This window comes from Staurois parvus, unplaced genomic scaffold (genome assembly GCF_062004578.1).
Source record: "Staurois parvus isolate SC_StPar_1 unplaced genomic scaffold, SC_StPar_1.0 ptg000832l, whole genome shotgun sequence".
In the NCBI taxonomy this organism is placed as follows: Eukaryota; Metazoa; Chordata; class Amphibia; order Anura; family Ranidae; genus Staurois; species Staurois parvus.
The window spans coordinates 1,261,107-1,405,285 of NW_028318628.1; the positions used below are offsets into that span (position 1 = coordinate 1,261,107).

The 144,179-nt window shown below is 42.6% G+C and overlaps 3 protein-coding genes across 3 annotated transcripts; all 3 read left to right on the top strand.

The window, feature by feature from the left end:
- The first annotated feature begins 301 nt into the window (after positions 1-301).
- Positions 302-62,642, top strand: LOC149443759 (uncharacterized). Its single transcript, XM_089655283.1, has 13 exons — positions 302-480; positions 28,146-28,808; positions 33,437-33,496; positions 36,536-36,588; positions 46,441-46,585; positions 46,678-47,060; positions 47,984-48,212; positions 51,265-51,382; positions 54,604-54,724; positions 56,982-57,093; positions 59,406-59,518; positions 61,171-61,261; positions 61,426-62,642. The coding sequence occupies exons 2-12, from the start codon at positions 28,152-28,154 to the stop codon at positions 61,235-61,237; spliced, it is 2,058 nt and encodes a 685-aa protein (XP_089511409.1). The 5' UTR covers positions 302-480; positions 28,146-28,151; the 3' UTR covers positions 61,238-61,261; positions 61,426-62,642.
- Positions 62,643-108,197: 45,555 nt separating this feature from the next.
- LOC149443760 (cholesterol 25-hydroxylase-like protein 1, member 1) lies at positions 108,198-109,802 on the top strand. The gene has a single exon (XM_089655285.1). The coding sequence runs from the start codon at positions 108,198-108,200 to the stop codon at positions 108,996-108,998; it is 801 nt and encodes a 266-aa protein (XP_089511411.1). The 3' UTR covers positions 108,999-109,802.
- Positions 109,803-109,969: 167 nt separating this feature from the next.
- On the top strand, positions 109,970-112,071 carry LOC149443761 (cholesterol 25-hydroxylase-like protein 1, member 2). The gene has a single exon (XM_089655284.1). It carries the CDS (start codon positions 110,049-110,051, stop codon positions 110,988-110,990), a length of 942 nt encoding a protein of 313 aa, XP_089511410.1. The 5' UTR covers positions 109,970-110,048; the 3' UTR covers positions 110,991-112,071.
- The last annotated feature ends 32,108 nt before the right edge of the window (positions 112,072-144,179 follow it).

Here is a 144,179-nt window from a genome sequence, read left to right on the forward strand (position 1 = left end):
TCATTTGGGTGCACGGTTGCATAACCGCGCAATTGTCAAAGTAACGCAGTGCTGTATCGCAAAAATTGGTCTGGTCAAGAAGGGGGGTAAATCCTCAGAACAAGCGGTTAAACTGAAAATAAATACAAGAACAGGGCATCTGGAGAGGTGTTACAGCAACGTTCTGTATAGAAGTTCTGGTGTAGGATCCATACATGTCCTCTGTTGGTTCGGTTTACTAGAAGTGGTAACATTGTGTCCATGTTCTATAATTCTCCCCGGTCACATCTGCTGAGGGCATCTATCCGACACACACCGTGTACACAGGGAGTGAACCCCTCCCAGGGCCTGTAGTGTGCTGTGTACACAGCGCTCCCACACCTGTACTCTGCCCTCACTGATAGGAGGGCGGGGGAGAACACGGAACTAGCGACATCGGTCCGCGTACCCGGGGAAGCTAATTCGAAGGGACCAGCTAAGGGGCTGGAGGTTGGATTTCAGGTGGGTAAACAGGAACTACAAATCGTTTCCTCGTCAGCAGCCTTCTTTCTAGTTTGAATAGGTAGCCTCGTATACAGAGTGGAGCTCTGACTGGCAGTATTTAGCTGTGCGCCATTTCAGTGGCCCTGGCCCTGTGCTGCCATGTGTTTGGGGATGCATGCCCGTATGTGAGGAACCCATATTCCTGCTGCTGTAATCCTGGGGGTTAAACTGTATAAACAGAGCAAAAGAAATGTAGATTTTTGTGGCACAATATTATATATATAATCACACCCCCATTATGACCGATGACAGGTAAAGTGAATAACATTGATTATCTGGTGACAATGGCACAATAAAATGGGTGGGATATATTAGGCAGCAAGTGAACATGTCCCTGAAGTTGATGTTTAACCGCTTGCCCTCCAGAGGATCCCCCCCCCCCCCTTCCTGACCAGGCCACTTTTTGCATTACGGCGCTGCGTTACATTAACTGACGATTGCGCGGTTATGCAACGCTGCACACATTTTATGTCCTTTTTTCCCACGACTAGAGCTTTCTTTCTGTGATATTTGATCGCCTCTGCGGTTTTTAATTTTTGCGCTATAAAAAAAAAAGCCTGACAATTTTGAGAAAAAAAACAATATTTTTGAATTTTTGCTTTAAAACATATCCAGTAAAAAAAATGTACTTTCGTCATAAATTTGGGCCAAAATGTATTCTGCTACATGTCTTTGCTTAAAAAAAATTCCAGTACATGTAAATTAATTTGGTTTACGTGTCATAGTGTTTACACATGGCGGTAGAGATACTGGGGTTTTTCTTTTTTTACTAGTAATGGTGGCGATCAGCGACTTATAGCGGGCATTCTGACACTGGGGGGGAACTGACTTGGTGTCACTGACATCCCCAGTGACACCAATACATTGATCAGTGCTAATTAAAAGCTCTGACACTGTACTAATGGCACTGGGCAGGAAGGGGTAACGTGGGGCGATCAAAAGGTTAACTGCGTGCTCTTTTACAGTGTGCTGTGTTAGTGCATTCAATTGTAAGCACACTGCTTTGTATGGCTCCCCCCCCCCGTTGGTAATGCTCAGCGATCACCGAGTGCCGGTGAGCAATCACCGGCTGGGACCCAATGATTAACAGCCGAGGCTGTGTATAGCGGCGCAGGTAGGGCACCTGCGCACACCCCCTGCCGGGAAATGCAAAATCTCGTATATATACATGTGATTTTGCGCACCCCTGCTGCCCTGTAGCAGTATATATGATATAGGATGGCGGGTTAACAAGATAATCCCTGTTATTCACTTTACCTGTCAGTGGTTATAATGTTATGGCAGATCGGTGTGTGTCTTAAGTTGATGTGTTGAAAGCAGAAACCAATGGGCAGGCATAGGGATTTGACCTCCCAAATTGTAATTGCTGGACAGCGGGCTCAGATCAACTCCAAAACTGTAACTCTTGTGGGATGTTCACAGTCTGCAGTGGTTAGGACAGAGCAAAACTGGTCCAAGGAAGGAAAATTGGTGAACCAGTGACAGGGTCATGGGTGGCCAAGGCTCACTAATCCATGTGGGGAGTGAAGGCTGACCTGTGTAGTTCAATCCAATAGAAGACCTACTGTAGCTTGAAAAGTTAATGTTGGTTCTGTCAGAACACACATCACAGTTTGTTGTATATGGGGCTGGGAAAATGTAGCCCAGTCAGAGTGCCCATTCTGACCCGTGTCCACAGCCCAAAGCATCTATAATGGGCAAGTGAACATCACTGGACTACAGAGCAATAGATGAAGGTGGCCTGGTCTGATTCCGAATCAGGCAAAAATTCAAGAATGGTTTGAGGAGCGCAACAATTTCGAGGTGTTGACTTGACCTCAAAATTTCTCCAGATCTCAATACAATCGCATATCTGTGGGATGTACTGGAAAAACAAGTCTGATGCACAGAGGCCCCACCTTGCAACTTACAAGACTTAAGGGATCTGATAGCTCGGCATCTGATACCACAGAATACCTTCAGAGGTCTAAAGGTGTCCGTGCCTTTACAGGTTATTATGGGTGGTCATAATGTTGTGGCTGATCAGTGTATATTAATGACCGCCTGCCCGTCCGTAATGTACTGCGCACGGGCAGCCCCTGTAAGCAAAGCAACGTACCCTTATGACGCTGTCTACTTCTGGGTATCTGGTGTGTGCATGCACACCCCTCCAGACGGCACTCACTGTGATTTGCTGACAGGCTGCTGGTGTGTACAGGCAGGGCCAATGATTCATGGTTGGGACCTGCTGATCACAGCAAATTCACATATATATCACAGCCTATAGCTCTGTGTTAACAGTCAACACAGAGCTCTGTACACAGGGAAAGATCTGCTTTTAAGTTAGTGCTATTAGTAAAAGTGGCACACATTACACATAGTTAGGCACACATTTAACCCCTTGATTGCCCTAGATCTGTGGTCTCCAAACTGGCCTGCAGACCAAAAGTGGTTCTTTGCCTATAACCTGACTTTAAGGCACTATTATTCCCACTGACACCAATGATGGGACAGTATTCTTTTCACAGACACCAGCGATGAGGAATCATTTCTTCCATTGACACACAAGATATGGCACTATTTCTTTCACTGACACCAACTGTTGGGCACTATTCCTCCTCCTATTTACCACAAGCACTATGTCATTTTCTGTCTCCCACTGACATCCAAGCCTGTGGCATCGTTTACTTCCACTGAAACTGGGGCCTTTTCTACTCCCAATGGCCACAGTTTAGCCATCCCAGAGTCTGAAGGACAGTATTCTGGCCCTTTGTTTAAAAAGTTTGGAAACCTCTGCAATAATGTGAACCCCTTCTCAGCCATTGTCATTAGCACAGTGACAGTGTATAGTATTATCATTGATCACTGTATTAATGTCACTGGTTATGGCAGTAGCAGTTAGTCAGTTCCCCCAGTATCAGTGTCAGACTGCCTGCTGTACTATTGCAGTCCTGTTATAAATTGCTGATCACTGCCATTCGTAGTAAAAAAAACAAATTCCAGTATATATCCCATAGTGTGTAGGAGCTATAGCTTTCATGCAGACCAATTCATATACACTTATTGTTTTTTTTTTTTATATCAAAGACCTGCAGCAAAATACATATTGGCCACAATTTATGAAGAAATTTAAGTTCTTTTTAGTTTTTCTATTGGATTTGTTTTATAGCAGAAAGTAACAAATATTGTTTTTTGTTTTTTTCACGATTTTTTTCATTTATATCACGTAAAATAAAAAACCCAGTGGTAATCAAATACCTCCAAAATAAAGCTCTATTTGTGTGAAAAAAAAATATAAATTTTGTTTAGGTACAGCGTTGAATGACTGCGCAATAGCCAGGTAAGTAGCGCAGTGTGGTATAGCAAACAATGGCCTGGTCATGAAGGGGATAAAATCTTATGGATCTCAAATGGTTAAAATAAAAATGTATATAAACATCAATTACAGTGGCTGTACATATACAGGGGTTGGACAAATCCCAGGTGCCAGGTCACTGTGATGACTAGAAATTGTGTCCTGGTGCCTGGGATCACACACTGCCTCCGAAAGACTTCAATGCAAAGTTGCCTCCCATAGACTTCAAAATACATTGTGTGTGTATCGCACCTGTGTGTGCCACCTCATTAGGAACACATATCTAGCTAGTCATGTGAATCTTTGAGTTTGAAAATGTGTCCAGAATCGCATATGTGTGAACCAGGGAGGCTCCATTCACACCTGGGCGTTTTGGGATCATGGCAGAATCGCTTTGATCACAAAACACAGGTTCAGGTGCCATTATTTTCAGTGGCACCTAAAACGTGGTGCAGTTTTGCCATAATTGTTGGGTGGCAAACCACATCACATGAAGCTTGTCCTTGTCCCGGGCACTGACAACCCATGCTAGTCTAGAAAAACTGGCTCCTTACTTTCTTGTAGTTGGCTCCTAGATCCAAAGCAAATATGTCAATCCCTGACAAATACAATACAAACCATGGGGGTATTTTTGTGTTTCAATAGGATATTACAGCAGCAAGTTTGCTCCATACAGTAAGCTTCCCTCTGTTATCACTGTCTGGTTATCATAGTAGATCCAGCACACACCTGTTACTGTGTAGAACATGGAAATTTTGTCCTCGTGTTGGCTTTGCAGTGAGGTGGGATGACAGGATTTCATAGGTAATAATTATGCTTCATCAAGAGTTTCCTTGGAGGTGACTTCACATTATTTAAATGCGTCAGCTGTCTGTCCCAAAAAGCCCCACACCAGTGATGTGGTCAGCTACCCCCTCGCAATGACATATACAGGGGCCAAGGGTCCGACCCAAGATCATCGAAGGATAATGGCTTACTAACACATTGACAAGTGTATTGGCAGAGTGTTTTCACCCCCAAAGCTGGGTATCATTGGAGAAGCACAGAAGAAGCACTCTACCTACTGTGATCTACTGTAAACTTATCATTGGTCATCCATAAAGGATATTGGCTGATGCGTCCAGCAGTTTGAAGTAGAGCTAAAAGCAAAATGTTTTTTCCATGTTGGATAGAGTAGGGGAGGGTTGTAACCGCTGTCAGGTTTTTTTTGTTGCCAACTGTGTTCCAATGGGGAGATTTCTCACTTCCTTTCCTATAGCCAAAACAGGAAGTAAGGGAATACCTGGTTGTGACCAGAACTAGAGTCTCCGTAGAAAGATTTCCCTTCTATTCCTGTTCTGGCGACAATGCAGAATTTCACATTTTCACTGATAATGGTAAAACAGGTCATTTGGAGATGGTGAATCTTCCTAACAGGGGACACAGACAGCCATAAAAAAAAACTGACAGGTGTTCTAATCCCTCTCTACCCTATTCAGAACTAAGAAAAAAAGTTTTGTTTTTAGCTATATGTTAAGTCACCAGCAATGTTCAATATGAAGAAACCAATCACAGCAGGTCCTCCAGTGCTGCTCAGATGCCGGCACACTAGTCACTCACCCCCTCTCCCCCAACCCCAGCCTCAAATCTTTATCTATTAACAGAACTTTTGTGAAGTTTTTAAAGCTGTAAAGGAATTGAACGTCTGCTGTGTCCCTGGTCAGGGAAATTTCCCGTCACTGGGATAGGAAATGATGGGGAAACTAAAATGTGTGATCACAGAGGAATTAAGATAAATGTTTCAATAGAAACAAGTTCCAGTGTCTGACAGGATTTACCAGAGAGAAATTTCCTCTCACTCGTTGTGTGTTCAAGACAGGACGTTAAAGACAAAACTCTATTCAAGACAAAAAAGAAAAAAGTTGGCTTCACATATACTTCAAAGCCTAACTTCTGGCCCTAAAAAACAATCATTGCAATATACACTATATTGCCAAATGTATTGTGACACCCCTCTAAATCATTGGATTCAGGTGTTCCAATCACCTCCATGGCCACAGGTGTATAACATCAAGCACCTAGGCATGCAGACTGCTTCTACAAACGTTTGTGAAAGAATGGGTCACTCTCAGGAGCTCTGTGAATTCTAGCTTGGTAGCGTGATAGGTTGCCACCTGTGCAATAAGTCCATCCGTGAAATTTCTTTGCTACTAAATGATCCACGGTCAGCTGTTAGTGGTATTACAACAAAGTGGAAGAAACTGGGAACAACAGCAACTCAAATTATAAAAAGTAAAAAACAGGAAATTTGTAAGAGACTTAGAGGATTTTGCAAATGATAGAGTGTACTCCTTGACACAAAAGAGTGTAGCCTCCTCTAAGACATCTATGAGGCCAGAATCGGATACATCTAGGGACTCAGGAAGTGATGATAGCACTAAAAGAGTGATTCAAGTGATAGTAGAAGTGAATATAAATACATCTCTAGGAGGGGACAAGGTAGAAGAGGTTTTTCGAGACCACCTAGAGGAAATCAAGGGAATTTTTTAGCTTATCCCACCCAGCAATTGAGAAATTGGGAGGAGCGGGGGTACACAGGCACAAAGAGTGGGAAGAAATGCTAGGCCCCCTGACATGACCACCACCCAAGAAAGTGATTTGCAAATATTCAGTCTGTCTAAGATGTCATTAACAACTGACCATTTAACATTATTAAGGAGGGGACTGTCCTTTGTACCTACACAGAACTTTAACTTCTTTGGGTCAAATATATAAACTTGTTTGCCAGGAAATTGGTATTGAAGAAAGAATACAAGGATAAACCATCTAATACCTCAGTTGGATTAACATCTAGAGATATGGAAGCCCTAAGTTTGTTGGAATCATTACAAGCTGTAAACAATAGTGGGGATACTGAAATACGGAGTCTGTTTCCACATTCAAATCAAGGAATAACTATACCCCGCCAATTATTTGTTAAATTGGTTGAAAGAGACTTGAATGACCTATGGGTAAGAAGGCAGAGGAAGAATAATTCATATAATATGACATGGAAATAATGGTGATAAATAGTAAGCGCTCATAAATAATGCAAGCAGCTGAACATATAGGAAAACACATAAAAAGTCCCAAAATACATAAACAGAAGAAATGCAGCGCTCTTAAAAATGATATTAGAAATAATAATAGACACAGTCCAGTAAAACAACAGTGTTCCTTGTTTCCCAGTGTAAATGGTAGAATTTTGCACTAACCAGAACGCGCATGGGTAATGCGCATATGTGTATATATCCTGAAGATCCTTTCTCCACTGAAGGCTGGTCAGGTATATGGCTTGGAAGAATGAAGATCCTGCGCCCTCATGTGGTGGGAAATGATCCAGCAGGTCAGAGCAATGACGATCCAGATGAGCCTCCACAAGGAACTGGCAAGGAATCCCAAGGGCTGCAAGGATGGAAAAGCTCCTCACAGGAGACACAGGGGAGCACTCATAGTGTAGTAATTTAAAACTTTATTTGAAAGCAGCATAGGTGCAGAATACAGGAGAATAGCCAAGTATGGGCAAACACACTGACCCTATTGGATGTCAAAATGGCCGCCGGGCCTCCTCGTGGCACCGGCGGCTTGATGTCAACGGCGTCCTAGGGTCCCACCTAAAAAAATACCCATGCGCGTTCTGGTTAGTGCAAAATTCTACCATTTACACTGGGAAACAAGGAACACTGTTGTTTTACTGGACTGTGTCTATTATTATTTCTAATATCATTTTTAAGAGCGCTGCATTTCTTCTGTTTATATAATATGACATATTCTGAATGGAGGGCACTGGAAGAATTGCCTAATAATGAAGTGATAATAAAGGCAGCAGATAAAGGGGGAAATATAGAATTAATGGACAGAGCATTTTAGTTTAAAATGTGTTATGAGATATTAAGTAATGAGAACACGGGTGTGGAAATTTTTTTTAAAAAATTACTTGTCCAAGGGACTAAATCGGTGCCCCAATCTAATTGTCCAGATGAAAATTTTTTTTTTAACCAAAACTGTTTTTAAACCGGAGGTGATATTAGGAATGTTTTAAGAACAAAAGGGGTTTTATAATGACTTAAACGTTTAATATTTTTGACATTGCGCTGTTTATCTTTTCCCCTCTCTGCCTGTCTCCAGCACTGCACTCGGGGACTAGTAGGGAGCAGAGAGTTTGCAGTGTAATGAGCACTGATTGGGTGCTCATCAGAAAAAGGGTGGGTCAGGGCTTATCCTTTATCCCTTTCGCTGCCAGAGCCGTGTTTGCGTTTTTTGCACAAGATTGTTTTTAATTTTAGGGCACAAAAAAAAGCAATAAATTACCCTATTTTTTTTTGTAAAATATAAAAGATGAGGTTGCAGCGAGTAAAGAGATATCCAGCTTGTCAAACCTTAAATTTGCTTTCGCTCGTGAAATGGCGACGAACTTCAGTACCCTAAATTTTCTATAGGTGACACTTTTAAAGCCCCTTCTAGGTCATCAGTAAAGTGTTACGGAGGAGGTCTGTTGCTAGAATTATTGCTCTCATTCTGGTGTGCGCGGCAATATGTAATGTGTATCGCAATCGACTTTTTCATGTATAGGCGACCCAGCGAGTGCTTTTACGTTTGTATGTGCGTACATGTGGGGGGGAGCTCAATTTGTTTTGGGGGGGGGGGTGTTATGTGTTTGGGTGTAACAAATTTTTTACAATTTAAAAAAAAACAACTTTTTTTAAACTTAAATTTTTTTTTTCATCACAGAGGGGACAATGTTCCCTATGTGATGATTTTTTGGTGACAGGTTCTCTTTATTGAGACATCCAAGGTCTAAAGGACCCTGGATGTCTCCCCTGTGCTCCCCTGAATGTAATGCTGTGCACATTGCACCGCAATACATTCTTTCCCAGCCTCAGTTGCTGGGAATCTGTGAATGGGGACCTGGAAGTGACGTCAAACGTCACTTCCAGGTCAGGACAAGGAGGGGAGTGGACGTGTCTTTTTTCCTCCCTCCCCTCTAGCCGCTGGCGGTGAGCCAGTCCTGGGACCACAGATGGGCAAGTGGAGCCCGGGAGACAGTGGGTGGGGGGAGCTTCACACAGGGGGGTGGAGAGGCTGGCACTGTGTGGAAGCACTTGGGCGGCAGACTCCACATTGAAGGATATGCTCTTATCCCTAAGAGCATCCCTACAAACCGACATGCTCTCCTGCATCCATAGCTTTAAAAGGGAACTTCGCGAGGTGGGCGACAGAGTAGGGCAGATTGAGGACAAAATGGGAGAATACGCCACCTCTTTCTACTCTCTTGTTGATGCCCACAGTGCTCACGAAGAGGATATTCATTGGCTTAAGATGAAAATGGCTGATTTAGAGGACAGATCCCTAAGAAATAACATAAAGATATGAAGGATCCCTGAATATGTTCAGCAGGCCCAATTGTTGCATTATGTACAAGATCTATATAAATCTTTGGCTCCTTTCCTGACATCAGAAGACCTCACTATAGACAGGATCCACAGAATACCAAAACCAAACCTCTACCCCAGTCCATCCTGAGGGATGTGTTGCTTAGGGTGCACTTCTTCCAGGCCAAGGAAAAGTTATGCATGCTTTCTGCCACTCGGAGCATATACTGGAGAAATGTCCCAAGCTACAACTTCTTCCTGACCTATCACAATACACTCTCCAGAGGCGTAGGAACCCAATGAAAGTCACTAAAGCTCTGCGGAACCATAAGATCACGCACTATTGGTGCTACCCATGCTCCCTGATCATTACCCGCAACGGGGAATCTTCTACTGTTACATCCCTAGAAAGCGGACTCCAACTACTTGGAAGATGGGACATTATTCCAGAAGAAAATACTCATGCCACGAGGCTGGCTGGCCGCCATCTGATCACTTCTGATTGGCAAGTTGTATCATTCAGGAGATCTCACCCCCAACAAGGTCAACATGAGTCCTAATTGCACTTCAGGAGTCTTCTACCCTACTACTCCCCGGCTTGGACTTGGATGTCTCTACTGTCCTTTCCCCCGAAATTTTGGCAGTTTTCTGCACACAGTTCTTCAACCTCTTTTACTTCCCTAGTCCCATTTATGTTTTTTTTATTTTTTTTTATTTTCAAAGTTTCAGCTCCTATACTCTTCACTCCTTGCAGTTGGTGCTACATACTGGAAAAATGACGAAGCTGATTTCAAATATTTACTGATGTCCTTCTTTATACCCAAGCGCTCGCCACCCTTTCTTACTGACACCGGTCTCCTCTCCCATCACCTGCTCAAGATTACTACCCTACTTTACCTCGATAAAGAATGCCTCTCATTCAGCCCTGAGCTGTGCATACGCCTTTTCACTCACTCACTTTCCTCAAATGGGATTTAAGGTAGTCTCACTTAATGTCAAAGGCCTGAATCCCCCTGCAAAAAGATCCTTGATGTGGAAGGAAGCCTCCACTCTTCAGGCTGACATACTCTCCATACAAGAGACTCACTTTCATGCCTCCATGGCCCCAGATGCAGCTATAAAGCATTCCCTCACATCTGGGCTTCGGCCCCCTGCAAAAAACAGAGTAATGACGGCAGTGAAGAACTCTCTATCCTTCAGTTGCAAGGACTCCATTCTGGATCCGCAATGCAGATATATTATCTTACTTTGCGACATAAATAACCAACCCTACACCCTGGTGAATCTATATGCCCCAAACACGCATCAACTATGCTTCCTCCGAAAACTTCTTCGAAAAGTGGACAGGATTAAATATGGTCGTCTTCTTCTCTGTGGAGACTTCAACTTAACAGTGGACCCTGCTATGGACTCATCCAAGCCACCAAGGAAATCTATTCCTGCTCTTCGCCTCTTATTGCACTCTGAGGATTTGTTTGATGTTTGGCGTTGCCATCATGCATCTCAGAAGGACTTTACCTTTTTCTCTCCTAGACATGCCACATATACCCGCATAGATATGTTTTGACAGATAAATGGCTGCTTCAACAGGCCTCCTCCTCCTCTATTTCCGGCATCACACGTTCAGACCATGCAGCTATCTCTTTGCACATATTGGAGATGGAGCCCTGTCATCCGATATGCCTATGGCGATGTAACTCTAAAATTATCAATGCCCCTGCTAATATGTATCTGCTCACTCCGCATCTCTGGGACTACTTCGAAACAAACTCTGCTTCTTCTATTTAACTTCCTAATCTGGAATGCCCATAAGGCTTATATGAGAGGTATAATACTTCAACTTTGCGCTAGAGTCAGGAAACACTATAACCTCCGCTTGAACTCAACCCTTGCTACCATTCATATGCTTGAAGTGGACAATAAAGCTAACTTTGACCCGACCCGTTCCTCCACCCTTCACAAACTTAGACTTGAACTGAGAGGACTTCTGTTTGAGCAGTACGATAAGACAGCAAGAACCTTTGAAATGAAACATTACTCCAATGGCAATCGGGCCAGGAAAATCTTAGCTAACAGACTCAAGTCGCATAAGGCTAATTCTAAAATACCCCACCTCCTGCACCCTTTCACTAATCATAAAATTACTAATCCCCAGGATATTGCAAATTAATTTGCAGATTATTACAGAACTTTGTATAATCTTAAAGATTATTCACTTCCGAACCCAGTGATCAGGTCATTCTTGGCTCGGCTACAACTTCCATCCTTATCTGAGGAGCACCTTTCTATTCTGAATGCCCCTTTACCATGAATGAAATCATCGAAGTTATCAATTCTCTCCCTAATGTGAAGGATCCGGGACCCGAAGGGTTTACGAATGATTATTATAAACTCTTTAAAGCTCAATTATACAATCATACCTAAGCTCTGTCTTTCATGACGCTATGTCCCAAGGTTCCTTTCCCCCCGGAGATGCTGAGAGCCTATGTGGTAACCATTCCCAAACCGGGAAAGGAACCAACATCTCCTGCAAATTTTAGGCCTCTTTCTTTGCTTAATTCTGATGTTAAGATATATGCTAAACTGTTGATGGGACGCTTGTTCAACATCTTTCCGGATCTGATCAAACCAGATCAAACTGGTTTCACCAAGAGCAGGCAGGCTTCTGTTGCCACTAGACGCTTGATTAATCTTCACTATGCTGAAACCCATCAAGTACCTTCCCTGCTCCTCTTACTGGATGCGGAGAAGGCATTCGATCAGATACACTGGGGGTACATGACAGCAGTGCTGTCCATGTTCGGCTTCCAGGGACCCATCCTATCAGCCATTCTGGCTCTGTACTCGTGCCCAACCGCACAGGTATACACCTCTAACCTTCTCTCTAGACCATTTGATATTACAAATGGCACATGCCAGGGTTGCCCACTGTCCTCCTCGATATTTAACCTGTTGATAGAACCCCTCGCTGAGGCCATTCGCTCGGATCCCCAAATCACAGGCTTCCACATTGGCCAATCAGTTAATTCCATTAGACTCTTTGCGGATGAAATCCTCCTCCTCCTCCTCACTAATCCTCATACTTCTTTACCCCAGGAGCACCACATTTTATTTAGTTTTAGTAACATCTCTTACTAAAAGGTAAATTTCTCAAAATCATTAATTTTAGACTTGGGCACCCCTGAACCAGATAAGCATTCGCTACAAAACTTGCTCCCAAGGAGTCCCATATTTGGGTATAACCCTGACTCCTTCCACAGAACACCTTACCCCAGTTAACTTTCAGAATTTATCCAAAAAAATTTCACAAGAACTGGCTCGCCTAACTACATGTAAACTATCTTGATCTGGCTGCCTTGCATCTAAAAAAAATGCTTATTCTCCCCCAAATTCTTTATAGAACACTGTCCACTCCAGTCCCTTCCAAATAAACTCATGCTCTACACACCTCACTAAAGCCGTTCATATGGCAAGGTAAGAGAGCCTGATGCTCTCATGCCCTTTTCATTAAACAGACGAGCGTAATCAGAGATTATTACTTGGCTGCCTGCCTCAACCAACCCAAACCATGGCTGGCCATAGAGCATACCCTTGCCCCAGCCCTTGATCTCTGTTTTCCCTTAATTGCTGATGTATGGAAACCAATTCCTCTTCCCCCCCATGGGAGCCTTCCTTCTTGCGTGGAGAGAATTGCACAGATACTCTCGTTCGGGAATCTTTGACACCTCACTCCAAATCCCTCTCTTGACAGTACACTCATTCATACCGAATATAAACCTGCCTTGGTTATCATGAGGTATTAATGCCATAAATGACATAATGTCTTACGGGTTACCCCTCTCCATGGAGATCTTGAGGAAGAGGAATTATTTCTAGTATCTTAGAGTACAGCACCTAATGTTAGCCTCCCGCTCCGGAAATTCATTTACCTCAATGCTTACTACAATTTTTCCTTATCTAAACATCTAAAAAGTAAGAGTATCTCTCTAATATACAATATCCTACAAGACAAATTAACTTTCCTCAAAATAGCAGGGAGGAAGATTTGAACTCCTTTTATCCCTCCCAATGGAAGAACGCTCTTAAGTTGATTTATAAAGCCTCACATTGGGAACTAACGTAAAAAATTTCTCTCCACTGGTATCTCACTCCATGCCGACTGGCCCAGTTCTCTCCGTCCCAGTTTCCGCTATGTTGGTGTGGGTGCGGTCAAATTGATAACCTTATCCACACCTTCTGGACCTGTAAAACCATTTTTAGTTTCTGGAACAAAATGTTTACAGTGATCTCTGAAGTGACAGATCAAACGATTACTTCCAACCCTGCCTTAGCTGTTCTAAACCTGGGTATTGATGACATCCCTCTCTCTGCCCGAATAATCACAACACATGTCCTGATTGCTGCCAGACTCATGATAGCCAAACATTGGAAAGCCCAAGATCCGCCTAATGCATCTGAAGTCCTTGCGCTTGTTAAACTCCATTATTCTTATGAACATGCCTTAGCATTATGGTCGGGCCAGATCTTGGCGCTTGAATCTGGTTGGGAACCCTGGATCACCTGGTTGAAAAGGTGATGCTAGCCTCTCCACGCTATTTTTTCCCATTTTGGCTTAACTTATTATCTTTCTTATGTGACCATCTGTACGATATTATTGATGACTAGTTGACCGGTACTCCAACTGCATTGTGTTTTTTTTGGGTTTTTTTTCTTTTTCTATTTTCCCCTGTTATATAAGATAACTACTCTCATTGTAAGCCTGCATATGGTGGAGTAACCTGTATGTTTTCTTCTTTAAAATCAATAAAAATCTGTTGGCAAAAAAAAAATACTTCAGAAAGATCCAACTCCCAAATATCTGAGTGAATTAAATTCTATTCTGAAAAGAGCTGTTGAAAAGGGGATTCTCTCTAAAGATGAATGTGCCTTTTATTATAAATTAAACTCTGACTAATTATTATTACTATTATACAGGATTTATATAGTGCCAACAGTTTTCTCAGCACTTTACAATATAACGGGGGACAATACAGCAACAATACAGTTCAATACAAGAGGATTAGGAGCTCCTTGGAGCTTACAATCTAAGACTAATAGATATCACAATGGAAGATGATGTTTGGCTAGCTAGTCTAGATGTGGAGGCCCTTTATAGTAACATTAGTCATGACCTGGGTCTGAAAGCTTGTAGATCATTTTTGGTAACTAGTGGTAAAAAAGATCTGTTCATGGAATTCATAACTGCCCTAAATCGAAACAATATTGGGATGTACTTTACATAACAATTTATCAGAAACCAACCTCTACGAATATGTTATAACATTAGGGAAGTCTACATCCAGCAGCCTTCAAAAGAGGAATCCCCACCGGTCATCTTCTGAGAGTGAAATTGCTCCACGGAAGGGGCATACCAGATTGAGAGTCAGAAATTTTTGACAGATTCATGAGACGGGGCTAATTTAAGACTGATTTGCTAAAATACTATGAGAAAGTAAAAGGGGTTTCAAGGGAATCCATGTTGGGTCAGAAGACTAAAAAAAGAGGATGACCAGCAAGGTATGCGAATCATAGGCACATACTCGCACACACTTGTCTATCGGAAAAACCAAAAGGTAAGTGTGGTCATTGTAAAGCATATACATTTTTGTGTAATATCAAGGAATTTGTCAATCCCAAAAATGGGGAAATCATCAAAATAAGAGACTTTTTATCATTGTAGTACAGAGGGGGAGGTCTATGTCTTAAAATGCCCATGCCCTTTAATATATGTAGGAAAAACAATTCTTCCTTTCAGGAGACGAGTTCTTGAACATGTGAATGATGTTATTTGAAATAAGGATAGACCAGTGGCTAGACATATGATGCAAAAGCATGATGGTAAGGCAGGCCTCCTACGTTTTTGAATTATTGATAAATATAATCTAGGTCCTAGAAAAGGAGATCTAGATAAAAGTCTCTTAATGCTTGAAGCAAAATGGATTTTCTGATTAAACTGAAGGGCACCCTATGTGTTTTTTTTTTTTTTTTTTAATTAACCCAATAAAATTCTGTATAATGGTATGAACTGTAAACAACGTTCTGAGCTAGTGAGGTATTGATGCTGTGTCCATGGGACATTTGTGAAGTGGAACAGTAGAATATATTGCCTCCTAGATTGTTGTGTTGTTTTTCGTCCTCAAGATGGCGACCTATGATGACTTGAGCATGTGTGGAAGTTTAGAAGCCCCATGACAACGCACGTGCGTGATGACACACGTACGCTGTGACATCACAACGTCACGCACGTGGTGGCCATTTTGCTGGCCAATAATTCTATTAATAGGGGTAAAACAATAGGTGCCATTTCTTGCCACCATGTGATATTGAGCACAGCTTCTTACCACTACCTGATTTGATTTTAATTCTCCATACTCCTGACGAAGCTCTGTAGTTGGAGCATTTGGGAGCACTTTTGAATGCGCATGGTACTTCCCTTTGTTTGGGGTGGTCTGCACTGTGCATGTTAGTGCATTATTTTCATTCCTCAAGATAGTGGGGTATTTTTGACTGGATATGATGATGTATGGGACTTGTCATTTAGAGGCTTGTATGGAGGCCTGTGGATGAGTGTACCTGTATTACATATCTGTAGCAAGATAGATTATATATAACTATTGAGTTCTTTCCTGGGGGAACTTTATTTCTTCAGTGGAGAGTGTATGCATCCTACCTGATAAAATACTGCAGTCATAAGCGCACAGACATGTCCCAAAGGAGATAATGAAAACTGTCATCAGTAATGAGAAACCACTACTGCCATAGTAAATGACATGACTGAATCCAAAAATACTGACGAGCCAGGCGCTGTGGAGTGTATAATATAAAAACACCTTTTATGGAGGTGTGCCTTTAATAGAAGAATGGAGCATAACGGTAAAATATGGTAAATGCACAAGCCTGTAGCTTTAAGATGCCAGGTATCCTGAAGGACGGCCCATCCGCTCAGAGGGGAACTGTAGAGGAGAAGGACACCTGTCAAGCAGGGCCGTCCTTCAGGATACCTGGCGTCTTAAAGCCACAGGCTTGTGCACTTACTATATTTTACTCTGTTAAGCTCCATTCTTTTGTTAAAGGCACACCTCCATAAAAGGTGTTTTTATGATTATACACTCCACAGCGCCTGGCTCTTGTCAGTAATCCTACCTGATAGGCATATGAAAAAAACACAATTTTTAGCCACAACTTCATCCAAAAACGGTATGTAATCTAACTTGGCTTGGTGCTGGCAACCATTTGGATGCAAGGGATGGGTCTACTGGCTAATAATTGTAATGAATTCACAAGCTTAATAATGGCATGCAATGCCAAGCTGCGGTTTCTAAAGTGAGCAAAATCCTGTCTTGTATTAAGAGAGGTATAGACTCCAGAGAGAGAGATATCATTTTACCCCTGTACAAAGCATTAGTACGACCTCATCTGGAATATGCAGTTCAATTTTGGGGAACAATTCACAAAAAGAACATTGGGGAACTGGAGAAAGTACAGAGAAGGGCAACCAAACTGATAAGAGGCATGGAGGAGCTCAGCTATGAGGAAAGATTAGAGGAACTGAATTTATTCTCTCTTGAGAAGAGGAGATTAAGGGGGGATATGATCAACATGTATAAATACATCAGTGGTGCATATAGTGAACCCAGTGTACAGCTATTCACCCTGAGGTCATCACAGAGGACAAGGGGGCATTCTTTACGTCTGGAGAAAAAGAAATTTAATCTCCAAACACGGAAAGGTTTCTTGACAGTGAGAGCTGTGAAAATGTGGAATAGACTCCCTCAAGAGTTGGTTCTGACCAGCTCAGTGGATTGCTTTAAAAAATGCCTGGATTCTTTCTTAGATAGACAGAATATAACTGGATACTAACATTTATAGGTAAAGTTGATCCAGGGAATATCCAATTGTCTCTCGGGGGATCAGGAAGGAATATTTTTCCCATACAGGAGCAACTTGGATCATGCTTTGCTGGGTTTTTTGCCTTCCTCTGGATCAACTGTGGGTATAGGATTATAACATTTTTTTTGTTTTTTTGTTAATGGTTGAACTGGATGGACTTTTGTCTTTATTTCAGCCAGACTATGTAACTTTTAAAATGAGATTGTAGTGCAGTGCATTCCAGTCTATAAGGTTTTGAATTAAATACAGTTTAGTATATACATTTTATTATAAAAATCCTAATTAAGGTTACATTTTATATTTATTAATTGGTGCGTAGGGAAATGCATCCTCATCCAGTATAGAGTTGTTGATTGCCAAATAAGATGATTTATAATTTAAGGCTTAGTAATAATTTGAACAACAGCAACTCAGCCATGAAGTGGTAGGCCTCGTAAAATGATAGAGTGGGGTCAGTGCATGCTAAAGCGCACAGTACAACAACAGTGCGTAAAGAGTTTCATGGAATGGATTTCCATGGCCAAGCAGCTGCATCCAAGCCTTACATCACCAAGTGCAATGCAAAGCGTCAGATGCAGTGGTGTAAAGCACGCCACCACTAGACTCTAGAGCAGTGGAGACGTGTTCTCTGGAGTGACGAATCACACTTCTCTGCCTGGCAATCCGACGGACGTGTCTGGGTTTGGTGGTTGCCAGGAGAACGGTACTTGCCTGACTGCATTGTGCCAAGTGTAAAGTTTGGTGGAGGGGGGATTATGGTGTGGGGTTGTTTTTCAGGGGTTGGGCTTGGACAATTTCATGTTCGCAATTTTGTGGGAACAGTTTGGGGATAGCCCCTTCCTGTTCCAACATGAACGTGCACCAGCGCTTAAAGCAGCTCCAAAAAGACATGGATGAGTGAGTTTGGGGTGAAGGAAATTGACTGGCTTGCACAGAGTCCTGACCTCAACCCAATAGAACACGTTTGGGATTAATTAGAGCGGAGACTGCGAGCCAGACCTTCTCATCCGACATCAGTACCTGACCTCACAAATGCACTTCTGGAAGAATGGACAAACATTCCCATAGACACACTCCTAAACCTTGTGAACAGTTAGGGGTTTATTTACTAAACCTGGTTGACTCAGAATCTTGTCCACTACTGCATAAAAACCAATCAGCTTCCAGGTTTTATTGCTGAAGCTTAACTGAACATGCGGAGGTTAGAAGCTGATTGGCTACCATGCACAGGTGCCCAAGATTCTGAGTCAACCAGGTTTAGTAAATAAACCCCTTGATGTCCGTGTAAAGGTAGGCATCCCAATGCTTTTGGCAATCTAGTGTATTTCTCAATAGCCACAAAAGATATAAATACAGCTTGTGTGCTCCAAATATTTTTACAAACCCAGATATTATCTTGTAAAAACAGCAACATAATCACTGTGCTGTACATCACACCAAGATGCACGTTCCAATATGCATTACTCTTGTATTTAGACAATATTTGCTTATCACAGTTCAGCTTAGTTCAGCTTTAAAAAGGACTTCTTTACTGACATTACTGTTTTTTTTTATAAAATTGCCCTTGAAAATACTTTTAAATGTCTCTGCTTTTGAACAACTTCACAATAAAAAATATGTTTTGCACATGATTAATATTATTATTATTATTTTAAATTCTTTATTTGAAAGTTTTTGCAAACTTAAAACGTGACTGACAGGATAAGGCAATAGATCAGTGTTCAAACACGTCACAATAGTCTATATAAAAGAAAAAAAAAATAAACTGACTCCCAGAATTTTTTTTTTCTGAGTTTTTCTCAGGTGGTTTTAAACCTACTGCTGGATCTGTTTGGGATGTTCCAGATCACTTGTATTTTATCAAATAAAGTATTGTGAAGGATTGTTATCCAGCTCCGGTGATTGCTGTGTCCTACGGACACAGCTGATCACGTGGTACGGTAAATGGCCAATCAAGGTCGGCCTTTTACCATGTGATCAGTTGTGTCCAATAACACAGCAGATCACCAGGTAAATACAGTTGCCTTTTATCGGCTGCGCTTTCATCAAGCTGTCACAGCATGAGGAAGGTACTGCCGATAACTGGCAATTGTCAGAGAAGTGATCAGCACCGATCATCAGGGCACTGATGATCAGTGCCTAGCAGTGCCGCCCATCAGTGCTACCCTGCAGTACTGTCTGGCAGTGTTGCCCATCAGTGCCCAGAAGTGCCTCCTATCAGTGCTGCCTATCAGTGCAGCCTCATCAACGCACATCAGTGAAGGAGAAATATTACCAGTTTGCAAAATTTTATAATAGAAACAAAGAAAACCTTTTTTGCTTTCAAATTTTTTTGCTCTTTTTTTGGTTTATAGCGCAAAAAATAAAACACCCAGTGGCGATTAAATGCCACCAAAAGAAAGCTTTATTTGTGTGAAAAAAATTTCGTATGGTTACATTACATCGAGTTTATATAGCACCAAAGGGTTTGCTCAGCGCTGTACAATAGAGGGGGGGACAATACATGAAACAGTACAACAATAACAAACAGCACACGAGGGGTTAGAGGGCCCTACTCCTTCGAGTTTACAATCTAGGAGGGAGGGGGTAGTGGTACAGGAGGAAGTGGCTGTGGGGAATGGAGTGGTGGGAGGAATGAAGGGGAACGGCTGTTAGGTGAGGGTGGGGTAGGCTTCCCTGAAGAGATGGGTTTTGAGGGAGCGCCTGAAGGTGAGGTGGGAAGGTGACAGTCTGATGGATTGGGGCAGTGAGTTCCAGAGGATGGGGGAGGACCTGGAGAAGTCTTGCAGTCGTGCGTGGGAGGAGGAGACCAGGGAGCAAGATAGAAGGAGGTCCTGTGCATGACCACGCAATTGTCATTCAAAGTGCGACAGCGCTGAAAGCTGAAAATTGGCCTGGGCAGGAAGGGGGTACAGTATAAGTGCCCAGTAGGCAAGTGGTTAAACTGCAATTTCTGAGTTCTGGATATGTTTTTGATACATTTTCAGTGCATTCCAGTGCACTTTTTTCCCACTTTTTTATTGTGACACTTGAAAAATCTTCATTTTGTTATGAAAGTTAACTTTGCAATTGCTGGAACAGATTCAAAGGACACAATCACCGTGTTTTAAGTATCTGTCTTGACACAATTTATTACATTCTATTTTATAGAGAAGATAAGAAAGGGGGTAGTGTGAGATGTTATTAAAAGCTAGCGAATAGAAATAATGTCACATTTCATATGTCATCAGCTACGTCTAACAGATGCAAAAAGAAAACCTTGAGAAGGGAGGGGGAGAGAGCAACAGAGAAAGTTGAGTCTGTGTGTTGGATGAAGGACTCAGGCACATTTCAACATTGTAAGCAAGATGGAATCTCTTGTGCTCAAATGAACAATACAGTGAAAGTCTGTCAATTTTCATTCAGGATGATGTGCGTTTAGGTGCGTTTACACACATTGTGATGCTTTCCAGATGAAAATAAATGCAGCAAGTTGTATTTTTGTTGAAAGCATAGGGACTGACTGCACTGGTGTGAATTAGGGCCATTGGAATACATGGCAAACACTGTATGTGCGTTCTGGATGTGGTTTAAAAACCCACTGGAAAGCATCTGGTGTGAATCCCCCCTTCAAGTGGTGCTGGTTAATATACTGACACACATAGATACACAGTACATGTTCTTGTGCTTGTGGAGATGAGTAGGAACATGATAGATGGATGGAAGGTCACTTAATAAGAAAAGTTGTGCTTTGAAAAATATTGGGCCTGCAAAGTCAAGATATTGCTTTCTTGACACGAGCATAGAATAAACTGAAAAATGAAAAAAAATGGCAGCAGGCATGCTCTTTATTTCAAAAGAGAAATGTTAGATCTTCTCTGCAATAAAACAAATGTACCTGTTTGTTCACAATCTTTTTTTAAATATACACTCAGCACTGTTTACTTATACTTCTCCTATTTTTTAGTTGTATGTCTGTCATTGGTACAGTACTGGCTTTCTGACTTTTCTGTGACTTCACTAGATATGGTAGATACATATTCCAGGTTAGTGAATATGTGTACTGAAGTCAGAAGATTAGGCATGAATGGCAGGCAATTAGCATTGTCAGAAGAGGGTTTGCTATGGCACCCTCCATATTCCCCTTGGCACAGTTTCCTTATAGCCTTGTTTTAAAATGAGGCTTGCGTCATTGTGCACATACCAGCCAATTACCATTCATCAGTTTTTCCATTGTCTAATAGAAAACAAAAGAGAGAATTTGTTTTTATGGGTGACATAAAATTCTTCCAGACACTTAAAGGAGGTTCATTCTGGAGGTTATGTGTTTAGTCACTAGCAGTCTCCCAAAGCATTTGACGTTGGGGAAATGTTCAATGTATTAACCAGCTGCCGACCGCAGATAGCCGAATGACGGCTTCACTGCGGCCGGCCAGTTCTGGGTGGACGTCATATGACGTCCTCCCAGAACGCGCTCTCCTGCGCGCCCCAGGGGGCGCGCACCTGGCGATCTCCGTGATCGCTGTGTCCTACGGACACAGCTGATCACGTGATGTGGTAAAAGGCCAATCACAGCGGCCTTTTACCACGTGATCAGCGGTGTCCAATGACACGCTGATCAGAGGGAAATGCAAGTGCCGGTTCTCGGCTGCACTTTCCTCACGCTGTCAGATCGTGAGGAAAGTACTGCCGAGAACCGGCAGTTGTCAGAGCGGGGATCGGCACCGATCATCAGGGCACTGATGATCAGTGCCCTGATGATCGGTGCCCAGCAGTGCCACCCGCAAGTTCCGCCCAGCAGTGCGCCCACTAGCTCCGCCCACCCGTGCCCAGCAGTGCACCCACCTGTGCCACTCTGCAGTGCCACCTACCTGTGCTCAGAAGTGCCACCTACATGTGCCCACCTGTGCCCACCCACCTGTGCCCACCCACCAGTGCTGCCCACCAGTGCCACCCACCAGTGCAGCCCAGCAATGCTGCCAGTCAGTGCCACCAGTCAGTGCCCAGGGGTTGTGCCAGTCAGTGCCCAGCAGTGATGCCAGTCAGTGCCGTCTATCAGTACCCATAATCAGTGTCACCTATCAGTGCTGCATATTAGTGCCGCCTATCCGTGACCCCTAATTAGTGCTGTCTATCAGTGCCGCCTATCCGTGCCACCTCATTAGTACTGCCTATCAGTGCCCTTTAGTGCTGCCTATCAGTGCCCATCAGTGCTGCCTCATCAACGCACATCAGTGAAGGAGAAAAAATACCTGTTTGAAAAATTTTATAAAAGAAACAAATAAACTTTTTTTTTTTCAAATTTTTTGCACTTTTTTTATTTATAGCGCAAAAAGTAAAGCGCCCAGTGGCGATTAAATACCACCAAAAGAAAGCTCTATTTGTGAGAAAAAAATGATCAAAATTTCATATGGGTACAATGTTGCATGACCGCGCAATTGTCAATCAAAGTGCGGCAGCGCTGAAAGCTGAAAATTGGCCTGGTAAAGAAGGGGGTATAAGTGCCTGGTAGGCAAGTGGTTAAAGAACAGACTATATAAAGGGGCTGGACACCGTGGTTATTGCATGGCAACACAGATATGTTTAGTTGTGAAAAAAAAAAAACTTGTCAAAACTTTGTTGCTTTCACGAGTAGAAATGTTTTGATGCATGGCACATCACTTCCAGTAATGATCATGGAAGTTAATGGTGGCCATTATGGACTGTGTAGTTTAAAAAGTGTTGGGCTGCATCTGTGAAGATACAGTCTGAGTGTTTCTTCCCTAAGTATTTGTAAAACTAGATATTCAAAAGTTAGTGTTACTAAACCCAGGACCCTGCATTCACTCTATCTGGTCTTCCACAGTACACAGAAATGATATTTAGTTTAGGAAAAATAAACTTTTAAATACCTTTTCTCATCAGCAGTTAGAGCAATTTTGAGACTTCTATCAGTGTTGAGCAGAGCACTGGTTAAAGTTTGTAGGAGGAGTTTTCTTTCTGCTCTAGGAGAATGCAAAACCCCTGACCTCTGTCTGGACAGTGCTGATTGGCACTGTGCTGATCACATGCACTCTCCCAAGGGGAAAAAAAAACGCTCTAGCAATACACACCAAACTGAACATGTGTGGCGTGACTCCACATGATATGTCTTACCAGGAGATAAAAGGGGGACACTGGAAGAAGGGGAGGATCAGAGAAGTCAGGATCAAACCGCATTTTTACACAATGCAGAGGATAAACCCCTTAGGTTCCACAGTGAGTATATCAAGCATGCTTTACTGCATATACAGACTGATTTTACTGTTTTGGGTTTAGCAACACTTAAGCAGTCCATACATGGCTCAAATTTCAGCTGATTTCTACTGAATTGGACAAAATTCAAGCTCTGGGTAACCCTGTCAGCACCAACAAGCTTAAGGCAACTGAAAACATTTTAAGCTCAAGTCAACAGCTAGCAGGGAAGATTCCTCTACCCACACTATTTAGTGTGCCTGGAGGAATTAAAGGAGAAATACAGCCAAAGCTCTTTTGGCTGCACTTTCCTGTGGATCATATGAGTGCAGTTCGTTCTGCACTCCTGTGAGCCATTTTCAATTGATAGTGGGCTGAAGCCTGCTGTAAGCTGACATCACTCAGCTGGTCCAGGCTGGGGAATGATCCTAACTTTAACTAGTTCCCACCCGGCCTGTTGTAAAATGATGGCCGGGCGAGCCTCTCTGCCATGTGGCGAGATTTGTAACTGGCTGTGTACCTTGGACACAACCGATGACAGATCTGTGTACCGGCCCCATTGCCACTACCATGTGACCTGCTGTGACCAATCACAGCAGGTCACATGACAGGTGTAAACAATGGATGGCTTCCTTTCATGCCATCCATTGTATACAAGTTGTCACAGTGATTACATGCACAGGCTGGGCCAATCACAGCCCATCTGTGTCATGTGATTAGCATGGCCAATCACAACAAAAAAACCTGAATCGATTTCATTCAGTTAAATGCTTGCTTATAGCTAAGAAATGCTTGGCTATAAGCAATCAAATTGTGTAAAAAAATAAAATACTGATCATTTCCCCAAAGTAGTACAATGTTACTATGGTAACATTATACTACTTTGGTCATAGTGTAATATGAAAAAAAAAATCTTAAAAAAAACAGAAAAAAAATGTTTTTTGTACTGTCACTAATCAGTGTCCCTGATCACCGCCACACCAGTTATATGATGACACTGTACTGCACTGGTCACAGTACTGTATGTAAAAAAAAAACAAAAAACTGTGAAAATTATTTTAAATTCTTCATTTTCCGAAAAATTATGAGAAAATTACAACTTCAAAAAATTCTCTATGCCTTTTATGAAATATGTCGGGCTGTCTGCTTTGCAAAAAAGGGTCATTTGTGGGATATCTGTACTGTTCTGACATTTTTGGGCCTCAAGAAATTAGATTGGCTGTCAGTACTTCAGGACTGATCAATATTCAGATATATCCCATAGTTTGTGAACTCTATAACTTTCCTCTAGACTAAATAATAAATACTGATTTGGGTTGTTTTTACCAAAGAAATGTAGCAGAATACATCTTGGCCTAAATTTATGAAGAACAATTACCGTATTTTTCGCTCCATAAGACGCACCTGACCATAAGGCGCACCTAGGTTTTAGAGGCGAAAAACAAGAAAAAAAAATATTCTGAACCAATGGACTGCAGACTCAGTACAGGGGATGACCAGAGACTGCGGACACAGTACAGGAGATGACCAGAGACTGAGGACACAGTGCAGGAGATGACCAGAGACTGCGGACACAGTGCAGGAGATGACCAGAGACTGCGGACACAGTGCAGGAGATGACCAGAGACTGCGGACACAGTGCAGGAGATGACCAGAGACTGCGGACACAGTGCAGGAGATGACCAGAGACTGCGGACACAGTGCAGGAGATGACCAGAGACTGCGGACACAGTGCAGGAGATGACCAGAGACTGCGGACACAGTGCAGGAGATGACCAGAGACTGCGGACACAGTGCAGGAGATGACCAGAGACTGCGGACACAGTGCAGGGGATGACCAGAGACTGCGGACACAGTGCAGGGGATGACCAGAGACTGCGGACACAGTGCAGGGGATGACCAGAGACTGCGGACACAGTGCAGGGGATGACCAGAGACTGCGGACACAGTGCAGGGGATGACCAGAGACTGCGGACACAGTGCAGGGGATGACCAGAGACTGCGGACAGTGCAGGGGATGACCAGAGACTGCGGACAGTGCAGGGGATGACCAGAGACTGCGGACAGTGCAGGGAATGACCAGAGACTGCTGACCTTTGGGGAGGGAGGGGGAGCGGGTACCTGAATTTGACAAGTACCCGCTCCCACTTCCGTGGAGTTGTCCTTCCCTCTTCTTCCCATGCCGGCTTCTGTGACAGCCGGGTGCCCACTGCACATGCGCGAGAAGCGCTGCGCTTTGTGAAGGGCCCGGCGCCTTCTGGGACCTGTCGTGTGTCCCAGAAGACACCGGATCATTCACAAAGCGCAGCACATGCGCAGTGGGCACTGACATTTTCCCCCCTTTTTTGGGGGGAAAAAAGTGCGTCTTATGGAGCGAAAAATACGGTATTTATTTGCAAACTTTTATAACAGAGACAAAGAGAAACATGGGTTTTTTTTCAAAATTTTCAGTCTTTTTTTGGTAACTTAGCAAAAAATAAAAACCCCAGTGGTGATTAAATACCACCAAAAGAAAGCTCTAATTGTGTGAAAAAAATTATAAAATTTTAGTTTGGGTACAGTGTTGCATGTCTGTACAATTGTCATTCAAGTTGTGAGAGCGCTGAAACCCGAAAATTGACCTGGGCAGGAAGGGGGTAAAAGTGCCCGGTATTGAAATGGTTAAAGTCCGGATCCACCCCAGACACTGGAGCAGTACCTGGCTCAGCCTCTCAACGATCTGCTGAGAGCCTGAGCCAGCCGCTCCCTTCTCCTCAAGAGCCCAGCACTCCAGTGAGCACATGGGGGAGGGGGCAGAGCAGACAGCTCTCTGCTCACAGCGGTGGTGAGAACTCAACGGTCATGTGATTGCTGAGTTCTCACACTTGGAGCCGGCAGGGGACAGATACAGCATCGGAGCAATGCTTTATCCACCACGGTAAGTATAATTTTGGGGGGAAAAAACACAAAACTTTTCTTTTATGTGATTCATTCCCTGGCATGAACAAGAGAAAATGAAGCAAGCCTTAGTACCTGTTCAGATCTTACTGGTGCCTGTGGCATGTAGCGTATGTGCGCTGAATGGCTGAGTACACCAAGTGCTCAGCAAAGTGTTTGCTTTTCTGCATTTTGTAGATGAAATATAGGCTGGAGCATATAAAGACATCAACATTGCTTCCATTAGTGGGCCCCCAAATGCAAGAAAGTATTGATGCACACCAATGAAAATATTATTATTATATTATTATTAATATTTTACAGGATTTATATAGCACCAACCGGTTGCGCAGCACTTTTATGCAAACGTGTTCCAACTGTGTAGTAACAGTTACATTCCTGCAATGCCAGCTGGACTGTAACATATGAAACATATCAAATAGCTTTGAATATACAGTAATCAAGAGGATATTAGTAGCTTTTCCTGGGTGCATGGGAATAGGGAAACCTAATATTGTAGTCAACATGACATAACGTTGCTTCCATGTGGACTGTACTATTTTGCAGGTCCGCCACGTGTGTAGGTAGGTTTCCTGCTCAGGGCAGCCACGGAAACAATTTTTTGTGCAAACTGGAATGAAACGGTTGGACTGGAAATAGGTACCATTGGTTCAGAACTTGAAGTTGGTATCCACAGCTAGGACAATCTAAGAGACTTTATGGTGTCCCAAATTTGAGTCTTTTTCTCTTGTTCCATTGTGAGATTGAGATCAGCTGCTCTGGTGAGAGGCCACTGGGAATTAACTGGAACAACAAAGAGATCTAGTTTGGGGAATGTGGGTTGTCTCAGTATTTTACATGCCAATGTGGTATTAACAATGTTCTTTATTTGTAATTATCCGAATAATTAAGATTTGGGAGTTTCCGTTATTGGCAGTTTGTAAGATAGCAATTTGACCCCTTCCATAGTAGTAATGTGGTGGAAGTGTGTAATTCTGAACCTGGTCCACTGTCTAAAAGAAGCTGGTTCCTCAAAGCCTGGCATAAAGGAGGGATTCCTAGAAAATGACATCAATGGTAGATGAGGCAACAATAAACCACCTGAGTATCTGAGGGTATCCCAAAGCCTTAAAGAGTGGACTTTGATCGGATTTGGTAGTGAAGCTCTGTTCTTCGGGAGGAGCCCTTGCAAGTTACGTGTTCCCAAGGGAATAGATGACGACATGGTATCTGGTTAGTGCAGCTAATTGAGAAGTCCGCTAATATTTTAGTAAGTGTGTAACACTCTCTAGGTTGGCATAGATTGTGATTTGAAAGTCTGTGTCTATGACATATCCAAGGGAAGTGCAGGATTTGCAGTGGCTGGACTTTGAAAAATGCACTGGGACCTTGACAAGTAATAACAGTTTTGGTTGATAGGTCATTTTAACCACCGCTATGTGGCCTGGCTAAGATAGGGAATAGGCATTATATACTGCTGGTGAACTTTTTTAGTTCATGGAATAGGAGCAGATTATGCTGATGTTCTTAATATGTATCTAAAACATAATGCAAAGACTATAGTTCCCTTTTTAATACTGCTAAAATTATTTTCAAACGGTTTTTGCAGTCACTTATCAATGAAACGAACTATGAATCACTCACTAACAATGTTCTTACCTTTCCCAAGAGTCTTTTTCATTCTGTTCAATACTGTTCTATGCAACTAATATTTTTATCTGTATATTTTGAAGATTTGTATGGTCTTTTTTATTGCTTGGATGTTAAAGTCAAAATATCGTGGCAAAATTTGTTCTTTCAATATTCTACTTATTGAATATGTACAAATCATGAGAGGTGACCTGAATTATGTTGTCTTCTAGGTTACAATGGCAGAGATTGAAGTGCAAACTGCAGAGCTCCCTTCCAACGTCACAGAGGGCAGTATCCAGAGTCAGCCAGCAGTACAACAAAAGCAGTTACCTCCCTTGTGTAGATTTTTTTCCCAGGGTCGTTACTGTCAGTTTGGTAGAAGATGCCGTTTTTTACATCAACGCCCAGAGGTCAAACGTTATGAAAAAAATAATAATCCAGGAGAAATGTCTGAAAATCCAGATGCAAGTGGTATAACAGAAATGTCTGTACCACATAACAAGAATGAGGTGAAGTCTGTCCCCTACCAAAGTTCCACTGATTCGGGAAACAGAATGCATAGAAATAGAAAACTGTGCCGTTATTTTGCCTCTGGTTACTGTTCTATGGAGACCAACTGCAGGTTCTGGCATCCAGAAAAAATTCCACCAATAAAGGATGATCGATATGTAATCAAGAAACCACTTCCGAAAGATAAGGTGGAGCGGCCAATAACCGTTCCAGCGGTCATTCGAGCCTCAAATGTAACTCTGGAAGTGGCTGCTCAGCTACGAAAGACAGAGATTTGCCAGCTGTTAAAGAGATTTCCAAAAGATAAAGTGATTATTCAAGAAAGAGAAGATGGAAAAGTTACATATTATAGAATAACAATTGAGCCTACAGATCCAGATTGGGTATGATATCTAGCCTGTGTAATAATTGATTACTTTTTTTATTTTTTTTATAAAGTTGCAACTGGAAAAAGAAATCTGTTTTCTGTAAATAGAAAATCACATTAAGTCCTCATGCACACTGGAAATTTTATAAACATAGGTAGCGTTACCTGTGAAAATCATGTTAAAAAAGCAAGTTTTTTTGCATTAGCGTTAGCCTAATTTTTCTGCGTTTTTTAGCTTTTTACACAAAAGAAAATTAATAAAATTTTTGCTAAAAGAAAAAAAAAAGCCCCAAAAACATCAGCATTTTTCTGCATTTACCGTATTTTCCGACGTATAAGACGACTGGGCGTATAAGACGACCCCCTACTTTTCCTGTTAAAATATAGGGTTTGAGCTATACTCGCCGTATAAGACTACCCCTCTTCCAACGCACACCAAATAAAAAAACATCAGATTTGATTTCAATATGGTATGCTATTTCAGTATGGTATTCCAATGATGGGGTGCTATTCCTCCCACTGACACCAATGATGGGGCAGGATTCCTCCCACTGATACCAATGATGAGGCACTACTCCTCCCACTGACACCAATGATGGGGCACTATTTCATCCACTGACACCAATGATGGGGCACTATTCCTCCCACTGATACCAATGATGGGACACTATTCCTCCCACTGACACCAATGATGGTGCCCCATCATTAGTGTCAGTGTGTGAGGAATAGTGTCCCATCATTAGTGTCAGTGGGAAGAATCGTGCCCCATCATTGGTGTCAGTGGGAAGAATCGTGCCCCATCATTGGTGTCAGTGGGAGGAATAGTGTCCCATCATTGGTGTCAGTGGGAGGAATAGTGCTCCATCATTGGTGTCAGTGGGAGGAATAGCGCCCCATCATTGGTGTCAGTGGGAGGAATAGCGCCCCATCATTGGTATCAGTGGCAGGAATTGCGCCCCATCATTGTTGTCAGTGGGAAGAATTGCACCCCATCATTGGTGTCAGTGGGAGGAATAGCGCCCCATCATTGGTGTCAGTGGGAGGAATAGCGCCCCATCATTGGTGTCAGTGGGAGCAATAGCGCCCCATCATTGGTGTCAGTGGGAGCAATAGCGCCCCATCATTGGTGTCAGTGGGAGGAATAGCGCCCCATCATTGGTATCAGTGGAAGGAATAGCGCCCCATCATTGGTGTCAGTGGGAGGAATAGCGCCCCATCATTTGTATCAGTGGGGGGAATAGTGCTCCATCATTGGTATCAGAGGGAGGAATAGTGCCCCATCATTGGTATCAGTGGAAGGAATAGTGCCCGATCATTGGTATCAGTGGGAGGAATAGTGCCCCATCATCGGTATCAGTGGGGGAAGGATTAGTGCCCCATCATTGGTATCAGTGGGGAGAATAGTGCCCCATCATTGGTGTCAGTGGGAGGAATAGTGCCCCATCATTGGTGTCAGTGGGGAAAATAGTGCCCCATCTTTGGTGTCAGTGGGGAGGAGGAATAGTGCCCCATCGTTGGTGTCAGTGGGGGAGGAACAGTGCCCCATCGTTGGTGTCAGTGGGGAGGAGGAATAGTGCCCCATCGTTGGTGTCAGCGGGGAGGAGGAATAGTGCCCCATCGTTGGTGTCAGTGGGGGAGAAACAGTGCCTCATTGTTGGTGTCAGTGGGGGAGAGGAGCGGCTGCTCCTTCTTTCAGTTCGGCTGCTCGATTTTTGCGGGGCCGCTCGGCTCCGCCTCCTCGCTGGTGATTGGTCACCTGTGTGCCTTTCCAGTGCTGGCGCCCAATCACCGGTGAGGAGGCGGAGCCGAGCGGCCGCGCGACCATCGAGCTGCCGAACTGAAAGAAGGAGCAGCCGCGCTTCCTGGACTGGACGGTCGTGGGACCGGGACCGGAGCCAGGTAAGGTACAGCAGCCCCTCTGCCCACCCCTGTACTTAGTGTCCATTGGAGGAGGAGGAGGGGGGGGCGGCGCCGCGCCGCCCCTCGAATAAGTGCCGCCCTGACACCGGCTCGCCGTATACCGGCGTATAAGACGACCCCCGACTTTTCAGAAGATTTTCATGGGTTGAAAAGTCGTCTTATACGCCGGAAAATACAGTACCAGTGTTAGAGCGGTTTTACAGCTAAAAAAACTCCTCTAAAAACCTACTAGTTCTGGGGGGGTTTTCCAGCCAAAAAAATGCTGATTAACCACTTGCCCTCCTGAGGATTTACCCCCCTTAATGACCAGGCCTCTTTTTGCTACTCGGCGCTGCACTAATTCAACTGATAATTGCGCGGTCATGCAATGCTGCACCCAAACGAAATTTACGTCCTTTTTTTCACACAAATAGAGCTTTCTTTCGGTGGTATTTGATCACCTGTGCGCTTTTTATTTTTCACGTTATAAACAAAAAAAGACCAAAAATTTTGAAGAAAAACGATATTTTTTACTTTCAGCTATAAAAAATATATAGTAAACTCAGTTAGTTATAAATTTAGGCCAAAATGTATTCTGCTACATGTTTGTGGTAAAAAAATCCCAATAAGTGTATATTGATTGCTTTGTGTGAAAGTTATAGCGTCTACAAACTATGGTATAGATACTGCAATTTACGCCATTTTTTTGCTATACAGCGCTGCTCTAGTTTAACGGACAATTGCGCAGTCATGCAATACGGTATATAAATGAAATTTACATCCTTTTTTTTTTCCCACAAATTGAGCATTCTTTCGGTGGTATTTGATCGCCTGTGCGTTTTTTTATTTTTTGCGCTATAAAAAAAAAGGCTAACAATTTTGAGGAAAAAAAACAATATTTTGGACTTTTTGCTGTAAAACCTGTCCAGTAAAAAAAAATGTAAAAATCAAATTTAGTCATAAATTTCTGCCAAAATGCATTCTGCGACATGTCTTTGCTAAAAAAAAAACCAATACGTGTAAATTAATTGGTTTACGTGAAAGTTATAGTGTTTACAAATGGCGGGAAAGATACTCGGATTTTTTTTTTTTTTTTTTATACTAATAATGGCGGCGATCAGCGACTTATGGCGGCGATCAGTGACTTATGGCGGCAATCAGCGACTTATGGCAGGACTGCGGGACTGCGGCGGACATTCTGACACTGGGGAGGAGTTCACTTGGGGTCACTGACATCCCCAGTGACACCAATACAGTGATCAGTGCAAAAAAAAAACACTGACACTGTACTAATGGCACTGGGGAGCAAGGGTTAACTTTATAATTCAGTGAAAGGGTTAACTATGTGAGGGGATTGTTTTACTAGGGGGCGGGGGTGTGTTCTGCATGGAGACACACTGATCCGGACAGATAAACTCTTCTGTCCCGATCAGCCTGTCAGGAGCTGTCAGGAAACTGACAGAGAGCAGAGCTACTGCAGCCCTGCTCTCTGTCAGTGATTGCCGCTAATCGCCAGGACACAGCTGGTAACGATCGGCTGTGACCCGGCGACTGACATCCGCGGCCATGATCGGCTGGACAGGTAGGGTGGCGGCGCACCTCGCGCACACCCCCTACCTGTTTTGAAAACACACGTTTCAAAATGTGGTTTTGCCCAGCCGTGCCGCCCTGCTGCCGTATTTCTACAGTGGCTGGGTGGCATGTGGTTAAAGCCTATGTGTGCATGAACACAGGATAACATGCTGGGGAGTTTACTGGCTATAGAAAAAACACCAAAAGCAACAGCAACTGTAAAAACATCCAGTGTGCATGAGGACTAAGTTGTATTCCATAAGACTCACCAAATTTTCAAAAAAAGGTTTTTGTTATGCCAGGAAAAGCACACCACTCCGTATTCTAATCCTCCTATTTTCCCAACGAGATCTCCTTTTACCTGAATGTGTTGTATGCCATGTAATCTCTCTCTCTCTCTCTCTCTCTATATATATAATCTTCCAATGTGCTGATCCAAATCTCCAAAAAGAAAAAAACTGAGTATATCTTATACTCCAATCCACAACATGTGTGTCCGTCCTGTGTCCACCACCGATGTGCAAAGCCACAACAATGTGCTCGATCCCTTCCCCTTCAGTCATGCACCTTACCCTGCATGTCTTGTAAATAGCCTTTTCACAATCAAATATCAACATACCCAAACACCTCCTCGCTTCTTCACAAATTCTCAGTGACCGTGCAAGATAAACATACTCTCATCGTGCAACATTGCTTAAAATCCAGTTTAATATTATAAAAGATGTGCTTACATGTGTTTGGAATACAAGGAGCTTGATTCTAACAGTGCTCAAAATGGGCACCGCGGCACTTCCAGTTGTGTCTGACAGCACATCTGACTGACGCGCTTCGTCATTGAATTGACTTTCTCATAGGCACGGTTCTACAAATGATTGACCCACTAGTTGAATTAAATAAAAAGGCTCATCTATGGTCCATCTTACTGCCACTGTCTCATGCAAAAGACTTCCTTGTCCATGGCAATGTAGCAGAAGTATCGATGGAGAGGCAGACAGTTGGACCATGAATGGCACCAGCCTGTGCCATGGAAGATAATGGGCCAACTTTTAGATCTAATTTAAATGTTAGAAATTTAAGGAAAAGGCTCTGAGAGTTCATGTTCCACCTGTACTCATTATCCTATTAGTATTTATAACTTTCGTAGACTCATCTGTTTATTTATCTTTCCCTTAGCCTTTTGACCTGAAAGAGATGGAGATCTTGCTTGAGTTTCCAGAGGATTATCCCTTGGAGGTATTTGTTGCACAGTTTCCATTATATATGCTCCTTATCACCAGCTGCTAACCCTTTAACCTGATCAGAATGTCACTTTCAAGAGGTTAACATAATTGTGATTTGGGGTAAATGTAGTTTTAAGAGTTCTTTAATCCACTTTGCTCAGACAGTTGTATCCACATCAAGTACTCCACTTATTACCCATTATAAGGGGTTAAAGTATAGAAATGTATGGTTATGATTCCTCCTATCTCAGAAACAAGTCAGTCTCATCTATGTCCCCCTTTCATCTCATGCACACAGTGAGCTGGGATCATTCTAACAACTTCATTCAGTGCAATTAATTCCACCTCCCTTCCTTCAATGCTTTTTTTTTTTTTTACAATATTACGTTCAGGAGATTAAAGCTGTCCCCACACTGTCTCCCAAAGAGGATTTAATAAGATCTTTGTTGGCTTTGAGATGACGTTTGATGTATTTTCATCATTTTGTGCGTCTCACCAGCACTCTTTGTTGAATTATAAAAATGTAAAGATTGACAGCCGATTGCTTTGTTTCTTATCATCACCTTCTTACTACCCTTCTTACTTCAGATTCCCAGTTAAAAGCCTTGGTTTCTATCCTAACAGCAGTAATTTATTAGGTTTAAATTGTAAGTTTTTGTTAGATGGTGATAGATGTTAATTTGTGCCTCATTTATGGACCCTTGTGTCTTTGAAAATAGAGGCATTGCTCATGGAAACCAATACACTTTTCAGCTATCATTTTTCTACTTCAGGTTGGATTATGAAAACTGTCCTAATTTGTGGATGTTTTATTATTATACCAGATTTTTTTTAAATGAATTTCTTTTTACCACAGAAGACAGAACCCAAAGGTGGACCTTAAAGTAGAAATATGAGCAAAACTTTTTAATTTTGGATAGAGCAAGGGAGGGTTATAACCCTTGTTAGATTTTTTTTTTTTTTTTTTTGCCATCTGTGTCCCATTGTGATTTCATTTCACTTCCTGTCCCATAGGCAAACTGCAAGTGAGAGGAAATCCCTGCAAATTACATTGAAACAGTAGTCAGAAAGTTAAGTTCTGCTATATCACTTTATGCTGACCCGTTTTGCAGGTATAGTTCTATAAAACATTATGAATAGGTGCCTATACTGTTTAAAATGCAGTAATACACTGCCTCACCCTGCTCTGCACATGCTCAGTTGTTCTCTATTTGTAGGAACTGCCGGATTTGTAGAGGCTGATCTGCTGACAGCCTTAAAGCAGAATTAAACCCTCCTGTCCTTTACAGCAAATGAAGCCGTTTCTGATTGATCTGCAACTGCCATGGTGCTGTATATATGATTACTTATCATATGAGCCATTTGATGGTTTGACAGTTTGGTTGAGGACACAAGTAAATGTGACAGTTAGCAATCCCGGCATTCCAGGAATGTAACTGTTTTTTTGAAACCGTTAAATTGATGGGTTTAGTTCTGCTTTTTGATTTACTGCTGCTCAGGGGCTCTGGGCTTCAGCAAAATGACAGCCTCAAGCAAGAAGAAACCGGAACAATACTGGAGGCAATTTACAGCACATACTAATTTTGGTAGCATAATTATTAATGTGGAATGTGTGTTCCTTGCTAAAGAAAGTTATTTTTTATCAAGTTGTTATGGGTAAAGTTACGCTTTTAAGGGAATTCCTCCAGGATCCCAGGTCACCAGAAAAAGTGTTCCCATTGGAAGATATCCCCTTTATTACTTTTCTGAAGCATAACCCAAAATTGAGATTTTATTTTACTTTCACTTTCAAGGATAATGGTAAACAGGACAAATAGAGAGGGTGAATCTCCTTAATGGGGGCACAGACAGCAGTAAAGACTGACAGGTGTTGTAATCTCTCTCCACTCTGTCCAAAACTAAAAAAAATTTTGCCTTTTAGTCATACTTTAAAGGAGAAATCAAAACAATGGAGTGAGTGGAGGCAGGGCCAGTGCTTCCACTAGACAATCTAGGCAGCCACCTAGGGCATACTACCACCTAGGGCCTCCTGGGTGCAGTACAGGCCGGCACTCTTTATGTGGATTATGGACCTCTTGTATTAATTCTTCATTTCTCTGCAGAGTCCCCCTCTCCTCATACACAGGGAATTATGGTATCTTTACTCTGCACAATTGTCTCACAACCTGTCCACACACGTGGTCATTTGGTGCCTGGGGCCGGTATAGCAGCTGAGCTGCCGTTCCTTCCAGTGTTCCTCTCAGACTCCGTCTCTTACTGTAATCTGACTGGTGGCTGCTGATCACTCTGGAGTTTTGTAACTTTTTTTCTCCTTTTTTTTTTTTTGTTTCTCTGGTTAATACAGTTAATTTATATTTGGTCAATATATATTTTGTTGTTAATATTTGGTGCTGGTGGCATCTTATGGCAGTTATTTTGGCAAAGTAAAAGGAATTCAGTTTCATGCTTTGTTGATTTAATATTTTCTGTTTTTAAGAATTTTTTTCTTTTTTTTGGGGGGGAGGTGGCAAGTAGCTGGTCTTGCCTAGGGTGCAAAATAGACTAGCATTGGCACTGAGTGGAGGACAGCTCCCTCTGTTGACATAGGTGATATCCTAAAGATATCTTTGGGTTGAATCTTCAGTGTAAGCAAAGGCTGCTGAGGGGCTACAGGACCTAATACATAATGCAGGCATCTGAATCGTGAAAGGTACCTCCGTTCTCCTATATCTGAGAAAACCCTAAAATCTCTTGCCTAGTGAAGCAAACGTTTCAGGATCATCAGTGACATTGAGTCAGTGGAGTTGAATTTTATTTTATATTTCATATGCATGCAGTATGTATGGTTTTCGCAGGAAACCTTTTAAATGGAGTTGAGTTCGTGACCCCACTGGTACTCACTTCCCTGCATTCAGCTTTTTGCCTCAGCACTAGGTAAATACAAGCTTTGATACAAACCCACATAGAAAATTTAGCTGTTTGCTCCATTCAGAAAGGTGTCTATTTTTTGTAAGCACATTTTTTCCAGCAATTTATTTATAAGAAAGTACATGCATATTTATTTGAATTTCAGGTTTTTACAATACAAATCCCTGAGGATCAAGTTTTACCCTCAGTTATGGGCAGGTAAGGTAATAATTCATCGGTTAATAGTATGAAATTGTTGTGAAAGATTTAGGCAAATGAGAATAGAGATGATTCTGAAATAGAAAAAAAAAACTTTAAAGATATGTTTACTATAAAAAAAGTACACTTTTTTTTCAGGTAAAAAAATGTGTTTTGGTTTTTATTTAGGAGCCTGCAGAGCATTGCACTTACTATCAAATCTCCGGTGCAATGTCAGGCTCTTGCAGACTCTTAGTACAGCTGTATGTGCATTCCCATATGAGCAGACAGTTACTAAGGTCCAGGAAGAATCAATTAACTACAAGAGCGCCCATTAGCGCCCCCACAGTTCAGTGAGAACTACAAACCACCTGCTGTGGTAGAAAACGGTACTTGTAATTCACTCATTCACAGATAGCTGTAAATGAATGACATGGCTGTGTGGGCAGAGCCCTGCACAGCTGAGCTACGGTCCCCCTGCCCACTGTCACATTTTCTGATGGGGGAGGAAGAAGGAATTGCTGGCATGTTATATCCCGAATATAAGTGTAACATATTTCCAATGGTGGAATTATCCTTTAAGCATTAATACTGCAGCTTTAAAGAGCCATTATGAAACATCGATCGTAATGCACAGAGCAAATCCATTGTTCACTTTTTGCCATATGCAAATCCTTTAACTGCATGCTGTTAACTGCAGTTTTTTTTAGTTGAACTTGTCAGCAACATTAAACTTAAAACTGAAATTTCTGCCTAAGATCAGGTGTCACAAGATATCTAGGATTACATTTAATAGCCAGAAAATTCCCTTATGTGCGCCTCTGTAATTATTTCATTTTTGTTACTTGTACTTTGCCCTTCCTAGCTTCAGGGCTAAGCTCACCAGCTGCTTGTGCAATGAAACTACCTCAGAGTCAGAAATTACAAACACTTTGTGGTACATTTTTTTTAGGCTTCTTTCACAAGTTTGCATTAGATCGGCTTTAGCATTAATACACGTTCAAGAAACATTTCACATACGTTAAGGTGCATTATTAAAGCTGCCCAAACTTCACCTTTGGTTTTCAAGCTTTTTTTTTTCAAAAGGGGAAGTGGACACTGATCATTTCAGAAACGAATGCTGAACATTCAAAAAACATTTTAGGCATTCAGTGGAGGTGATGGCTTTTAGCAAAGCATAGAGAATGTGGCATGCCTTAAAATTCTTGATGCAACACAAAACGACGCTAACACACTTTTGTGTACTGTTTGACTTCCGGTGTTTTAATTACCCAGTATATTTGCAGGTGGTACAGGAGCATTAAAAAAAAAAAAATCTAAAGTGCTTCCTTTGCTGCAACTATAGACTCATGTAAAAGAGGCCCTAGGCAAGATTTTTAGGTATATCTAATCAATTTTTTTTATAAGTTCATCTTGTAAAGTGCAATTTTCCCAAATGAAATAGTCTAATATATACCCTTCTTGCCTGTTAGTTAGCAGTAATGTGACCATTGTGCTTCTGTCTTCCAGTCCTCAGGCCAGGGCCTTGGGCAAGATGAAACCACAATGGATCAAAAGTGCTAGTGACATCAATGCTGGCTTCCTGACGGTCTTGTCGATTCTTTGGGCACATATAGTAGTGGTTTAATGGGTTCCCAGAAGAACCTTGCAGGCAACCTATTCTTTTGTCAAAATAGTAAATGGCGAGTGCTATATGTATCAAGAAGCAGTTAGCACAAGAGATAGTGACAATAAACCTCAAAGTGACATGTGCATAAAGTGCAGCGCTAAAAAATTATAATGCATCAAAATACATTATAAAGCAATAAATAAGTGTATACACATTAGTGCAAAACAAATGCAAACATATAAACCGGTGAAATGACGAATAAATGTAGTCCATCCAATGTGACACAACAGCAAAGTGTCCAATTCCACACAGTGCTTGAGGATCCAGTGAACACTCTGCCACCACTATGCACTCACCAGAATGCTACTGGTATAGTAGCAGTAATCGACGGTCAATCAAATTCACTATTCAGAGTCCTTAGCCCAAAAGATTTCCTAGGGAAGAAGCTCACCACACAGAGCCCAGAAAGTGATTCATAGTGTAGTATTTATTAAAAGGCAAATAAACATATTCCACATGGATGAAATGTAAGCATGAATACAATCACGTACCAAAATGGCCGCTGTTCTGGATCACGGACACGGCGGCTTGACGTCAGCACGAAGGCTCCACCCAACACATTTCGTGCACATGCACGTCCTTAGGGGTGAGCCCATTGACGAGGTCAGAAGCAGACACCATTTATATAGCCTGCGAGGCGCACATAAACTTATTGGGCGCCATTTTCTTGTGGTCCATAACACTGGACATTCACAGTTTACATGCAAACTATACCGCAATGAAGGTGCCATTTTCCCAAGGTCCAAATCATTGGACATACACTGCTTACATTGAAACTGAACAGCAGTGAAAGGAAAGGTGCAAAAGGAAATAAAAGTCAGTCTTTAAAGGCCGTAAATGCATCGGCACAAAAAATCAAATAATAGTAAACTGCTCAAGCATTAATATGTGGGAATCAATGAGGATATAATTATGGAACACTTGAGTGATAACGGCCGCCATTTTCTTGAGGTCCAGAAAATAAAACAATACAACAATGATGATGTTAACATTAATGATAATGTGTACAAACATCAATGAATATCTAAATAATAATTAAAATATTCACATAATTACATGGAAGTAAAAGTCAAATAAAAAGCAGGCCATTAAAATTTATATGCACTATTGCCATCAATAAGGAGTAAAAAATGTGAATCACATATCAACTATTATCTATGAAGCAACTGATATCAACATCTACATTCAAGCCCTTAGGTGTTAATGTACACATTTCATATATCCACTTGGTTTCAAGCTGAGACACCGCTCTGCATTTTTTAAATCCCCACCAGTGGGGATGTAAGATGTCAGTGCCTGTAAATCTAATGTCCTGTGGATTTCTTCGATGGCAATCCCTGAAGTGTTTGGAAAAGGTGTGTTCCTTATATCCTTTCCTGATGTTGTATAGATGTTCTCTCATCCTGTCTTTCATACGTCTGGTTGTCCTCCCTATGTACTGTTTGTTGCAGGAACATTCTAATAAATATACCACATAGCGACTATTACAGGCGATGAAAGAATTGATGGTATAACTTTTCTTGGTGACACTTGAGGTAAAAGAGATGACTCTAGTACATCTATTCCCCCCTAGTTGGCAAATCATGCAAAGATGCAAGGGAAGAAACTTTTAAGATCTGAGATAAATTAAATCTCCTTAGGGGGATTGACCATATTAGGCGCAATCTTATCCGTCTGAGTGGGAGCCCTCTGGAAAATAACCTCAGGTTTCTCTGGTAAGAAATCCTTAAGAATGGGGTCATTTTGCAGGATACTCCAATGTTTGGTGATAATATTTCTAATATGCAAATGCTGGGCAGAAAAGTTAGTGATAAATGAACATATTATTCGAGAGTTAGTATTAACCTTCAGGGTAGTAAGTAAAAACTCCCTTTCTAACCCAGCCACCTGTTTAATGCTATCATCCAAAGTGATGGCTGAGTATCCTTTTTCAAGGAATCTGCCCCTCAAGATCTCAGCTTGCGAATAAAAATCTCCTAGATTTTGGCAGTTACTCCTAATTCTAATAAATTGGCCCTTCTGGATATTTTTCAGCCAGAGAGGATGATGGCAACTGTGTAGGAATGAAACCATTTCTGTCCGTAGGTTTAAAATAAGATTTAGTCACAATTTTGGTGCCATCATTAATAAACGTTAAATCGAGAAAATTAATCTCTTTCTGGCTGTATGAATGGGTTAGATTGATTTTTAAATTGGTATTATTCAGGGTACCAATGAAATTGTTAAATGACTCCTCATCCCCTTGCCATAAGAATATGACATCATCGATGTATCGACGATAAAATATTAGTTCAGTCCAATCTCTTGAAATAAATTAAGTCCTCCTTCCTTCGGGCCATGAAAAGGTTGGCCAGACTTGGAGCAATTTTAGCTCCCATGGCAACACCTCTGATTTTTAGATAAAACTTTTTGTAAAACAAAAAGTAATTGTGAGACAGTGAAATCTAATAGTTTGAGTATGAAAGACTTCTGTATGTCATTAATCTCATCTGTTTCAGTGAGATAATAATATTCTGCTGCCTCCATCCCATCACTATGTCTGATGTTACTATACAAAGATGCAACATCAGCTGTTACCAAATATGTAGAGTTCACTGGATCTTCAAGCACTGTGTGGAATTGGACACTTTGATGTTGTGTCTTGCAGTATCACTGATGCACCGTTTTCACACTGGATGGGCAACATTTATTCATCATTTCACTGACTTATATGTTTGCATTTGTTTTTCACTAATATGTATACACTTATTTATTGCTTTATAACCTATTCTTTTGCATGGCATTTTGTAGTCTTAATACGGGAATTTGTATGACATGCTGACAACACTACCACAACATAAGAAGGCTATGACTAGCATTGTCAGCAAGATCAAGAGGTATTTACAACGTTACAGCCCTGGTTAAAAGCTTTGAGAATGACACAAATATTAATTTTCACAAAGTCTGCTGCTTCAGTGTTTTTAGATCTTTGTCAGATGTTACTATGGTATACTGAAATATTACAACCATTTCACAAGTGTCAAAGGCTTTTATTGACAGTTACATTAATTTTATGCAAAGAGTCAATATTTTGCAGTGTTGACCCTTCTTTTTAAAGACCGTTTGCCATGGCAATCCACTTCTGGGACACATCCTGACTGATGGCAGCCCATTCTTGCATAATCAATGCTTGTAGTTTGTCAGAATTTGTGGGGGGGGGGGGGGGGTTCTGTCCATGCACCACTTGAGGATTGACCACAAGTTCTCAATTAAAGTCTGGGGAGTTTTCTGGTCATGGACCCAAAATTTCAATCTATTGTTCCCAAAGTCACTTAGTTATCACTTTTGCCTTATGACAGGGTGCTCTGTCATACTGGAAAAGGCATTGTTCTTCACCAAACTGTTCTTTGATGGTTGGGAGAAGTTGCTCTCGGAGGATGTTTTTGTACCATTCTTCATTCATGGCTGTGTTCTTAGGCAAAATTGTGAGTAAGCCCACTCCCTTGGCTGAGAAGCAACCCCACATATGAATGGTCTGAGGATGCTTTACTGTTGGCATGACACAGGACTGGTGGTAGCGCTCACCTTTTCTTCTCCGGACAAGGTTTTTTCCAATGCCCCAAACAATCGGAAAAGGGATTCATCAGAGAAAATGACTGTACCCCAGTCCTCAGCAGTCCAATCCCTGTACCTTTTTGCATAATATCAGTCTTTCCCTGATGTTTTTTCTGGAGAGAAGTGGCTTCTTTGCTGCCCTTGTTGACACCAGGCCATCCTTCAAAAGTCTTCACCTCACTGTGCATGTAGATGCACTTGCGTGCCTGCTGCCATTACTGAGCAAGCTCTGCACTGGTGGTGCCCCGATCCAGCAGCTGAATCAACTTTAGGAGACAATCCTGGTGCTTGCTGGACTTTCTTTAGCGTTCTGAAGCCTTCTTCACAACAATTGAACCTCTCTCCTTGAACTCCTTGAAGTTTTTGATGAACAGATAAATGGTTGATTTAGATCTTAGTAGCAGCAATATTTTCACCTGTGAATCCCTTTTTGTGAAAAGCAATGATGACTGCACGTGTTTCCTTGCAGGTAAATTAATAGTTGTGTCATTCTCAAAACTTTTGGCCAGGACTATGATAGCAGTAGTTTAAAAAACATGGCAAACTAAGGCTGGCCATACATTATACAATTTTCCTATTCAATTTCCTTTAGATTTACCTTCAACTACGTAGTACAAGAGCATGAAAAGAGCATGAAAAATACACTGGAACGCTTAAAAAGCGTGCTTGCAGAAATGCATCCAGAAAGCATCTAGATTGCGTTTCTATAGTGTGAAACGGCCCTTAAACATTATTTCACGTTTTTGTTTTTTTGTTTTTTTTGTTGTCTTATAACTGGCAGAGTTGATTAAAGGCATTGGTAGTTTCGGTACACATGTTTTTGTCACAGATCGTTACTTTTCATTTTCATTAAACATTTGGCGCTGATGTTATTACCATTTGTAATTTCAGCATACAACTTTTTAACTTACCCTTAGCCTAACCATTAAAACTAACCAGTAACCTCTGTCCTAAAGTTCAGGGGAACGCATGCTATCACTGTAATAAATATCATTGTGGAAATAAAAATGTGGCACTCCAAAGAAAATCTATACTATACCAGTTATGATCATCTTGGCACCACTATACAATGTGTCTATTTTTTATTGTAAATAATCTGCACATGTGTGTCAACACCCAAAACAGCTGATCCATGGTCTGAATGCCTGCATTATACATTTCAAATAGGCTCAGAGCCAGATGTAATTCCCACATAGAAATTCCAAAATACTACAAAAGATGCATTACTGAAAGTTTGTACAGACACCTGGCCTCTTATTTTTTTTTGAGCATGCATGATGTTCCATGTTCATTTCTTGAATCTTGTGTTATGTAGCTTAAAAAAGCCCATTAAGAGGCATTTATTATATATTTATAGTACAATTTAAAAAAAAAAATTATTTATGTGAGTTACAGCATTGCCTTCAGGGATGTTCAATTCCTATCGCCTGGGCATATATGCACGCTGGGCAAAAAGTGTTTGGTTTTTTTTACATTTAGACAACAATTGTCTCTCTTGTAAAAGCAATCCGAGTGGCTGACTAACCACTGGATCGCTTTTACAAGGCTGTCCCGTCGCCCGATCAACCAGCTGGCTGGTCATAGAGGCGGACAAAGACCGGAAATGCTCTTTTCACCTCTATGCTATAGGAATCAGGAAGTGATTACCATACATCACTTTTGGTTTCCCTGGATGTAAACGGCGCCATTTTTAACAATGGAAAGCATTTTATCACACACCGATCTTGGTCATATTGACCCCTGACCCCCTGCCACATGCCTATTGCTGTCACAAGGGATGTTTAAATTCCTTGTGACAGCAATGAAAGTGATTAAAAAAAAAAAAAAAATTAAAGCAACAGTGTAAAAATAAATTAAAAAATATATATATATTTAAAGCACCTCCAGTGCATGCATCGGTCATGCACGCAAACGGCGATCGTCCCACACATGTGAGGTATTACTGCAAACATCATATCATGGGCAGTAATTCTAGCACCAGACTTCCTGTGTAAATCTAAAGTGATAACCTGTACAGACTTTTTTAAAGCTTCGCCGATAGTAAAATTTATATCAGTTATTGCTGTGGCATGGGCATGCGCAATTTTAAAGCATGACGTGTTTGGTATCTATTTACAGTACTCAACAAAATATCTTTTATAGTTTACCAAAAATTGAGTTATGTATTATGTTTTTTGCATTAAAATTCAAAAAAGCGTATTTTGAATTGAACCGTGTGACATAAAAAAAAAACACCCACCAATTTATTCTCTAGGGCCTCTGCTTTAAAAAAAATATATACAGTGAGGAACAGAAGTATTTGAACACCCTGCGATTTTGCAAGTTCTCCCACTTAGAAATCATGGAGGGGTCTGAAATTCACATTGTTGGTGCATTCCCACTCTGAGAGACAGAATAAAAAAAAAAAAAAAAATCAGGAAATCACATTGTATGCTTTTTAAAGAATTTATTTGTCTTGCACTGCTGAACATAAATATTTGAACACCTAAGAAACAGCAAGAATTGTGGCTCTCAAAGACCTGTTACTGTGCCTTTAAAAAGTCCACCTCTACTCCACTCATTAATCTAACTTAGTAGCACCTTTCTGAGCTCTTTAAAGACACCTGTCCACCCCACAGTCAGTCAGACGCCAACTACTACCATGGGCAAGACCAAAGAGCTGTCAAAAGACACCAGAAACAAAATTTTTGACTTCCACAAGGCTGGAAAGGGCTACGGGGCAATTGCCAAGCAGCTTGGTGAAAATAGATCAACTGTTGGAGCAATTGTTAGAAAATGGAAGAGGCTAAAGACGACTGTCAGTCTCCCTCGGACTGGGGCTCCATGCAAGATCTCACCTCGTGGGGTATCACTGATGATAAGAAAGGTGAGGAATCAGCCCAGAACTACAATGGAGGAGCTGGTCAATGACATGAAGAGAGCTGGGACCACAGTTTCAAAGGTCACTGTCCTACCTACGCCGTCATGGTTTCAAATCATGCATTGCACGGATGGTTCCCCTGCTCAAGTCATCACATGTCCAGGCCCGTCTGAAGTTTGCCAATGACCATCTGGATGATCCAGAGGAGGCATGGGAGAAAGTCATGTGGTCAGATGAGACCAAAGTAGAACTTTTTGGTCTAAACTTCACTCGTTGTGTTTGGAGGAAAAAGGATGAGTTGCATCCCAAGAATACCATCCCTACTGTGAAGCATTGGGGTGGTAACATCATGCTTTGGGGGTTCTTTTCTGTGAAGGGGACAGGACGACTGCACTGTATTAAGGAGAGGATGAATGGGGCCAATTATTGTGAGATTTGGAGCAACAACCTCCCTCCCTCAGTCAGAACATTGAAGATGGGTCGTGGCTGGGTCTTCCAACATGACAACGACCCGAAGCACACAGCCAGGATAACCAAGGAGTGGCTCCGTAAAAAGCATATCAAGGTTCTGGAGTGGCCTAGCCAGTCTCCAGACCTAAATTCAATAGAACATCTTTGGAGGGAGCTGAAACTACGTGTTGCTCAGCGCAGGGGCAGACTGACCATTTGGAAATTCAGGCACTGCCCGGGGTCAGTAGGGGGCCCCATGAGATGCCCCTGGTACCTTTTTCATAGGCTTTTATGAGTTTGGTCAAGAACACGGGGGCCCCATGAGTTGTCAGTCCGCCCCTGGCTCAGCGACAGCCCCGAAACCTGACAGATCTAGAGGAGATCTGTGTGGAGGAGTGGGCCAAAATCCCTGTTGCAGTGTGCGCAAACCTGGTCAAGAACTACAGGAAACGTTTGACCTCTGTAATTGCAAACAAAGGCTTCTGTACCAAATATTAACACTGATTTTCTCGGGTGTTCAAATACTTATGTTCAGCAGTGCAAGACAAATAAATTCTTTAAAAATCATACAATGTGATTTCCTGAATTTTTTTTTAAATTCTGTCTCTGAATGGGAATGCACCTACAATGTGAATTTCAGACCCCTCCATGATTTCTAAGTGGGAGAACTTGCAAAATCGCAGGGTGTTCAAATACTTCTGTTCCTCACTGTAATTTTGGGGGGTTGTACAAGAAATTTGAAGAAAAAATAAATAAATAAAAATGTAACTCACCATAAAGCTCCTTTTTGTTTTTAAAAGCCCCAGACATTCCTAAAATCACCTAATAAAAAACAACCATTCATATTTTTCACCTGGCAAAAATATATATTTTTTATTTATTAGGACAAGTACATTGTCATGAGGGACAAGTAGATTGGGACCCCGATTTAGTCCCTTGGATAAGTAGATTTTTGTTTAAAATTCCACACCCATGGCCTGCACAAAACCTAAAAACAAGGAATTATGACTTTCCATATAAGTAAATGGGTAGAGTAATCAAAAGTTAATTCTATATTAAAGAGAATAAAGTGCATAGCATAACGTCAATAAGAAGGTCCTCACCGAACCAGCTGCTCCTATCAGGAGTAAAACATAACACACCCATTATTACCGCTTAGCTGCATTACTGCATTGTCTATTTCAAGTGGAATCCATAACATAAAGCACTTTTAGAATATGGTAGATATGTTTTTTCATGTCTAACGTAATAGTACTTGATCAGTATTTTAATGATTTGATGTTATTGTTCTGTGCTACAGACATGTGTGTGAAGAATCTAAGGCATGGCTGCAAGGAAAGCATGCAACCAACCAGCTGATTGGAAAGGTGGAGCTTTTATTCCGTCCTTTTCTACACTGGCTTGATCGCAACCTGGAACGACTGTTTACAGAAGGAGCTCGGCTGGTAAAACAATATGATTTTCTCAAAACAGGTTAATTCAGTCAAGTGATTTTTGAATATCAGTTGTATATATTTTTTTACTTGTCCATATTTAGTTAAAGAGAGACATCGATGTAGAAAAGGCTGGTCTGGAGTTTGTACCATACCAACAACTACAAGCAGCCATCACTGATAAACCAAGTGAGGATGGAAACAATGATAGTGGTTTGCAAGAAACAAAGCTGGAGGAAAGTCCGAAGGAAGATTTGGAGGATGATGATTCGGATAGCTGGACTAGCTGTGATGATGATGATGATGATGATGATGATGATGATCCAGAGCCTGGCGCAATGGCTGATGGTATGAAGAGTGTGGAAGGAGGAGGAGGAGGCCCAGGTCCAAGAAAGGGGACAGAACTCCAATTCATGGGGCTGAGACTAGGAGAAGGAGTGGGAACTTTAACAGCATATCGCATAGTGGTGTCCCTGCTCTGCAGCAGGTAAGAAATGAATAGCTAGCCTATAAAAAGTTTGCTACTCCAAGTATAAAATTATGATACCCAGTAGATGACACCGGAGCTAAATGACACCTCTCTGGCCTATGCTTGCAGTCATCTTGAGCAGCTCTTTCTGTCTTAGATCAACTTGAACCTCAATGCAAAGTATTAGATTATAATTTAGGAATGAGTATTGCTCTTGCTACAATATTATTTTAATATAAGATAATCCCTCCACTGGCTTCTGCTCACCCAACAAATAAAATTCAAAATACTAACAACAACTTACAAATCTATCTACAGCCCACAGTTACATCACTAACCTGACTCTCTTCGGTCCTCCCAAGACCACCTGCTCTCTAACTCCCTTATCGCTTCCTCCCATGCTCGCTTCTGGGACTTCTCCTGAGCTTCTCCCATCCTATGGAACTCCTTACTCTTATCTATCGGACTATCTCCTATTCTACCCATCTTTAGACGATTCCTGAAACTCCTTCTCTTTAAAGAAGCCTATTCTGCTTCTAACTAATACACTGGGTTTTTACTTTCTCCTTCAGCTCAGTCCCTACAGTTATTACCTTTTTTATCACTAGACTGACCCACCCTCTTAGATTTTAAGCTCTAACGAGCAGAGCCCTCTGATTCTTTTTGTACTAAATTGTATTGTAACCTTAATGTCTGTCTTCACTGTGTAGTGTGCTGCGCAAACTGTTGGGGCTATACAAATCCTGTATAATAATAAGAAGATATTAGCACCTCTCTTGGCATTATGGTTAGCTTTTTGACACCTTTATCCAAAATTGTACTTTCCTAGAATGTGCCTTTGAAGTAGTTTGAGCCACATACAATATTTCAAAGATAATTTAGGTTGAAAGCAGCTAGTGTGGTTACTTTCCTTTTTTTTTACATTTTGACTATCTGTTTAGGTGTAATGTTACAGCAGACCTGTCGCTGACTGGAAAGCAGCCATGTGCAGCACAATGTGAGAAATGTAACAGTCACATTACTGGAACTTTTCATCCAAGTATCCTGCATCAGTACTCATCTGTTCTGGGGTATGTGGACATTCAAGGAGCAGCTGCCAAGGATCTTGTATTGCCAGAGTGTACTTTCATGGTTGGCTGTTTAAATTGTTCTCATGAAGAGCCAGTACAGGTACCAGTAAATATTTGTTGCTACCGAAATCTATAGCTATAATATGTAGCGCTGTCCTAATATGCCATATTTTAAAAAATACTATTTTCACCACAGATGTCTCTTCCCCTTGAAGTTTGCCATCTAAAGTTTCTAATGTATCAATGCAAAAGCTAGTTAGGCTATCAGTTGTTTTGGGGGTTGTGGAAGGGTAATGCAACACCTGGATAAAACTGAAAAAATAAACACGTAGATGTCACACAGATAGTGCCCTGGTTGGGTATAAATTTTGGAACTCAGTACTGTAAAGCACTTTTGAAGACCTCTAGGTCACCACATTGCCAAGCTACATGTTAATCAGACATATGGTAAAGGTTTTTATCCATTTTACTCCTAGAGTACCTCTACCATGTCTTCAGAGTTAAAATATAAGGAGACAGTTTTCTGCAGAATGTAGATTTTCTTGCTCATATATTCAGCTCTTGAGGTCTCTGATCCTCACAGACTCTCCAATAAGATGTCATTATAAATCATGCAACCACAATACCATTGTATTTTTACTTTCACACAACTCTGGACCACCCAACTCAGAGCGTTATAGTGACTTACAGGACAACGGCCTAAACACACTCTTTGTTTGCTCTGAAGGGCCACCTGGAGCAAAGAGAAATGCTTGGTACGTTTTGGGATTGGGTCAAGTGACACTTTCCTTCCTAGAACATTGGACTGCTCAGGTACATAGCACTGTGGTAGGTAGAGACTACATGACCCTATGTAAACATCAACCAGAGTGACTTGGATTTTACAGAGGGCATCTTCTTCACTCTCCCACTGGTAATTGGAGTAGCAGGGAAGTGAAGGGAAGGTGGGTATATGGAGCTAAGGGGGGCAGCATATAAGTGAACCTACAGCATATAGACAAAGTTCAAGTTCACTTTTAGGCAATTTTACAAACCAATTGTCAAGTTTGAACGTTTCAACCTAAAAACTGCTAAGCCAGCTGAATGATCGTCTGCAAATATGGTTTTCTCCCTTCTAAATGGAAGGGGTTTTTTTTCTTCATTTTTAATTATTGCGACATATATATACATTAATCAGCTTGCTATGTTGTAATGTGTTCTTGAACAGTCTTGATCTGTATGTATAAAAAGCAGTAGAATTACCGTAAAAAGAATAAATATATATTAGACTCCACGCTATGGTTTCAAATCTCTGCGTACAGTAGCTGCCTCTATCGTGCTTATATTCTGATCAACAGGATATAACCCAAAGTACTAAAAACAACATTGGTGTGGTGCATAATATGCAACAACCTATAAAAAAATAAATAAAATGTGTATAATGGGGGTTTTTCCTTACCAATGTGACTGCATCAATCTATAGTGCCATTATTACGAATATACACTGTGCATTAATACATACTATAAAGACAATAAAATGTCTCTCATAAACTAAAAAATAAAGTCTCTATATAAAGTGTAAAATGAGGTCCAATTTCCATAAAGTGGTTAAAAAAAGTGACTGGTGCTCAAAATTTCTTATTCTTCAGTGCGTGGAAACCACTCTGTGCTCCCCTCTTGTCCACCACATTCACCAGAGCTCGATGACCCCCTATGCAACATAAATGAGTCTCAAGCCATTTTTAGATATATATACTGTATATACTCTCCTCAAACTGCCCTGGTGTCCCAGCAGTGTAGAAGATCCTCTTCACAGGGTCCTTTCCGGTTAGCGTGCATGGGAGGGAAGAAAGAACCAGGAGGCAGCCTCCAATAGTGTAGCTCCATTTAATTAAAACCATAAAAACATTTAAAATCCACTTATTCAATAATAATGTTTGCACTGCATACAAGCTATAGCTTATGTGTTACTTCCTATAGCCAGCTACATTCCACTGACTGGAAATACGAAAGCGGAAGTGACTTAACAAACTTCTTACCTTACACAGTAAGTGCCACACTAATCTTGTTTTTAGTACCCTGAAAAGAATATGGGAAAAGATCAGAAACGTATGATGTCAGAAATGAGTAGATATTTTTATTCTCAAGTATGTATTTGTATTGTCTTTCCATTGCTTTATAGGCTTAAGGTTTCTTTCACACGGAGTGAACCCCTCACAGATCAGCAGGGGATCTGTGAGCACATCCCCTGCTGATTGGAGCGGAATAAGATAGATGTCAGTGTTTTGACATCCATGCTCATTCAGTTTCTCCCCAGTGGTTACGGGTAGAATCCTGTCATTTCTATGGGTGGCTTGTTCAATGAACTTCACTGTCCATTTATATGAGGCTACCCCCATCCAGTCCAGAAAAACGAACAAGGACACAGTCCTTTTTCTGTTTTTTTTTCCTGACCTGAATGGACCCAGAAGTAGGCGGGTGAAAACGAACACAAGTCCATTTACATCCATCTGTCCATATGGTTCCATGGACCTTCCAGTCAAGTCCATCTGAAAAAACTGACAGGTGAACCTGATCGGAATGCCATGTGAAAGGGGCCTAACACATTTCTAGCCAGGTATTTTAAAATATATGTAAACCCTTACCTTGTAAAATAACCCTTTCAGTTTAAAATAGAAATGAAAGGCAAAGCATTTCTGTATAAGTATAATAAAATTATGAATACTTTTTTTTTCTAAGTGATCACATAACCTTTGTTCTCAGCTGCATAAGGGGCTAAGAGAGTTGGAGAAACAGCATCACACTGAATGGCTGGGGGGGGGGGGGAGGGTATTGGTGGTAGTGGGGTGGGGGGTGTTGTTAGCACAAGTCTTGTCCATTGGAGGACAGGCAGACTATGCCCCCAGCACAGCCTGAAAACTGACCACACTGTGAAGGATGTGCTTATATGTCTAGCGTGGTCAGTTTGAAATAGGCAAGCAGGGAGACTGGTTAGGGCCACCAGATATTTCACACAAAGGAAAAAATACAAAGAACAGGATACTTTTTAACACAAGTAAATTGATCAACAGACACATATCAGGAATATGAAATGCTGGGGTAACCTCTTCTTTAATGACATTGTATATTTGCCCTTGCTATATAAGCTGAAACAATCCACATTTATTTTACAGAATCTCTCTTTTGGTTTAACTAAAGACCTGAATTGTCTGAACTGCCACAGCAAACTCAGCATTTCTAGTGAAGCTGCTAGATTCCAAAAGGTTCAACGGTACCCAATTAAAGCCATTGGTATGTTACCATCTTTTGTAGTACATCTGTCATTAGAAGAAGTATGGGAGCTCTTATTGCTGCTCTCCCTGTAAAGATGCTTATTGCCTGCCGGTGTCTGGCTTCAATACTTCACAGGCCCAGTGTAAGAATGCTGAAACTATACTTGCTCCAGGTCAGAAATCATTGAAGCCAAAGTATCAGAATGACAACCATGGCCGGATCTAGGGGGGTGCTGGGGTGGGGTGCTGGGGTGGGCTACCCCCCCCCCCAGATTTCCATTGTGTCCCCCCAGGCCAGCCACCCGATGGATGTTTTGCCTGGCTACTTTCCTCTAGCCCCGCACTCAGCACAAGCCTACAAAGCCCGAAAAGAAGGAGGTGGCAGAGAGGAGAGAGTCTGTAGCAGGTGCTGTGCCTTCCCCTCCTATCAGAACAGTGTTCCTCTGTGTGACACATAACACAGGATCGCTCTTCTGTCGGCCTGCACACGTGGTTTGATTCTCGCTCCCTATGTCCTCCAAGGTAATAATCAAAACAATGTGTGCAGCCCGACAGAAGAGCGATCCTGTGTTATCTGTCACACGGAGGAACGCTGTTCTGATAGGAGGGAAAAGCACAACCCACACCTGCTCCTAGATCTGTAGCAGTAGGAAGGGGGAGTTGGAGGAGATTTGGGAATGTGTGCTAGGTGGAGGAATGGGGGAGGGATGATAAGTGCTAGGAGGGGGGTTTGGGGAGAGTTGAGCCAGGAGGGGGGATTAGTGGGAATTGTTGTGCTGGGAGGTTGTGGTAAGATGGGGGTGGGGGGGTTGTGCTAGGATGGGAGATTTGGGTAGGAAAGGAGGATTTGTCCTGGGAAAGGTAATTTGTAGGGGGTTGTGCTAGGAGGAGGGATTGGGGGGAATTTGGGCTAAAAGGGGGGATTGGGAGGAATGTATGTGCTGGGTGGTTTGTACTAAGGGGTATTGGGGGAGACCTATGCTAGGAGAGGGGACTGGGGGGATTTGGGTAGGGAGGGAGGATTTGTCCTGGGAAGGGTAATTCGGAGGGGTTGTGCTAGGGGGAGGGACTGGGGAGAATTTGTTCTAGGATGGGGGATTGGGGGGAAATTTTTGTGCTGGGAGGTTTTGGTAGGAAGGGGGGATTGGCGGGGTATTTTTGCTAGGAGGGGGGATTTGACTGTGAGAGGTCATTTTTAGGGGGTTGTGCTAGGTGGGGGGACTGGGGGGGGGGTGATTTGTGCAAGAAGAGTGGGGGGGGGATTTGGGCTAAAAGGAGGGATGGGGGGATGATATGTGCTAGGAGGGGGTTTGGGGGAATTGAGCCAGAAGGAATTGGGAGGAATTTTTGCGCAGAGGGGTTTGTACTAAGTGGGTATTGGGGGGATTTGTGCTAGAGGGAGGGATTGGGGAGAATTTGTTCTGGGAGGGGGGATTGGAGGGGATAGGATTTGTGGGGGAATTGGGGGGGGAATTTTATGCCAGGAGGGGGTGGGGGAATTTGGGTTAATAGGCGTGACTGGGGGGGGGATTGCGCACTTTGAGGGGATTTATGATAAGAGGGGGGAATTTGCGGAAGATAATTTGTGCTAGAATGGGAAATTTGAGAAGAATGAAAAGGTGTGCTAGGAGGGGTGATTTTTGGTGGGTGATGGAGATTTGTGCTAGGAGGGGGAAATTGGTGTGGGATTTGAGCTAGAAGGCAGGATTGGAGGGCAAATATTTTTACTGGGAGGGTGGATTTGAACGTGGGAGGAGGGGAAATTTTGCATTTTTTTGGTGAAAGAATTTTAGCTTGCAGATGGAATTTATGCTTAGGGGGAGAGTCTACTAATTAGTGCTGTCCTTTTTTTTTTTTTGATGTGGAGGAATTTATGCTGAGACAGGATGTTTACACTTCAGAGGCGCAGTTTGTCATCTTCACTCTAGACGCTATATGACCTTGTCCCAGCATTGTCTGTTCTACACACAGGGCACTCAACAGATCTCCTCTGCCCCACACAGTACATAGCTTAGATTGGATCCCTTACAGACACAGCCTTATTCTGCATGGTGTATAGCTGGCTACTATGTTGCAGTTCTGACCTGTGAGATTCCCAGATCTGAATGGCAGCACATCTGCAGTAGCCAGCTTACATGTAGAGCAACAGTTCTTTTTTTCAGATCCTCAGAGAGTTCTTTGCCCTGAGGTGCCATATTGAACTTCCAGTGCCCATTATGAGGAATGAGAGTGATAACACCAAATTTAACTCGCCTGCTCCCCATTCATATTGAGACCTTGTAACACTAACGAGTCACATGACACCGGGGAGGGAGAATGGCTAATTTGGCCCAATTTGGACATTTTCACTTAGGGGTGTGTTCACTTTTGTTGCCAGCGGTTTAGACATTAATGGCTGTGTGTTGAGTTATTTTGAGGGGACAGCAAATTTACACTGTTATACAAGCTGTACACTCACTACGTCACATTGTAGTGTCATTTCCTCAGTGTCGTCACATGAAAAGATAGAATAAAATAGTTACAAAAATGTGAGGGGGTGTACTCCTGTGAGATACTGTATGACAATACAGCGTATTGTACATATACTTGCCAGTTTTTGTTAAGAGTTTAAAATGTTTGTGTATATAGTTTGCAAATATATATGTAGACTTGGCAGTCATATTTGCATGATACATGCGCAATTCATGCTTCCTGCTTAGATATGAGAAATAATGTGTTTGCTCTGCTGTACCATTATCTTAGCACAGTTCAGTCAATGTTTTAGACCAATAATACAAACTTTTTTTGGTCTATGATATAGTGAATTTTATCTCAGCTTTATCAGCAAACGTACATGAAGAATCTCATAAGTGAAATTTTTTTAGATGATATCCAATTTTGAAAATATCATTTGTTACTTTCAAATAAATTTTACAATAAATGAATATGCACTCAGCAAAAAATTCTGTAGTTTCCCATCAAGTTCAAAAGATAATACATCACTTTGGCACTTAAAATAAAATCTTTACATGTTTATTGTGTGTATTAGTTTATTATAAATTACATGCAGTCTTACTGAGCTGTATACCAGTGTTGGCTGAATGGAACCCAAAGATGTAATTGAGGTGTCTGCTGCTATAAAATTTCACCGCTATTTTGAAATGTTTTTGTTTGAGGATGTTTTGTATCAGTACAAAAGCTTTATATCATTTTCATCATATTTGAAGTAGACGTTTTTCACCAACTATACTATTGTTATAGGCAATAAGGAGCAGCACGGCTATGGTAGGAAGAAAGTAAGAGATCCAGCAATACAATCGGGAAAACCTCTTCCAGATCATGGAATCTGTAGACATTACAGGAAGAGTTGCCGATGGTTCAGGTGAGTGTTAGGCTCCATGTACACTGGACGTTTTAATAACGCTGGTAAGGTTAGCTGTGTAAAGTGCGTTAAAAACTTGAGTTTTTCAGCGCTTTTGCATTAGTGTTTAGCTGCGTTTTTTTCGCTTTTGGGGGGGTGTTAAAAAAAAAAAGTTCAAATACGCTGGTTTGCTGTGATTTACCGCGTTTTTCAGCACTAGAGCTTTTTTGCAGCTCAAAAACTCCTCTAGAAACCCACTAGTCCTGGGTTTTTTTTTGGTCAGCTAAAAAACGTTGATTACAGTCTATGTGTGCATGAACACATAGGATAACATGCTGGGGGGTTTACTGGCTGTGTAAAAAAAACGTCAAAAGCCAAAAACAGCCGCTGTAAAAACATCCAGTGTGCATGAGGACTCAAACAGACTTAGAGTTTTCTGGGAAGTTATAACGGCATGAAGAAAAGCATTGTACATGTTGACTGTAGTACAGCAGAGGAGCTGCTGTTAATTGTACTCATAATAACATTGTTATTCTTTCATTGTAGCCAAATACCTAAATGTTTATTATAGACCACACATCAGGGTTGATTTACTAAAACTGGAGCATGCAAATCTGATGAGCTCTGCTTAAAAACCAATACACTTCCAGATTTTTTTTTTTTTTCTTTCTCAAAGCTTAACTGAACAAGCTAAAGTTAGAAGCTGATTGACTACCATGCACAAGCCTCACCAGACTTTGTACTCTCCAGTTTTAGTAAATCAACCCCACTGTTTTCTTCCTAGCTGCCTGTAGAACAGATATTCTACAAATGATCCAGTCATAAGAGAAATAAACAGGCTACTATTGCATAACTTAGTGAATAAAGGGGAGAGAACAATGTTCTTGGACAACTTGCCAGCCAGCTTGCTAACAACCGAATTAACCTGTCTAACAGTATGCGTTTATAACAGGGGTTTAGTTAGCACACATTTGCAAATACATACGTAAGCCACAGAGCCACGACACGGCACCCTGGTAATCTGTGGTCCTAACTCTAAAATTTGTGAGTCCCCATAGTAGAGGCACATGCATTTAATGGATAGATCATGGGCAGGTGGACCTGAGGGAGCCACCCCTCTTAAAGGCAAAGGAGTGCACTGGACCCCAGCATGTAGCACAATGGCAACCAGGGCCCTAGTACACCCACGTACCAAAAACTCAAACATGCATAAAAGTGGCCACCCGCCCAAGTCTATAACTGGCTTATGAAGCAAGGACACGTAAACAGGCATCACATAGTGAATAAAGGGGAGAGAACAATGTTCTTGGACAACTTGCCAGCCAGCTTGCTAACAACCGAATTAACCTGTCTAAGTTGTCCAAGAACATTGTTCTCTCCCCTTTATTCACTATGTGATGCCTGTTTATGTGTCCTTGCTTCATAAGCCAGTTATAGACTTGGGCGGGTGGCCACTTTTATGCATACTATTGCATAACTCCATGCACATGCACGTTGCTTGGCTGTTAAAACTTTGGCTGACCCTCAGTGTTTAATACATTTATAGTCACTGGTCAGTAACACGCACACAAGTCTGAGCTGGAGAAAAGTCAGAAGTTGTTATCTGCATGCTTGTTCTCTAACTCCAAAGTATTGAAGCACAATGGTGAGCATGCCAGCTTGGCAACTAACATTTTGGAAGCTGTCAACAGTGGCAGTTTCCATGTTTCTCTCATAAGGTTTCTGTTAAAGGAAACTTGTTGCAAGACAGGAGTCCACCACTGTTGACCTTTTGTGAAAATGCTAGTCTCCTGGCTGCCATAATGACCTAGTGTCCTTGTTGCTTTCTAAGCCACTGACATGCAACAAGTTTACAGGAGTTAGAACGTCTGATTTTTCAGACTTGTGTACTTATTCTCGGTCAAGGACTTTAAAAGTATTGAAAGCAGAGACAGCCAAGCAAATAACATTTCTGAACGAAATTTAGCAACAGCAGTCCTCATATTTCCCTTGGTGTGGGTTTCCTTCCTTACTTTGTAAACCTGATTGCAAAGATCCCAATTTGTGTTTGTTAGTTCTCCTGCAAGGGGGAATACAATAAAAAGCAGAGATCGGTGTAAGTGGACATACCCCAAGGAGCAGTGTAGCTTTCTACTGCAGTCTTTGCTGTGTTTTGGGGGGAATGCCCTTCATTTTCATTGTGTTTTTTCTATCCATTTAGAAGTGCTTCATGTATCTTAAGTGAAGTCAGGACATCTGTAGCAGTTCTGATCCCTCTGGTTTTCACTTATAATGGCAGGTTTCCGTGCTGTGGGAAAGCCTATCCATGTGATGCCTGTCATGATGAAGTTGAAGACCATATGATGGAGCTAGCAACTCGCATGTTATGTGGTTTTTGTGCAAAAGAGCAGGTGAGATTATTCCTTTCAGTAGTGAGTCCACATCCAAATTTCATCCAGCAGATGGCAGCCAAGCTACTTACTTTGCAGAGTGTGAGTCTCTGTAATCTGCTTGCGCAGTTTAACTCCATGCGTAACCCGTTTGCTTGGCTGAGGTCTGAAATTTAGAAACACATGAGCAGCTGATCTTCTTAAAGCTTTTATGTCTTGGTTTATATCTCTACTGATTTTTGATTCATCTAGAGTTGTTCCAGTTCCCAAGACAATTCCAAATTCTCAATTCTTTGTGTCATTTTGGTGAAGCTCTAATATTTCTTTAAACTTTCATTTTTTTGTCCTGTTTAGACCTACATTAAGATCAGTATTCACCAATCTATTTCGTAAAGCACACCCAGCAGGTCATGTTTAGAATATTTTCCCCATTTTGCACAGGTGATATAGGCTTTGTTCACATGGGCAAGGAGGCCTATAATGTAAGCTCCAAGGAGCAGGGCCCTCCTATCCCTCTTGTATTGATCTGTATTGTTGCTGTATTGTCTCCCGTTATCTTGTAAAGCACTGAGCAAACTGTGGCGCTATATAAATCCTGTGTAATAATAATGCATGAATGGGCTGATTTTTTTCCAGCATTTCTAACTTCCACATGCTACATGCCGGCAGCTTATTGAAGACTGCTAAGATGCAGCAGCTACACAGATATAGCCACTTCAGATATATTAATAGTAAAAAGATCCGGTCCGAGCATGTAGGCCCTTTACAAAATAATTTAGAGTGGGTGACTGGAGACTAAGAGAAGGCAAATTTATTAAATACTTTCTTCAGCTCTGTGTATACAAAGGAGCATGGGGGAGCTCTTGTCCATAATGGGTATGGCATTGACACAGCCCAAGATGATCCACATTGGCTCACAACTGATATGATCCAAAAATATTTAGACAGAATACAGGTGAATAAAGCATCTGGACCAGATGGCATACACCCACGGGTCCTTAAAGAATTGAGCTCTGTCATTTAAATCCATTGTTTCTAATTTTTAGGGACTCTTTAATGACCGGCATAGTACCACTGGATTGACATAAGCCTGATGTGGTGCCTATATTTATTTAAAAAGGGATCAAAATCTTTACCAAGTAATTATAGACCTCATAGTTTAACATCTATAGTTGGGAAGATACTGGAGAGTTTAATAAAAGACCACAAAGATGATTTTTTGCTGGAAAAAATATTTTAAGCATCAGACAGCATAGATTCATAAAATAAAAAAGTTGTCAAACCAATCTGATTTCTTTTTATGAGGAGGTGAGCAAAACCTTGGACAGAGGGGTGGCAGTGGACATGGTATACTTGGATTTTGCAAAAGCATTTGACACAGTTCCCCACACATGGATCATGTGTAAGGTAAAGTGTACAGGCTTGGAAAATCTTGATAAGAGGCATGGAGGAACTCAGCTATGAGGAAAGATTAGAGGAACTGAATTTATTCTCTCTTGAGAAGAGGAGATTAAGGGGGGATATGATCAACATGTATAAATACATCAGTGGTTCATATAGTGGTTCATATATAGAGCTATTCACCTTGAGGTCATGACAGAGGACAAGGGAGCACTCTTTACATCTGGAGGAAAAGAGATTTAATATCCAAACATGGAAAGGTTTCTTCACAGTAAGAGTTGTGAAAATAGACTCCCTTAAGAGTTGGTTCTGGCCAGCTCAGTAGATTGCTTTAAAAAAGGTCTGGATTCTTTCCTAGATACACATAATATATATGGATACTAACATTTAAAGAGAAAAGTCGATCCAGGGAATATCTGATTGCCTCTCGGGGGATCAGGAAGGAATTTTTTTCCTCTGCAGGAGCAAATTGGATCTTGCTTTTCTGAGTATTTGTTTGCCTTCCTCTGGATCAACTGTGGGTGTAGGATTATAACTTTTTTTTTTTTTTTTTTTGAACCGGATGGACTTTTGTCTTTTTTCAGCCAGACTAACTATGTAACTTGTCCTAATGTGACAGGCATGTGGGTGCTGGTGAGCGATTCCAAACTCAGCCAGTTTATTATGAACAACAGTAAGATGAACACCATTGCCCTTGCATCTTGTTTACATTTTATTCCTGTCTGTGCTACAAATCATAGATATACTGTCATATGTACAGCATCCTCTCTTGGCTGTTGAAGTGGATAGCAGACTGAGCTGATCTATATTATGGTTTACTCTGTGATCGGCATTGGACCATTTATGTGCATTTCTACTTTTTTCAGTGTGTGCTGTCTCTTATTTAATTCATTTTCTGTTACTGTGGTTTCACTTCTTTTTTTCCCGTGTAGTCATATAATAATGTGAAGCCCTGCATATCATGCGGAAACATGATGAATAAGAACATCCAATCCATACATTGGGAGGGTGGCAAAGGTTGCAGAAACAAGATTAAGATGTCTAGGTATGTATTTAGAGAATCACTGTGCACTTCACTCATTCATGACAATCAGGTGACCGTATATCTGAATCGTACTGTGAGAGCATAGGCTGGATAGACCCTGGTTATAGGATGCTACCTTCATGTGATTGGACACTGGCAAACTCTTGGACAAGCTCCCCCTGGGCATCCACCTATACCCCACACTGTGAGACTTCAGTTTTTTTGCTAGTGTTCTGTAGGTGATAGAACTCTTCTCCCATATGAAGAAGTTTCTATGCTTAAGTCGTTCTTATTTACTTCAAATTCTTCAATGAGCTCTTCAATTAACCTCTTTACTGCTTTATACTGCAACAGTAAAAGCAGTGCATCCAGTTTGGGCACCAATTCACAAAAATAACATTGGGGAACTGGAGAAAGTGCAAAGAACTCTTCAATTAGCACTTAGTGCAGCATGTGTAGTTAGCCACAGGGTGCTATACAGGTCCAGGGCTGTTGTCTATTCCTATGATTCCCTCTGGGGGGTATGCCTACAAGCAACTCCCGGACCCATACAGGGACCAGCAAGATGGAAAGGTAAGACAGGTTCTTCCCATTACTGTATCCCCATTGCAAGTACTAAACCTAATATCTCCGCTTCTTGAAGCATTCTTATTAGTCTGTCCTGAATAGCTTTCATTTTTACAATTATTACTATCAGGAAACCAAATGTTGTATTTAAATGTATTTACCTAAACTTTCAAACTTGGTGGTAAAACTTTCACCATTTAGAGCTTAGTCTCAGGTTGATGACTGGGTGTTACATCTCACTACAGGTTACACTATTGGCAACAACCTCTGTCCAGGGCCCTCATAAGGTACTTAGACACTTCCTTTTGCCACAATGCCTTCGCTACAGGACAGTGGATATGACTCATCCACTACCCTTACATGCTCAGTCTACCAGATGGGTGGAAATTCTGCCATCAGACATCTGTTTCCCAGCTTTGTAAGGCTGTCAACTGGTCTTCAGTTCACAAATTTTGCAGATTCTAACAAGTGGGTGTCCAGGCCCCTGAAGGTGCAGGTTTCAGCCATGAGGCTCTTTCAGCACCACTCTGAGTTGGGTCTTTGACCCTTTACTGCTTTGTTGGGCCTGTTCTGTTTTGTTGGGCCGGTTTTGTTTGCCTTGTTGTTGCCCAACCTTCTCATTCATTGCTTGGAGATGTCTGTATCTGTGTACTGTACTGTATGATTAAGATAAAAGGAATTTCCTGATGTACAGTACAGGACACGGGCCACCCTCCCCACTGTGGTTTTACAGAGTGGTGTAAGGAGTTATAGGGTACACCCAAGGGGTACCATGTCCAAATGTTTTGCCACTATCCAGTCACCTGAAGGTAGCAGCCAGGGTCTATAAATATGCAGCCGGTGTCCTGTACTGTACGTGGAATTTACAGGTAAGTTAAAATTCCTTTTTTTCTTTACTTTATAGGTCATACTTTATAGAATGGGGGTTGGAGATTTAAATAACTTTGTAATGTGTTTATATGTTTGTAAGCTTGTTGGTGCAATACACGTTTTTAATGTCCTATGCTATGGCTCAACCAGTTTAATGCCCATATATAAATTAGTAGTAAAATAAAACTTGCTTCACATTGCCAGACCTAAATCTGAAATTCTGTGATCGCTTTTAGGAAGGATAAGCAAAAATATGCTAATAGCGCAAAGACTGTGTCACGGAAAAGCACAAGCAAGAAGTAACTTCCATATAACACTGTGCAAATGGTAAGAATGTTTTTACTTTTAACTGACTCATCACTTTCATATACAAGCTGCTCAGTCTTGAATGGGTTGTGGGGAATCAGACTGATACAGTTGGAATCGAGTTATGATTGCCTATTAATGCAGCTTTAATCTGTGGTTACATAAATCTGTTTTTCTGTCCACAGTGTCTTCGTAAATGCTGCACTTGATTGTGACACAGACGATGACCTAGGAAAAAATCTGAGAAGTCAAAGTACATACCAAAGGATGGAGAAACTTTTAGTGATGGTGTGAACTTGTTTGGAATTGTGGAAGAGCTAGAATATTTCTGGTTAATTTTGCAGTATTGAGAATGTTTTAGCCTATAGTTTGACTGCTTTGAATTAAAAAATGCCTGCACTTCCACAGACATGCTTCTGCACACATAATACACGTGTGTGTGTGTTTTGTTTTTTAATTTTAAGAGGGAAAAAAACTCAAATCATACAATAAATTAGATAATGTGGGAAGGTCTACTATTAATCATACTGCTTGCTTGGTGCATTCAATTGTTACAGGTTGGAATTTCTGTGCTTAGAATACAGAAGTGACATATAGGGGGAGATTTATTTAAAACTGGTACACTCAGAATCTGGTGCAGCTGTACATGGTAGCCAATCAGCTTCTAACTTCAGCTTGTTCAATTAAAGTGTTACTAAACCCAGGACCCTGCATTCACTATATCTGGTCTCCCACATTACACAGAATATGAACATGCAATTTTAGTAAATATAAACTGCTAAATACCTTTTCTCATCAGCAGTTAGAGCAGTCTTGTGACTTCTATCAGTGTTCAGCTGAGCACTGGTTAAAGCTTGTAGGAGGAGTTTTCATTCTTCTCTAGGAGGATGCAAAACCTCTGACTTCTGTCTGGACAGTGCTGATTGGCCCTGTGCTGGTCACATGCACTCTCGCAAGAAAAAAAAAACCTCTAGCAATACACACCAAACTGAGCTTGTGCAGAGTGTCTCCACACCATATATCTTATCCAGAAGTAGGAGGGGGACGCTGGAAGAAGGGGGGGATCAGAGAAGTTAGGATCAAACAGCATTTTACACAATGCAAAGGAATAACCCCTTAGGTTCCACAGTGAGTATAACAAGCACGCTTTCCTGCATATACAGACTGATTTTATTGTTGTGGGTTTAGTAACACTTTAAGCTTTGGCAATAAAACCTGGAAGCTGACTGGTTTATTTGCAGAGATGTACCCAATTGATTATACATTCTCCAGTTTTATTAAATAACCCGCATAGAGTCATGTGCAGAAAACCTCTCCCACTCTTGTAGACACAATTTATAGCACTTATTATAAATGTATAAAATGTATAAAAATTCAAATAAACTGTCAGCATATTTCGGTACTATTTGAAGTTAATTCTCATGAGCACAGCATATTCTGTAATTAGAAAGATATTTAGCAAAACAGACTTAAGCTTGTCATTTCTACTAAAGCATGTCATATTATTTGGATACATTTTTTCCTGTCAGGGGTTTTTAGTGGAGTTTAGTGATCTTTCTGAGTTAACTGAATATCGGTATACATTTCCTTTTGTGAGAGATCATCAGGGTTTTTTGAGTTATGAGTTTTATTGCCTACGAGGGCATCACTCATAGACAGTAACCTTAAACATGCAAACATTAATGTTAAATACACAAGTTAAAGAAAAACAAAACAGCAAAACATTTACACTAAGGAGAGAACTATGGCTGATGAGGGATACTAAGAGGGTAAATAGAAACACGTTTTATTTCATTTTTTTTTTTGACTGATGTCATGCAGATCAAAATCACATGTGACACCTTTTTAGATGTCTGGGTGTAGACAGAAGTATCTGTTTCAGTAGCAGTGGCTATAGGCACACATTGTTACACTGTATTCTTCAGTGACACTCACAGATCTGCAAATACCGTTTTGCACAGCAAAGGCTGAATTTTGATTGCTTTTTCCTGCTATTTGACACATAGCAATTCCTGGCTGCCATTTTGAGAGATGATAATGGCAGCAGGAAACAGTGACAGAGGGAGAGGTGCTGAAGGACATACTTAAAGTGGAGCTCCACCCAAAAGGGGAAGTTCTGCTTCAAGACATCCTCCCCCCCCCCCTTCTGTCTTACATGGCATGTAATTTTGGAGGAGGGGGGGACAGGTACTTGGTTGATCCGAGCGAAAGTTCTCCTTACCCTCTCCCTCCCCGCAGTCTTCAGGGACACGTGACAGGTCCCAGAAGACTGCTGGACCATTCACACAGCACAACTTGCGCATGCACAGGGGGGCACCCGACTATGAAGCTGAAAGCTGCACAACCAGCTGCCCACTGTTAGAATGCCGTGTCGGGAACCCGGAGGCTAGTGAAGAACTAGCTTGGGTGAGGACAGCTATGGATCCTGGGACAAGTAAGTGTCCATTTATTAAGTCAGCAGCTATAGTATTTGTAGCTGCTGACTTTTAATTTAATTTTTGTTTTACAGACTGAACCTCTGCTTCACGAGATACGTCCTATGAACTTTTTTGAAGTTAATTAGGACATACAGTGGGGCAAAAAAGAATTTAGTCAGCCACCAATTGTGCAAGTTCTCCCACTTAAAAAGATGAGAGAGGCCTGTAATTGGCATCAGAGGTAGACCTCAACTATGAGAGACAAAATGAGAAAAAAAATCCAGACAATCACATTGGCTGATTTGGAAAGAATTTATTTGCAAATTATGGTGGAAAATAAGTATTTGGTCAATATCAAAAGTTCATCTCAATACTTTGTTATATATCCTTTGTTGGCAATGACAGAGGTCAAACGTTTCCTGTAAGTCTTCACAAGGTTGGCACACACTGTTGCTGGTATGTTGGCCCATTCCTCCATGCAGATCTCCTCTAGAGCAGTGATGTTCTGGGGCTGTCGCTGGGCAACAAGGACTTTCATCTCCCTCCAAACGTTTTCTATGTGGTTGAGATCTGAAGACTGGCTAGGCCACTCCAGGACCTTGAAATGCTTCTTACAAAGCCACTCCTTCGTTGCCCTTGCGGTATGTTTGGGATCATTGTCATGTTGGAAGACCCAGCCACGTTTCATCTTCAATGCCCTTGCTGATGGAAGGAGGTTTGCACTCAAAATCTCACGATACATGGCCCCATTCATTCTGTCCTGTACATGGATCAGTCATCCTGGTCCCTTTGCAAAGAAACAGCCCCAAAGCATGATGTTGCCACCCCCATGCTTCACAGTAGGTATGGTGTTCTTTGGATGCAACTCAGCATTCTCTCTCCTCCAAACACGGCGAGTTGTGTTTCTACCAAACAGTTCTATTTGGGTTTCATCTGACCATATGACATTCTCCCAATCCTCTTCTGGATCATCCAAATGCTCTAGCAAACTTCAGACGGGCCCAGACATGTACTGGCTTAAGCAGGGGGACACGTCTGGCACTGCAGGATCTGAGTCCCTGGCGGCATAGTGTGTTACTGATGGTAGCCTTTGTTACGTTGGTCCCAGCTCTCTGCAGGTCATTCACTAGGTCCCCCCGTGTGGTCCTGGGATTTTTGCTCACCGTTCTTGTGATCATTTTGACCCCATGGGGTGAGATTTTGCGTGGAGCCCCAGATCGTGGGAGATTATCAGTGGTCTTGTATGTCTTCCATTTTCTAATTATTGCTCCCACAGTTGATTTGTTCACACCAAGCTGCTTGCCTATTGCAGATTCAGTCTTCCCAGCCTGGTGCAGGTCTACAATTTTGTTTCTGGTGTCCTTCGACAGCTCTTTGGTCTTCACCATAGTGGAGTATAGAGTGTGACTGTTTGAGGTTGTGGACAGGTGTCTTTTATACTGATAACAAGTTCAAACAGGTGCCATTGATACAGGTAATGAGTGCAGGACAGAGGAGCCTCTTAAAGAAGAAGGTACAGGTCTGTGAGAGCCAGAAATCTTGCTTGTTTGTAGGTGACCAAATACTTATTTTCCACCATAATTTGCAAATAAATTCTTTCCAAATCAGCCAATGTGATTGTCTGGATTTTTTTTTCTCATTTTGTCTCTCATAGTTGAGGTCTACCTATGATGCCAATTACAGGCCTCTCTCATCTTTTTAAGTGGGAGAACTTGCACAATTGGTGGCTGACAAAATACTTTTTTGTCCCACTGTATCTCTTCCGTTTAAAATCCTCAGTTGGTTGAGAATTTTTTTGCTGTTTGTACTAGCCCCCTGTAATCACTTGAATGTTAACATTCAGACTGAGGGAGAAGAGGTGCAGCATTCGCAGCCAATCAGGCTTTACCCAGTGCTGGGAATCTTACTTGTGGAGAGAATGCAGAGATGCTTTCATCAGTAAGCTAATGTCCTCAACTATCCTCTCACAGTTTCGACCAGGATTGACTGCAGTGGAGAACAGTGAATGTGAAGTATCTGTCATGGGTGTCTGGATTAGACCAGTCACTCATGCATTTTAGCTATATATTTAGTTTTATAACATAATTACACTGGTCTAGCGTGGACCAATGTAAATATGGATATTTCATACCTGTGGAATCCTTGTGGAAGATGAAAATCACTATAGTAGTCTCTGCTATTACAGTGATCTAATACAGCTGTCTTCTGAGTGCTGTGCTGGCTGCCCTGTTGCATAGTGAACACAGGGGGTCACTTGCTCGGCACGGGCACCATTCACAGAAAACATTGCATTTTTCTCAATAGATGCAAGGCATCAGAGAATTCCTTGCATCATTTGAGAAAAATACAAGGGTTATCTGTGAATGACACTTGCCGTGCAAACAACCTACTGTAGTTACTATTCAGCAAGACAGCTGCTCAACACCGAATCCAGGAGATAACATCAATTAATGTAGTAGCAGAGGCTACTACAGTGATTTCCAGCTTCCACACAAATCCCACAGGTATGAGAATACATGCTTACATTGATTCAAAGATGAAAAATGTTACTGTGCTTTCTAATCCATACCTTGAATTCAGCTTTAACATTTTTAGAATGGGTTAAAATATAATGCTCAGGAATGTTGGGGCAACATTCCTCCCCCTTTTGCTGTTATAAGAAAATCCATTGCTATTCTTCTTTTAAGTGCCAGCAGCCTGACTGCTCTCAGCTCTTCTGACAACTGTTCCATGGCAGCTGTTGTCTCATTATGGATGCCTCAGCATCCTTTACAAATCATTAACTCTCTTCATAGACATGTAGAATCTACTAACAGACAAGAGGATACTAAAGGCACCTTCTGCTTTCATTATCAGCTAAGCTCCTGAAGATTTTACCCCCTTCATGACCAGGACATTTTTTGTTATTCAGCACTGCACTACTTTAACTAATAATTCATGCAACGCTGTACCAAGATGAAATTTATATAATTTTTTTCACACAAATAGAGCTTTTTTTTTATGGTATTTGATCACCACTGTTTTGTCTTAATTATTATTTAAACGAAAAAAAGACTGAAAAGTCTGAAAAAAAACAATTTTATAAAAAAAATATGTTTTACTTTCTGCTATAAAACATATCCAATGAAAAAAATTAAAAAATCTATTTTTTTCATAAATTTGTAATGTATTCTGCTACATGTCTTTGGTAAAACAAATTCCAATAAGTGTATATTAACCTCCCTGGCGGTATTCCCGAGTGTAGCTCGGGGTAACATTTCAGTACCAAAAGCGGTAACCCCGAGCTACACTCGGGCTTACCCTGCGGCACTGCTCCAGCAAGTGTTCTTCACTTACCTTGTCCTGCGCTCCCATGATGTGTCCCCTGCAGCGTCCCCGGCCATCTCCTCCGGCCGATGCCGGCATCCGGCTTCTGTGTCCTGTCCCTGTGACGTCGGGACGTACGGGCGCCGCCGGCGGCAGGAAATTTAAAAATTTTAAAAAATGTCATTTTTTTTTTTTACATTTTACATAGTAAAACATTGCTGTCTCAACCAATTTCACATACATATTGTCCCTAGTGCTTTGTTCTGCGCCCTGCCTGCATTTTGTCTGTTCTTTCTGTCTGGAAACTGAGAAATGTCCATGGCGTCCAAAAAGTGTCCCTTTAGGTCAAAAGCGGTTTAGACCAGCTAGAGAACAGCGATAGTAAATCAGAACCACTTGCAGAATTGAGTGATAATGATTCGTGGGGGAAATTCGTCATCAGACACTGAAAACGATTTTGTGACTGAGCTCAGCAATGTGCGAACTTGGCGCTCTATTTCACATTTCAGTGTTTTTGGTTTGATTATATTATTGAATTAAATTTTTTATTATTTTTATATTATTTTTATGATTATTTATTAAATTATAATTTATGATTTTGTGTTTCAAATTTTATCATACCTGGGATGTTTACTAGACTCTTGTTCGGACAGATTTCAGTGAGTTTTTCCTAAAAATTACAGCCTACAATAAAAAAAATACATATTTCCATGCAAAAAAATGGTACCGCTTTCAGCACCAAAAATCTGAAATAATCATACCGCCAGGGAGGTTAATTGGTTTGCATGAAAGTTATAGTGTTTACAAATGATGGTATACACAGTTAGATCCATATATATTTAGACACAGGAACAATTTTAGATTTTTCAGATATTTACCAAAACATATTCAAACTATAGTTATATAATGGATATGGGCTGAAAGTGCACACTCTCCGGTTTCATTTGAGGGTATGTACATCCAAATTGGAGGAAGGGTTTAGGAATTACAGCTCTTAAGGGACCAAAAGTCATTGGAAAATTGCATATAATTAGAGATGAGCGAATCGAACATGGCGAAGTGGAATTCGTTTCGAAGATTAGGAAAAATTCGATTCGCGCCGAATCCGAAAATTAGCAAACTTCGGATGCACGAATCGAATTTTCCCAAAAATGGCGGCGACATGTGTGGCGACGGAGCGGGGATCTCTGGGAAGGCGCGCTGACCCATAATGCATTCATTCATGACATGTGATCGCATTAGCCAATCAGCAGCCAGCCAGCCAGCACTGTGTAATGGTGGAGCTATAAATCGCGGCCATCTTAGAATTCTCCATTAGCCTCCGGTCATTCAAGAGAGACAGACCTGTCTGTATTAGGGACAGAGTTAGGGCCACAGAGACTTTAGGGCCACAGAATCGTTACTCAGGGACACAGAATCGTTACTCAGGGACAGACAGAATCGTTACTCAGGGACACAGAATCGTTACTCAGGGACACAGAATCGTTACTCATGGACACAGAATCGTTACTCGGGGACACAGAATCGTTACTCGGGGACACAGAATTGTTACTCAGGGACACAGAATCGTTACTTTCTGCTTCACAACCACTATTGAATTAAAGAGTATGTCAGACAACACGCAGAGGAGTGGCAGAGGAGGCAATGTTTCAGGAGCGAGCAGACGTGGCAGCAGAGGAAGGGGTCGAGGCAGCACTAGTCGCAGCCAGAGGCCAGTGCTCCCGGTGTCATCCAGCGGTCGTGTCTCCACCGACAACCCTGCCGTCATCGATTGGTTGACTCGGTCGTCTTCCTCTTCCCAGGTCACCTCTGACACCTACAGCCAACGGTCGGTGGGTACGTCAGACACAACCGTTAGTTGGCATGGCCCGGGAGCAAGCCCACTGAATTCACGTGTCCTCTACCTGCCCTTGTCCTTTGGTGTTCCCTCACCAAGCGAAGTATCGCATGCTGTGGGCTCAGCCCCACTGTACAGTGAGGAAGAGCTAACAGAGTGCGGTCAGGAACGGGGGGAGACATCCGCCTCTTCAGCAGCCAGGCGAAGAAGTACTGGCGAGGAGAGTGGCTCGGTAGCCGGTCTAGAGACAGGTCTGTCTCCTGACCCACACGCAGCCGAGGGGGCTAGTAGTGAGGCGGAGACCCTAATTGATGATGATGAGGCTGATCGCACTTGGCAGCCTTGTCGTCATCAGGCTATTGCTTCCGCATCATCAGGAGAAGAGGGTGCCAGCTTGCCAGCGAGCAAAACAGTCGGTGGGTTGCCCAGGAGGCAGCAGGGTCGCAGCAGTGTCAGTGGAGGCAAACGGCCATGGAGTAGAGCACCAGCTCCACTGCAGCCTACCACCACGGCCAGTAGTGGTGCCGGTGTGCACGGAGGAAGTAGCAGTCAGCCAGTGAGGAGTAGCGGGGGCAAAGTTTCCTACTCGGCGGTGTGGCAATTTTTCGTCAAGCCGCCCAAGGAAGTAAACGTAGCCGTATGTCGACTATGTGGCCAGAAAGTCAAGCGTGGCCAGGGGGCCCATGTTGGGACTACAGCGTTGCGTCAGCATATGCAGCGTCGCCATTCGGTGGCCTGGGAAAACCGTGATAAAGATACAGCGGTTCTGCCTGCCCCAGCCCCCGCTCCATCACCCGCTCCGTTACTTGCTCCGTCACCCGACGTCAATCGCCCTCTATCAGCCAGTCAAGGCTCCAACACCTCTGCTGAGGGGAGTTGTCGCTCGTTGGCATCTTCCGCTCGTTCAGATGCTCCTTCTCCTGCTACTCCTCTTCACGGATTCCGTCAGCAGTCTTTCTTGGAATCCGTTTCCAAGAGACAACAGTTTGCGAGCACGCACCCGACGGTGCAGAAGCTGAACGTCCTCCTGTCCAAGTTGCTGGTGCTGCAGTCCCTCCCTTTCCAAGTGGTGGACTCAGCACCTTTCCGAGAAATGATGGCTTGTGCCGAGCCGCGGTGGAGAGTGCCAAGCCGGCATTTCTTCGCCAAAAAGGCAGTGCCAGCCCTGCATTCACATGTAGAAGAGATGGTGGGCCAGTCTTTGAGCATGTCGGTCTCTGCCAAAGTGCACGGCAGCGTCGACGTGTGGAGCTGTAACTACGGTCAGGGACAGTACATGTCATTTACGGCCCACTGGGTGAACGTGGTGCCGGCACAGCCGCACCAGCAACTTGGACAGGTCACGCCGCTTTTGCCTCCACGTTTGCACATCCTTGGTCCAGCAAAGATGTCCGCCTCTACCACCTCTTCTTCCGCCGTGTCCTCAGCCGCCACCCCCGTGCCAAGTCCCATTACCCGACCGGCATATCACATGTGCAGGGCGCAACGGTGTCACGCTGTGCTGCACCTGGTATGCCTTGGCAAACGTAGTCACACAGGGGAGGAACTTCTGAGTGTAATGAACAGAGAAATCGACAGATGGCTGTCTCCGCGCAAACTGAAAATCGGAACCATGTTGACCAACAACGGAAAGAACATGGTGTCTGCTCTGCGTCAAGGAAGGTTGTGCCATGCGCCATGCATGGCTCACGTGTTCAATCTGGTTGTCAAGCGGTTCCTAAAATCCACCATCCCACTGCAAGACATCCTTAAAATGTCACGTAAACTTTGCATGCATTTCAGCCATTCCTACACCGCAAAGCACACCCTCCTTGAGCTGCAGCGGCAGAACAGAATTCCACAGCATCGCCTGATCTGCGACGTTACAACAAGGTGGAATTCAACCCTACATATGTTAGACCGCCTTTACGAACAGCGAAAGGCCATCACCGATTTCCTGATGTTACAAGCGGATAAAGGTACTCCCCTGTGTAACTTAGATGTCAGCCATTGGCAGCTCATGCGTGACACCTGCCGCTTGCTCAGGCCCTTTGAGGAGGCCACGCTATTCGTGAGTCGGCAGGACTATGGGATGAACGACGTCATTCCTCTGTTGCACGTCCTGGAACAAATGCTGTTAACAATGGCTGGTCAGGGTGCGGTAGACGTGGCGCACAGATCTCAACGCCACATGACCCCTGTGGGGGCAGGACAGGAAGAAGAGGAGGAGGTAGAGGAGGACATTGGTGCTCAGGAATTATTGAGTGAAATGGGTGGTTTTTCCACTCAGCGGACAGGAGTGGAGGAGCAGGAGCATCTGGTAGAGGAGGAGGAGAAGGAGACAGAGGACCCAGACGCACCGTGGCAGTATGCTGTGGAGATGGAGGCAGGGAGTCCCTCGCATTCCTTGGCACAAATGGCCCATAGCATGCTCGGTTGCTTGCGTAGCGACAGTCGAATAATAACCATCAGACAGAGGGATGACTTTTGGCTGTCCACCTTGTTGGACCCTCGCTACCGTTCAAAAATGGTGGCCTTTTTCACACCTGCTGAGAGGGAGGCCAAAATAAAGTACTATAAAAACCACCTATGTAGTCAGTTGGTCTCTGCCTTTCTGCGCCAACGTCCATCCTCAGACACTGTGGGCCCTGTGCGCTCGCGTTCCGCTGCAATGGCAGCAGGGGAGGGGTGGGGTGGTAGGAGCAGTGGCAGCTCCACCAGCAGCGGCTGCCTCAGTCTGCAGTCGATGATGAGTAGCTTTCTTCACCAGCGCAGTGAGGAAACTACTAACCAGCCGCAGCAGCAGCAGCATCAGGTGGACCTGGAGCAAGACCTCAAACAACAGGCTCGGGCCTACTTGGACAGCACCCTGCCAACCGAAGTAGACAATCCCCTTGACTACTGGGCAACGAAACTTGACCTTTGGCCCCAACTAGCTGAATTTGCCCTTGAAAGGCTGTCATGCCCGGCCAGTAGCGTGGCATCGGAGCGCGTGTTTAGTGCGGCAGGAGGTATTGTAACTCCGCGGAGGACACGACTGTCCACCCAAAGTGTGGAGAGACTCACGTTTGTGAAAATGAATCAGGCGTGGATTAGTCTGGATTTCAAACCACCAGTTCCTGACACAACTGACTAAATCCGCCATGAATCATGCCCCAAACATGTTATTATTTTTAACATAGGCCTCTGTATGGCCTTCAATTTAAGCTGCTTACGCTTCGCCACTCTGCCATGGGCCCCTGTACCGCCTCCTCTTGCTGCTGCCAGGTCCAGAGTGTGTCATGAGTCCCTGTACGGCCTCCCATTGCTGCTGACTTCATCGCCAGACTCTGCCAGCTCCTCATGAACGTGGTTCAGCGGGTTTGCATCACTTAACGGCAAATCGTTGACAAACGCTGGGACGTTCAGTGTTGTGCGCATTAAGCCAGACACCAAAGGGCAGCACAGACCTGTTATTACTCGCTCAAGCATGGCTGAACAAAACCAGTCTCTACCACAAATTGGACCCAGACCTGCCCAGGGTCTTGTAAGTAGATTGCACGGAGGAGTAGAGTTCGTTATTGGAATTAACTGTGAGGGACTTTTAAACCTAGGCCTGTGTATGGCCTTCAATTGAAGCTGCTTCTGCTCCGCCACTCTGCCATTGGACTCTTGATAGTCGACGATTTGCTATTAGTCGTCTCCCCACGCTGCTGCTGGGGGGACTTTTTAACATAGGCCTCTGTATGGCCTTCAATTTTAGCTGCTTATGCTCCGCCACTCTGCCATGGGCCCCTGTACCGCCTCCTCATGCTGCTGCCAGGCCCGTAATCTGCCATGGGCCCCCGTACCGACTCCTCATGCTGCTGCCAGGTCCAGAGTGTGTCATGGGTCCCTGTACGGCCTCCCATTGCTGCTGTCTCCATCGCCACACTCTGCCATGTGCCACTTTCAGGTCTCCTCACACTGCTGGTGGGTTCCATTTTGTCATAGGGTGCTGTATGGCCTCCCATTGCTGCTGCCTCCACCGCCACCCTGCGCCATGTGCCTGTCGTCTGCTCACGCTGCTGACGGCTTCCGCTTTTTAACCGAGGCCTGTGTTTGGCTTCCGAATACTGCTGCATCCACCGCCACCCTGCGCCATGTGCCTCTGTCGTCTGCTCACGCTGCTGACGGCTTCCGCTTTTTAACCTAGTCCTGTGTATGTCTTCCGAATACTGCTGCCTCCACCGCCACCCTGCGCCATGTGCCACTTTCAGGTCTCCTTACACTGTTGGTGGGTTCCATTTTGTGATAGGGTGCTGTATGGCCTTCCATTGCTGCTGCCTCCACCGCCACCCTGCGCCATGTGCCTCTGTCATCTGCTCACGCTGCTGACGGCTTCCGCTTTTTAACCGAGGCCTGTGTTTGGCTTCCGAATACTGCTGCATCCACCGCCACCCTGCGCCATGTGTCTCTGTCGTCTGCTCACGCTGCTGACGGCTTCCGCTTTTTAGCCTAGGCCTGTGTATGGCTTCCGAATACTGCTGCCTCCACCGCCACCCTGCGCCATGTGCCTCTGTGATCTGCTCACGCTGCTGACGGCTTCCGCTTTTTAACCTAGGCCTGTGTATGGCTTCCGAATACTGCTGCCTCCACCGCCACCCTGTGCCATGTGCCACTTTCAGGTCTCCTTACACTGTTGGTGGGTTCCATTTTGTGATAGGGTGCTGTATGGCCTTCCATTGCTGCTGCCTCCACCGCCACCCTGCGCCATGTGCCTCTGTCGTCTGCTCACGCTGCTGACGGCTTCCGCTTTTTAACCGAGGCCTGTGTTTGGCTTCCGAATACTGCTGCATCCACCGCCACCCTGCGCCATGTGTCTCTGTCGTCTGCTCACGCTGCTGACGGCTTCCGCTTTTTAACCTAGGCCTGTGTATGGCTTCCGAATACTGCTGCCTCCACCGCCACCCTGCGCCATGTGTCTCTGTCGTTTGCTCACGCTGCTGACGGCTTCCGCTTTTTAACCGAGGCCTGTGTTTGGCTTCCGAATACTGCTGCATCCACCGCCCGCCCACTGCTGCTGCCAGGCCCGTAATCTGTCATGGGCCCCTGTACCGCCTCCTCATGCTGCTGCCAGGTCCAGAGTCTGTCATGGGTCCCTGTACGGCCTCCCATTGCTGCTGTCTCCATCGCCACACTCTGCCATGTGCCACTTTCAGGTTTCCTCACACTGCTGGTGGGTTCCATTTTGTCATAGGGTGCTGTATGGCCTCCCATTGCTGCTGCCTCCACCGCCACACTGTGGCTCCACACTCTGGTTTTGGCCCCGTGACTGCCCAAATGAGTGAAGTGTGCGGTGATTCTAAGATCGACGGCACTCATCTGCATGTCATACTGACTGACAGTATTAGTTCTCTTCCCCAGCAGACTCCAAGGGCATTTAAATTAAAGGTACAGTGTTCTGCACTAATATAAAGGCTCTCTGAAGCCTAGAAACACCCTTTTTATAAGTTAAATTCGCAGCGAATATATTCGCCTCGAATCGAATTTATTCCGCGAATTCGGCGAATCAGCCGAATCGAATTTTTGAATAATTCGCTCATCTCTACATATAATCATAAATAAAATGTTAATTTTTAATATTTTGTTGAGAATCCTTTACTGGCAATGACTGCCTGAAGTCTGGAACCCATGGACATTACCAAAGACTGGGTTTCCTCCTTTCTGATGCTTTGCCAGGCTCTAACTACAACTGTCTTCAGCTGTCCTTTGTGGGTCTTTCTGCCTTTGGTTTTGCCTTCAGCAAGTGAAATGCATGCTCATATTGTGGCCATGAGTCCACTTCAGGGATCTCAGAGTAACGATTTATTATAGCTATTGGAGTCACCATTTATTTTTGTACATTGTAATCATATCCCTTCTTAGATGCATCTTTTCCAGAGTGTATAACTGAGGTCCTTCATCCCCCTCTTTTTTTTATTATTCTGAGCTTTAGATTGGTGACCAAACTGAACTGTATATTCAAGATTAACCATTTGCCTGCTGGGCACTTTTACCCCCTTCCTGCCCAGGCCAATTTTCAGCTTTCAGTGCTGTTGCACTTTGAATGACAATTGCGTGGTCATGCAACACTGTACCCATATGACATTTTTATCATTTTTTTCACACAAATAGAGCTTTCTTTTGGTGGTATTTATTCGCCACTGGGGTTTTTATTTTTTGCACTATGAACAAAAAAATGCAAAACATTTGAAAAAAAGTTTTTTGTTTCTATTATAAAATTTTGCAAACAGGTAGTTTTCCTCCTTCACTGATGTGCCTTGAGGCTGCACTGATGGGCAGCACTGGTGGACATTGATGAAGAGGTACTGATGATGCACTGATATGCAGCGATGATGGGCAATGATAGGCAGTACTGATTGGCACTGATGGGCAGCACTGATAATCAGGACACTAATAATCGGTGCCCTGATTATCAGTGCAGATCTCCCCTGTCACATTTGTCAGTTATGGGCAGTACTTTCCTCGTGCTGCTGATAACCGGCAACTGTATTTACCCGGTGATCTGCTGTGTCACTTGACACAGCTGATCACGTGGTAAAATGCCGCTGTGATTGGAATTTTACCTCATCACATGATCAGCTGTGTCCGTAGGACACAGCGATCACCGACAGCGCCTTGGGGGCGCGTTCTGGGAGGACGTCCATGGATGCCCTCGCAAAACTGGGCAACCACGCTGTAGCTGTCTTTCGGCTATAGCATGATTGGGAAGCAGTTAACCAATGTAAAGGGCTAGAACTATTGTTTTATCTACTTAAAATGGTTCTAAAGGCTTAATTTGTTTTTTTTTAAATAACAAATATGTCTATACTTTGGAGGTGCCCCCCTTTACTGGTTTACTGCATCGCATGGCCTGTTAAAGATGGCCGGCGGCCATTTTGGTAATTCTCTGTAAGTGTTACTCTTATCTATGTGCATTACTACTATTATTAAAAGATACTACACTATCAGAGGCTTTGTCTGGGGCTCTTTTTTGTATGGGAGCCCCTACTTCTTGAAGGTTTGCCTGACTCCTGCCTATCTGAAATTTGATGTCTGGGATGACCCCCCCTGGTGGCTGTGACTGGCATTCCGGAGGCTTTCTATGGATCCCTGATGTATGACACCTGGTGGCTGCAGTATAGATGACCACTACCTATTCCAGTGTTCCACATCCAGAGAACCAGGAGTAGGTCTTATATACTCCATGCGCAAGCTTTTCATCTATCTGGTTAGTGCAATCTATACTCGCTTCCACCATCAGAGGAGTCACGGATTTTCTGCTTTATTAGTATATTGACTTTATTTACGGCAGTCACGCTTTGTTCTGCACCTTCAACTTGTGGACTTTAGTTATTGCAACTATCATGTCTGTTATTGTCATTTATACACATGTGATTCTTTCTATCTTTTACGGCTACTAGCGCTGCATTGATTATTTATGTCTATACTTTGCTTTGTGCAGTGGCTTTGAGCAGAGCAGGCCGGATCCTCCTCTTCTAGGGTCCTCCCTCCTGTCAAGTGCCCCACAGAAAGCAGCTTGCTATTGGGGGCACCCACTTCTCCATGTATCCATTCACACATGGAGCCATGGCTCGGCCCCACCCCCTCTCTTCTCATTGGCTCACTGGCTGTGAATGACAGCAGTGGCAGACAATGGCTCCCACTTCTGTCTCATCCAAGAAGGAGAGGGAGTCTCGGGATAGCTGAGACTCCAGTTCACATCGCTGGATCAAGAGGGGGCTTAGGTGAGTATTAGGGGGGCTGGGAGCAAGCTGCACAGAGAAGGTTTCTTACCTTCATGCATAGAATGCATGAATGTACAAAACCTTGAACCTTTACAACCACTTTAATATATGCCTTTTTTTAACCACTTTACAACCACGCTATAGCCGAATGACAGCTACAGCGTGGTTGTCCAGTTCTGGGAGGGTGTCATATAACGTCCTCACAGAACACGCCCCCCGAACAGCGTGAGGAAAGTACTGACGATAATTGGTAACTGTCACAGAGGACATCTGCACTGATAATCAGGGCACTGATTATCAGTGCTCTGATTATCAGTGCAGCCCCAAAAGTGCCCAGCAGTGCCATCCATCAGTGCCGCCAGTCATTGCTGTCAGTTCCACCAGTCAGTGCTGCATATCAGTGCAGCATCATTAATGCCTCCTCATCAATGCCCATCAGTGCAGCCTCATCAACGCACATCAGTGAAGGAGAAAATATATCTGTTTGCTAAATTTTATAATAGAAACAAAGAAAAAAAACATTTTTTTTCAAAATTGTTTGCTCTTTTTTTCGTTTATAATGCAAAAAATAAACCCAGTGGCAATTAAATACCACCAAAAGAAAGCTCTATTTGTATGAAAAAATTGATAACAATTTCATATTGGTACAGTGTTGCAAGACTGCGCAATTGTTATTCAAAGTGCAACAGCACTGAGAGCTGAAAATTGGCCTGGGCAGGAAGGGGGTAAAAGTGACTGGTAGGCAAGTGGTTAACTGCTTTAGCGCCGCCCCACAGCAGAAAGACTGCTACAGGGCAGTAGCTGTGTGCAAGATCATATATATATATATATATATATATATATATATATATATATATATATATATATATGTGTGTGTGTGTGTGTGTAATGTGATTTTTCATTTCCGGGTAGGGGGCGCACGCCCTACCCGCGCCGCCATTCGCGGTCTTGGCTGTCGATCACCAGGTCCCAGCCTGTGATTAATCGCAAGGTGAGTACTGAGCATCTCTGATGGGGAGGGGGAGAATTGTTTGTAAACAAAACAGTTCTCTCACCTCACAGCTCCTGCACACTGCTTTGCATGTCTGCCATGCAAAGCAGTGTGCTTACAGTGAAGCACAAACACAGCCCAGTGTTATAAACAGCACATAGTTAACCCTTTGATCGCCCCACATGTTAACCCCTTCCTGCCCAGTGCCATTAGTACAGTGTCAGTGCTTTTTATTAACACTGATCACTGTATTGGTGTCACTGGGGATGTCAGTGACACCAAGTCAGTTCCCCCCAGTGTCAGAATGTCCACTGCAGTCTTGCTATAAGTTGCTGATATTACTAATAAAACTAATAAAAAAATTTTTTAAAAAAAGCCCAGTATCTATACCATTTGTAAACACTATAACTTTCACTTAAACCAATTAATTTACATGTATTAGAAATTTTGGTTTTTTTTAGCAAAGACATGTAGCAGAATACATTTTGGCCTAAATTTATGCCGAAAATTTTTTTACTGGACATGTTTAACCATTAGCCGCCCGGCCAATAGCCGTTTGGCGGCTTGAAAAGCGCTGCAGCTTTCCGGGTCCACGCCATTTGGCGTGCTCCCGCACATGCGCCGTTTGCGCTATTGCAGAGCGGCGCAGCAGCGGGATCTGTCACCGCCCGTGCACCTCGGACACGGCCGATGACAGATCCGAGTACCGGCTCCCGTTGCCGGTACCATGTGACCTGCCGCGACCAATCACAGCAGGTCACATGACAGTTGTATACAATGGATGGCTTCATTCATGATGCCATCCATTGTATACTAGTGCCTAGCTGTGAATGGTCACAGCTAATCACATGCACATGTCATGTGATTAGCTGTGACCAAATCACAGCTAAGCACAAAAAAAAAAAAAAAAAAAAAAAGCTGAATGAATCGATTTCATTCAGCTAAATGCTTGCTTATAGCAAAGTAATTCTTTGCTATAAGCAAATTGTGTAAAAAAAAAAAAAAAAAAAAAAAAATACTGATCACTTCCCCAAAGTAGTACAATGTTACTATGGTAACATTGTACTATTTTGGTCATAGTAAAATATGAAAAAAAATCTTAAAAAAAATAAAAAAAAAATGTAATAAAAAATTAAATATAATAAAAAAATTAAAAAAAATTAAAAAAAAATATAATTTTTTTTTTTTTTCATACTGTCACCAGTCAGTGTCCCTGTTCACCGCCATGCCAGTTATATGATGACGCTGTACTGCACTGGTGACAGTATGTAAAAAAAAAAATAGTGAAAATAATATTTTTCATTTTTTCATTTTCGGAAAAATTATGACAAAAAAATACAACTTCAAAAAACTCGCCATGCCTCTTATGAAGTACGTCCGACTGTCTACTCAGCAAAAAGGGGTCATTTGGGGATATCTGTACTATTCTGACATTCTTGGACCTCAAGAAATTAGATTGGCTGTCAGTACTTCAGGATTGATCAATATTCAGATCTATACCATAGTTTGTGAACTCTATAACTTTCCTACAAACTAAATAATACATCCTAATTTGGGTTATTTTCACCAAAGACATGTAGCAGAATACATCTCGGCCTAAATTTATGAAGAACAATTATTTATTTGTAAACTTTTATAACAGAAACAAAGAAAAATGTGTTTTTTTTTCAAAATTTTTGGTCTTTTTTTGTTAATTTAGCAAAAAATAAAAACCCCAGCGGTGATTAAATACCACCAAAAGAAAGCTCTAGTTGTGTGAAGAAAATGATAAAATTTTAGTTTGGGTACAATGTTGTATGACTGCGCAATTGTCATTCAAAGTGTGAGAGCGCTGAAACCTGAAAAATGGCCTGGGCAGGAAGGTGTAAAATTGCACGGTATTGAAACGGTTAATAGAAAAAAGTAAAAAAAATGTTTTTCTCAAAATTGTCAGTCTTTTTCTTCTTTGTATAAAAAAATAAAGTGCACAGGTGATCAAATACCACCGCAAGAAAGCTCTATTCGTGGGGAAAAAATGGACGCAAATTTTATTTGGGTGCAGCATTGCATGATTGCGCAATTGTCAAAGTAACGCAGTGCAGTAACGCAAAAAAAAGCCTGGTCAGGAAGGGGGGTAAATCCTCTGGAGGGCAAGTGGTTAATGCATGAGAGTATTTTGCTAACTGTGGGGGAGATTTACCAAAGCTGGTTCACTCAAAATCTGGTGCAGCTGTGCATGGTAGCCAATCAGCTTCTAACTTCAGCTTGTTCAATTCAGCTTTAGCAATAAATCCTGGAAGCTGTTTGGTTTCAATTCAGAAGTGCACGAGATTCTAAGTGAACCTGCTTTAGTAAAGAACCCCCTGTGTTAGCTGTGGCTTGGCATTGCATGCTATTTTTAAGTCTATGATCTACAAGTACCCCAGATCCTTTTCTATCACTGATTCTCCAAGGGACAGCCCTCCTCCTATTGTGTAATTTTCAAGTGTATTTTTGGCATTCCAGCGCATAATGCTTAATTTCTGAATGTAGCCATCCTGCCCTAAACAGGAGATACTAGTGAAATTGTGTTCTGCTGTGTGGTAGACAACCTAGCTGATTTATAGGCTGTGTTAATTTGTTTTTTTTCCCCTAAATTAGCCACTTGCCAACCGCGCTGTAGCCGAATGACGGCTATAGCGCGGTTGTCCAGTCCTGGGAGGGCGTCATATTACGTCCTCCCAGAACACGCACTCCCGCGCTCCCCCAGCAATCTCCGTGATCGCTGTGTCCTATGGACACAGCTGATCACGTGATGTGGTAAAAGGCCAATCACAGCAGCCTTTTACCATGTGTTCACTGTATCCAATAACACAGCAGATCACCAGTAAATGCAGTTGCCAGTTATCGGCTGCATTTTCCTCACACTGTCACAGCGCGAGGAAAATACTGCTGATAACCGGCAATTGTCGGAGGACAGATCAGCACCGATCATCAGGGCACTGATGAGTAGTGCCACCCACCAGCACCGCCCACAAGTGCTATTCAGTGCCGTCAGTCAGTGCCCATCATTGTTGCATATTACTGCCAGCTCATCAGTGCTGCCTATCAGTGTCCATCAGTGCAGCATCATCAATGCACATCAGTGAAGGAGAAAATTTTTTATAATAGAAACAAAGAAAAACTTTTTTTTTCACATTTTTTACTTTTTTTTTGTTTATAGCGCAAAAAATAAAACACCCAGCAACGATTAAATACCACCAAAAGAAAGCTCTATTTGTGTGAAAAAAATGATAAAAATGTAATATGGGTACAATGTTGTATGACCGCGCAATTGTCATTCAAAGTGCAACAGCGCTGATAGCTGAAAATTGGCCTGGGTAGGAAGGGGGTAGAAGTGCCCAGTAGGCAAGTGGTGCTGTAGTTTCTCTGTTCTGCCAGTAGGTGTCACTGGTACCTCTGGTATTAGTATGATAAACTGCAATAAAAGTGACTTATGAGTAGGCACACTTCCCCAAGATAACCAGAAGAGGTTTAGGCCACTGGTGCATTCTGGAGGCAGTATAGATATTTGGACAGGTCCAAGTGATCACTCCCTTTTCCCCATGCTCTGGCCTGGGATGGATGTGTGAGGAGCAGTGCTTATGCATGAAGACTGAAGCCTGTACATGTGCTTAGAGCAGAAGAAGCCTGCTTGTCCAATGTGTCCTGTTGCTTAAAGCCCTGTGGTCTGGGAGCCTGGTTGTCAGGAGAGGAACAGATGATGTCTGAGATGAAGTACCAGAGGTCACGTGTTTGTACACGCAACTGGGGGCATGTAGCTCTGTGAATTAGTTATACAGTACGCCTCCTGCCAAAGAAGTTGTTCTCTCAAAGGGTCTCATGACCCGGACCCTAAGATTGATAAGTCATCTGTCTGTGAGATTCTTAAAAGATAAGTCCCCCCCCCCCCCAAGACAGGTAGGTGGGATCTTCTCCTGGCGCCCACTGTCACTAGTTGAAAATAATGCGGCTGTGCAGGGCACCCCCACCACATGGTAGCATCATTGTAGTACTGAAGGGTCACTGATGAGGACATCGTAGATTATTCCCAAGCCCTGCAGGTTAGAACAGTCAACCCATATGCAGGTACAGGCTAAAAACTGCAGGGCTTGTCTACAGGAGTCTGGCATTGCACCCCTGATCCACCGATCATGGATGCAATGCTTTCCAGGCTAGGCTACTGGGGGAAAAAATAATAAATGCACATTTTTTTTCCCAAAAGGAAAACTTATACTTTTAATAAGATTTTTACGCCGTGTGGTTGTCTCATTCAAAGCTGTTCTTTATGCTCAGTTTCACTCAAGCCCCCCCAACATAACATTCTGTGGGCCTGGAAAAAAAACAGTATCCAGCTCTAGACTTCTCTGTGCTTCACTCCAGCCAAGCAGGGAGCTCCCTAGCATAATGGACAATCAGTCCAGCACTGGAACCTGTTACATTAGCATACTCAAATGCCTAGGAAACAACCCCTGGCCTCCCCCAAACTGCCCAGACCTGCTGTTACAAGGCCCCTTTGCCATTCTGATTCTTAACCCTTTGAGGACCATAAGATTATGGAACGCCAAAAGAATCAATTTTTTGTTTTTAAAGTTCGTACACTTCAGTTGCTGTAACTAAGCCATTTCATGAAATAATTGGCAAAAAGCTAGATCCATTTGTTGATAAGAACTAATATTTTGACTCAAACCAAAAAAAAAAAAGTATTTTAAGTTCCTAATCAGATGATACAGGGAATTAAAAACATGGGACAAAAGCGTCCCTTGGTCCTCAAAGGGTTTAATCACTGGCTTTAACAGCATGGCAGTTAAAGAAAAGGAGTATATCTGACTCCATCATTTCCACATTACTCAAAGCCAGAAAAGCCCTTTCGAGAAAAATCTACTACTGCACCTGGAGATTCTTTTTCGCCTGGTGTGAACACGGCCATTTCAACCCCAGAGACTACACTGTACCTCTTGACAGGACATGACCAAAACTAAGCTCTAAGTACTCTTAATGGACAGGTTTTGGCTGTGTTCATCCTATTCCAAAAGGCTTTGGCTTCTCTATTTTAAAATCTTTTATTCAAGGTTTCTCATGTACCCCCATCAAACCCACCCTGTGCTTCCTACAGATCTCAATCTGGTCCTCTCTACCTGCAGAAACCAACCCTTTGAACCCTCTGGGGAATTCCCCTTTAGTGATTCCCTTCTGCAAAGTGCCCTTCTTGGTGGCTATCATGTGTAGAGATGTGCACGATGGAAACATTTGTTTAATTTAGTTTTTGATTAATTTGTTAAGTTAATAATTTAATTCAGAATTTTTTTCCTATATTCATTATTTTCAAATTGATTTGAAATTCCGATTTTGGAAGACTGCTATATTCGTTCTATTCTGCTCTCTTTTTTCTATTCTATTCTTTTATTCTCTATTCTATTTTTATTTTCTATTCTATTCTTTTATTTTCTATTCTGTTTTATTATTTTCTATTCTGTTTTATTCTTATCTCTTCTTTTATTTTCTACTCTATTCTGTTTTATTCTCTTCTGTTCTATTCTACTCTGTTCTATTCTATTCTATAAAGCAGTCTAAGTAGGAATCATGATCTTATTTCACTTTTATACCTTACTGTATTTATTGCAATATGTTTCCATTTAGAATTCAATTTCAAAGCCGAATTTGGATAATTCATTTTGTTATAATTTATTGCAGATTGATTCGGAAACTTGGATACATCCGAATCTCCGAATAACGAAAATTTTGATTTGTAAAAATGAATCACATGTCTAATCATGTCTGTCAGATGTGTTTCCGAGTTAGCGGCCCTCTCTTGTAAGTATCCTTCCTAATCCTTTGCAAGCAAAAGTAGTCTTATGCCTAGTACACACTACTAGTTTTGTTTTCCATTCAACCCAGGGGAATGAATCGGGGTTGAACGGGAGCCTATCAGGAGACCTTTTTTAGTCATACCCCTTTGACAGAAGCCGGCTGAATGGCCAGCTTCTATAGGACCAGCTACTATACACACTGGCCAAATGTCGGCCGGTTTCTATTGAACCGACATTCAGCCCATGTATACTAGGCTTTACACCCAAAACCTTTTCTCCCTAAGGTGGTATCAGCCTTCCACCATAATGAAGACATTGTCCTACCTTCCTTGGGTCCAGGAAATTGCTCTCCACTGTTTGGATTTAGTCAGAGCTATCAGAGTCTATCTTTCCAACAGCTACAGCGTCTATACAAAATACTGATTGTCTTTCTGTCCTGCCAACAGGGTTTTAAATAGAAATACCCTGCCTCCAACTCTACTATTGCCTGATGGTTAAGAGAACTCTCTGTAAGAGCCTATACTCTAAAAGGTACCTCCAGTTCCCTTACATGCTCACTCCACCAAATCAGCATTCTGACATCAAGTATCTGTTACTCAGTTTTGTAAGGTTGCCACTGGCACCTGGTCACATTCTCCAAGTTCTACCAGGTGGATATCCAGGCCTCTATGGTTGCAACTTTCAGCTTCAAGGTTCTATTAGCAGCACGCTCAATTGGGTATTTGACCCCTTTAAGTTTTGTTGAGCTTCTTGATTCAGTTTTATTTGATTATTTGCTGCCAGCTCTTGTGATTCATTGCTTGGGAACATTTCAGGGTCGATGAAAATCTAGCCTATGTTCAATACTGTACAATTAAGATAAAAAGAATCGGTCCCACTGAGAAGCAGCAACACAGACAGGTTGAGTTTGTGTATCAACTCCTTCATGAGTGTTGGATATTGAGATGGAGATGGGACATCCTGCAATATGCAAATTGGGGTATGATGTACAGTGGATATAAAAAGTCTACACACCCCTATTAAAATATCAGGTTTCTGTGATGTAAAAAAAATAGACAAAGATAAATAATTTGAGAACTTTTTCCACCTTTAATGTAACCTATAAACTGTACAACTCAGTTGAACAACAAACTGAAATCTCCTCCTCAATGTGGATGGAAGTAAAAATAAAAAACTAAAATGATATGGTTGCATAAGTGTGCACACCCTTAAACTAATACTTTGTTGATTTTATTCCAGCACTCAGTCTTTTTGGGTATGAGTCTGTCAGCATGGCACATCTTGACTTGGGAATATTCACCCACTCTTCCTTGCAAAAACACTCCAAATCTGTCAGATTGCGAGGGCATCTCCTGTGCACAGCCCTCTTCAGATCATCCCACAGATTGTATTCAGGTCTGGGCTCTGGTTGGGCCATTCCAAAACTTTAATCTTCTTCTGGTGGAGCCATTCCTTTGTTGATTGGGATGTATGCTTTGGGTCGTTGTCATGCTGAAATATGAAGTTCCTCTTCATGTTCAGCTTTCCAGCAGAAGACTAAAGGTTTTGTGCCAATATTGACTGCTATTTGGAACTGTTCATAATTCCCTCTACATTGACTAGGTCCTCTTTCACATGGCATTCCGTTTGTCCGTTTTTCATCTGTCCATTTACGGATGAAAAACAGACATCCATGTATTTCTATGGACTAGTGGATGTAAACGGATGATCATCCATTTACATCCAGTAATGTCCGCATCTGTTAACATCCGATTTTTTGAACGAAAGAAAACCCTATTTTACTTCCACAAAAAGAACCAGAACGGACGAAAAATGGATGTCAACGGATTGTATGCAGCCCAGCAGGTCAGGAAAGGGACGAGCGAGTGCCTCCCCCTTTTGAACCATACCAGGCCACATGCCCTCAACATGGGGGGGTGCTTTGGGGTGGGGGCCCCCCAAAACTCTTTGTCCCCATGTTGGCCTCTTCCCCACAACCCTGGGCTGTGCTTGTTGGGGTCTGTGGGCAGGGGGCTTATTGCAATCTGGAAGCCCCCTTTAGCAAGGGGGCCCCCAGATCCCCCCCCCATGTGAATGAGCATGAGGTATATGATACCGCTACCCATTCACAAATAAAAAGTGTTGTGTGAAAAAAGACAGGAGCAAGTCTTTGATAAGTCCTTTAATAAAAGAAGGAAAATAAAAGAATGTCCCCTGAAGTAGATCCAACGTCAATCACAATGCCCGCCACCGCCCCCATGAAAAAAAAAAAAAAAAGCTCCCGGCCGTCTGACTGTTCCACTGGCTTGACAGTTCTTAAATATATAAGGGGCAGGGGCACCCGGTGTCATCACCCGTGTGACCCCGCCCCTTGTGACACCATCAACCGGCATGCTGGGTCAATGATGACACATGGGGGCAGGGTCACATACATGATGGCCCCACCCCTTACATATTTAAGAACTGTCAAGCCAGCGGAGCAGTCAGACAGCCAGGAGCCAGTGTCGGGAGCAGAGCCTTTTTTTTTCTTCTGGGCAGCGGGCAGTGTGATTGTTTTGATTCTTTTATTAAATGACTTGTCAAAGACTGTCTCCAGTTCTTTTTTCACACTACAGTTTTTTTTTGTGAATAGGTAGCGCTACCATGTACCTCATACTCATTCACATGGGGGGGCAGGATCTGGGGGCCACCTTGCTAAAGGGGGCTTCCAGATTCCGATAAGCCCCCTGTCCGCAGACCCCCACAGCCCAGGGTTGTAGGGAAGAGGCTCTTGTCCCCAAAGCACCCCCCCATGTTGAGGACATGTGGCCTGGCATGGTTCAGGAGGGGGCGCTCTCTCGTTCGCCACCCTTTCCTGACCTTCCAGGCTGAATACTTGGATAAGGGTCTGGTATGGATTTTGGGGGGGGGGGGCCCATGCCATTTTTTTTTTATTTTGGCATGGGGGTTCCCTTCAGAATCCAAACCAGATCCGAAGGGCTTGGTATGGATGGAGAGGGAGACCCCACACCATTTTTTAAATTATTTTATTTAATTGCTTGCATATTTTTTTTTTCACATTCAGCTGTCAGTGGGGAACCCCGCTGACAGCTGATGACTTATAGGTTGTTAGGGACTCGGCGGCCACCCATTCTTTAACAACCCATGACAGTACTGACAGATACAGTACATACCACATGCCTGGACCACTACTTAATTACTGCATGCATTTAATTATTTATTTCCTTATGTGAATTGACTTCAGATGTCTTGCAAATCGTACCTGGAACCAGCATGTCATCCGACTTTGAAATTGTTCCACTTCAAAGTCGCATGATTTCAAAAGTCTTGCTTGATGTGAAACTGATGAAAAATGGTTGTAAACAGGTGAAAAAACAGATGTAAACGCACTCCTTTTCTCTTTGAAAAAACGTGACTGAACTGATGAAAAAAAATGGAATTCCTGTGTGAAAGGACCCTAGGGCCTCAGTTCCAGCTGAAGAAAAACAGTCCAAAAGCACGATGCTGCTGTTTAAGGTAGGCGTCTCCCCCTCCCCACCTGCACATCATTGAGGGTCTTTGCATCACTGGCTTGCTTGCCAAAATGTTGGCAACGCCTATCCACCAAGAGGATGTGGCATGTTTCATTGTGCTGGACTCAGTGGTGATGTGTCTTTTCCTCTTATTTTCAGCTACCTTTTTCATTCCAGGCTGCATGTCTCCATAGCACCCCCTGCTAGAGGGACAGCACTGGCTGATGTGAGTGTGAGCTGATTGGTTGTGCCAGAGGCGGACTGACAACTCATGGGGCCCTGGGCAATAGGGGATCATGGGGCCCCTGTGTCCTTTCCCAAAGTGAAAAAAGCCTATGAAAAAGGTACCAGGGGCATCTCATGGGGCCCCTACTGACCCTGGGCCCTCGGGCAGTGCCCGAGTTTCTAAATGGCCAGTCCACCCCTGGGTTGTGCTCTACTGACTACTGCACATACAGTACATCAACTCTTCATTTTCATAATTTCATGGTTTTCTTTTTTTCTCAGTCACTTCTATACAAAAGCGCATATAAAGTAGACCAGCTCTGAGAAGGTCATGGCTGTTTGGTGAGTTTTCACGAGTGGTGGTGGAGCACTGTGGTGGAGTGGAGCTTGTGGGACAGCATTTGGAACTGTTAATCCTTACGTTGCCTTTGTGTGAAGCACTGTAATTCGCACATATGAAAGAAGAAAAATTATATATTGCGCATCTTTTGAAGAAGCACTTTATATATAAGAAGACTGCACGTTTTGGATTATTTATTTGAGTGTGTATATTTATTTACAGACACACAGGGGTTAATTTACTAAAGGCAAATAAGCTCTGCACCTGCAAGTGCAGTTGCTTTAGATCTGAGGTGAAGCTCTGCTGATATCTTTCATCCAGTCATGTGCAAGCAAAAATGCTGTTTTATTATTTTCCTTGCATGTTCCTCTCAGTTCTAGAGCAACTGCACTTTCAGTGCACTTCCAAGCACACTTGGAGTGCACAGCCTATTTGCCGTTAGTAAATCAACTCCATAGAGTATTTGGATGCATGCTATACATTCATTATAGAAGAGCTGCACATTTTGAGTAGTATTAGTTTACCACAATGTGTGTAATACAGCTGCTCTAAAAGGAAGGTGGTAGTTCTGTAGTTTTTAGCGCAGGTGATTTTGTTTATAAATAAAAAAAAACCTGCAAACATCGACCAAAGACATTCAGCTCAAGTGCAAAGAGGACCTAGGCAACTTGTCACGTTTCGGCTGTCACACGACAATGCGTGTCAAACAATCCATTTATTGTTTATGGGGCCCATTCACACGTATGCAATGTGTTTATATTTCATTTTATAAAAATGCACAGGCTCTTCTTTTGATACATTTTTGACTCTATAGACCTTACCAGGCACTCGTAACAAATGCAGCAAAAAAACACATGAAAATGTATAAAGATTCAGATGTCCGGATGTGAACCTAACCTTATTGACCCTACATAATATATATTGGGGTTGGTTTACTAAAACTGAAGAGTGCAAAATCTGGTGCCGCTGTGCATGGTAGCCAATCGCCTTCTAACTTCAGCTTGTTTAATTAAGCTTTGACAAAAAAAACCTGGAAGCTGATTGTTCTCTATGCAGAGCTGCATCAGATTTTGCACTCTTCAGTTATAGTAAATAAACCCCGTCATGTTCTCGGCTATCTTGTAGCATTGTCAATTCCATCAGTAAAGTTAGCCACACATGGCTAGATTCAATGTCAGATCAACAAAATGTGCCAGTCTTTGGCATTGTACAAGCCCACCATTTACATAATATTCACTCTGTCCTTACTAATACAAAGTAAACCTTATATATAATATCCAATCTGATACAAAATATGCATGGCAGACAGTCAGGTGTTCACCTTGGAGGGAGGGGCACAGTTTGGCATTTTTCGTCCTGAGCACTGGATGATCTTGTCCCAGCACTGGCTGTACGCTTGCCTCTGCTGATTTCTAGACTCTTCCTTCATTGAATTTTTCAGTCAATCGCTTCTGATTGTTTCAGACCAGACCTTGCTAGCCTGGTAGTCTTAACATTTCAGCAAGCCCAGAAGTGCCCCTTGGGTGCCAGATCTTGCTTTTTATTGTCACCCAGTCTTTCTGACCTATCACAGCTTGATGCTGTTCAGCTCTGGGGCTGTGCAATGCTTTTGCTTGACCTTTTCTCGGAAGAATCTGTGATTATGTGTGAGATCTATGCAGGCCAAATCTTCCAATTTATTGGGCTCTAGGGTGGATGTTGTCGTGCCCGCTCAAGAAGTACTGTATCCATGCTTGTGCACTTTGCAAGCATTTGGCTACAACTGACAGTGGCAAGAAAAGGGTCAACCTGACCCACTAGAGGTTGAGGTCATCAACAAGGCTGTAGTATTGTGCATGCACTCCACACCATCATACTTATCTGGAAGAAAAATTGATTAAGCTCCCTCCTGCTGCTCCTGCACCTGAGAACACAGTCCTTTTTTTGCTACCTGCTAGTGTCTGCAATGAAGCTTGATGCCCTCCATCTACAGCACCACTTGAACTTGATATCCAGCTGTTCAGGTTATGTGGAGCCTGTTTCCAAACCTAGAATTGCTCTTGCAGATACACCATGTCCGACTAAGCACAAGGGAGATTACCATGCAGTCTTGAGCAACCCCCAACAGACAGTCTTCCTATGGGTCCTTCTTTGCATGTAGGACTTCTGTGGATGGTGAGAAGGGCAGTCATAGTTGGGTGTCCTGATATCCCGTAAATGTTTTTGGCCCTATTCCCTACTTCTGAGCAATTTCTTCATCCATTGGGGGTCTTTATTTACTGTCCTTGCTGTGGAATTTTTTCTCTGTTATTGAAAGGGTTTATGTCTCCGCTGAATCAACTGGTTATAAATACTGCAAGCACTTGTAAGTTGGACTTGTCAGCATCTTTCTTTGCTGACCCTCTCTCTAATGGCAAGTTTTTGCCATCTCTGGGTGAGGATGTTTCCGCAGAGCATTCACAGACAGCATACAGTATATTACTCACAATCAGAGAGCTGGTGTCCTACTTTATTGATGCAGTGCTAGTTCTCTGAAACAGGATAATCTGCCTTTTGCTACTATAAACACAGTCTCAGGCTTCTGCTTCTACAAGCTGTGCCAGTCTGCTAAGGTGGTTTCTCATTACCTCTTATATGATTTTTTCATCTATAAGGACTGGAAACACCCAGAAAGGCCTTTTTCCCCCTCCAGAGAGTTAATGTGACTCTATTCTTTAGCATGGGAATACTTGGGAGTATTTTGTAAAGAAATGGTCTACACCCCCAGTGGTGGATGCTATGGTTTCTTGCCTGAGCAATGTGACTACAATTCCTGGGGGGGATGTTCCTTCTTTTAAAGACCCCATAGATAAAAGATTGAAGGCTCCGCCCTGAACTATGTTTGATTTTTCTGGCCCAGGCCTTTGCTGACTGGTCTAGATCCTATCAGGTGGAGACAAAAAAGTGGAAACAATACATGGCTTTCAGGTGTGAAAGTGACAACATGTTTTGTGTTGAAAGCGGAAGTGATGTAACATACTTTTGCTTCCACTGTGTGATGAGACACCTAACAAACAGGTGGGAAGCCTCACTTTCATCATTCACTGCATGCGCTACTAGTAACAAAGAGTCATGTCAGAGCTTACTGAGCTTCAAAGAGGGTAAATTGTTGGTGCCCGCTTAGCTGATGCCTCTGTAACTAAAAGTTGCCAGTTTATTTGCCGAGCCAAGAGATAAAGTATCAAAGGTTACGACGGCATATACAGTTGCCAGGAAAACGTTGTCTGATCAACAAAAGCATGGTCAACATGGTCACCTGGCTGAAAGAGACAAAAGGACATTGCCCAGGATTGTTACCCGGAATAAGAAAACAACTGCTACAAAAGTGACTGCAGAGCTCAGTCCTGGACCAGGTAATCCAAAGCATTGATGGTTCCAAAACCCAAGGGGGCATCTGCTCCATCTGGGATCTCAAAATGTTTTCCATGTTCATAAGTTCTGGATGGAGTCTCTGCGTTGGTCATTGCCTCTTCACATCAGGGTGATTTCCTGGCTTTGGTGGACATCAAAGATGCATATCTATACACACCCTTTTTTCCTGCACACCAGTACTACCTTTGGTTTGCTGTTGGTCCCTCAGACTTCCAGTTTCTGGCTCTCTGATTCCAATTCAGTCATTCTCCTGCACTTCAGGTGTTCCACAAGGTACTGGCTCTCATATTGGCTCTGCTTTTCTCCCCAGACATACAACAGTAATAGAGTACCTGAATGAGCTTCTACTGCAAGAATAGTCATTGCTGGCCCTGGAGGGCAATCTGTCAGTTTTAGTGAAGACTCGGAAGGACTTTGGATGGATCCTGAACCTGTAGAAGTTATTGTTGATGCAGAAGTACCTAGGGCTGGTCATAGACACTTCTTGGACTTTGGTGTCTCTTCCCTCAGATAAACTGGTGATTCTCGAATCTCAGATCCATGTCCTCAAGTCTTGGAGTTGACTGACTCTCCACATCTGCATGAATGTTTTGGGTTTGATGGTGGCTTGCTGCAAAGCAGTCCCTTTTGTTCAGTTCAATTCCAAGAACCCACAGCGGAACATTTTGTAATCTTGGAACAAATAACCCCTGTCTCTTGTTCATCTTATAAAGTACTTCCTCCTTTACATTTAATCCCTTTTAATAAATACACTGTATATGTAGTGCTACCCTCTTGAGAGCCGCTACTTTGGGGTCCTCCTATTTTCCTGTACAGCCAGGCAACACGCATTTTCCACTCTTGCATCCAAAGTCAGTAAGCAGTCCATGAGCTTGGTTTTGTTGTTTTTATTAGGGGTTAAACAATGTGGATGGAGTCTAGGGGTATATGGGATGCCCAATGGAAATGAAACAACTTAGATGATAAACGTCTTATGTGCAAAAAAGTACATCAGCACACAGTTTTTTCTAGGAGCACTTAGTCCCTGTTATATGAACCTTCATCAGACCCCAAATGAAAATCTCCTCATCCACCTGGCTGTCATGAAAAGTATCCCATGGCAAGGGATTCCGAGACACATACGTATAATTTCCCAGGGAGAACTGGTTGTGTATTGTACTTGACTGCCCTCTCCCTTGTAGGCTCAGTGGGTGTAGAGATTACTCGCACTGTCCTGTTCTTGTAGCTTTGAAAAGTGAAGCTGCTTTCTGGCCTTATGCTGGGCTGGCTTCTTCCTCTGCTGACAGGCTGTCCTTTCCTGTAGAATGTAGAACAGTGGAGGTCCCTCTTTCCAGCTCCCAGCCTGTAGGTAGACCCCTCTCCTCTGGGGCCCCCTTCCAAGCTCCACACCAGCAGTACCTCCTCACTCCATCTTCCACCCAATTCCACTATTGCCCAGATTCTCTCATATTTATGGGTTGAAATCCCACAATTTCAAGCCTCCTTCCTGGAATTGATCAGACTCCCATAAATACGCAGGTCGGCCCCTCCTCACCTCCACTTGCTGGCTTCTAGAAACTACTAGAAGCTTCTAGAAACTACACTAAGTCTCTAGAGCAGGAAGAGGTACCAGAGAACTAACCTGTAGAGCCCTCCAGTCCTACCCTAAAGTAACCTTGCTGGCTCACTCTCAGGCTGACTCACACCCAGGCTTCTAGAAAGCCTATAACTATACACAAAAACATAACAGCACTAAAGGGCGTTACATATATATATATATATATATATATATATATATATATACAGTCAGGTCCATAAATATTGGGACATCGACACAATTCTAACATTTTTGGCTCTATACACCACCACAATGGATTTGAAATGAAACGAACAAGATGTGCTTTAACTGCAGACTGTCAGCTTTAATTTGAGGGTATTTACATCCAAATCAGGTGAACGGTGTAGGAATTACAACAGTTTGCATATGTGCCTCCCACTTGTTAAGGGACCAAAAGTAATGGGACAGAATATTAATCATAAATCAAACTTTCACTTTTTAATACTTGGTTGCAAATCCTTTGCAGTCAATTTCAGCCTGAAGTCTGGAACGCATAGACATCACCAGACACTGGGTTTCATCCCTGGTGATGCTCTGCCAGGCCTCTACTGCAACTGTCTTCAGTTCCTGCTTGTTCTTGGGGCATTTTCCCTTCAGTTTTGTATTCAGCAAGTGAAATGCATGCTCAATCGGATTCAGGTCAGGTGATTGACTTGGCCATTGCATAACATTCCACTTCTTTCCCTTAAAAAACTCTTTGGTTGCTTTTGCAGTATGCTTTGGGTTATTGTCCATCTGCACTGTGAAGCGGCGTCCAATGAGTTCTGAAGCATTTGGCTGAATATGAGCAGATAATATTGCCCCAAACACTTCAGAATTCATCCTGCTGCTTTTGTCAGCAGTCACATCATCAATAAATACAAGAGAACCAGTTCCATTGGCAGCCATACATGCCCACGCCATGACACTACCACCACCATGCTTCACTGATGAGGTGATATGCTTAGGATCATGAGCAGTTCCTTTCCTTCTCCATACTCTTCTCTTCCCATCACTCTGGTACAAGTTGATCTTGGTCTCATCTGTCCATAGGATGTTGTTCCAGAACTGTGAAGGCTTTTTTAGATGTCATTTGGCAAACTCTAATCTGGCCTTCCTGTTTTTGAGGCTCACCAATAGTTTACATCTTGTGGTGAACCCTCTGTATTCACTCTGGTGAAGTCTTCTCTTGATTGTTGTCTTTGACACACATACACCTACCTCCTGGAGAGTGTTCTTGATCTGGCCAACTGTTGTGAAGGGTGTTTTCTTCACCAGGGAAAGAATTCTTCGGTCATCCACCACAGTTGTTTTCCGTGGTCCTCCGGGTCTTTTGGTGTTGCTGAGCTCACCGGTGCGTTCCTTCTTTTTAAGAATGTTCCAAATAGTTGTTTTGGCCACGCCTAATGTTTTTGCAATCTCTCTGATGGGTTTGTTTTGTTTTTTTCAGCCTAATGATGGCTTGCTTCACTAACAGTGACAGCTCTTTGGATCTCATCTTGAGAGTTGACAGCAACAGATTCCAAATGCAAATAGCACACTTGAAATGAACTCTGGACCTTTTATCTGCTCATTGTAATTGGGATAATGAGGGAATACACACACCTGGCCATGGAACAGCTGAGAAGCCAATTGTCCCATTACTTTTGGTCCCTTAACAAGTGGGAGGCACATATGCAAACTGTTGTAATTCCTACACCGTTCACCTGATTTGGATGTAAATACCCTCAAATTAAAGCTGACAGTCTGCAGTTAAAGCACATCTTGTTCGTTTCATTTCAAATCCATTGTGGTGGTGTATAGAGCCAAAAATGTTAGAATTGTGTCGATGTCCCAATATTTATGGACCTGACTGTATATATATATATATACACATTATATTGCCAGAAGTATTGGGACACCCCTCCAAGTCATTGTATTCAGGTGTTCTAATCACCTCCATGGCTACAGGTGTATAAAATCAAGCACCTAGGCATGCAGACTGCTACTACAAACATTTGTGAAAGAATGGGTCGCTCTCAGGAGCTCAGTGAATTCAAGCGTGGTACCATGATAGGTTGCCACCTGTGCAATAAGTCCATCTGTAAAATTTTCTTGCTACTAAATATTCCACGGTCAACTGTTAGTGGCATTATAACAAAGTGGAAGCAACTGGGAACAACAGCAACTCAGCCACGAAGTGGTAGGCCACATAAAATGACAGAGCGGGGTCAGCACATGCTGAAGCGCACAGTGTGCAGAAGTCTGTCTGTAGAGTCCATAGCTAAAGACCTCCAGACTTCGTGTGGCCTTCAGATTAGCATAACAACAGTGCATAGAGAGCTTCATGAAAAAGGTTTCCATGGCTGAGTAGCTGCATCCAAGCCTTACATCACCAAGTGCAAATCAAAGTGTTAGATGCAGTGGTGTAAAGCACGCGCCACTGGATTCTAGAGCAGTGGAGACATGTTCTCTGGAGTGACAAATCACACTTCTCTGTCTGGCAATCTGATTGATGTGTCTGGGTTTGGCAGTTTCCAGGAGAACGGTACTTGCCTGACTGCATTGTGCCAAGGGTAAAGTTTGGTGGCGGGGGGATTATGGTGTGGGGTTGTTTTCAGGGGGTTGGGCTTGGCCTCTTAGTTGCAGTGAAAGGAACTCAGCATACCAAGACATTTTGGACACTTTCATGCTCCCAACTTTGTGGGAACAGTTTGGGGATGGCCCCTTCATGTTCCAACACGACTGCACACCAGTGCAAAAAGCAAGGTCCATAAAGACATGGATGAGCGAGTTTGGGGTGGAGGAACTAGACTGGCCTACACAGATCCTGACCTCAACCCAATAGAACACCTTTGGGATGAATTAAAGTGGAGGCTGCAGGCTAGGCCTTCTCATCCGACATCAGTGCCTGACTTCACAAATGCGCTTTTGGAAGAATGGTCAAACATTCACATAGAAACACTCCTAAACCTTGTGGACAGCCTTCCCAGAATAGTTGAAGCTGTTATAGCTGCAAAGGGTGGGCCACCTCAATATTGAACCTTGGGACTGGGATACCATTAAAGTTCATTTGCATGCAAAGGCAGGCATCCCAATACTTTTGGCAATATATAGTATATACAATATGTTAAAAGATGTTGCAATATACTGTGTTCTCTAAGACCATGCTCACCTTTCACTATAGCTACTAGTCAGAACATTGCAGCTAACATTGCGTGGTGCACCTTCTTTAGCCCACAGGAAACTGTCCCTTCCATAAATGGACCAGTTGATTGCTTGTAATCCTAAGCCAAGAGTTCCTAGTTCTCCCCTGCTGTAATGCTGAAGAGGAACTTATAAACACATCCAATCAGGCAGTAATAGGAAGTTTCTCACAGACACCAACCAGATTCAAATATACCTTGGAGGTTTGAAAACAACCAATGATACAGGAAGCAGTGAGATAGTAAAATAGACAGGTCAGACTTCAGGAAATTCCCTGTCAGTTACCTTGTGGAATGGTTATTGAATTCTGGTTACTGTAGTAGACACAGAACTCACTTGGATGAATCAAATGGGAATTCTGATGTTAACTCAACTACACTGTTTGCCGGATAACATTACTAGGTCACAGACTAATAATACTATCAACAAGTGTTCATTGTTTACCAAAGTTCCTATTTAATCTCCTCCATAGATTTGAATGAGAGTAGGAGAATAAACAGTTGCACATTTATTAGTAATGTTTCCCATTCACAAATTCCTCTGCTAAAATAATCTTCTGAGGCTAATCTCTAAACAATTTTCTAGAAAAAAATATGTAGTTTGTGAGAATAAAACTTTCCTATGTGGCTCTACACTAAATCTTGCCGTTAGGAACTACACATACCACTCCTCAGGCTTTGCTGCTTATTACTGGACTAATGATTTGTGTACAAAGCAGCCATTCTGTGCAACTTTATTTTACATTTTGATCCTGGAAAGCTAATTAAAACAAATATAAATTACAGAGATCTAATTGTGGCCAACAACTCTCACACAAAACTAATTGGAAACATCTGTTTTGAAAAATGTCTTAAGGGGTGTTTACCATAAGAAAGTTATCATATTGATTTAAAAAAAAAAAGGAAAAGGTCAAATAAAAATCGCAAAAAAATGTAATTGTAATAAAACGTTAAGATATTTTTTTCGTTTTAGGACTTTTTAATATAAAAAGAGAGACATGTTGTGATATACTCAGACGTGGACTGCTAACTCAATCCACATGTATCTACACCAGGAAAACTTAGTTATTGTAAAGCTTATTTTTTTTTCAATAAAGTAAAAAGCATGTTATATTTACCTGCTGTGGCCCCTTACCTCCTCTTCTGGAGTCCACCAGAGGACCTCTCCACTCCTCCTCTCCTCCTAGTACCCTGTCAGCAAGCCGTGTACTGAGGGGACACCCATGCATCCATAAACGCACACAGCTCTGCTCAGCCATGCATCCCCTCTCACTCCTCACAAGATTTGACTGACAGCAGCAGGATCCAACGGCTTACACTGCAGTGTGTCCGGTGATAGAAGGAAGAGAGGTGTGTGGGGCTGTAGACGGGCACAGAGCTGGATCAATGGAGGAGTCAGGTAGACATGTGCAAAATGTTATTTAAATCATTTATTTTCATTAAATGAGTTTAATTAGTTTTCAGAATTTGTTTCTTTTTCGAATCTGATTTGGATCAAATTTGATTCGACTGAATTTGGAAAATTTTAACCGGCAATTGAATTCGAATTGGAATTTAAAATTATTCTATTCGAAATTTGAATTTCAGAAGACGGGTATATTCTTTCTATTCCATTCTCTTCTCTTCTATTCTGTTCTATTCTATTGTTTTTTTCCACTCTATTCTTTTCTATTCTAATGTATTCTATTCAAAATTCGAATTTCGGAAGACCGTTGTATCCTTTTTTTTTAATTCTATTGTTTTTTTCTATTTTATTGTTTTCTATTCTATTATTTTCTTTGATAGCACTTCCACCTGGCAGTACTAGGGTTGTTGGTTCGAATCCCAGCCACGGCACAACCTGCCTGGAGTTTGCATGTTCTCCCTGTGCTTGCGTGGGTTTCCTCCGGGTACTCCAGTGTCCTCCCACACTCCAAAGACATGCTGGTAGGTTAATTGGATCCTTTCTAAATTGTCCCTAGTATGTGTATGTATGAATGTAAGTTAGGGACTTTAGATTGTACACCCTTGAGGGTTAGGGACTGATGTGAATGTACAATATATATATATATATATATATATATATAAAGCGCCGCATAAATTGACGGCGCTATATAAGCACCTGAAATAAATAAATAAATACATTTTCTGTTCTATTCGAATCCAAATCTATTCTATTTGAAATCCAAATATCGGAAGACAGTTATATTCTTTCTATTTTATTCTATTCTATTGTTTTTTTTCTATTCTATTCTTTTCTATTCTAATCTGTTCTATTCGAATTTATTAAATCTGAAATTTGAATTTCGGAAGTCTTGCTATTTTATTCTGTTCTACTGTTTTTCTACTCTAGTCTATACTTTTCTATTCTAATCTATTCTTTTATATTCTATTCTGTTTGTTTTCTATTCTTTTCTCTTCTATTCTTTTTGTTTTCAAATTTGATTTGAATTTGAGTTTCATCCGAACTTCAACCAAATTTTGTTTCGTTATTTGGATTCGTTACTATTGTCATTCGGAAATTCGGATACATCCAAATCTCTGAATAACGTAAATTTTGTCCAAATTTCAATTGAGAACGAAACGAACCACACACGTTGAGAGTAAGGTAAATGTTTAGCAATGGAAGTTTTTTTAACCTAATGCAGAGAATGCAAAAGCCTTACTGAAAACTTCTCCTTTAAATGAGCTCCTGTCAGTCAAATGCTTAGCCACTTATCAAGAAACCTCACTCGATTGCACACATGATATTTCCCTCCACTCCTGAAACAGATTTGAGCCAACATAAGAAGCTTTGATACATTCTTTTGGTTTGGTTTGGTAATATAATTAAAATGAACATTCTCCCTAAAATTCTGCACCTACTTTAAGCACAGACAGTACCTTTCCCATCAACATTTTTTTGTGAAGTCTAAAGCCATGTTCTTGAAATGTATCTGCTTTCTTAAACCAGCCATACTTTGACATTTTGTGTGCGACATAATAGATACAGCCCCTCCATTACTTCTACAGGTGGCGAAAGAAGTTCCCCCCCCTCCCGCCACTGACACTTTTACTGAGCTGTCCCATCCATTCGACTGGTTCAGTCACATTCCCTGGGAAGAGTGGAACAGAAGTTCCTGCCTCTCTTCTGTGACATCAGAAACCGGAAGAGACAAAATCATTGATGAAAATTCAGTTTGTTGTAAACCGGATTGTGAAATCATCTGATCAAACCAATCTCATTTGGTAAGATGGATATACATTTTGGAGGCCATAGGAAGGATATGAGTCTAATAGACCCCAGATCTCTCTGTAAAGGGAACCTGTCCTGGCCCATGCTATCACAAGGGATGCTGTCATCTGTTGTGATAGCAATAAAGTTAAACTAAAAAAACAAATTAAAGCTACAGTGTTTAAAAAAGTACATTTAAAAAAAATATATATTAAAATAAAGAAAAATTAAAGCATCCTGTGCTCTGTGCAAATGCGGATGTGCACGTAGGTCTCTCACGGAGTGTTGGGTCATCTAGTGCCCAGGGTGAAGATGCCAAAGGCACCCTCCCAAAAAAATACATGTATGAGCATTATTTATCAGCAAAAATCCTCTCCCTCCCCCAAAAAATATTTGAGCACTAATCTTCAAACTTACCCCCTTAAGTATAAATTCCTTTTGTAATCCAAAATTCTGCCCCCAAAATAATTTACTCTCTTCCAGTACAAATCCCCCCTTCTAGCTCAAATCCTCTCCCTCCCAAACTCCCCCCTCCTAGCACAATTCCTCTACCCCTCAAAATGAGCATTAATCTTCTCCACCCCAAATCTCATCTCCTAGCACTTATCCTCCGCTCCCCCCAAATTTCCCCTTCTAGCACAAATCCCTTTAATCATCCCTACTAGAACAAATCCTACCCCCCGCACCCGAAATCCCCCTTCCTAACAGAAATCCACTCTCCTAGTGTCAGGGAGCATGGAGCCAGACACACAAGGTAGGTTTATTAATATAAAAATAAGACAAGAGTCTATGCAAGTCCAACAGCGGAAATCGTATGCAAGAGCCAGGAAGAATCGTCGCCAGAGCCAGGATCAGGAGCCAGGATCAGGAGCCAGGAAGAATGGTCGCCAGAGCCAGGGTCAGAAGCCAGGAGGAGTCTTAGCCAAAGCCGAGTCGGTATCCAGAAAAGCAATAAGTAGCTAAACAGGAGCTTGCTGTTGTGCAACAGACAGGACACAAATGCAATGGACAGCCACAAACAGCAGACTTATATGTGATAAGCCGCCAGTTCCTAGGGGAGGAGCCGCAGAGGGCTGAAAGCATAAAGGATGCTTTTCAGACACCTAAGATGGATGCCAGCACATGGAGCAGCACAAGGTCTGAGGAAAGGTAGGACCTTGACAGTACCTCCTCCTCAAGGGCCCCTCCCCCTCCGCGGCTCAACATAAGGCTTCTGCGGAAAGGAGGGCAGGAGCATGAACATCCGCGGAAGGAACCCAGGAACGCTCCTTGGGACCATAACCACGCCAATGGACCAGGAACTGCACCCGACCACGGACCAACTGAGAGTCCAGTATGCGGCTCACCTCATACTCCTCATGACCGTCGACCCGGATAGGACGAGGCCGAGGCGGAGAGGCAGTAAAGCGATTACAGACCTGAGGCTGCAACAGGGATACGTGGAAGACATTGGAGATACGCATCCCAGGAGGAAGAGCAAGGGCATAGGCAACCGGGTTCACCCTGCAGAGGATGCGGAAAGGACCAACAAAATGGGGAGCCAGTTTCAGTGCAGGCACCCGAAGATTGAGGTTATGAGTGGACAACCACACCCAATCTCCGACCTGGTATGAAGGAGCGGGCAACCGTCTACGATCAGCCTGGAGCTTCTGGTGCTGAGCTGAGTCCTTCAATCTGGATCTGCCCAATCTCAATCTGGACCTCTGGATCTGCCCCCACGAGGAATGCAGGGCAGCAAGATGGTATCCACAGCCGGAATGTCTTGGAATTATGGTAGGTACGCAGCAAGCGGATGCGCAATCCCTCAGGTACGAAACATCTACCAGCCGGTCTCTCAGAGGGAGCATCAGTCTGAGCCGCCAAAATCTGCTCCCCAAGGGGAGAAGTCAGGCTGGTACGAATGGCAGCCAGGATCTGATCTGGAGGTATGACCGAGGTCGGCTCAGAGTCCTCCCTGGACAGCTCAGAGTATTGCCGCAACAAGGCATCAGCCCTGACATTCTTGGAGCCAGGCAAATAGGAGACCACATAGTTAAAATGCGACAAGAACAGAGCCCATCTGGCCTGACGGGGTGTCAACCTCTTAGCTTCCGAGAGATACGTCAGGTTCTTGTGGTCAGTGAGAATGAGAAACTGAACCGCAGAACCCTCGAGCAGGTGCCTCCATTCCTTGAGAGCCTGAATAATGGCCAACAACTCCCTGTCTCCAATCTAGTAGTTGCATTCTGCAGAGGAAAGCTTCCTGGAGTAGAACCCACAGGGAAGCAGTGGTCCATTGGGTGACCGACGCTGAGACAGGAGGGCGCCTACTCCCGTCTACAATCAGTGTAAAAAAAAAAAAAAATCTTCATCACCCCCCACAAGTAGTACAGTGTCACCATGGTGACACTGTACTGCTAGGGTGACAGTATGTTAAAAAAAAAATTATAAATAAAAAATAATATAAAAAAATTAAAAATGTTTTTAAAAATGATACTTTTTGGTTATAAACTAATTTGGGTTATTTTTTTTTTACTAAAAATATAACGGAATAAATTGTGGCCAAGATTTATGATGAAATACTATTTATTTGCAAAATTTTATAAGAAAAACACTTTTTTTCTATATTTTTGGACATTTTCATTTACATAGCAAAAAAAATAAAAATCCCAGTGGTGAATAAATACCACCAAAATAAAGCTTTATCTGTCTCAAAAAATGCTAAAAAATTCATATGGGTACAGTGTTGCATGACCGCGCAATTATCATTCAAAGTGTGATAGCACTGAAAGCTGAAAATTGGCCTGGACAGGAAGGGGGTAAAAGTGTCCAGGCTGGAAGTGGTTAATGTGTATTTAAGAAAAAAAATTGCATCTGATAAAAAGCTGCACAAATATCGTGTGACATACAAAATTGCAACACCTACCATTTTATTTGCTAGGGCCTCCGTTTAAAAAAAAAAATATATATATATATATATGTTTGGGGGGGGGGGTTCTAAATACTTTTCTAGCAAAAAAATGCAGATTTGTACATGTATGACAGGCATGTCAATACTGACCTGGTAGACAAATGGTCAAAGATATCAATGGATATCTTATATCGCAGCTGTAGAGTGGCGTAGGGCCTTCTTAAATAAGCTTGGGTTGCTAATAAATTTTGAACAGATATGCTACTGCATCTTTCTTTTGTCAGTGCTGTATTCATATACTGTAACCTTTCCTAAGTTAGAATGATATTGTATTTCTTCATTAGTTGAACAGCATAGCACAGCTTTGCCCCAGTTTATTACCATTTTTTTGTATGCTGTTAACACTCTGAACAATACTGAGCAGATTAGGGATCAATTAACAAATGGACGGCCAATGATACAAAACCTTACAAAATTAGGTTGATGGGTATTAACTTTGCTTGATGAGAGCATTGCATTTCGGAAGGTAAATTCTGACGATGTGATCTGCAGAAATAGCTGCCTCTCTTTTCTGATGTCAGAACCCCCAAATGTTCACATAAACAGCTTTTGAGTGGATTTAGCTTAGCTGACTGCCAGCCTGTGATTCAGATGGTTGAATAAGAGAAAATGGGCTCCTTTGCTGCATGAGCCAGAAAACAACACTTCTAAACTTATTTGCAATTGGTCTGCTGAATGCCAGTGTCAGCGTGAATGGAGAGAGGCGTTATGAATCATTCACTAATAGTCTTGAATAAAAGGCATTCTACGTGCCTTCTCGGAATGCCTTGTATCAGTAATTATATTTTACATAATAGCAGTAACTGGCACAAATGTATGAACAGCTGCAAGGTACATGTAAATGCTACACAAGCACATTTATTCTCATGCAACTGAGTAGGCAATTATTTTTTTGCATATACATGCTATGAAGTTAATGTGTAGCAAGCTAAAATCAGCAATAAGTCTGAGAATACAGAATTAGAAATATTTTCGTTATTTTTGGAATTAGAGTTTAACATCTTTTGGCTCTGCAAGAACAGGCTTTGTGAATTGTGCTACAGGTTGGGGCATTTTTTATATGCTCATGAATACGCAAATACACACTTAAATGCCTGTATGTGCATGGCCACATTATGTAACATGCAGTTGCATTCATAGGCAAATAAAAAAAAAATCAGATTCCTCTGGAAGTGGCATTTTTTAGGCCAGTGTGCATGAGGCCTTAAGGTGTTTCATTGATTGGTGGAGGTGTCTGGAAGGGGTATGTTACATGCAGCAGACTTCTTATGACCAATCACAGGCTTGCAGGGTAGAGAAATGACAGTAAAGGAGGCTGCTCATAGGATGTTATGGTCAGAGTTTAGAAGTGTGTTAGTGAGGTCATGATGAGCAGTTGCAGTTTCTCCTGTATCAAGGCCCATCCCCAGCAAGAATGTAGAGCACCCGTTCTATTACATACCACACATGCAGGCGCCATCAGATGGTTTCTGGGAGCACCATAACATTCATTGCTCCCCTGGGTGTTTCTGTAGTCTAATGCTGCTTGCAAAGCTTGATATGGATGCAGGAAATGATGACCCCATATATTGAGACTTCTAAGCCTGCTCTTCTTACCTGTTGAACAAAGTGGAATTTTCTTGATAAAGGTGTCCTTTTATCATGCAGTGGTAAATGACCGCTGCTCAGTTCTCCGGCATTCTCGGAGGAGAGAGTTCTCCCCTGAATGCCTTTTTATGAAGCGGTGTAGATCACTTCTCCGAATGAAGGGAGAAGCGATCTATAAACGCTTTGAATGCTGAAAAACGGCTTTTACTATAATCTCACGAGATTACAGTAAGAGATCGCTCAAACACCGTTTACTAAGCAGAGGTAAATTATCGCTGCTTCGTTTGCGGTTCCTCCGATTATCCAGCTCTGGGCTGGAGAATCTGGAGGGAGAACACAGATTGCCAGTGAAGGGCTGACATCACTCTTTCATATACTGGCAGTCTGTGTGCTGAGATGATCAGCGGAGAACATGTGCTCTGCTGATCATCTCTCTTTCCTAAACCACTAATGATCAGAGATCAGCAATGATCCTCAGGATCGCCGCTGATCTCTGTTTCATAAAAGGACACCAAAGTTATTTAAATGTTAGATTAAAGTACCCAGCATTTTTTGTGTGAAGCTCAAGTCATTTAATTTTTTATTAGAGAACCTGTGCCTAAGGTAATCTGATGAGAAAAGAAACACACGAATGAGAAATGTGACCTGTTTAACCCCTGGCTTGCTTGGAAATTATGAGTTAGACAACTTTGAGGCATTGGTTTGTATCTGGTCCTCCCTGGGATAGAGGAACCTTCTCAAGTGAGATGAGCTCTATCCATGGAGAAAAACCAGGAAGATGTTTCGCAAAGAGTAAGAAGAAGCCCTAGGTGTACATGTAGAGGCAGGAGAGGTACAACCCTATTGCCTGGGTACAGGTGTCAAAATGTGAAAAGATAGTGAATTATGGAGAAGGGGCATAAAAAAAGAGCCTTGTGGCTGTCAAGGAACCCAAAGCAATATGTAGTCCCATAAAGAGAAGCCTAATCCTGTTGTGTTACATAACTTGGCAAACGTCTCTTCCAGAACAATGAGATGGGTCTCTTTTTATCTTGCAGTGTGTGGAACTTTTTTTTTTTTAACAATAGCATGGCAGTTTTGTCGATGGCTAACAGTGTACAATGCTCTGCTTGTGGCAGTTCTATGTTATAAGGTAGCTGTTATAAAATGTCAGCTTAGTTAACATGACATCAAGTACAGTAGGTTTTCAGGTAAAAACACTGAGGTTCAGGTTGTGGATGTGAGTGAGTTCAAAAGAGGCTGGTCTACAGAATAGGATTCCAGCATGTCTCTTCAGTGTTGTATTTTACAAAAAACAAACTTTTTATTTGAAGATATATAATATTTATAGATATTTGTAATGGTTGTTGCAGCACCCGTTGGTCATGGTAAAAGAATTGGCTGAATGTTGATTAAAGCTTTCTGAAGACTGTGTTCCTCTAGTATAAACAATGATCGCTGCAACACACTCCAGTAGTATGCTGAATTCAAGCATTCAGCTATTCCTGCAAGCTTTCTGATCCTTTATCAGGCAAATTATCCTCCACTTTTTAAACGACCTCAAGAAGATCTTCATTCTTTATCTTAGTTTGGCAGATTCAACTCTAATAAAATTACATTTTTACCCAGGATACTTTACTACTTTAGAATTTTACCATTACCAGTCCTGAGAGGAGATTTAATACACTTGTGTCAGGAATGGACTCACCATTAGTGGTGGGACTCATCTGCCGTGTGGGCTGCAGTACCAGGGCTGGCCAGCAGGTGCTCTCAGCAACCAGAAGCTCACTCCTGCAGTCAGCCATCACCTGAGGCTGATTGCAGGAGGTGTATTTAAGGAATGGTCAGATCTGCAGTCAGTGCCTTGGTGTATGTTTCCCATGAGCCCCTGTACCTGCATCCTGTCTGCTTCCTGATTCTGCTTTGATCCTGACTCTGAATGAACTCTGCCTGTCCTGACCCCGGCTATTCCTGACCACTCTCCAGCCTGCTCCTTTGGTACCTTATCTGCCTGATTGTTCCTGACCCGGCCCATCTGACTACGCTCTGCCTGCTCCTTTGTGTCTTGTCTGCCTGATGGTTCCTGACCCGGCCTGCCTGACCACTCCATCTCACCAGCCCTGACTGCTCTTGTCTGTGTACATTCCGTTATCAGTTGGAGGTTTGGTTTTGTTATATTGTGCGTTTTATATTTGTGTATAACCTTTAATAAATTATATTGTTACACCATACTTGAGCCTGCTTTTCCCTGTGTCAGTTCACACATCTCTGGTCTTACCGGAAGCCCTGACAGCTTGCAAACTAGGGTCCTCCTGAGGGGATGAGTATCTATGGTATATGCTTCCCTCACTGATCCAAACATCAAGTTTCCTTACATTATCTATTGATAACGGGACCTGAATCTTACTTTTGAAGTATCTGAATGGAAAGACATTGCTTATGATCTGTCTAAAGTGTCTGTTAACACAAAATTATTAGAATCTAATTATAAAAATCTTTTACAGTAGTACTTGGTCCCTACCCAGATCACAAAAATGTACCTGTCTGCATCCCCCATTTGTTTTAGGTGTTGTGGACAAATGGGAGCTATGCATCACATCTGTTGGCAATGTACTTTAGCAACCAGATTTTGGATTTGAATGTTTAACAATGTCTATTTGTGAAGGGATTAAATGTTCGTAGATCCCAGAGTCTGCCTTTTTCCACACGTTGCCTAAAGAGGTCCCCAGAAAATCTGTAAAATAATTACATATTTGTTCTTGGCAGCAAGAATCAAGAATTACTATTGCAAAATACTGGAAGCAGTCAGTGGTTCCACTTGACTATGTAAACAACAAGCTTAGCTAGATTAGGTCAACAACAGACTCACCTGTATCCTTCATAATAATACTAAGAAGTTTCATAACACATGGAACCTGTGGATTTAATATTTGTCATTTCCTTAACTAGTCCCTGGCTGGGCTGACCCTCGCTCTCCCTATTTTTTCTTTCTTTTCCTGTCACTTCCTATTTGTTTTTTTTCTGTCCATTTTAGGATGAATTAAGAGCCTCTTGTGGCTCCAAATTTGATTATTTTCTCAGGCACATGGATCATGGCTTTCCCCTATATCCCCCCCCCCCCCCAATATGCAATTGCTATTTTAATTCATTTCCTATAATAAATTTGAAGATTAGGATTGTTATGTCCCTGGTCCCTTGTGGACCAGATTTATGCCTCCTAGCATGACCATCACTTTTCTTTCCACGTCAGACTCCTTGTTTGAGGGAACATTAATGCTATGGTTCAGCTATATGATGATTGTTAAGTGTTCTTGCATGGCAAGACCACTTACTGTTATCTCACATATATATTCTTATTATTATAGTCAAATTTACCACCCTAACTCCTCCCACAGTTTTTACACTACATAGACAGTAATATACCGAAACGTGCGGGTTGTTCCCGATTGGTGTGCTATTACTTTATGGAACGTTTCGCCGAATGGTTCACGAAATATCGGCGTTTTGTGGTGAAATTGGTCCCATAGGAATGAATGGCAGAATGTTCAAAACTAGAGTGGGAGCTGACAAAAGCTAGAGTGTGAGCTGAAAAATCGGGACATGATTTCTAAACTGCCATCACTCCCTCATTTTCAAGCCCACCTACACAAATCATATATCAAAACGTTCAGCTTTCCCTGCTGCCACTAAAAATGTCCACAGCTAAGCCATAGTCCTGATAGTTTTTACAATATGACCATTTGCTTGCAACTCACGCCGCCCATTGACATTCATTGAAACTGCACTCTAGCCACCTCAAATTTGAAGGGCAATTTCTAAACTGACACTGTGCCTTCATTTTTAATATTTCAGAGACATACTATGCATCAAAATGTAAGTCTGGGTCTTGTGATTCTCACAATATAAAGCTCTTCAGTGTAGGATTTATAATTTTTAAGCTACGACCGTTTGAAGATGGCAACCGCCAGTGAAGTGAGCAAGTTGGAGCAGTTTGTTTTTAACCGCTCTTCTCTGCCCTTGCTGTAGAGTGAGTTGCCATAGGAACCCAGGTGTGTGAGCAGGCAGCAGAGTGACAAGCCACTCCACCTAGTTACTCCGCCCACTCCAGTTGTAGACTACTGGTGGAGGCAAGAACACTTCACACAATTTCCCCAGAAATTGTAGCTTTTCTAGTTTCATTTGCTATTGTTAGCTACATCGAAGGACTATTTATATAGTATATTTTTTTTATATTTTTGTTATGATGACCTGAGAAACTACTATTGTTTTATTTGATGCATTTTCTACTATTGAATCTTGTTATTTCAATCAAAATCATGAAATATAAAAAGTATTTTTCCATTCAACAGGTGGAGCTTTAGGCCTATATTACTAGGTTAATGTTAACTGCTTTGCTTAAAAAGTAATTTTAGAGAACTCAGACGTCTAATGTCAAATTACAACTTATTACAACTTACCCTCCCTCCTTGCACTATATCTGTTAGACAGAGAGAAAGTCTGAAAACAAATAACTCTTGCTGGATCTCTGTGTCATTAGAAAACTTATAATACACTGTAGTATCAGTGTCATGTGTTTTTGTAAAATACATTTTTTATACAAACTGGAAAAAAAAATGTTTAAAAACATATTAACTTAAAAAATGTTAAATAAAATTGACACAAAACCATCATAAAAATTGTATAAAAATTAACATGGTAAACTGTATATCTCCTTACATTTGTACCATCTGAAATGGTTAGTAGTGCATTTCCTTCTTGGCTGGCTGTGGAATGCATTTCTTTTGTTTCTGTATTAACTTGTACCTCGGGACTAATCTGAAAATAAACAGTTGCTTTTTTATTACTTAATAAGACTGCTCCACAAGAAAACACCTCAGAAAAAAAATCCTGTGTCTTGATCTTTGGATTAGCAGGAACATAAAATGGCTAGTGTGCACTGCGAGCTCACAGTTCAGAATGAATTCACCCGACTCCAGTAAGCAGCATCTCTTTCTTCAGCCGTTTTGGGATTATGTTCTTACCGAGTTTGGTGACATTGTGAATTCCCCATTTTTCCCAGTCTTACTGGCATTTTCTGGATACCTGTGCTTCAGTTTTCCTTTTGCTATTATTGACATACTGGGAAACCAATGCCCCCTTCTGTATCAATACAAAATTCAGAAGAAGAAATGTCCAACAGTAGAGATGATGATTCTTTGTGTCTGGAAGGCTGTGTACAATCATGTGATTTATGTTTTCCCAGCTGTGTTTCTTAATTGGTTGTGGATGCCCCCATGGCCTTTACCAGTGAATGCGCCAACTGTATGTTGTCTCCTTGGAGAGGTGTTGGGATGCCTACTTCTGTTTGACTTTCAATATTATATATGGCATGTTGTGCATCATAAGAACCATTGGCTATACAAGAAGGTTCATTGTGTCCACCATAGATATGTTGCCCCATTTTCATGGTCAAGTCAGAATCTTAGTGGCTATGAGCTCATGGCTGTTGGCTTTTGGAGTAGCCAGAATCCCATCAGGTTAGGCTGTCACCCTCTGACGTCATGGACATGTAACCTGCTTAGCATATGGATGTCTGTAGATGACCATACAGGCTACAATTTTCCCTGGTCACTTTCACAAGTTGTGCCCTGCGGTTTATATGGAGGGGGGCTGGCTCATGACCTGCATCACCAGAGACCAGACACTAACTTTGCCCCATTTTTTGGACACTGGGACCTAATTTGTGGAACGTCCTGTTCTATGATAGGAAGCATTTAATGTGCAAATTTGATTTTTAAAGACACTTTTCACACTGCAAACTGCCAGACTGAAGAAAAGCTGAACAGGAGATTTTCCACCCAATGGCAAGAACAGGTATAAAGTTCTCACACTTTAGAAAACTTCTAAACATTTATTTTTCATCAGTCCATAAGTGTACAACAGAAGTAACAAGATTTTTTTTGTTAAACTTTTTTCCTTGTATCTGGTTCCTTTTTTAAATGAACCTACCCTCTATGTTAAATACGGTATATGTAATAACATGCAATGTGTGTTAACTCATAGCAAATCAATGTGTCTATTTGTCTGTCTACCTATCTATATCAGTAATTTAAGAGAATAGAAAAACCTAACTAGTTTTCATAATAAATGCGTCAATTCTCGAAAGTGTATAGGGAAAAACTAAAATGAATTGTATATTTATAAGCAAACTTAAGTAGACAGTTGTCTCTTATAATTTAAATGTATTTTGGTTTCTGCTATGACATGATTTCAAATAAGAATATATAAGTGAATGCAGTTTAGGATTACATTCAAATACACATCTTTTTGCTGTACATTATTACATACTCCTTTCCATATTTTCTGTATAATAATTTCTGTAAAGTGACAATTTTTTTTGTGTGATAGCGAAATGATCTGGTTATTAAATCAAAAATCTGCAAGTATTGTAATGTTAATCCTAAATGGTACAAAAATCTGTATTTTCCGTGGCCAGTTTACTTGCTGTATAATTGTATTTTTTTCCAGTACATCTGTAGAAACCACTTATCAGCTCTGTATACTAAAAAGCACATAGCATCACCTATCATTCATTTTTCTTTGGCTGTAACCGAAAGCCGCTGTTTGTTAACTGTGGTCCCTTTAAAGCAGTCACATTATCCTCCTGGAGCCAGGCTGTGTTGTCAGGGAGCTAGAAAGGGTCTGAATTGTTGGGTTTGTGAAAGCTGCTGAATGGGAGGGGGAGTCGGCTCAGCGCCATCCAAATGAATAATAAAAAGGAAGATCCAATGCAGCTTTGCCTTGAAGATTATAGCTAAGCAGGTGCTGATGATGGAAGTGTTATCCTGTCTGTCCCATGTTCTGGACACATACCACCACAGCAGACCACTTCTTCAACCATTGTGGGACCACCTGAAGAGCCAATATTCTGAAACTATGAGGTCTCCACTCTTCCCTGTAGTCTTTACTGTGTCTTGCTACGTTATCTTTTGCATCCCCTACCTGATCTTCAACATCATGGGCAGAAGGTGGCCCTTTATTCACAAGTATAAGATCCAGCAAGACAGGAATCCAACTGGACCAATGATTTTCCATTGCCTTGGAGTGACTTTGTACAACCACCTGTTCTTCATTTTCCCAGCTGCTGTCGCCCAGTGGTATTGGAGACCTCCATGTCCTCTGCCAGAAGAGGCTCCAAGCATTTTGGATATTGCATTTGGTGTGATGGGCAGCCTTCTTCTTTTTGATTTTCAGTACTTCATTTGGCACATGATCCACCACAGAAATCGATGGCTATATAAGACATTCCATGCAATTCATCATGAATATATGGCACCATTTGCCTTAGCTACCCAGTGTCTTGGTGGGTGGGAACTGGTGACTGTTGGATTCTGGACCACAATAAATCCTATTATCTTTAGATGTCACCTTCTTACAACATGGATATTCATGGTATTCCATGTATATGTCTCTGTGGAGGATCACTGCGGGTATGATTTTCCTTGGTCCACATCACGTCTAATGCCACTTGGTATCTACGGAGGGCCAATAAAACATGATGTGCATCATCAAAAACCTATGAGCAACTATGCTCCTCACTTCACACACTGGGACAAAATCTTTGGCACGCATGCAGACTTCGCCTCTGTCAAGGGTATACTGGAGCTTGATACCCCTAATAAAACCTGTTGTGCCAGCACAGAAGAGGATAGTCTATATGATGAAAGTGTCCCTCCAACAGACAGAGTTGCTGAAGAAAGGAACTTTTAAAGTACTGAACCAGCTAAAATTGTTGCACATCTCCCCATTTTAATTCTGTGCCTATTGTTACTTTTTCAAAGAATATTGATTCTGAATTACGCTTACAATGCAAACAGAGAAGATGTTATATTTTCTCCCAAATCATGATTTATGGTAAAATACATGTATGATATGAAAAAACCCAGACGTGCCCACAAATATCTATGGTAAGACACATAATGAGTTTGCTCAGTGAGCCTATAATGTGAGAAACTGTTGGCAGAGGTACCACAAAACAGAATCATGTTTATGTGTCAGGTATGGGCATGTAGTATATGCAGCATGTTTGATACCTCAAACATTTTCTAGGTATCCTTACACAATTAAATAGGGGTCTATTAATCAATGTTTTCATCCAAGATTTACACAACCTTTACCCACGATTCACTGATTTTTCTAATTAAATCTTATGTAGAAAATGAAGGATCCTTAGGTTAACATTGGGTGAATCTTGTATGAAAACATTAATAAATAGGCAACATATCTCATTAACAATAGAAACATTTTATGAGTGCTATTCATACGTGCCAACTCTCAAAAATATTCTGCTGAATAAAAATGTGCTCTCATATCATCCTAGTAACAATGGCACTATCCTCCATTACATATGTGATTTTTGCTAGACCAACCAACCAACCATGCCAACCAACAAGCAGCTTGCAGAGCTTGCAGTGCAGACGGTAACTAACACCATAAAAGCATACCTACATTGTAGTGCCGTGTAAAAAGCATTTAACAATAAAAGGTAATAAATGTGATAGCATGCATTACCTTTTTAATTGTATATAAGCTTGTAGGTGTAGTCATGTCAGAAAAGGAGTACATGTAAAATCTAGATGTACAAGAAATCCTCCTATACTGCTTCTGCAAATATATTGTGATTATTACTAACTGCAAAAGTCTTTCTATCACTGTGCATTCTATGTTATTTCATATTATACCTGCAACAGGTTATTGGGACTCATCTGCAACCTTCCCATTTTGTTGTCTGTGGCACACATTAAGCAAATAAAAGGGGATATTCCACCAATAAATGTGACATAAACCTTTACAGATGTAGTGTTTTATCTCGAAAGTGAAACAGAATATCATTTCCCTCCCCCACTGCACATATCATATATCGCAGAAGGCAGCTTCTTCTGTTCGCAGCAGAAAACGTTGCCAATTCCTGAGCAATGTTACCAATGCATTAATAAGCTGGGTACAAGGAAACTATTATGACTTTTGGCCAATTTTATTGTTATACATTTTGAAAGTTTACAAACAGATGTTTTATATGATATTTTTAATTATTTGTATACAATATTTATTTTACAAATAAACGTTGAACACAGGGTGCTCTCACTGATTCTGCAGAGCATTTGGACTTTCTAAAGTGAAAGCCCAACACTGCATGCTGGAAAATTAACTGTTTTGGGCTAACTAAAAACCCATAAGGGCCCTTTCAACAGAGCAAATATGGAAGTGATATGTCCCTCCTTTGATTTATTCATCTTGTTGTGTAATATAAGCCCATGTTACTCAGTTTCATCAAACCATGGACTAGTCACAACATAGTAGTAAAGTTAGCTTGGTTAAAAAAAAAAGTGGTAAGAATCCAAAAGCTCCACCTGCTATTATCCAAATAAACAAGGTTTAGTTTGTGTTTTTACTCCTGACCATTATATTTAAAAATATAAAGTAGGTGTACCTCAGAAAAGATACATGGTTTAGACCAAAGAGGCTAGCAAATTTACAGGTATTAATTAAAGTAGAACTATAGGCAAAACTTTTTTTTTCATTTTGGATAGAGTAATGGAGGGCTAACATCCTATCAGTTTATTTTTGCCATCTATGTTCCATTGTGGAGATTATCTTTTACTTCCTGTTCCACAGCCAAAACAGGAAGTGAGAGATAGTACCCACAAATTAGGGAATTCCTTGGGAACCCCCAGGTCCCCACAACTAGTGTCCCCATTGGACACCACAACTAGTGTCCCCAGTGTCCCCTCTATTACTTTTCTGAGGACAACCCAAAATTTGGGGTTTTCTTTACCGTCACTTTTGATGATAATGGTAAACAGGACAAATAGAGAGGGTGAGTCTCCCTAATGGGGGTACAGACAGCAGTAAATACACAACAAGTGTTCTAATCCCTCTTCACTCTATACAAAACTAAAAAGTTTTTCCTTTAGTTATACTTTATCTATTAATTCAAAATAGTTTCTAAAGCTTGAATGGAGCATGGTAGCTTCACAGAACATTGCAAACTATGTTTACCACTGATGGGCATAGAATGGAAAAGGATTTATGCCCATAAAAATAGTTTTAGACCCATGCTAATAGCAATCACTACTGTCCTTTACAGCCCTATGCTGTAGTGCCTTCTATCTAGTGACCATCTCTGCCAGAAATAATGGGGTGTTATCTGAATTCTTTGTACATGTGGCTCCACTAATTGATTTCACCTCCCTCCAGTCTTTTCCCAATTCAGCAAACAACAAATTTGCTGAACTCACCAACATAATTCATGTCCAAGCACCAGAGCTGATAAATACACTCCTGTACCCACTTAACTGCTCAGGTTCTTCTACAGATGGATGTAGGTGATGAGCAGTGAAAAAGGGAAATTCCCTTTAGACCCGGTTCACATTTGTCTGGTGCATTAATGCACATTATGGCTTGCATTTTTTAATGGGCTGCTAATGCACCTCAGCAGTAATGAAGAAAAGAGATGTTCTGTAGTCCTGGGATGACAATGTTTCTCCTTCATTGATAAAATGCAGTGACTGAGCTTTGCCATCCTAGGACAGGAAGTGTGTTACTAGAATAGCTAGTTAAAGGAAAAACATTATAAAATATGTGGGTAAGAAAGAGGCCATCATGATGATATGTATCCAACAAACATGTAAATGTGACCATATATGGGCAATAAATAAATTATTGTAGTAATATATGAGCAAAAATGGGTATTCAAGTCATTATATGGACAAACAAACAGGCAATAGTGGTAATACATGGGCATTAAACCAAAGTCATTGCATAACATGAGCAATATAAAAACAATGTTGTATATGTGGGAAGAAACAGACACTTGTAACAATATATGGCCAAAAATAATATGTGGGCAATATAAACCATTGCAGCAATACACAGAAAGGGCAGCCCAATCTTCAGTAATTTATATTAATCACTGAAATTACAATGGACTCCTATGGTTCGTTTACACTGTATTTCCATGACAGACAAGATTGATGGATATAAGGAAATCCATTGTTTTATAAAGGTCTGTCTACACCAATGGATTTTTGCTGGTGTGGATTGCAAAAATTCCTCTAGGTCTTTTTGTTTGTTAACCTGCTGTATTTCATTCAAGTCAATTTAAGGGGTATTTTACATGCTAAATAAAACAGGCTCAGAATTGCATTCAAACATGCATGTATTTAGGCACAATAGACATGCGAATATGCCCTTAGGCTGACCATACATTATAAAATTTTGTTGCACAACTTTCCTTCAGAATTATTTAAAAAAATATAATATGAGGTCAAACCTAAACACTTTCAATTTGTATGCAATCAGGCAAGACCTTGCAACACATAGTTGAAGGTAAATCTACAGGAAATTGAACAAGAAAATTGCATAATGTATGGCCAGCTTTACCGTGTAAAGAGCAGCAGGGAGAGCCAGCCCTGCCTTCATGACCCAAAGGACTAATTGACTAAATTGATAACAGTACATAACATATCAGCCCCATTCCCTTTTTGAAACAGCTCTGGAAGAATGCTTATTTATCCCAGCACTATTTATTTTAACCTTTTGACAACAGGGCTATAGCCGAATGACAGCTACAGCGTGGTTGTCCAGTTCTGGGAGGGCGTCATATGACATCCTCCCAGAATGCACCCTCCCGCGCACCCCCAGCGATCTCCGTAATCACTGTATCCCACCGACACAGCTGATCACATGATGGGATAAAAGGCCAAGCACAGTGGCCTTTTACCACGTGATCAGCCATGTCCAACGACACAGCAGATCACCAGTAAATGCAGTTGCTGGTTATCGGCTGCAATTTCCTCACGCTGTCACAGCATGAAGAAAGTACTACTGATAACCGGCAATTGTTAGAGGACGGATCGGCACCGATCATCAGGGCACTGATGATGAGTGCCCAGCAGTGCCATCAGTCAGTGCTTCCTATCAGTGCCCATCATTGTTGCATATCAGTGCAACAGCATCAATGCCACCTTCTCCGTGCCAGCTCATCAGTGCCACCTATCCGTGCCACCGCAGTGCTGCTTATCAGTGCCCATCAGTGCTGCCTATCAGTGCAGCCTCATCAATGCACACCAGTGAATGAGAAAAATTACCTGTTTGCAAAAAATGTATAATTGAAACAAAGAAAAACTTTTTTTTTCCAAATTTTTTGCTGTTTTTTTGTTTATAGCGCAAAAAATAAAACACCCAGCAGCAATTATATATCAACAAACAAAAGTTCTATTTGTGTGAAAAAAATGATAAAAATTTCATATGGGTACAGTGTTGTATGACTGCGCAATTGTCATTCAAAGTGCAACAGCGCTGAAAGCTGAAAATTGGCCTGGTCAGGTAGGGGGTATAAGTGCCTGGTAGGCAAGTGGTTAAATGCTACAGAGAGTCTGTGGGTCTCAGCGGGTGTTTAGGTTGGAACCAACAGCTGTCACTGACAGCATCCAGGACTAAGCACAGTAGTTGAGACAATCAGGTCCTGCACTTCTGATGCTTCCATGGATCACTCCATACAAGCAGGGCACTGCCATGGGGGACTTATAACAAAATACACTACAACATGGAGAGGGTCCTTTTAATGTAAATTTGAAGGGGGCATAGAAAAAAAACACTAGTTCTTTAAATTACATGCTTTTGAGATGCCTTTAAGTTGTTAGTGGTGTTACAGAACTGTATGATTTTCAAGGACAGTATCAGTGACACCGTATTCAAGCTTCACATACTTTCATATGTGAAAGTATGTGTATTTGATTATTTTCCTCACTGGCAATAAGCCTCAATTGAACAGTGGAGGTAGCAGCCACAACACATCTCAAAGCTCTTAAAAGAGAAGTGCTAGATTCCAACAAAATAAACCTACATACTCACCTAGGTGGATGCAGCATAGATCCAATGCTGCATCCGTCCCCCGCCAGCTCTACACCAAGAACTAAGTGAACAAAGATCGCTGATCGCTCAGTTCTCGGATCCGCTCTATACACACAGTGGTGACTGTCAGTCTCCGGTCTCTGCGCTGCCCCTCCAGTGCTTACTGGAGCACTGGGCTGGGGAGGGGGTGGGAGCGGCTGGCTCAGGCTCTCATTATTGTCGGGATCCATGCAGAGCCTGGACAGTTTCTGTGACTCTAAATCTGAGTCACAGAAGTGCAGAATTAAGAGCACTCATGTGACCCATAGGAGAAGTATGGCCAAAAGAGCTTTGGCCATACTTCTCCTTTAAAAACTGAACCTAAAGTCCTCAGGTTTGTACAAATCGGCCAGGAGTAAAAAAAATGTAATAGTATTGTTTAAATAAATGTAAAAACAGAGTGCATAATAACAAACCCACACATTTCTCAAACCCCCCATTCATCCATGTATCCCCAGTTATTCCAAAAAAATTCAAAATTGCCGCAAATATTGCACAGTGGCTGGATAGTATGTAAGAAAAATGAGGCAGGTTTTATAATGAAATAAACATTATGGTGTCCTCTTATCAAGCAGTGGTAAATTACCGCTGCTCAGTTCTCCAGCATTCTCAGAGAACACAGTTCTCCTGTGAATGCCTTTTATGAAGCGGTGTAGATCAGTTCTCCAAACGAAGGGAGAACGATCTACAAACGCTGGAAAATGGCTGCTTTTACTATAATTTCGCAAGATTACAGTAAGAGATCAGTCAAACACCGTTTACTAAGCAGAGGTAAATTATCGCTGCTTTGTTTGCGGTTCCTCCGATTCTCCAGCTTGGGCTGGAGAATCTGCAGGGAGAACACAGATTGCCAGTGAAGGGCTGACATCGCTCCTTCACTGGCAGTCTGTGTGCTGAAATGATCATGTTCTCCACTGATCATCTCTGTTTCCTAAACCACAAATGATCGGAGATCAGCAACAATCCTCAGGATCGACGCTGATCTCTGTTTCATAAAAGGACACCTAAGTGTATTATCTCAGAGACAATAGCTAAAAATATTTCTGAGTGCCGGAGAACTGGAAAAGAATACAGACAATGCAGATAACATACAAGATTTGCCTACAGCAAACATTAGAAATTTGGCAATGGCCGAAAACTGAGTGGTATGTGTAGCTGGCCAGCTAAGACCGGTCCTCGGTTGCTAATATGGTTCACATATATGTGTATACCAAACCTGCCAATAACCTCAGTACAGTATATATGTGCATATGTTAAAGCCAAAAGCAGAATCATTGCTGTAATTTATGTCTTTGAATGTTATATGACATTTATATAATCATTGTGTTAGCAGAAGCAGAAAAGGAAAATATGCCTTTAAGAGTTAGTACTTAGGTAGGCCAATCACAGCCAGCCTCACACTGTACAGAGCCTTAACCAATCCCAGCCAGTTTCACATTTATGCCTGTGTAAAACTCCCTGCTAGATTGTTCTAGAGACACTTGCTCATCAGACAGAAGAGGAAACAGACAAGTTCCAGTCAGAGAAGCTTTATGGAGGCAGAGAAGGCCAAATAGGTATTTAATGCACTTGTGTGTTTCTCTGTTGTTTAGCAGGTAGATCTGTATGTAAAAACTGTTGTTTGTGTTTACTTGTAGTTCCACTGAACCTATCGAAATAATCTAACGAGATAAGTAATCGAATCTAGCGAAATATACAGAACAAAATAAGTTATCAATATAATCCACTGATTTAAACCACTGTAATATGAAAGAAATAAGTCACTGTAAGATAAACGAAACAAGCCATTGTAAGCAGTGGTATATGAAGAAGATTGAAGTTATTAAAGAAGTTAAGTAAAGTATTCGGTGTGCTCTTTAAACCTACTGCATCCATAGAGCGGCATTGGAGGAATTACAGAGTAAAGTCAGTCTAATCAAACAAAGAAACAGCAATTGCATAATTTTTCTGATGCCACAGCGCACAAGGCACTACAAGTGTTGCGCCTGCCACAGTATGAACGTGTGAGCCTGCAGCTCCTCTCAGGCCTGTGAATTTTTTGCATTTTTGGGGGGAAACCTGTTTAACCATATGGGCAAATCTAGCACCACCTGTTCTCAGAAACTAGGGGGACCGCCACCACACTTGTCAGTGCAATCGATCCAAGCTTACTTTGGGATAATCTCAGGACTGCCACTGCAGGATGAAGCCAAGATGGCACAGACTCACTCACAACAGCCTCCTACCGGAACTCTGGTACTGGAAGCGGTCTCTGTCTATTCCTCCCTAGACCCGCAGCATCTCCAGCAACATTTATAGATGTCTGCTACATGGCAGGAAGCAGCCGATCCGTTCCAGCTGTCACCATTCAGCTTGGTGACTAAGCCCTTGAGCACTGACTATGAGTAGGGTAGGCAGCCACCGTAGACTGATCTTCTGGGTGACCTGATTAACCTGCATCAGATAAGCTCTCCATCAACACCTATGGTGAAGGACTGGTGGAGACTCTGCTCTCCTTAAGCCACCCACTTGATCCATTCTTGGTACACCAAGACTCGGCATCTCCCCATGGCCAACATTCTCCTCGCTCAAGCTCAGTGCCCACAGACCAAGTGGCAGGTTCCTGCCTTCGCCCCGAACTCCCCTAACCCTCAGAGGGCTCCTGAGATGTCAGCTTGACCCACGGCAGCCACTGCCTTTTCTCTTCATCTCCAGTGTCCCTCCAGAGTCTCTCTTCAATGTGGTTTCAGTCCGGCTGCCCAGCTTACAGTATCTTTGCCAGCCACAAGCATGGTACAAACCCAGGGACTCCCCTCCTTCCACCAGAAGACCTGTTTTGCTCTCTCAGGTGTTGCATCTATTCTCTTTGCAGAGGAACATACAGCATGGCAGGAACAATGACATTCCCTACCTAGTAAGGAAGATCTTTAACAACTTATTATGGATGTTAAGGAGACTTGCCGCAATGAGGTGAAAGCCCTTCAAACGTATTTCCACCATCTTGCCAACCGAGTGGACGAAGACTTACAATCTATGAAACTAGCAGTTCATTTGAGTGCAGTCACAGCAAGTTGATGACCGCCATATCCTTCGTGACATGCAGAGGCACTTGGAGGATTTATCCATGCCTCTATCCTCTGAAGACGCTGTTTACAGTAAAACGCATAAGGGTAGGGCCACGTGACGCTATTATGCACGCTGGCGGAATCTGGTAATGCTCATCGTTTGTTATATGCTTTTGATTGTCTTTTTTATTGTAAGTACATTGCCGTATTAAAAGCCCTTGGTCTTAACATACTGCACTATGGAGGTCCCTTCTTGAGTAACTCCTCTGTGCTGAGCACACTTACACAGGATCGTATCCAAATGGAACAGCATGCCTGAATATTTTGTGCTGTGGGACAGCAAGGTGCTTCATGATCTCTATGCGGGATCAGTGTCTCAGGTAAGGAGTACACCTTACATGTGGATGGTATGATTTCCTGGCACCCGCTATTTCTGCAGCACTGAATGCTCTACATCTTACACTTTGAAGTGTGTCTTCTTTTCCTTAGGGATTTTCCATCCTGATTTTGAACTGTTCACCAGGATACTTATTCATCTGTATGGACATTTTGCACATTTCATTGCTTTGTTCATCTTCAACTTTGTTTGCAATATTTATGTTTGTTCATTTGACCACTTCAATAACGGGCACCTTTACCCTGTTCCTGCCCAGTCCAATTTTCAGCTTTCAGCGTTGTGGCACTTTGAATGTCAATTGCGCGGTCATGCAACACTGTACCCATATGAAATTTTTATCATTTTTTTTTCACAAAAATAGAGCTTTCTTTTGGTGGTATTTAATCACCACTAAGTTTTTTATTTTTTGCTAAATAAAACAAAAAACACCTGAAACTTTTGAAAAATAAACACACTTTTCTTTGTTTCTGTTATAACATTTTGCAAATAAATAACATTTCTTCATAAATTTAGGTCAAAATGTATTCTGCTATATTTCTTTGGTGAAAATAATAATAATTTAATTTGTATTTTTTTTTAAATGTTTCTATAATTTTTTTTATTTTTTATTAAATTTTTTCCTTTTTTTACTATTTTATTTTTCAGCACACTGTGACCAAAGCAATACAATGTTACCATAGTAACATTGAACTATTCTGGGCAAGTGTTCAGGTTTTTTTTTTTTAACACATTATGATTGCTAATACCAATGTATTTCATTGATATTTTCAATCATTGTAACTGAATGAAACTGATTCATTCAGTCTTTTATTATGATTAGCTGTGATTGGGCAACGCTGATCACATGATACAGATGGGCTGTGATTGGCCCTGTCTGTATCAGGTGACTGCCTTGACCAGTCACAGCTAAGAACATAATTGTATACAATAGATGGCATGACAGGAAGCCATCCATTGTATGCAATTGACATGTGATCTGCTGTAATTGGTCACAGCAGTCACATGACACTGGCAACGGGCCGGTGTAGTGATATGTCATCGTCTTTGTCCCATGGACACAGCCGGTGACAGATCGCGCTGCTGCGCGGCCCCGCGAGCAGCTCATTTTGACAGGACGTCATATTGCTCCCAGTCACAACGTGGAGTGTCCTGCCCGGCCGGCAATCTGCTATAGGCTGGATGGGAAGGTGTTAACTTTTGTCCATATGTACATTTTTCCATCTGTACACATATACACTTCTTTAATGATTTTTCTGTTTTGAGAGTGGAGTACTGGGTTATATCACATACACCTTGTAAGTTTGTGGAGTGTTTTTTTTACATATTTAGGCATCTAGCTTATTATTATACACACATTTGTTCATCTGTACAGATATATACTCTCCTAGGTTTATTATTTGTTTTAGTATTTATTTGTTTATTTATATTTTATTTGAAAATTGATTTCTGGTGTTTTGACACAACCTTATTTCTTATTTTTTATATTTATTATTGCATATATTAAGCTCAAATGATGTATTTTCTCTATAATCAATATGGTTTGATATTGTATGCACACTTGCACTTTGGATTTTTTTAAGAGACAGCGCACCCCTTTTTTTTTAAGTACTTGGAGGATTTAGATAATGACCACCGTAACAACATGAAAGTGCGAGGCCTCCCAGAGGCAACTGATTCAGCAGACCTGAAAGATATCCTCCAAAGCTTGTTTAATGGCTTGTTGGGGGAGCCATCATCACATCACATTGAAACGGATAGAGCCCAATCGGGCCCTGAAACCTAAGGGTCCCCCATCCAGGCCCCAAGATGTCATTTGGAGAATCTACTCTTACACATTTTAGCAGGATATTATGAGAAAAACCCAGGTGGTTCAAACAATTCTTCATGCGAGGACTCCAGCCCAATTGGTTCCAGATCTTTCTTGGATAACCCTCCAAAAGCAGAGATAACTTCACCCACTTCTACTCACTCTTCATAAAGCCAATATAATTTATTGCTGGGGCTTCCCATTCAATCTTTCAGCCACCCTCAATAGCAAAATGACAGTTTTGCGAGTCCCAGTAGACCTACACACTTTTTGTGATATTCTGAACATACCTTTACCTAACTTCCCAGGGTGGGACCTTCTTTGCCCTCCTCCAGCTCCACTGGTCCTGTGGCAGATGGTCTCCCCAAAAAAGCATCCATATACGTCTGACTCTCCTTGCAAGAACCCTAAAATGAACCTGCATGAGGGACAGTCATAGTATCTCCTTCAGTTTACCTGCTTAGATGGACTTGTTACCCCAGAGAAATCTGTCCCTTTTTCGGTCTTGGTTCCTGCAAACCTTAGGTTACTTATGGTTGCGTAGGATACTATAGTGCTACTCTTATTGACTACTTCTACATAGTCCCCTTTTTGCTTACCCCAGTGGCCCATTATACTCCTTCCTATCTTCTCTCCATTCTCCCTTCTTTTCCTTCCCCTCCCCCTCTTCCCCCCTCTTCACACATTTAGGGCTCCCTCTGCCTATAATCCTGGGATCTTTGTGCAGACACCCTAATAAAGTCTATTTGCTACAAACTGCTGCAGCTGAGGATGTACAAACCCAAGGGTTTGGAGAGTTGAAACGTTCCCATTTCCTTCTTCCCACCACCAACACCCCAATTGGCTGTTACTTTTGCCAAGGTTGATATGGTGCAGGCAGAGGCTGCAGACCACAGCAGTGCTGACAGCGGCAGATATGCTAAAAAAGGCTCACATTGCAGAGCTCTGTACACTGGCCCTGTGGAAAGCAGTGATTTGTACCTTTGGGGCAATCACCAGATAGATTAGGACAGTTGCTTTGTCCAGTCCTGTCTTCAAGCTGCCCCTGCGCCTGGACAAAATCCTCTCTTGCTGCTGTTCTGCCTTTCCTTCTGAACTTTCCTCCTCTCCAATCAGTGGCACCCATAGAAGTCTGCCACCCCATCATTCACTCCCACCACATTGCTGGCGCCCACTTGGCAGCAAGCTGCAGCTTCTGGAACATCATTGCCTCCTGCTGCTTCCTGCCTGATTTCCCCTCCCTCTGTGATCCTGATCCTATCTTCCTCATCCTCAATATATGAAATAAGGATTATTGCACATGACAAAGGTCATCCTCCTGCAGCAAGTCAGTGACCGTGTGATGAAATAATTTTGTAAAATTCTTACTGCCAGATTGCAAGCGTTTGGTGGGTTTAGCTGAAGAGGAAGAAGTAGGCAGGCATGAAAACTGACTGCTCTGCACCTGGGAGGAGAAAGAAGGAGAGGTCTATGTTAGCTACTCAACTCCTTCCTCTGTGTGCTGTGGCTGTATACCACGGCTACTCTAAAATAGAATGGAAAGCAGGGGCGGACTGACAACTCATGGGGCCCCCAGGCAATAGGAGATCATGGGGCCCCTGTGCCCTTGCCCACACTCAAAGCACACCCAAAAAAGTCTATAAAAGGTACCAGGGTCATTTCATGGGGCCCCCTACTGACCCCAGGCCCTCGGGCAGTGCCCGAGTGCTCGAATGGTCAGTCCGCCCCTGATGGAAAGGCATGCTTGGCTTAAAGATGTGGCTCCCCAACCACAGCTTTGTCCTAATAAATATGACAAGCGAGCGCTTCGTGTAATTAAGCAGCTATCATAAGGATAAGCCCCTTGGTCCTTTAAAACGTAAATGATATAAAATGCAGCGCTAAAATGATGATATATAATAAAAGTGATTAGTGATAAGATCAAGCGCCAAATAGAGCGCTATAAAGTGACAATGGTATATCGTCAAGGATATGACGAATAAAGTGACATATAAACGTATGACATAAACATGGAAATGAACAATAGTGCTAAAGCAAATAACAAATAGTGTAACAATATTCCGGTGTCTCTGGATACAGGTCGTCCTCACAAGTAACGCATGGAAATTACGTGCTCTTGACTTCCGTGGTAAGGAAAATGAGGTATGCTTGCACTCACCGGAGGCACAATATTAATGCACATGTAATGTAATATCCGGAAAGGCACTGATGGTCATCAAGGAACTGGTAGGAATAAGGGGCTCCACTGGTACACCGCGCACACAGGAAAGAATCCAAACCTCTCAGCTAGGACCCTCACAGCATACAGGAACTGCTCCTTTGCTTCACTTACACCAGGTATCCAATATGTCAGGAACGGTAGGTATTCACCTTGAATGACTCAAAAATTATAGCCACTAAACAAGAATTGCTGTAACGGTATCAAAATCTCCTCCTCGCTGTTCATCCTTCTCTGCTGAGTTGTCTTCTAACCAGCACAATTACTGCATCTTCTCAGGGTTCAACAATCCAGCTGGGGGCTAACTGGGACTGTGCCCGACTGTATTCCTTCTGACCCTGCTTTGCTTGTCAGGCACTCAGCTTCACCACTGACACCCGCCTGGGTATTTGGCTCAGTATGCTTTGCTTAATTTTCCCATACCGGGCCTGTTGGCTCATCAGCAGAAGTTGGCTTCCTAATTGTTCTTGTTGGCCACTAGAACAATTGCTCAGGCCTGGAAAGGCCTGTCTGTCCCTCTTCAGGGGGTGCGGGACCTTATGACCACTCTGATGCTCAATGAACAGATGTTGAGTATCCGTAATGACTCCCAATGAAAATTTTTGTAAAATATGGGAGCCGTGGTTGACATATGCTTTTCCCACGTGTCCCCTGGCTAGTCAGGGTTTATGATGTTGTACGGTATTGGCGTTCCCAGATCCCTGCTTCTGGTCTTGTTTTCTTCTTCCTTCTTTACTCTTATTTCTTCTTTATTTCCTGTTTTATTCTGTGAGGCAGTAGATACTTGCCTTTGGCTGGAATTTTTGTTGGTGTTTTATCACTGTAACACCAGCAATGCCCCTCTTGTATTGCTGGTGTTACAGCACTGTTCTCTTTATTTTTTATGTGCCATTGATAGCCCCTGCATGAGAGTGTCTTTTGCTCTAGTCCTTCTTTGGTAAATTGTTTAACCTCCCTGGCAGTCTAATTATGTCAATATTTTTGAATGTCAAAGCGGTACATTGTTTTGCATGGAAATTTGTTGTTTTATATTGTAGGCCTGTAATTCTTAGGAATAACTCACTTAAATCTGTCTAAACAAGAGTCTAGTATACATCCCGGGTATGATAAAGATTGAAACACGAAATCATAAATTATAATATAATAAATAATTATAAAAAATAATAATATAATAATAATACATTTAATTCAATAATGTAACCAAACCAAAAACACTGAAATTTGAAATAGAGCACCAAGTTCGCACATCACTGAGCTCAGTTGCAGAATTGTCGGAGGACACGGTCGGAGGACACGGCGGGAGGACATCGGGGGATCGCAGGACAATGACTACAGTGTAATCCAAGAGTGGTTTGGGGTTACTGCTTTTGGTACTGTAAATTAACCCTGAGCCACACTCGGGATTACCGCCAGGGAGGTTAAAAAAGTTAATAAAAATCATTAAAATACAAAAAAAGGACTGTGGGATTGTGGGATATGTAGTTTGTTCACCAGAAATGTGAGCTCTCACATTACAGACAATTGTAATTGTTTCCTGGGTACAGCTACTGACTGTACTCTTAAGAATCAGCAGACTGATATCTTGCCCTGATTTGTCTGTGTAGCACTAATCTCTTGAGGCTGCTGTGTTTCTGGGTCCCCCTAAGCTTCATACAGCCAGGCAAAACTCATGTTCCACACTTGCATCCACAGTCAGTGAATAGTCCATGAGCTTGGTTTGTGTTATTTTATTAGGGGAAATAATTTGGATGGGGTAATAGGGATTATGGGACTCTACCAGCCCTCTTGACTGCTCTGAAGATATCCCAGGACAAGGATAAAGGATTAAGCACAACACTGTGCTTTGGAAGTTTGCTACATGAGGCAGTCTCTCCCCTTGTGAATCCCTGGGTGTGCTGATGTACTCACCCTGTCCTCCTTACTCACACTGCTCCCAGGCAAAGATCCTGTTCATACCGTGATGCTGAATGGATCTTCCTGAGCGAGCCCAGCCTGGAAGCCAAGCTCCCCTTGGACCTAAGGGACCCCTCACAGTCCTACAACAGCCTCCTCAGAACTCCATCTTCCACCTGACTTTCCTGCTAGCATGGCTTTCCCATATTTATGTGCTAGCTGTGCCATAATACCAGGGACTCCAAACCTGGGATTGGCCAGACTCCCATAAACATGCAGCTTTAGGTCTCCAGCCCTCCTACCCACTGGTTTCTGGAAGCTTCAATGGTCCCCCAGAACCAGGACGAGGCGATAGAGTTCCAACCTGCTGAGTCACCCAGCCTGACCTGCAGTAACCTGACCTAATTACAGAATCACACAGTCATACCATAATAAATTTACCTACACTAACGCTAGTAGCACTACATCTGGGTGCTACATCTGGCATTGTGAGGTTAGATTCTTTTTCTTATTAGCTTTTTAGAGCAGTGGAGCAGTCAATATTTTTTTCTATTCAGAGTGTGTACAGCCAGGATATGATGGGTCTGGAAGGGCCATTCCCCAGGCATGCTTTTTTCGAGGGGATGGGCATTCTTGCAAAATTGTGAGTTTTATGTGGATTACTCACATAGTATTGTAAGCCACCAGGGAATAGAGCCATAGCGTGTTTAGAGATTTAGGTCTGATTTATCTATCTTAACTATCTATCTGATTTATCTATCTTGTTTTTTTACGAACAGTCCTGCTATTAAAGGGCGTTTGGGAGACCATTGTCTAATACATTCAGTGGTGTTTTCGGGTGAGAGGTCTTGGATTTCCCTTAGGGGGGTGAAGGGGCAGTCTAAGGTAGTGATATCCTTCTTTTTGTGCCAGGGTGAAAACTCTTTGGGCTTCATGTACACAGAGAGTTGGCTTTTCTCTTACGGATACCAGAACTTCTAGCAGGAGAAAGGCTGCTTAAAATACATGGCTAAAGCCGCGTATTGCACACATATTTATTTTTTGTAAAATTATTTTTGAGTTTTAACAGTTGGTACAGCCATCAAGACAGTAACAAAAACCGCCCAAGGCGGGAATACAGCAGACAACAGGAAAAATTCCCAAAAATAGTTAACAACAAAGATTGCCTCATCTAACATGCACAGCTAAAGGCCACCAAAGGGGGCGTGGCTAGGCGCATGGAGCCGTAGGCTGCTTTCCTGCACAGCTCCCGGCCCGGGCTCATTACCCTCTCCCTGGTGATCTTCATCCCCTCATATAGGCAAAAGCCAGCACCAGACCCCCAGGAGAACAACAGGGGGCCGGTCCGGCGGTGATTTGGACCGATTCTTCACCCGGAACTCGGGTGCTCCGTCCAGCAAAATGGCATCGGCCTCTCCTCCCTCCTCGTCCCCCTTGGACATGAGACCTCGTGCGGACGTTCAGGTAAGCCCTGGGGGAGCCTATTCTCCACCAGGGGGTTCTGTTCACAGATCACAAGGGTCCCGGAGCCCTTCCCCAGCATCCCTCTGCTCTGAGGATGGTTGGGATCTGCAGTCCCACATACGTTGTCTGCATTCTTACATCAAATCTTTACCTACAAAGGCGGATTTTGAACTTTGTGTGAAACATATTGAAAATACCTACAGACAAGAAATCTCTGATCTTAAGCAAGATATCTGTGTGTGTATGGAAGAGATTGAAAGTACTGCTGACGGCCTATGTAACGTCTTACAATCCCATGCAGAGACTCTTAACTCCCATACGGTCATAATACAACAACTTATGTACCAACAAGATGACATTGAGAACAGGAACCGCTGTAATAATATAATGATATGGATCCGGAGCATACCAGAGTCCGTTGCATCTAAGGAATTAGTCGCAGCGGTTACCGCCATTTTCAATCAATTATTGCAGCAACCTAAAGATGCCTATATTGAGCTGGACCGGGTACATTGCACGCTGGACCCCAGGAACCCTGATCCATCTTTTGTTTGTGATAGCTTATGCAGGGTCTACTATTTCAAGGTCAAAGATGCCATTATGCGCGCAGCCAGCACTCAGCATACCATCTTATTTAATGAAGTAATGAAGTGCCAGTGATGCTCCTCCCTGACCTCTCCCACCAGACTTAAATCATGCGCAGGTCCCGGTGACCTCTCACTCAGCTGTTACAAGAAAGGCATATTCGTTACCAGTGGCGGCTCCCTTTCCAAATCAGAGCTTCACAGAATGGCAAATCTGCACAGTTCCGCACCCTCAGGGACTTACCCACATTTCTCGGCACTTTTGAACTGTCCCATGTGTCCCTCCCAGACTGGCCCTTCCAACTCCCGACTCCCAGCCTTCCATTTCCCCCATCCTGGCAGCGGTCCGATCGGAAGTAGAAGAAGCGTTCCAGATCCTCCTCCCAGAAGATCCCGGAGGGCTGATCTCCTATCAGGGACTTACCCACATTTCTCGGCACGTTTGAACTGTCCCATGTGTCCCTCCCGGACTGGCCCTTCCAACTCCCGACTCCCAGCCTTCCATTTCCCCCATCCTGGCAGCGGTCCGATCGGAAGTAGAAGAAGCGTTCCAGATCCTCCTCCCAGAAGATCCCGGAGGGCTGATCTCCTATCCGCGAAAATTTGGAGGTCTCTCCCATTCTCCTTTTTCTCAAAGTTTCTAAGTCCCCGGACCTTTACATATGGTATATGGTCCTGGGAAATCTTGCTGGTTTTTTGCTCTTCATTTTATTGAATGCACACTGTTTGTTATTCTCGTTTTAGTAGGTGATTTGTATTTGTGCCTGTCTCCTTTTATGGCCTGGGACTGTGGCTTGAGGTTGGTTCCCGAGTCCCGCCACTGATGTTTCCCGGGGTGTGCAGGGCCGTCTTCGGCCATAGTCACATGGGCTTTGGGCCTTCCCCGTCTGACCCCTCCACACCTTTTTTTCTTTTTTTAGGTGGGGTATATTTCCCCCTTGGTAACGGGTTATGTTCACTTGACAGGGGAGATGGCTTATTATTAATCTTTTTTTTTTTATTATCTGTTTGAGGGTTTACTGAACACATTTTGTATAGGGGGTTCATTCTTACATTAGAGTGACCTCCCTCATGGTCTATGTTTCCCTGCGGGAGGCCTGGGTCGGGTCTGGATACATGCGCCTCTTTCTTTGTCTCACAGTCCTTTCTTGATTACCTAATTTCATCCTCTCTTGGTTGTTTCTTATGGTCAGACCATGCCCCAATCCACCTTACGGTTCATGACCGGCCAATGTCTTCGTGTCACTTTTTCGTGGCGCTTGAACGATACTCTGCTCAAAGACTGCTTATGTGTCGCGGCGGTCATGGAGACTATCCAATACTTTGTTCTTGATCATGCCTTAGATACCACAGGCCCCCTTACTCAATGGGAGACCCTTAAATGTGTTATTCGAAGGGTATTTATCAAACATGGCTCTCACTTAAAGAAGGCTCGGATGGCAGAGACACGTCAGCTCCTCTTGCTCATCGCGAATCTGGAATCCTCCCAGAAATGCACGTAGGACCCGGTGCTCGTGGTAGACTTATCTAATGCTCGTAGAGACTTACTCCAACTCTTAGATTCTTCCTCCCTTGTTGCACAAGACAAAGCACGCAACACTCATTACTCCTTAGATAACAAATGTGGCCAACATCTGCTGCGTGTACTTCACCCTCGACCGTCCCGTCACCGGATCCAACATATTAAAGCGCCTGACAATGCCGAACTTTACCTCAATAAAGGAATCTCTTCCGCGTTTCAACGCTATTATTCTCAACTTTTTAATCTGTCCTCAGTAAATTCTGCTGCTCCTCCTGATCCATATCTCCTGACTATGTCCCAATATATCGCGGAGACAGCATTACCGGTCCTGGATGCCTAGAATGTTCTGGACCTAGAGGAGCCCTTTTCTGTTACGGAAGTTCTTGGAGCAATTAAGGCCCTTAAAACTGGTAAGTGTCCAGGCTCGGATGGGTTTACCCCAAGATTTTACAAAACATTTGCCACCCAATTGGCCCTGCTTCTAGTCCAAGCCTTTAATATTATTGACAACTCTCACAGGCTCTCCCTGGCCTTTTTGTCCGCCAATATTTCGGTCATCCCTAAGCCAGGTAAAGACCCTTCTCTTTGCGGTAGCTACTGTCCAATCTCTCTACTTAACCACTTCCTGTCTGGCCATTGTATATAAACGGCCGGACAGTGGCAGTGCAGGGTCGGGTGGCCATTTCTAAATGGCCTCCCCGCACCCTGCTTGTGCGCGCTCCCTGTGAGTGTGCAGCACCGCGATCCGATGCCCGCTGTGTCCTCCGGACACAGTGGAACGCTGATCGTTGGACGGGACCCCAATCATGTGCTCACTGATTGGCCAATCAGTGATCACATGCAGAGTAGTAAGCAAGATGTCACTTGTGACATCATTGCTTACTACGTGTGAAATCTGTGAATGATCACAGAGGTCACATGGTACAAGGCTATTCACAACAGCCTTGTACCATGTGACAAGCTGTGACCAATCACAGTTCACTCAGTTCTCAATGGCTGCAAGAATGCAGCTAGAGAGAAGGAGAAATGGTTGCTTTTATAGCCTTCATGGGTGTAACAGCAATCAGTGTAAAAAAAAAAAAAAAAAAAATCTTCATCATTACCCACAAGTAGTACAGTGCCACCATCATGACACTATACTGCTAGGGTGACAGTAAAAAAAAAAAAAAACATAAATAATAATATAAAAAAAAGTTTAAAAAAAAATGTTTAAAAATTATAATTTTTGGTTATAAACTAATTTGGATTATTTTTTTTTACTAAAAAGATAACGTAATAAATTCTGGTCAAGATTTATGATGAAATACTATTTATTTGCAAAATGTTATAAGAAAAACACTTTTTTTCAAAAATTTTGGACATTTTCATTTACATAGCAAAAAAAATAAAAATCCCAGTGGTGAATAAATACCACCAAAATAAAGCTTTATCTGTCTCAAAAAAATTCTAAAAAATTCATATGGGTACAGTGTTGCATGACCACGCAATTGTCATTCAAAGTGTGATAGCGCTGAAAGCTGAAAATTGGCCTGGACAGGAAGGGGGTAAAAGTGTCCAGACTGGAAGTGGTTAACCTGGATGTCAAGCTCCTGTAAATCTCCTGGCGAATGCCTTTCACCTTTTCTACCAGATTTGATCCAGCATGATCAGGTCGGCTTTGTCTCCTGTCGAAAAGCTAGGGATGTTACCACTAAAACAATTCACCTTATCTTATATCAAGCAACATGGCCTAAAGGCTTGCCTTCTTTCATTTGACACTGAGAAGGCGTTCGATCGCATTGATCGCCGTTTTCTACACCTTACCCTAGAGCAGATAGGTCTGGGCTCACGGTTTCTCGCCAAGATTATGTCCCTCTATTCTCACCCTACGGCATCTGTCCTGGTGAATGGTACAGTTTCTTCATCCTTCCCCATATCGACCGGGACTAGACAGGGTTGCCCCCTCTCTCCCCTTCCTTTTGTTTTGGTTATGGAACATCTCGCAAGAGCCATCGGAGCTAACGACTTGATCATGGGCATCCGTACTCTCTCCTCACATCATAAACTATCTCTATATACAGATGACCTTCTGGTTTACATACAACAGCCACTTATCTCACTCCTTGATTTATTTCACGAGTTTCACAGATTTGGTTTATTCAGTAATTTTAAACTTAATATCTCAAAAAAGGAGGCTTTGAATATCTCTTTACCTGATCATGTGTTGGTGAACCTACGCTCTAATTTCTCTTTTCAATGGCGACCAAAGGCCATTACGTATCTTGGGGTCTTGATTTCCTCCAATCTTAATGCTCTATATTCCCTTAATTTTTTACCCCTGCTTTCACGTTTACGTAAATATCTGGCTCTGTGGGGCGCTTCTACTTTGCCCTGGTTTGGACACATCAACACCCTTAAGATGGATACCTTACCTAAGTTACTGTACGTTTTCCAGACTATACCTGTCTCTGTACCCAGGAGCTTTTTCCTTTCTCTATGTTCTCTTTTGATCAGATTTATTTGGCATCGAGGGATCTCAAGGTTAAACTATATAGATTACTTACTTATCCGAAACTCGGGGGAGATGTGGGTTTGCCTGACTTTGAGCTATACTGTAGAGCCACGTTACTGGCCCAGATGCTTGATTGGTTCCCCAGACCCTTCCATAAAGCTTCTTGCATGATAGAACAAGATCTATCTCAAGTTGACCTTTGAGCCTTACCATGGGGTTATGGCTATGACTCTCAGTGTTTCTCTGGCCTGTCCCCCTTGACTATGGCTGTGCTGTGGCTGTGATATAAACAAGATGTCCTTACACTTCTATCTTCTGATCCCTCACTACTATCATCCTTATTCAATAATCCTGCTTTCCCACAAGGGCTGGGGTCCTCTGATATCAGTCCCTTTTTACGCGCCTCGTGGCCCCTGACTTTATTTGCACCCAGATGGGTCTTCCGCTTCTTCAAGGAGGTCCCAGGGACTGGTTGACCACCTTATATTTATCTTCATTCTGCAAACATATACATTCTACCTCTCGTTCTCATCGTTCACTCTCTGAGTTTGGGCGGTTGTGTTCCCACTCTGAACCCCCGAGACATGTAATTTTCAGTCCAAACTTCCTCCCTTTACTAGAACGTGGGCTCGGGACCTGGGCAGAGACATATCGGCAAAGGATTGGTCTACATCATTCCATTTCACTCAAAAATCGCCTATTTCATGTTATTCACAGGAAAAGAACTTTATGCTCCTCTCTCGATGGTACAGGGACCCCCTCTCCCTTCACAAAATATTTCCTTCTACATCCAAACTTTGCTGGCGCTGTACTAAAGCTGTCGGTATGCAGCTCCACATTTGGTGGGATTGTGACCTGATACGACCCTTTTGGAGTCAAGTGTTTGATGTGTATAACAGTATCTATGGTGAGTCCTTGGCCTCCTCGCCAGAGATTGCTCTCCTCCCTATATTACCAAGTTTACTGGCAGCGCAGAAGTGCTTGTTGCATTTCTTTCTATCTGCAGCTCGCCGATTGATAACCCTCTGTTGGAAAATGGCTACCCCCCTACCTTTTCCGATGTGGGTTTCTGTGCTTAATGATATTATGCGCATAGAAGAAAAGTTGGCGTTTGCCAATGATACCTATGATAAACACAAGTTACTATGGTCAGTCTTGCTCCATTTCTCTTCTTTTTTGACTCTCCAAGAATTGTGTTCCCCTGTGGTGTCCTAAGGGAGTTGAGTCTCATCTGTCCAGTCCACTGTGTTGTGACCACCAGTTTGACCTTACCACCCATGTCTGGCTGAGAGATGCTGGATATGGCCAATGAGGTCCCGGTGGTGGACCACTTTGATTCTGCCCTTTGCCGTCCTCTGCTCCTGACCCCTCTCTCTTCTTGTCCTTTACTATCTTTAACACTAGCTTCTCTATTTTCTTTCTATACTCCGCTATCTTTTCTCTTGCTTGGGTCTGTATATTGAATTATACGGAGGTATTTCTTTGGTTCCCCATGTCTCACCCAGGGGTACTCCTCTGGAAATTATGTTTTTGACAACTCCATAACAAATATGGGTGATCCTATCATTTTACCACTACATAGTTATTTATAATACTCTCCTGGATCATCTTCCCATTCAAGATTTCTGTACATTTACTTCCTTGTATATGTTCTCACTATCTCTTATGTTCTGTTTTGTAAAATTTTATGTAAAAATGTAATAAAGACAAATTTGCCTTTAAAGGCCACCAAAGGAGAACATATCTTAAGGCCAGTAAGGTGTAACCACTGTAGGATGTTCACAGACAAATAATATGTTGATGCATGACCCATTATCACCCCTCTACCCTGCATAGAAACAGGATTTCAGTAAAACAACCCACATAAGGTTGTCATGTATGAAACAGAAATAACCCAGCATTTCTGGATGCACAGGCAAAGTAAAAAACCTAACCCATGGAAAACATGAGTGGCAAGGCACATAGTGTTAGCTGATACGTCTAGTAACCATGGTCATACTTAACACAAACAATGGCTAAGACATGGCTCAGAGCAAAACTAGTCAGAGACCGTGTCATATGAAGTTGTCCATCCACTCCGTATCTTATCAAAGTTTGTAAAGGCCCCCCCACTAAGATAGGCAGCCTTATAGATTGGAACGTCTTTATTTACAAAGATTTCCTAGAGTAGGTGCAGATGATTTCTTCCATGACAAAACAATTAACTTCCTAGCAGAAAATAACAGTAAAGTAAGGAGCATGCAGTTTCCTTTTGTGGTGGCCAATGGCTCAACCAGACTCAGAAGACAGACTTAAATTGTAAAAGGTACAGAAATAGAGGTAACAGACGTGATACAAGTTAATACTGCTTGCCAGAAAGGCTTAATGCTAGAGCAATCCCAAAATATATGCATGAATACTGCTGTAGGTGCAGAACATCTCCAACATAGGGAAGACTGGCCCCTGTATATCAAAGCGAGCCTAGCTGGGATAAAGTATACCCTATACAAAAATGTAAAATGTATGACAGCCTCTAGTAGAGACCAAACAACTGAAAGGGGCCTTCCAGACATCATCCCAATCATTTCGGTCTAGACCAGGAGCCACTGCATCCCAGACTGATTTACATGGACTGAGCAACTTTCTGGGAAAAGCCCTTGTATAAAGTGGACAGTGGTTTAGTTAATGATGCATCCCAAATCAGAGTTTTCAGATCACTGGATTCGAGGGTAAGAGACCTAGATCAAAATTGCATCCAAAAGGCATGCCTTAATTGGATGTATCTAAAAAATGTGTGTTGGGTAACTGACAACACCCCTTCAGACCATCAAAGGACATCAGGGAGCCCCTACAGCCAATGTGTTGTAACATCTTCAATCCAAAACTAATCCACACTACTGGGTCTGGATAAGCAAAAAAAATGGGTCAGTTTGGGATCCTCCATAATGGAGTGTGGGACGACAATAAATCAGTGCCAGCTGATGCATTCCCATGCACTACATGCCATGCAAATTTGATGTAAAAATGTAATAAAGACAAATTTGCCTTTAAAAGCCACCAAAGGAGAACAGATTCTAAGGCCGGTAAGGTGTAACCACTGTAAGATGTTCACAGTTAAATAATATGTTGATCCATGACCCATTATCACCCCCCTTTAATAACTTGGAGGAGGTAAGACAGTAGGGGGATTTAAGGCATCTATAAACTAGGTGACCTAGAGCCTCCTAGGAACCCAAACTAGCCGCCTCCAGAGAAATCGAGGCATTATGCTCAGGGGCAGTCAGCCAGTGATGTGCAAAGACAAATTGCCCAGCCAAAAAATGCTAGTCTCCCATCCTGCCATGGCTGTTGTAATATAGCCAATCTCAGACAAGGGGTCTCCCCATGCCCTAAAAGTGAAGAGAGCAAACCGTCTACTGACTTAAACACTGATTTGGAAATCGTATACCAAATCGCACCCTATTTTCCACTATTAGAGTGGTCATATCGGTGCAGTTCTGTCTTGGTCGGAGTCGTACTGATTTCTAAAGTAGTGCATGCACTATTTTTGGTGCGATTTGCATAGACATCTGTGTCAGATGTCTTTCAAATCGCACCTCAAATCGGCAAGTCACCCAACTTTGAAATTGTGCAACTTCATTGTAAATCGCACGATTTCAAAATCGGCTTTGATGTGCCTGTGGTGATAATCCATTTTACTTTCAGGCCGGAGACCACTGAAAAATTATTTAGGATAAAAAACGCTGTGCAGTGAGGGGCCAGTGTCCGAAGGAAAAGGACCATATCATCCACATAAAAGGCCATGGTTTCTATGAGGTTACCTGCTTTAATTCCCTGCAACTGAGAAGATGAGCGCAACGCTATTGCTAGCAGCTCCATCAGGAGAGCAAACAACCCTGGAGAAAGGGGGCAACCCTGCCTCTTGCCTCTGGATACTGGAAACATGCCAGACACTTAACTATCAATATGAAGGGCAGCCACAGGACGTTCATACAGTAATTAGATCCATTTGAGAAATACGGGCCAAAGCCCATGCACTGCAGAACATGTCTTATATTGGTCCAGTCTATGGAGTCAAATGTCTTTTCCAGATCAAGAAACACCAGAGTCCCCCCCGTAGATACCTCAGGGGTATTGCACACATATTTGCATTTAGGCACATCAAGCATTTGAGCGTCTGTAAAAGTGGCTTTTTTTAAGCCCAGTGTGTATACCCCTAATGATTGCCCTATCAGGGGATGTGATCTGATATGGTCTGAGAGGGATATGACTCTAAGGCTGGCTGGATTTACCAAAAACCATATAATAGGAGGTCAAATCTAACAACACTTTCAATTGTAGCCAATTAGGCAGGCTCTTGCACTACATAGCTGAAGGTAAATCTAAAGGAAATTGGGCAGAAATTGGACAGAAAATTGTATAGTGTATGGTCAGCCTTAACCAAAGGATAGAGCATAGGGGTTGGTAGGGCCATCCTTGTACTATATTGGTCAAGATCTTAGAATGGGTGTGGACAAGCAAGTCGATGATTTTGATAAGATGGGAATCTTGATAATTTTTGCAAATGTCTGGGACATCTAGTCCTCCCTTTCCTTTTGGTGCTTTCAATAGGGACCATTGAATTATGCATTGTCTATCTGCCCAGACAAAGCACAAAAAGTCTGCTTCTATTTGTTTGGAAAAGGTTTGACCCATTTGGTTTACAATAAGTATAGCAGCAAAGGCAATGTGTTCATAGGAGTCACTCGATTTGAAGGGGAAATCTGATTTCAGCTTCTATAATGTATTGCTGTAGGTTGTTTAATGCTGTGGACTTTTACTGTCTGGAGAGGGCACTATAATACACAAAAATATGTAACAGTCTGCTAAGGGATTCCTATGGATTGTTTAGAAAGAAAAGAATGTCTTCAGCAAAAGCTGTGATTTGAGAACTTGCCTATTGATAAAGATGCCTTGGATTCTGTGGTCTATTTGAACAAGTCTGATAAAGGGCTTTAGGGCCCTCAACCCCTCCTGTATTGTTTTGTTACTGTATTGTCTCATGTTCTGTCCCCCACTATAATGTACATCGCTGAGCAAACCTTTTGGTGCTATATAAATACTGTATAATAATGTAAAAATAAATATGGTCAGTGATAATGACCAGCCCTGCCTTATTGTATTAGATATTTAGAAAACGTCTAGAAGACATCATTATCCATTGTCCAAGCTAGTTGACCTAAGTTCAAATGCCATGCAGGGTATCATGGTTACAAATAATTTGACTCTGCTACATTCCACATTGGTTCGCCAGGTATGCAAAGCTTGAACAGGCTGGGTAGAACTGTACCCAGAGCTCATCCCTATATTCCTATAAGCTTTGTACAATGAAAGAAGTATGGCCAAAGCTCTTTTGGCTATATTTCTCCTATGGATCACAGGAGTGTACCTGTGCTCTGTTTTCAGCCGCCAGTGGGCTGACGTCACTGAGCCGGTCTAGGGTCTGGAGAGATCCCAAATTTAAAGTTAGGGTCCACCCAGATGCCAGGACTGGCAGCTGGCTCAGTCTCTAAGCAAGCTGCTGATAGCCTAGGCCAGTGATGGCGAACCCGTGGCACGCGTGCCACAGCCGGCACGCCGAGCCTTATCTGTGGGCACGCCAGGAGAATACCGTATTTTTCGCTCCATAAGACGCACTTTTTTCCCCCAAAAAAGGGGGGAAAATGTCAGTGCGTCTTATGGAGCGAATATAGAGCGGCCGGTCCGGTATTTCCACCGCCGCCGTGTCAGAATACCGGGCCGGCCGCTCAGCTCTGCAGTGGGACCGTACCTGTCCCCCTATCCAGCGGCGCGCTGTCTTCCCGGCTTCTGTAGTGTGCGTGACAGCCGGGTCCCAAGTGCGCATGCGCAAGAAGCAGTGCTCTTTGTGAATGGTAAGGCGGTACCTGGGACACATGACAGATCCCAGAAGCCGCCGGACCAATCACAAAGCGCAGCGCTTCTCGCGCATGCGCACTGGGCATCCGGCTGTCCGACGAGCGCCCACACTACAGAAGCCGGGAAGACAGCGCGCGGCTGGATAAAGGAACAGGTAAGATAAAAAAAAAACTCTGCGGAAGTAAGAGCGGGTACCTGTCAAATTCAGGTACCCGCTCCCCCCCTCCCCAAAGGTCAGCAGTCATCTGTACTGTCCGCAGTCTCTGGTCATCCCTGTGCTGTCCGCAGTCTCTGGTCATCTCCTGTACTGTGTCCGCAGTCTCTGGTCATCTCCTGTACTGTCCGCAGTCTCTGGTCATCCCTGTACTGTCCGCAGTCTCTGGTCATCCCTGTACTGTGTCCGCAGTCTCTGGTCATCCCTGTACTGTCCGCAGTCTCTGGTCATCCCCTGTACTGTCCGCAGTCTCTGGTCATCCCTGTACTGTGTCTGCAGTCTCTGGTCATCTCCTGTACTGTGTCCGCAGTCTCTGGTCATCTCCTGTACTGTGTCCGCAGTCTCTGGTCATCCCTGTACTGTGTCCGCAGTCTCTGGTCATCCCTGTACTGTGTCCGCAGTCTCTGGTCATCCCTGTACTGTGTCCGCAGTCTCTGGTCATCCCTGTACTGTGTCTGCAGTCTCTGGTCATCCCTGTACTGTGTCTGCAGTCTCTGGTCATCCCCTGTACTGTGTCTGCAGTCTCTGGTCATCCCTGTACTATGTCTGCAGTCTCTGGTCATCCCTGTACTGTGTCTGCAGTCTCTGGTCATCCCTGTACCGTGTCCGCAGTCTCTGGTCATCTCCTGCACTGTGTCCGCAGTCTCTGGTCATCTCCTGTACCGTGTCCGCAGTCTCTGGTCATCCCTGTACCGTGTCCGCAGTCTCTGGTCATCCCTGTACCGTGTCCGCAGTCTCTGGTCATCCCTGTACCGTGTCCGCAGTCTCTGGTCATCCCTGTACCGTGTCTGCAGTCTCTGGTCATCCCTGTACTGTGTCTGCAGTCTCTGGTCATCCCTGTACCGTGTCCGCAGTCTCTGGTCATCCCTGTACTGTCCGCAGTCTCTGGTCATCCCTGTACTGTTAATTAGTTTGCACTACTGTACGAGTTGTTTTTTCTAAACCAAAAGCTCGATATTCAGGTTTCATTGCAGTGTTGGCACTTTGAAAGAAATAAATTGGTTTTGGGTTGCAGTTTGGGCACTCGGGCTCAAAAAGGTTCGCCATCACTGGCCTAGGCCAACAGTTCCCATCCCCTCTGCAGCCCTGAGCTCCAGTGAGTGCTGGAGGGGCAAAGCACAAAGCTGGAGACTGACAGTCACCAGCTCTCTGCTCGCTGAAGACCAAGAACTGAGTGATCGTCAGTCTTTGATCACTTAGTTCTCAATCTTAGAGGCAGCGGCAGACAGATGCAGCATCGGAGCAATGCTGCATCCACCTAGGTGAGTATGATTGTTTTTTCCATTCCCATACTTCTCTTTTAAAACCAAAACAAAAATGTAAAAAAAATTGCAACTTTCCAATCATTAGATGCAGCAGCTGCATTAGTTTTCTTTTTAAGATTGTTTTTCCTTTTATTTCACCTGGTGATTTAGCTAATAACACACTTCCTGTCTTAGGGTATCTGCATTCTAAATGAAGTAATAAAGCAAACACCTTTGAACAGAAGCATTATCAGTCTGGGAGAGGGCAGTGTTAGACTAGCAAATATGGATGGACTTGATTAACAAGCTGAAGCTGAACGCCATATACTTTATAAACAGTTACAGCAAACAGTTTTTCTTTTCAGATAAAAGTTTTACATTAATAAGTAAAAGCTGACCAAAAACCCCTGTCAGTGTTAAATGGTTTGTCTTAACCCCCTGGACAGCTTGGTCTGTTAAAATAAGTTGAAAAATAACAGACTTATTGGCTGAATCACCCGGGGAAAATAACGGAAACAAGCCTAAAAACACGAAAGTAGCCACCACATCTATGAATTACAAGCTCCAATTTATTTTTGCTGTTAGGTTTATTATGTCTTTAACTTTAGATTTACCAAAACTATGTAAAGTGATGACCTATCTAAATCATCCAGTCAATTTGTAATCAATCAGCAGGCCCTTGAATTACATAGTTATTGGTAAATCTACAAAAAGATTGTACACTTCTGGGGGGATCTGGCATTGCCTAATTTGCCTCTCTATTATTATGCTGCAAAATTAGTTTAAATCCATTGGTGGCTTTTCCACCAACAGAGCAATGCGGCCGCTGAGGCCGAAGTGGCAGTGGTCTTCTCATTTGAGACTTTGGGCAATCTTATTCACAGACAAACACTGAACACAACCACAGGGACGGTAGCTCTGAAGGCCTCTCTGCGAATTTACAACTACTGCTTAAATATTTTAGATAAAGCCAAGCACCTCTGTTCCCCCAACCAGCCATTATGGTTTAATCCCAGTTTGCCACACATCTACGATTTACCAGATAGTCTGCATTAGGCTAGGTACAGTTTAACCTATCTTCATCAATTATATCAAGGTGTATCAAAACTTTTATACAATTGCAGAGAGAGCTACATATTTCCCTGGGGTGGCACTTCAGGTACTTACCATTACGCCATGCGGCAGAGGCACAGCTGGGACTCAGGGAGGTGTGTTTAACCACTTCCCATCCAGCTGCTGTATATAAAAGGCCAGACGGTGGCAGTGCAGGGGCAGGTTGCCGTTCAGAAACAGCGCCCGCCATTTTGGATTGTGCAAATATGTGAGGTCCCTATCATGTGATCACTGATTGGCCTATGGTGGTAGAATTTTTGTTCAGAAACCATGAAAATAGAATATAAAGAACAAAATGGCTTTCAGCATGCCCATGTAGAGATGATAAATCCAGGCCTTCCGGTTTAATTCTGTGAGCCCAGAACAGTTCTGACATACCCTGTTGATGGAAGCTTGCAAGTATTTGTGTTTGTTCCAGATTTAGAAAACAAGGGAGTTCTCGCTATGGAGATCATAGAGCTCGTCTGTCATGACACAGGTGAATCACACAGAGCTCCAGTGATACTTGGCTCTAATTGTACAGCAACATACAGTGCTTTCCAGAAGTTTCTTGAAGGACGATGCACTGTTTCTCCTCAGCAAGGTAATATACAATTTGGTAATTCCTGAGAGAAAGGATTGGAGAGCCAGAGTGGAATTATCTACAATTGTGACTGTGGAAAATTGTTCTCTCCTTCCTGTCATAGTTGGTCATCACCAAGTTGTAGCTAACTTCTATGAAAGAAAACACAGAACAGGGTGCTGGAGTTAGTAGAATCAAACATGCAACATTTTATTAAACATATCACATTTATAGATTAAAAACTCTGAATCCAGCTTGGGATGGTGACCATGGGTGAAACAAAGGATAATCAGTATGTCTGCAAGCCGATCATACAGCAGCAATGGGTACTGAGTACCAGTGGGTGGGGTGTTAAGGAGCTGTTGGGGAAAACCCCTGCCATTAGGTTGCATGGTGCCACAGTAGCCAATCTCTTTTTTTTTTTTTTTTTATTGTAAATTTTTATTAAGGGCCAGTGCCCATTTTTTAAAAACAGAACATAGGTACAACAACAACTCTGTAAGTGTAAATGTTTTTCAAAGATAAATAGTGTATTTTATATACAACTATATAGATCAGACCAAAATGAGGGACAGAGGGTATTGTCATTGAAATGCATAAAACGCATTATATTCTCATATCTCTGCCTGGCCATTGCAGTAGAAAACATGGGCATATGATGAATCAGGACTGTGGACCAATATGACCACAATTCTACCTTTTTTTTTATACCCATGTTAAGGGTTAGGCCCATAAAAGTTTTCAGAAATTGTTGATTTCCACTTGAACGGCCTGGCAAGGTTTGAATTTGGGTTGGCGGTGATGTACTGTTGGCTATAAAGATTGCTTTGGTCCACAATCAGATTATAGTGGTGAAAAACAGCTTTAAAAAGTAAGGGGGTGTTGTTAAGTTTGCTGTTTCCACCTGAACCCCGGGCTGGGCTGTCAATGGGGAGATAACGATTGCTGCTGAATCTGTGGGCAGCCAGTTAGGATTTGGAAGTACCTCTGAAAGGCTACTATGGGCTCTGCAGGCCTGTGCTCAAATTCTTGGGGCTGTGGTTGCATTACACTACTAGTGCTAGCCACCTCACCAGATTGTACTGCACTGCTGGTGCTTGCCATTTCACCATGAAATACTGCAATGCTGGTGACTAAAAGGCCAGGATGTACTACGTTGCCAGTGCTTGCCAAATCACCAAAATTTAGCGCAGTGCTAGTACTTGTGCTAGGTCACTTCTCTGCCTTTTGGCTAAGATCTAGTACTTGCGCTAGTACCCTGCTGCGTATGAACATAATCATGCATTTCTAGCACTTCAGTAAGATGGGGTCAGGTTACCTGATATTAACAGGGACCTCTTCGCCATTGTCCAAGCTACCTGTCAGGGTGCCACTGCTTTCTACAGGTTCATATTCTGAGCCTGATTCTGACAGTAAGGCTTCCGCTTTGCTCTCATATATCATAATCAGCCTCCTCACATTACTAGTGTACATTTTTTGGGATATTTTGGGCACTAAATTTACAGGTGCCTAGTGGTGACTGTGGGGAAAAAGAGCTCCTGACTAGCAATCAGGAACTGCTTGCATGATAGAAGTAAAATTAACTGCACGCAGAGATCAGGCCTGATCTATCTAACACTGTTGAGTGGGGGGGGGGGGGGCTAAATGCAAGTTCTGGCAGTGATTGGGGCTTATCTTGGTAATGCTGCATTTTTGGGGACACTATACTGTTGGGGACACTAGTATAGTTTGTGCTCAAGATACCAATCCGTACAGCCACTATACCAGCAACGGTGGTGATCAGCGACTTATAGTGTGACTGCAATAGTGTGCACAACAATCTACCGCTAACTGACCCAGGCTGGGAGGGACACGAATTGACTTTGATGCTATCTGCTGTTGCTAGTGACACTAATACAGGGATCAGTGATAAATACTGAATATTGCCACTACTTATGGTGCTAGCTGGATGATGGCAATGAAGGAGTTAAATGTGCCTAAGAGGTATATGCAAGTGTAAATGTGCTGTTTCTACTCACAAAGGTCTGGATTTCTTCTCTTTCTGAACTGAAAAGGGCTCAGGAAGAGAAGAACCGGGCAGATCCTGTGTTTACAAACAAGACACAGGATACAGGCGATCAGCAGGTTCATAGTCAAAATCATTGAGCGAAATCTGCTGACAAGCTCATGCTGTAGCCAATCACAGCATGGGCAAGCAAGGGGTGCGTTCATGTGTTTCACCATACCAGGAAGTACAGGTACATCACGGTGCCTGGCTGTGCCGCCCGCTCACAGTACATCTACTGAGAGCAGGTTGACAACAGGTTAAGATGACCATGCACTGATCATTTTTATTCATTTAGTCTGTGGGCCTAAGAGATTATTCCATCCACATATTACAGCATGTATGGATAAATATCCCTTTGCGGCTACTTTATTTTGACAACTGGTCCTACCGGCTGTCAAAATAACCCCAACAGTGGCTGCATCTGATTGGAGGCAGACATTTCTCGGTCGACAATTTTCTGCTGGACTCCTTCAATGTTTCAATAAGAGATGTCGGGTGGGAGTGAATTTTGGATGGTTCCTTGGTGCCAGCTGAAAATTGTACTGTGTATGGCCAGCTTTGGTTTCTGGTGCAAGCCTTCCTAGGTACAATAGCAATTACTGGCCTGCCAGTCAGATCTGAGGGTAGGAGCAGTTTCCTTACCTAGGTGCCTGCACACAGAAAACAGTTATTTTCTACTGTATATGGTCTTGTTGTGATTGGCGTTGATCCAGTGTGGAAAAGCACCAGTCACTGCACATAGTGCAAAAAACATCCTTTGCTGTATATAGTGTGAAAAACACCCGTCACTGCATATAATGCAAAAAACACCCGTCACTGCACATAGTGCGAAAAACACCTGTCACTGCACATAGTGCGAAAAACACCTGTCACTGCACATAGTGCGAAAAACACCTGTCACTGCACATAGTGCGAAAAACATCCTTCACTGCATATAATGCGAAAAAAACCTCTCACTGCACATCGTGCGAAAAACACCCTTCACTGCACATAGTGCAAAAACACCTGTCACTGCACATTGTGCAAAAAACACCCTTCACTGCATATAGTGCGAAAAACACCTGTCACTGCCCTGTCCGTTTATGAACCAGCGGTAATAGATCGCTGCTCAGTTCTCTGGCATTCTCGGAGAACACAGTTCTGTGAATGCAGTTTATGAAGCAGTTCTCCGAACGAAGGGAGAACGGTCTCCAAACGCTGGAGAATGGTCTACAAACGCTGAAAACGGCTGATTTTACTATAATCTCACGAGATTACAGTAAAAGATCAGTTTACTAAGCAGAGATAAATTATCGCTGCTTAGTTTGCGGTCCCTCCGATTGTCCAGCTCTGGGCTGGGGAGTGTCATAAACTGTGAATGACCAGAGAATAGCTGCGATCCTCTGAATCGCAGCTATTCTCTGTGTCATAAACGGACAAACATCCTTCACTGCATATAGTGTGAAAAACACCTGTCACTGCACATAGTGCGAAAAACATCCTTCACTGCACATAGTGCAAAAACACCTGT

What these genes read in the sequence shown, in the direction of transcription:
- LOC149443761 (XM_089655284.1), top strand. Translation starts at nt 110,049, where the DNA reads ATGATGGAAGTGTTATCCTGTCTGTCCCATGTTCTGGACACATACCAC.
- LOC149443760 (XM_089655285.1), top strand. Translation starts at nt 108,198, where the DNA reads ATGAATTCACCCGACTCCAGTAAGCAGCATCTCTTTCTTCAGCCGTTT.
- LOC149443759 (XM_089655283.1), top strand. Translation starts at nt 28,152, where the DNA reads ATGGCAGAGATTGAAGTGCAAACTGCAGAGCTCCCTTCCAACGTCACA. An exon ending in TTACCCTCAGTTATGGGCAG is followed by an intron (nt 36,589 to 46,440) that starts GTAAGGTAATAA and finishes TCTGTGCTACAG; the next exon opens with ACATGTGTGTGAAGAATCTA. An exon ending in GTTTTTGTGCAAAAGAGCAG is followed by an intron (nt 57,094 to 59,405) that starts GTGAGATTATTC and finishes TTTCCCGTGTAG; the next exon opens with TCATATAATAATGTGAAGCC.